General features: G+C 45.5%; 4 protein-coding genes across 5 annotated transcripts; 2 read left to right on the top strand and 2 right to left on the bottom strand.

Annotated features, from left to right (window-relative positions):
- Positions 1 to 21,896: 21,896 nt before the first annotated feature.
- On the top strand, positions 21,897 to 52,371 carry CD80 (CD80 molecule). 2 transcript variants are annotated; one of them, XM_034792003.1, is made up of 7 exons: positions 21,897 to 22,012; positions 23,202 to 23,311; positions 37,439 to 37,768; positions 41,166 to 41,444; positions 43,446 to 43,574; positions 47,207 to 47,351; positions 49,885 to 52,371. In XM_034792003.1, exons 2-6 carry the CDS (start codon positions 23,215 to 23,217, stop codon positions 47,332 to 47,334), a joined length of 963 nt encoding a protein of 320 aa, XP_034647894.1. In that variant the 5' UTR covers positions 21,897 to 22,012; positions 23,202 to 23,214; the 3' UTR covers positions 47,335 to 47,351; positions 49,885 to 52,371. The 2 variants fall into 2 exon arrangements, with proteins under 2 accessions (XP_034647894.1, XP_034647902.1); XM_034792011.1 differs by having other exon boundaries at positions 21,904 to 22,012; positions 23,205 to 23,311.
- A 2,262-nt stretch (positions 52,372 to 54,633) lies between these two features.
- Positions 54,634 to 69,393, bottom strand: TIMMDC1 (translocase of inner mitochondrial membrane domain containing 1). The gene is made up of 7 exons (XM_034792024.1): positions 69,170 to 69,393; positions 66,877 to 67,042; positions 64,221 to 64,309; positions 62,328 to 62,395; positions 61,196 to 61,274; positions 60,192 to 60,302; positions 54,634 to 56,448 (listed from the first exon to the last, which is right to left on the bottom strand). Exons 1-7 carry the CDS (start codon positions 69,277 to 69,279, stop codon positions 56,304 to 56,306), a joined length of 768 nt encoding a protein of 255 aa, XP_034647915.1. The 5' UTR covers positions 69,280 to 69,393; the 3' UTR covers positions 54,634 to 56,303.
- Positions 69,394 to 81,226: 11,833 nt separating this feature from the next.
- Positions 81,227 to 102,042, bottom strand: POGLUT1 (protein O-glucosyltransferase 1). Its single transcript, XM_034792037.1, has 11 exons — positions 101,845 to 102,042; positions 99,008 to 99,098; positions 98,247 to 98,390; positions 95,043 to 95,178; positions 93,233 to 93,354; positions 88,320 to 88,379; positions 86,242 to 86,341; positions 83,996 to 84,054; positions 83,108 to 83,275; positions 82,279 to 82,335; positions 81,227 to 81,666 (listed from the first exon to the last, which is right to left on the bottom strand). The coding sequence occupies exons 1-11, from the start codon at positions 101,921 to 101,923 to the stop codon at positions 81,510 to 81,512; spliced, it is 1,173 nt and encodes a 390-aa protein (XP_034647928.1). The 5' UTR covers positions 101,924 to 102,042; the 3' UTR covers positions 81,227 to 81,509.
- Positions 102,043 to 126,628: 24,586 nt separating this feature from the next.
- On the top strand, positions 126,629 to 127,594 carry LOC117876880 (olfactory receptor 2G3-like). The gene has a single exon (XM_034769411.1). It carries the CDS (start codon positions 126,629 to 126,631, stop codon positions 127,592 to 127,594), a length of 966 nt encoding a protein of 321 aa, XP_034625302.1.
- Positions 127,595 to 143,701: the final 16,107 nt, after the last annotated feature.

Consider the following 143,701-nt stretch of genomic DNA (forward strand, 5'->3'; position numbering starts at 1 on the left):
AGAGGAAGTACAGGCCATACTAGCTTTAGGAGTCATCAAGCCGTCGCAGAGTAAGTGGCGAGGTCCGGTGGTCTTGGTATCCAAGCCCGATGGAACACAGCGCTTCTGTATAGACTTCCAGCGGGTCAACGCAATCTCCAGGTTCGATGCATATCCTATGCCCCAGGTGGATGAACTGCTTGATCGCCTAGGGGAGGCCCATTTCATGACCACCCTCGACCTCAGTAAGGGGTACTGGCAGATCCCACTCAACCCCATCTCTAAGGAGAAGACAGTGTTCGCCACTCCAGTGGGACTTTACCAATTTACCCGAATGCCCTTCGGCCTCCATGGGGCCCCAGCGACATTCCAACGACTAATGGATTGCCTTCTCCGGCCCCATCAAGACTATGCAGCGGCGTATTTGGATGATGTCGTAGTCTACAGCCGCCAGCGGGAGGACCACCTGGAACACGTAGCCGCGGTCCTGAGATCCCTGCGAAAGGCGGGACTAACGGCAAATCCAAAAAAGTGTTGCATTTGGTGGCAAGAGTCAATGTACCTTGGATACACCATAGGGGGAGGATGAGTGAAACCCCTCATGGGGAAGGTTCAAGCACTGGCAGCCTGCTCACCACTCACCACAAAACACCAAGTGCAACAATTCCTGGGGCTTGCCAGCTACTATCAGCAATTCATCCCTCAGTTCACTTCCATCGCCGCCCCCTTGACGGGACTTTTGACTAAGGACAGCCCCTGGTGCGTGCCATGGACCCAAGAATGTGAAGATGCCTTCTGGACACACAAGGAGTGCTTCTGTCGGGATCCGGTCCTATATAGCCCGGACTTCGACCGTGACTTTATCCTCCACACAGACGCCTCAGAGGTAGGGCTCAGGGCTGTCCTGTCCCAAGAAATGGATAGAGAAGACCACCCGGTCTTATATCTTAGCTGTAAATTATTCCCTCGTGAGAAGAACTATGCGGTAATAAAGAAGCACTCGTGGTGAAATGGGCCTGTGATGCCCTGCGGTACTACCTCCTCGGGGCCCCATTTACACTAGTCACGGACCATGCCCCATTCCAGTGGTTAACAAGAATGAAAAAATAACACTAGACTACTGCACTGGTACCTGGCATTACAGCCCTATGCTTTCACCATCCGTCATAGGGCCAGCAAAGACCATGCAAATGCTGACTTCCTGACCTGCCTAGGAGGGATGGAAGAGCCTGGCCCTGATGAGTGGGAGCCAGAGTTGAGAGTGTGTGTGTGTAGTGAGGCGGTAGGGTTTCCTGCTGCCCCAGACACCAGAGTGGGCAGAGCCAGGGAGCTCTGAGCCCGCCCCCCCCCCCCCAAGGGTCAGGCGTTGCCCTGGAAGTATAAAGCCCCAACCCCAGAGCTCCCTGGGGAAGCAGCCGCCAGGAAGGCCAGATGCCTCCAGTCTAGCTCGTGATAGGGAAACCCCAGTGGCCTGCAGTAAACCTGAGGACTGGCCCAACCTGCCCCATGCCAGCTACCAGGAGGAGTTGCTGAGTCTACCCCTGACCACCTATCCTGAGGAATCCATGGTGCTGGACCCCCCTGAGGACACCACCCTGAGCCAGGTACCTCAAGAGGGGGAGTCTGGAAGTAGCCCGGAGGCAGCCAACCCTAGTCTGGCTGCAGCACTGCCAGAGCCCATGTCAGTGTGTTGTGGCCAGGATCGCCACTGACTCAGCAGTGGGTCTTCTACTGCTGCTAGGGCCCCAGGCTGGGAGGCAGTGGAGTGGGAGGGCCTGCGTCCCCTCTGCCACCCAACTCGCGGGTGGCAGTCTCCCCCTCTCCCCAGCCTTCGGACCCAGGGCCTGGGCCCACTGTGCATATACTGTTACTGCTCAGCCCCTGCCTGAGGGCCTGAGCACCTGACTCACCAGTGCCCCGCCCTGACCCAGGGTCTTGGCTCATTGTGTTTATTTGTACCTTCACTTAGGCCGTAGAGGAAGACTCCTGCAGCTCGACTAATTCCCCGCAAGAGCTATTCTGAAAGGTAGTGAGGCAGTGTGGTTCCCTGCCGCCCTGGAGAGAGATGAGTCCCGGCTAGCCTCTCTATATGCACCCACATAATTTTATGCATAAAAGGTATGACCATACATTGTAGCATAATATCCCTTAATAGAGAAAGACCATGAGAAATGTTGTATCATGCTGAGAGTCAAGGGAACACTGTTGTGGCATTTTGTAGCAAAATCGATCAAAGGTCCCACATTGCAAATATACCAGCAAAAGAGAGTCAAAGATTTTCCTGGACAAGTATTTGAAGATGGTGGAAAACTCTTGTAAAACGTGCAATGTACTTCTGGACCATCAGAGGAAACTGACAATTGCAAACCTCCTCACCAAATCAGAGAAGCATTTAAAGTGAGAAACTACACTGCAAGGAGAATCACAAAAAATGCAGCGTATACTTTCCATGTGTTTCAGCACAACGACAATAGTACAACATGAGTGTTTGCATGTTTCTGTGACTGGGTCTTAACATGTGCGCTACAAACGTACCATTATCTAAATGGACCATCCTTTCAAACACCAGTTTCTAAACACTTGAGTCAAGAATGATAATGCAATTCCAGGAGGTTACCAGCTTCAAGATGCAGGTCTACAACACTGAGAGAAATAAACTTAAGGACAAAGTGAAGGATAACTACAAGTTAGTTATATTTGATTAAATGACTATTGTACTTAACAATTTACTCGCACCACTGGTGAAAGACTGTACTGGGAAGGTGTCCTCCTGTTTTGCTGACACACAGTTCATGCAGAAAACAAATCATAGCACCATGTCTCAAACAGTCAGAGACTGTGCAAAGTTATGAAATTGCTTACAACAATGTGGTTGTCTTTGACATGGATAATACCATGCACATGAAAAACACTTACAAAACTGGACTGTTTCCTGTTAGCATCCATGCCTTGTTCACATAATCAATCTAGTGGGGGAAAGTTTTTGTAAGCCATTTGAGGATGTCCCCGCACTGGTAAAAGCTTTCTTCCAAATGTTCCATATGGCAGGGCGCAGGAAGGTGAGGTATTTAAACTATCTAAGGCAAAAAGTTCCCAGTACAACGATAGCACCAGACCCAGTAGCAACTAGACGGAACAGCTGGTTTGCTGCTGTTCAGTATCATGAAAAGCATTTTCAATATTATCACAGGTTTGTTGAAGAAGAAATGGGTGTGTGTGGTGGCTCGGCACCACACTCATGGCAGGAACTTGAAAGAGTGCTGTCCGATGAAACCCAGTGTTTAATGCTAAAGATTGCACTGTGTTTTATCAATGAAATGTGCAAGCCAATCATTGACCTAATGGCTACATTTGAAAGTCCGAGACCATGCACACTCTTGGCTGGTGAGAAAATGGAAGAGACACTGTAAGAGATCAGACTCACCCCTGCAGCACCTCCTGCTGGTTACTCCGGGGAATCAGCTCAATCCAGCCCGGAGCGCCCTCTGCAGGCGAGTGATCCGCCTTGTCACTACTGGCTCCCATGTCCCTCCCAGGACCCCAGTGCCCCTTGCTCTGTGTGCTGCCCCCTGGCAGTATCCACACATGCTGAGTTTCCCGTCCCAGGGAAACCCTCCCATCCACTAACCCCATCTCGCCTCAGTGTAAGGCTACTGCCAGTCACCATCTAGCCCCACTCCCTGGGGCAGACTGCTGTATCAGCCACTCATCACAGGCAAGGTTGGGTTTGGACCTGCTGCCTTGGCCTACCTCTGGGCCGCCCTCTGCAACCCCCAGTACCTTTGGCCCAATGCTAGGCCGCAGCCTGGGGCTTTCCAGGCTGGAGTTCCCCAGCTCCTCTGCCTTTCCTGAGCCCTGCTCCACTCAGGTACCCTGTCTCAAGCTCCCTGCAGCCAGGCCCTTCTCTCTGTGCAGAGTGCAGACAAAGGCCTTGGCTACACTTGCGAGTTGCAGCGCTGTAAAGCCATCCCCAGAGCTGTAACTCACTCCCCGTCCACACTGGCAAGGCATTTGCAGCACTGTATCTCCTTGGTTGCAGCGCTGCATGTACTCCACCTCTCCGAGAGGAATAGCGAGTGCAGCGCTGCCGCTGCAGCGCTGTGGCACCAGTGTGGCCGCCCAATGCACTGTGAATGGCCTCCAGAATTATTCGGCAGTATCCCACAATGCCTGTTCTAGCCACTCTGGTCATCAGTTCAAACTCTACTGCCCTGGCCTCAGGTAACCAACCATGTGACCGACCCTTTACATTCCCTGGGAATTTTAAAAATCCTCTTCCTGTTTGCTTAGCCCGGCGTGGCATGGAGTGCTATCAGCGAATCTTTCCAGGTGACCATGCCTCCACGCGCCAAGCGAGCCCCAGCATGGAGCAATGGCGAGTTGCTGGACCTCATCAGTGTTTGGGGGGAGGAAGCTGTCCAGTCCCAGCTGCGCTCCAGCCGTAGGAATTACGATACCTTCGGGAAGCTATCAAAGGACATGATGGAAAGGGGCCATGACCGGGACGCCCTGCAGTGTAGGATTAAAGTCAAGGAGCTGCGGAGTGCCTACCGCAAAGCCTGTGACACAAACGGCCGCTCGGGTGCTGCCCCCGCGACCTGCAGATTCTACAAGGAGCTGGATGCAATACTTGGGGTTAACTCCACCTCCACTCCGAGCACCACCATGGACACTTCAGAACCGGTGAGGGGGGAGGAGGAAGAGGAGGAGGAGGAGAAGGAAAACGGGAGTGATGGTGGTGGGCCGGATGGAGACACCCCGGAATCCCTGGAGCCATGCAGCCAGGAGCTCTTCTCGAGCAAGGAGGAAGGTAGTCAGTCGCAGCGGCCGGTACTTGGTGGAGGACAAACAGAAGAGCAGGCTCCCGGTAAGCAGTTTTTTTTTTTCGGGAAGGAATTTTTTCGGTGCGGGCTCTTTGAGAGAGGAGGGTTAGGCAGGCATGCCTAGATGCGGAATAGTGCATTGATGTGGTTTATCACATCGCGGTAATTGGTCTCGGTAATCTCCTCGATTGTTTCATCCAAAACGTGTGCAATGCGCTTGCGCAGGTTTATAGGGAGAGCCACCGTGGTCCTTGTCTCAGCCAGGCTAACGTGTCTGCGCCACTGTGCCGCGAGGGGCGGGGGGACCATTGCTGCACACAGGCAAGCTGTATATGGGCCAGGGCAGAAGCCGCAGTGCAGTAGAAGACCCTCCCTTGCTTCCCAGGTCACCCTCAGCAGCGAGATATCGTCTAGGACGAACTCCTGTGGAAAATGTTGGGACAGTGTTCAGTGTAGGAGCCCCCTGAAGCTGTTGGCTCTCCCCAAGGCACAGAAACCCAGAGGACAGTGCAGCCCTGAAACAATCAGTCCCCATTACTCACCATTTTGAGGCTCCCGTGGGATATGTGTGCTCTGTTTCGAATGGGAAAATTATGCTATTGTGTAGACCCTGTGTGTTTTCTACTCCTTAAGTGCGGGGGGAATCATTACTCTGCCTGGTATAAACAGTGCTGCCTCTGTTAAATGTTGCATTTTGCCTATACAGCTGCTTCAACCTTGAGACCTCAGCCATCCTTCTTATTGCCTGCTCAGAGACTGCAAAGACTCAGGAAGAGACCGCGAAAAAGCAAAGAAGACATGCTGCAAGAAGTGATGCAGCAATCTATTAAAGAGAACGAGAAGGCACAGGACTGGAGGGAGAGAGAAAGCAGGATCCACCAGGAAAATGCAGTGCACCGGCGGCAAAGCACCACGCACCGGCAGCAAAGCACTGATAGGCTCATCAGCATCCTGGAGCGCCAAGCAGATGCTATCCAGGAGCTGGTAGCCATGCAGAAAGAGGAGCAGTACCGCAAACGCAAACGCCCCCCCCCCCCCCCCACAGCCCTTGTTCCAAAACTCTTTCCGTTGTGCCCCACTGTCACCTCCAACCCACTTTCCCCAACTTCCATGTTCTTCACACCACCCGCTGCCTCCAACACCAGTATCTTCACCACCCAGCCCTGAAAACCACGACCCTTACCCTCTGCACTCAACCCCCATCACCATGCAGTATAGCTGCCCTGAAGTGCAGCACTCACTACACAGCACACCAGACAGGACATACACAAATCTGTGATTGTACTGTTCCCCACTCCACCCCCTTGTTTCTTTTCAATAAATATTTTTTTTTCTTTTCAATAAATGGATTCTTTGGCTTTGAAAACATTCTTTGTTATTGCATAAAGTAAAAGACTCCTTAGCCCAGGAAATAAACAGGCACTGCAAGTCTGCTTGTCTGCTAAGCAGACACTGATTCCTAAAGATTGGAACTACTGCACTTCACTCCCGTGCAGGGCACCAGATATCACTGCTGGTTTTCAGCCTCAAATTGCTCCCTCAAGGCATCCCTAATCCTTGCAGCCCCGCGCTGGGCCCCTGTAATAGCCCTGCTGTCTGGCTGTGCAAATTCAGCCTCCAGGTGTTGAACCTCGGAGGTCCATGCCTGAGTGAAGCTTTCACCCCTCCTTTCACAAATATTATGAAGGGCACAGCACGTGGATATAACCGCAGGGATGCTGCTTTCGGCCAAGTCCAGCTTCTCATACAGAACGGCCAAAGGCATGCTCCACAGTCATTCGGCACTGGCTCAGCCTGTAGTTGAACTGTTTCTTGCTGCTGACAAGACTCCCTGTGTAGGGTTTCATGAGCCACGGCATTAACGGGTAAGCGGGATCTCCAAGGATCACAATGGGCATTTCAACTTCCCCTACCGTGGGGCCTGATTGCGGCGTGGCCCAGCTGCGGCTGTTTCCCCAATCAGCCCAAGTCTTTCCTTCCACAGCCCCAGCCCTCTGCAGGGCTGGCTTTAACCCTTCCCAGGCAGGAGCGGGTGTCCACCCCGCTACAGACACGCACTCAATTTTTGTAACAACCCACTCAAAGGTTTCTCAGGGCTGAAGATGTCAACAATGTAACAGCTGATGAAAGTAGCAAGTTGGTGCACCCCTTTTGTTCTGCTGTTGACAATTCAGCTGAAAAGCTGAAGAAGTACATCAGTGATACTGAGAGTGAGCAGCCCACAATTAAGTTCCTGAAATGCATAAGGATTTCCAACCCCAGAAGAGTTCCTGTAATGTCTCATATCAAGGAGGATCATGCTTCATTTCCTGGCTTCAATGACATTTCGGCAGAGGAGTTGGCGTTGTATACCGGGAAGGTGACACCCGGTGTGATCAAGAGCACTCTACAGTCAGGGGAAATTGACATCGCCATTTTTGGTCATCAACAGCCGACCATCTTCTGAATTTGAAAACATTAGCTTTCAGATACATAAATACTCTAACAAACACAGCTGATGCTGAGCGCAGCAACTCGTTGTATAATCTTCCAGCCAGAGGCATTCTCTTTTGGAAGACAAACTGAAAGAGCTTGTGTTCCTTTATTTCAATCTTGGAATTTAGAAAAGACTGTATGTTAACCAAAAATCCATTGGTTTAGTCGGACTGATGCTTTATTTTATTTTTTTTACTTACCGTACTAGTATTTTGACAAGCAGTATGAAAGAAGAACCCGTGTAACGGCACGATAATTTAGTTACATTGCACAGTATTTGAGATACCGCAAGGACTCAAAGCATTCTTTTCTTTCATTGTTTTTTTGTTTTGCACTTGGACTTTGAAAAGACATTAGCGTCTAATCTACTGCAGAAAAATGGTAATTTTGCTGAAAATTAGGAAAACTAATCTCAGTTGAACAAGTCCTTATTTAACAACTTTATTTAGTTTTAAAAATCACACCTACTGGGTTGCTTTTTTTGTTTAAGGAATGATAAAGCACTAGCGTAGATTCTGTGATAAAATATTCTATATAAATACAAAATACCTGCATATATGTCTAAAGAAGGTTCAAATAGTGTTATATTTCATTTAATATGTAAAACAATTTTTTTTGCATAATTTTGATATTTTTTCTGTGCATAATTCCCTGTGGTGTATCCTGTGTCAACAGAAGGGGTTTTTTTTGCTGATGTAGTTAATCCACCTCTTGGAGACGAAGTAGGTAGGTTGATTAAATAATTCTTTCATCAATCTAGCTGCAGCTCCAGTGAGGGTTAGGTTGACCTAACTACATCACACAGGGTGTGAAATTTTTCACAGCCCCAAGCAACGTGGCTAGGTCGGTCTAATTTTTAGCTGTAGACTAGGCCTAACTCTCTTTTGAAAATGGGACTTGGCATGAATGGATGGGGCGGCAGAACCTTCCCAAAAGTGGGAGGGCCAGGGCCCCCCACCTCCTCTGTAGCCCCGCCCCCTCCCTGCTTCTTCCCCCTGAGGCCCCCCCCCCAGCCAAGCAGGGGCCGAGGAGTCCGTGCATCTCCACCTGTCTGGGGGGGGGGAGGCCTGAAAGCAGCCCCTGGCCCATGTCCCTGCCCCCAGAGCCCCTAACCCAGGGCAGGTGGAGGGTCCATGGCTCCCCACAGTTGCCCATGTGGCTCTTACCTCAACCCGGCTCCTGCCAGGGGTGGGGCCTTGGAGCCACAGCCCAGCCATAGTAAGAGACATCCAGGCAGCTGTGGGGAGCCGCGGAGCACGGACCATCCATCTGCCCTGGCCAGGGATTTTGGGGGGTGGGGACAAGGGCTGGGGCTGCTCTCAGGCCCCCTCACCCTGGGCAGATGGAGGATATGCAGCTTCCCACAGCTGCCCAGGGCTCCCCAGCCGGGCTCCAGCTGCTGGTATATTGGCCTGGCCTGGGGGTGGGGCCTCAGGGGGAAGATGAGGAGCGGGGCCTGTGGTGAAAAGTGGATGGGCCAGGCCCGTTCACTTTCAAAAAGTGGGAGGACTAGGGCTCCCTGTCCCCCGCCCCCCGTTCCAGTGCCACTGACCTAGGAGCCTTTTGAAAATATTACCCAAAGTCAACCAAACAAATTGCATAAATAATGAGTTTTGGTGTAGTCAAAATTAGGGCAAATAGCACTCAGGCAATCTATAAGCTAAATTAACAGAAAATATGTAAAAAACTGAATCGTATTCACAGGTCATTCTCACTTACAATCTAAGTTCCTTGGGGGTAGGGACTGTCTTTTTATTCAGTGTTTGTTCAGCATCTAGCCCAAGGGGTCCTGGTCAATAACTAGGGCTTGTAGGTACTACAAGGATACAAATAATAACAGAACAAAAAGGCTAAATGAATCTAATACATTATTTACTGTGACTAGATCACCCAGTTCTAGGAGCTTTGTTCCGGATTACTGACAATGGGTGTTATTTTTACAAGGTTTAATAAGCTACATAGAGCAGTAAATTCTGAAATGCTGTCAGAAAATTAGAACTAAACTACATTTGTCCAAATGAGTGAAGAAAGTGCATTCTGTCTTTCATTATGTTCTGTAATTTACTCCCTAATTTGATAACATTCAGTAATTCACTATGGCCCTAGTCTTGCTGCCAGCAACATCAAAATCCCTATGGATATCAGCAGGATCAGGATCAAAGGTAGTGGGTCCCCCAATTGTTAGTGTGAATTAGCAGGGTGCTAAAGGCCAGAGTCCAGTCTCAGATACCAAAGGGGAAAAAATATTCCCAAAATCCAGTCTTACCACTACAAATAAGCATAGCAGGAACGTATGCATAATACATTCCAAAAGCATGGCAATGTCTAGAGCTAAAGAAAAAACAAAACAGTTGTTGTGACTTTTATTTTCAACAGTTTGTCCCTTTTTATTGAAAAGTGTCAAAATACATTTCTGACCAGCTCTAAAGATGTGTGAAACATCATCAACCTTCCACTATCTTGGCCTCTGTTCCAACAAACCCTGAGCAACCCTTCTCTTCCTCTCCTGCCCCACTGCCAGACCCTCTTCCCCTGCCCCCAGCCAGGAGCTTTTTGCCCCTCTCTGTTTCTAAATTACCATAGATGTTAGATCTAGTTGTTGTTCATTTCTCTTGCTGTACACAATGCAGACTTCAACACACTTACCACTGCTGATTACACTGCTCTACAGTCAAAATGCTTCTGAAATAAATGTAGTCAAACTTTACTAATTCTGGGTCATTGAGAACAAAAATGATGCTTAAAATTGTTGATTGGCTCTAGTTTTCAAGATATGATATTGGGTCAGTATATACGACCCTGGACTTGGGAATGGCGGAGGATAAGTGAGTTATAAAGGGAAGGGATCTCAATTTAAACTAGAAATGACTAAAATACATCTTTGACTGGATCTATGAATAAATCTAAGACTGGGTTTGGACAGTACTTGCTTTTTAGGCAAAACAATGAATGATGCAATCTGAAGCTGGTATTGTGTCATCCATGATATGAATTGCATCATGTTATTCCTAGAAGTCATGGATGATGCAATCATAATGAAGCTTACATCACTCTGCTGAACAAATTGCCATATATCAGCTCTAGAAATCATACAGTGTCGTGCTCTCTTATTTGTCAGTGTTTGATTTTGCAAAGGGACACATTTCTGTTTAGCCAAAGTGAGCAGAGATGCCTCGTACTTGTGTGAACAGTGCAGATAACTTCTGCTATGTTTGTGGTGAAGTGACTTTTGCATCACAAAAGCGCAGTATAACCACTATGGTTAAGAAAGCCTATCACCTTTATTTTGGCTGCAAAATTGGAGATCAGGACAAGAGGTGGGCCCCACACATATGCTGCAACACTTGTACAACAAATCTTTGCCAGTGGTTGAACAGGAAAAGGAAATCTATGCCTTTTGCAGTGCCAATGATTTGGAGAGAGCCAACAGATCATATCAGCAATTGTTATTTCTGCATGGTGCCTCCAGTTGGGAAAGGTTTGTCAAAGAAGAAAAAGTGGACTGTGCATTATCCAAACATTCCATCAGCTATACGCCCAGTACCCCACGGAGAAGGACTGCCGGTTCCTGATACACCAGAATCATTCTCACTTGAGTCAGACGAGGAAGAGGATGAAACTTCTGGTCCTGAACCATCAATGTCACAGGACCCACATTTTCTCCCATCCTCCTCCTCTGAACCACACCTCATAACACAAGGTGAACTGAATGACCTTGTCAGGGATTTGGAACTACCCAAGAGTAAGGCAGAGCTGTTGGGCTCCAGACTACAGCAGTGGAATCTCCTGGCAGGTGATGTTAGGGTTTCCATGTTCCGTGACCGTCAAAAGGATCTTGTCCCATTCTTCTTCATGGAAGGTGATATTGTAGCCTGCAACAACATCAATGGTGTGATGGCAGCCCTCAACATCGTTCACGATCCAGATGAGTGGAGACTGTTCATTGATTCATCGAAGACGAGTCTTAAAGATGTTTTACTGCATAATGGCAATGTTTTGCCATCAATTCCAGTTGGTCATACAGTCCATATGAAGGAAACCTATGACCACATGAAACAACTTTTGAGGTGCATAAACTATGACCAACATCAGTGGCAGCTTTGTGGCGATTTGAAGGTTGTTGCTCTCTTGCTTGGTCTGCAGACTGGATACACAAAGTACTGCTGTTTTCTCTGTGAATGGGATAGTCGTGCAAGAGATTCCCACTACATCAAGAAAGCTTGGCCACTCCGACAGTCACTGGAGCCTGGGAGGAAAAGTGTTCAGCATCCACCACTTGTTGAATCAAGGAAGATTTTGTTACCACCCTTACACATCAAGCTGGGTCTGATGAAGAACTTTGTCAAGGCCATTGACAAAACACAAGCAGCTTTCAAGTACCTCCGTGGAAAATTTCCAAGGTTAAGTGAAAGATTAGGCTAAGATAAAGGAAGGTGTCTTTGTTGGTCCTCAGATTCGTAAACTTCTTCGAGATGATGCATTTGACAATGCACTGCGTGGCAAGGAAAAGACGTCATGGAAAGCCTTCCAGTTAGTGGCAATAAATTTTCTCAGAAACAACAAGGCAGACAACTACAGGTTGTTGGTGGAAAACCTCCTCAAGGCATAGAAAAGCCTTGGTTGCAACATGTCACTAAAGATACATTTTTTGCACTCTCATCTAGATTTTTTTCCACTGAACTGCGGAGCAGTGAGCGACGAGCACGGCGAGTGATTTCACCAGGACATTGCAACAATGGAGAAACGCTATCAGGGCAAATGGAGCCCATCAATGCTTGCAGACTATTGCTGGACAGTGACAAGAGATGCTCCATTTAATGAATACAAGAGACAAGCCAAGAAGCACCGAGTAGACACTGAATAGGACTAAACTATGTACATAATCATTTTTTGCCTTTTGTTTCATAATAAATTTTATTTATATAACCCTTTTGCTGATTTTTAAAGTGTTACATAAACAGGACAGGTGAAATATTATCATGTAAAGCAACCATAAACACATGAAAAGACCTAGGTTTACAATTTATGATTAAAACTCTACTATCTACACAATATACATAGACATAAAATGTTAAAACTTAAATATCTTAGAAACAGTAGCCAATCAGTTGTTTTAATTGTCATATTTGAATTCAGCACATCAAAATACATAATAAATAGCACATTTTATCTCTGAAGCAGACGACTTCTCAAAAATTGTAGACCAGTGTTAGTAATTTAAAGTGTTATCAAGTGTGCTGTAAGTCTGCGCACAGATAAGTATGTGCAATGAAACACTGTATTCAATGAGAGTTGCACCAGCTGTGTATAACATACATTGACTCTGAAGGATTTTGAACTTACTGATACATCCACAGACATAGCTCCCTTTGAAATCAACGTGAGTCAAATGTGCACGAGAAAGCAGAATTTGTCCCTTTGCCTTAACGTAAGAAGCCCTTAGTTATTCAAAGTTGGAGTTTAACTTGAGAAATACCTTGAGCATTGTAATAGATCTCTGCACCAATGCACAAGGAAATAATTTGTGGGATTCTGCAGACACCAGAGAGTGTAGGAGAACCCCGGGGATTTAAGGATTTCATCACAACTAACTGAGTGGTAAAAGGTTTGAGTTAAAATAAACTTGCACTTTCCCCTCCTTTGATACTTTGCCCCAGACTTGAACCCAACTCCAAACCTTTTGAGGTTGGCCAAGATGAAACTAATTCCAAGAGTTGGAGGGAGAGTGGACTAGAGAAAGAGAGTCTATACTTGGGAACCTAACATGGAGACTGGGGGAAAATTCCAACTTTCTCTGGTATATGATGTGGTTGGCCAAAGCAGGGGGAAGGACTGTAGGAGTAATTAGCACAAGTGAAAAATGTCTTTGTTTTCTGAAACTCCTCTGTTGTCTGCAAACAGAAAACACCAGGATGCAATTCTGCTCTCAAAAACCTCAAACTTCAGGAAAATCTGCCAGGTTCCTATTTTGAAGGGGGAGGGTGCATTAGGGGAGAGAAATGAAAGAACTGAAACTGAAAACATTTGAACCTGAACCAGTTCAGTTGCAATGCTAAGCTTTGGTTGTTTTGATCCTTTAAACCTAAATGAAAGTAATTTCCTGTAATCTCAGACCCTGGGACTTTCCCCATTCCTCTGATGCCTGTGCTTTGATCTTGGGAACCTTCAAGAGTCATCTCTGATTTGTCTGCCTGAAATCTGTGAAGCCGTCTAATTTCCAACTAATAGGAACATCTTTACTTGGGTTATTTCCCTACGCACACTTTGGGAGGCATCACTTACTTTCCGGGAGGGACAGATGAGTCTGTGCTTTTGTATTCAGTTCATACACCAACACATCTCTTATTACACACACAGCATTTGGAGCGAGTGATGTCAGAGACTGAAAATAGGCCCTGTGAAAATATTACCTTATATCTTATGGTATTGCTTCTGCTCCCTGATTTGGCTAATTTCTATAGCAACATAGAGCTTTCAAGATGATTACACTGGTGAGAATAAAAATTTGCTCAAGTATTCATGACACTTTCCCTTTTCCTGAACGGTATTGTGAACAAAATGTTGCTTGTTCTCATAAAACAAACAAAAAAGATCAAAATGAACTAAATACAGATCCAAGGCTTCACTAATACCTTTTGCAGCATTCACCCAGCTGTTCCCTGTCGGTTTTGTCCATTATTAGCTATTTCTGAGAAATGAAAAGAGAAGTCATTAAATCAGTGTTTGCAAATTAGTAAGATTTAACCCTGTTTTAAACTGTGTTTGTGCATTGGTTAGCCTGTGTTCTGGAGAAGTTGATGATGTATATACAACACAATTCTGTTAGAGGTACATGTGAGCAACCATTCTTTGGGCCGCAAAGAATTTCTAATGCTCACCACAAGTGCTGATCAGTAAAATCAAATTCCTCTGCACAGTGAAAAACTGTGATAAATCTGATGCTTCAGCATCTTCCTCTTTTTATCGGACAATTGTTTTTTAGTATAATTGTATGTACCCTTTCTGATTAAATTATAGGCTTTCCTTTTCAGACTACAGTATTCCTTCTACCCATTTAATCGCTGATTCAGGAATGCACTTAAGCTAATGAGATTTTTGCACATGCTTAAAATTGAGCCTGCACTTAAGTACTTTTTTGAATTTGGGCTTTAATATATAAACTCTAACTTAGTGTCTGTAAGGCTTCCTGTGAAGAACTATATCACTGGGCTCCAAAGTCGTGTGTGTGTGTGTGTTAGAGAAGCTATAAGTGAATTAGAAGTATGACTCTTGCCTCTAGTTGAAGCGATACACTTGGTGTGCTGTTCCTTTTAAATGCAAGCTCCTTGTGATCTGCCATTCCAGTATTCTGTAGAAAGGAGCCAAGGCTTAAGGAACTTGCAATAGATCTGCTCTATTCTGAGTCTGGTTCCAACTGAATGTGCAGTTGATTGACAGTGTCCTGCCTAGACTCTGTCTGGCAAGCTCAGCCCTTAAAGGCACAGTCCCAATACCATATCTTCCCTTCCCAACCAAAATGTAATAAAACGCTGAAAACCCATTTACACTTACATCCAAACCAATAATGAAGCTTACTGACAGTGTTCATTTAGTCTTGGAGGTGCGCTGTGCTGTCATTTGGCCTGCAGGGCTCCCCTGAAACCTCAGCACGACTGCTGTCAGGAGGGAGCAAGTCCACTTGTTCTGGTGGTTTCGTGTCCTGAGGCTCTGTTGTCTCAAACTGCTGTGGTTGTTGCCTGTTTGAGACCCCCCAGGCAAAACAGCAGATTCTGTGCCCCTAATTTCTGTCCCTTCTGGGATTTGGAAGTACTCCATAGTATATGTCCATCGGGGGTGACAACTTCATATGGCCACAAAGCTACCACTTGTGACACCGGTCCTGTTTGTGGCCATTGTTTCCCGTCATGCAGTGTCAGTTCCATGAAGTGGTGGCAGCTCCTGTGACCCCCAAGTCCCATTGATTTATGTTGTTTTGCCTTTCTGTCTCTTTAGTCATCTGCAAGCCTCCAGGAGCTCTCTCTAACAGTGCAGACATTCTTGTGTTGAGTTTTCAGTTTTACAGAATGCCAGCTGGTGACAACTCATGCTTCATTGATGCCAGTCTGTAATTTAACAATGCTAAATACAGAACAGAGTCTGACTCCACAACCTTTTTCAATAGGTCACTTTGTTGTTTTCTTGCTGCTTAAACTCATGCTCACTATCCTGTGGCACATTGTCAGGTATACTACGTCCAGCAAAGTAGATTCACTCTGCACAATCTCCTCTTTAGCTGTAGTATCTTGTAATAAGGCTATCTCAGGGAAGTAAAAATACTAGTCTAGATGTAAACAAATCAATGTCTATTTTCTCGGAGGGCAGGGGAGGGGGGCAATTTTTCCTATGCAACCAGCATCAGTTCTTTTACTTGACTTGGCCTGAGTTTTTAACATGTACAACCCGCACTGACAGCTTCCTTAATGCCACCGTTCATTTGGAACTAGTATAAAATATCTCTAGTCCTTCTCTTAGATTTTTTTTTTCAATCCTTAGGTGATCTTCATTATCTTTTTAACATACTTTTCTGTAACACCTTAAGACTCACCATCCTGGTGCCTTTAAACAAAATCCCATCTAGTACTTAGAGTTCCCCCTTAAACTGATACTCGGAGCTGGGAATATGCTGTCTCAGACACCTTGTGCTAATAGACTTAATCACTTTCTGCAAGGTCTCATCCACAGCAGTAATTCTGGCCATCACCATCCATATTTCATCTGAGATTGGCCAGGTATTTTTTTTATCAGATGGACATGTACAAAATCCAGCTCTGGACTTTGTTTCAGTCCACTTTTGTCAAGTGCTCTAGAGAGCATGTCTGAGACCACCAAATGTCTCCAAAGTTTGTATTCAATTTGCAAATCATATAGTAGTAGCTGAAAAAATAATCTCTGTATTCTTGCGGGGCAGGGCTGCCAGCCCCCTTTCAGCAATGGCAATAAATGGCTTCTGGTCAGTTTCAGTTGACACAGCTCCCCCCCCTCCCATAAATAAAGACATGAAACTTTTTACACCTATGGACTAATGCCAAAGCCTCCTTCTCTATTTGAGCATATTGGCATTCAGTATTCATGATGAATACGCCACTGGTCTTCAGTTTTGTAAGAAGACTGAGCCAATACCCTCGTTAGAGGAGTATGTGGACAACCTAATTTTGCACTTACTGTCACAGTACCTCTGGACTGGGGCCTCTTTAACTATCTCCTTCTGTTCCCCAAATTCTCTATTAAGATGTGCATCGCATGTCCACTGGATGTCTTTGCACAGTAGCACTTGCAGGTGGCTGGTTCAGGCAGCTAGCTGAGTCACAAATTTCCCTATATAGCTCACCATTTTAAGGAAACTTTGTAACCTTTCCTTGTTTGGTGGGGCAGGCATGTCAGTGATGGGCTCAGCCTTACTGTAATCTACCTGTACATCTTGCTCTGTTAACTTCTCCCCAGCTATGTTATTTCTGTTGCATGGAATTTACATTGGTATGTTTAGCTGTCTCCCAGTAGCTAGGGTTCTTTCCAAAGCAGCTCAGAGCCTCTGGTGATGCTTCTCTACTGTTTTTCCCCACATCATAATGTAATTTATGCAAACCTTAAGTTAGTACCCTCTATATCAACCACATTTTGTGGTATTTTCTGGTGAAACACCTGGGGGACCAAACCAAAACCCAAATGGCCGTCTGCAAAAACAAGGTCTCCCAAAGGGGGTGTTGAATGGAAACGAACATGTGCTCTGTTTTTCTAAGGGCACCTGCCAGAACCCTGCTGATGCATCAGGCCTCCTCCTGAGTAATTACTCCATGTGTAGATAAAGGAAAATGTTCCCTTTTGACATATTGAATTCTTTGGGTCTATGCACAAGTGAAGGGTTCTGTCTCCTTTTCTACAATGACCAACAAGTGTTACCCACTTGGTTGGTTCTTCTACTCGCTGGATGATTCCCAGAGCAATGAACCCATGCAGCTCCTCTTTTAGCCTCTGGCTTAGGGCTAGGGAAACTTTCCTTGGGGCATGGATTGTGGGACAGTTGGGCTCTTTCAGCTCTATTCTGTGTGCTGTTGTGAGCTTCCCTGTCCCGTGGAAGATGTCCTCAAACTGTTCCTTAATTGTTTGGGTCCCTCGCCCCTCCAAAAGAATCCACTCCCTTGATGAGACCAGGGCGTGATACGTTTTTAACCTAATAATGGGTGCACTTGTCCCTGGCACTATTACAAATTGTATCTTTTCCAGTTTATTTACCCATATGTTTAGTTCACATACACCTTTAGTGGGGATAAACTCAAAACTGTAAGCCTGAGTTTTACCCATTTATAGCCAGTGGCTTTATTTTTTTTTCGCATTAATAACATTGTTTGCTTGTGCACTAGTGTCCACTTTAAAATTAATGCTTTCAGGCTGATAGTCCAATCATCTTCTGCTGCAATGTTGTCAATTGTTCCCAGGAAGAATTCATCTGAGCCAGCAGTGCTGTTGTCATGCTCTTTGTCCAAACTGTGCCCGCTCCGCTGCTGTTTGCATACTCTTCCAAAGGGATGTTATCCATTAAGCTCTTGCATCTTTTCCCCTATGTTGGGCCTTGTCCTGGCTTGTGTTGGTTGCCACAGTATGTGCAGCTCCATGTGCTGTTTTTGGTGGACTCTGAGTTTGAGTTCCATATACCTGTCTGCCTCTCATCTCATTTTCTTATGATAGTTTGGATTTTCAATCTGGTCTACAGCATCAAAGTACTGCCCGCCCTCCGTGAGCTTCATTCTGGAGTGGGTGACATCCTGTGCTTGGTAGATTCTAATTGCCTTAGCGAGGGTTAATTCTGGCTCTTCCAATAGTGTCTCTCTGACATTTTTGTTCCAGATTCCAATTGCAAGCTGGTCTCTTATGAGGGACTCAGCTCTAAAATCTCTGCTATGGTTTCATCTTCTTGTTGTACTCTGAACAGCTGAGAGATGTTTTAAACATTTTTAGGTGGAGTGCAGTTAATCCTCAAATGTTTGTAATAGTTTCATAGTTAGCCTCCTCTGCCTGAGTTAACTAAAAACTTCTAAACACATCAAGTGCTTCAGAACCTGCTATTGTCAGAAATAAGGCTACCCTCCACCTGTGTCTATATTTTCTAGCACTCATTGCTTGTAGATACAGGGAGAAGCACTGTTTAAACCTTTTCCAGCTGTCTTCCACATTTCTAGAGTTTCATCTCTGATGGATGGGGCTTTTAACTGCTTCATTCTTCCATTCAGGATCTTTTCTTAGTTCTCTTTACTCCCAGGATCATGCAGTGTTCAGTGATCACTCAGTGCTCAAAGAAGTTGCAAGTGTCTGGTTCCAGCTGGCTTCTCAGTGCCCCACCCAGACTTTCTATTTGGGAAGCTCAGCCCTTAAAGGCACAGCCCCTAATACCACACCTGTTCACCAGGTGAAACTGTCAGGGCTACAATTTTAATGTGACTACATCTCCTATGCACCTAACAATCCTGCCCTCCAGCACACCTGCAGCCTGTGACAAGAGGAGCGTGGCTTCACAAGTACAAGTCAGCCTCTCTGGGGACTGGTGGAGACCGACCCTGCATTTCTCAGGGCACCCTTGAGCCCTAAATAACTACCGCAGCATCTGCATTCTTTGACTGGAATTTCTTCTTAGCTTTAATATAGTAAAAGCAAAACTGTTTTTTAATCATTTAAATTTAAAATGAAAGTGAGAAAATATTCTTTACAGCTCAAAAAGGTTTGCCAGTACCATATTACTATACAGGGGGTGTGCTTAGTCTCAGAATCAAAGTTTCAAGTGCCTATGTGACTTAGGAGCTTAGGGCTCCCTGAAAATCAATGAGATTTAGGCTCTTATGTGTGGTGTATTGCAAACTGTATTAAAATTGTAAACTATCACTTTAAATGGCCAGCATTTTTTTCCTGGCCCTGTTTGCAGGCTAGGGAGCTCCCTAGGAAAGGAAGTGATCTGGCTTAGCACTCTAGCAGTAGTCAGTCTGCAGACAGACACCTAGAGTAAGGTGAGATAATATGTGTGACTCTGTTTCAGGGAGCAGCCTGCTTTGTCGCTCTCTGATTTGGGGTTCTTGTGTGTTATCATTCTGAATTCTAAGTAGTAAAGTAGTGTTACGTTGCAGCCTTCCAGCAAGAGTATTTTATGTTCCTATCTGACTAGGGTTGCCAATTTTGGTTGGATATATTCCTGGAGGTTTTATCACATGACAAAATCTTTAATTAAAGATTAATCTTAAATTCCTGGAGACACCAGGACAATACTAGAGGGTTGGTAACCCTACATCTGATTCTTCTCTGTGTATGCTGTGACCATAATACTAAGCCACTTTTCAAAATGATACTGTCTCCTAAGCTGCTTAGGCACTTCTGAAAACTGTACCTGAGATGCCTTCAAGTCTTGAGGGCAATAAAACATGAAATGGTGTATGGTTATACTGGAGGGCTATAATAGACAATATTATACAATAGACAACGTTAATAGACATGTATGATCATACTAGGTACACAAAGGGAAAGAGGGTGGTTTTGTGGTTAGGGCAATAGACTGGGACTCAGGATAGCCAAGTTTTTGGTGATTCTATTTTATTTTAATATTTTTCCTCTGAAGTGCCATGAACATGTTTCTGTTCTTTAAATCTATTGTTACTAATAGTCTCTGTATCTATGTACCATACTCAGGGCCGGCTCCAGGCACCAGCTTCTCAAGCAGGTGCTTGTGGCGGCCGCTCCGGAGAGGGGCGGCACGACCAGGTATTCGGCAGCAATTCGGCGGACGGTCCCTCACTGCGCCTGGGAGTGAAGGACCTCCTGCCGAATTGCCGCCGCAGATCGCGATTGCGGCTTTTTTTTTGTTGGTTGTTGTTTTGGCTGCTTGGGGTGGCCAAAACCCTGGAGCCGGCTCTGACCATGCTGATGATCCATAGGCAGAATGCAAATTTACAGGGGGAAAAAAGAAAAGGAAACTAATCGATGAAACACACGTGCTAGAAATCCACCAACAGCCAGATAAATAGTCCTAATTAATTCTTAGTTTGTGGTTGTTTGCTTTGACGCCAAGCTCCTCCATACCATTTCAGCTACTTGAATCCTTAGCTGAATAGTTGTATATTGTGCCCAGTCGAACATCTGACTTCCTTATAGAGCTAGCATATGGCCAGCTATGAGCTAGCAAAATAGAACTTTGATTTGTTTACAGTACAGTGGGTCCAATTCACCTCTGCTGTAAGCCCATTGAAATCAAAGGGTTACACAGAGTTAAAACAGGAGCAACACAGTCATGAATCAGGCATGATGTTCATACTTAATTCATTTGTGTTATAACGATTGTTATTGTGGGTTAATTGATAGGGCATTATTTCCACTGAGATATAAAGATACAGGCCACTTAACAAAACAAATAAGGAGGGAAGATCCGTGCCTTGAAGAAAATCTGATCCTGTGAGGCGCTGAGCATCTCTGCCTGGTGTCCTGAGCTGTCACTGGAGCCAATGGCAGTTGTCTAGAGCTGGGTGAAAAAATAATGTGGTTTGCTGGGAATTCTGAAAAATGAAAAAAAAAATCAATTTCAAGTCAAAACAAAAACAATATTTTTCAAATATTTTGGCACATTGAAAAGTTAAAAATATAATAATTAGGGGTTGAATGTTTCATTTTGACCAAATCAGAATGTTTTGTTTCAATTTTGACCATTACATTTTTTTAATAAATGGAAAGGAAATTTTGAAATGAAAACTCATTTTCAACCAAAAAAATTAAAACAGTTCATTTGAAAAAAAAAGTCAAAACAAAACTTTTTTCTGACTTTCCCCCCGTTGTTGAAACAATTTGGCAAAATCAACAGGCATTTGCTAAATAGTTCGATGTGACTGAATTTGGGCTTTTTTGCTGAAAAAGGGTTCATACAAAAAACTGCCCAGCCCTAGAGTTGTGTGCTCAGACCCTCTCAGAAAGTGCTCAGCACTTCGCAGGATGGGTTTCTAAACTAGGCAAAATGCAGGGCAATGTTTCAGGCACAGGAGGGCACAGATGCCTCACTGATGTTAGACCAGTGTACCAAGCATTCATGGAAGGGCGTTGGGAGAGGCCGTGAGAGAATGTTCCAAATGTAGGGGGAAACAAAATGGCTGGTGCAAAGCTGAGGGGCAGATAAAAAGGAAGGGAACAGTAGGGTGAAAGATCTGGGTGGTGCCAGTGTGTGGGAGAGGGAAGAGGGGTTAGGATTGGAGGTGGTGGGATGAGATTAAGCAGGGCCACTGATTACAGGGCAGCGTGAGCATTAACAATGTTTTGGTCCCATTTTAGACCATTATGAAACAATGTTTTCTCTCCTTTGTGGCTGCAGAGAAACTGCCCCATGTAACTGTATGGGACTGCTGCTCTGTTGCAACCCTCAACACAGCCTGTTGAGTTGGTCCCAGAGCCTTCATAACAACCGTTTCCAAGCAGTGTGGGGACGTCAGGATGGGGCGGGATGGAGTACGCAAGGTCAGAAAGGTTTTGTTTCTTAATCAGTGCAAAAGGGGAAGTTGTGGGGGTGGCAACCCTTTTTGCCTGTATAAAGTTAAGCTCCACACGCACACGCTCTGCTCTTTTGTTGTGTGTGGCTGACTGAGAATGAGCTGCTCTGAGCTCTGTAACACAGGGGACGTGGCCAGCTAAGGACTACCCAGACCCCACGGCAAGAGGGAGAAGGAGCCCCTGGAACACAAGTGAGTGCTCTCAGTTTTTGCCTTGCGCCTGGTGACTCTATTGGAGTGGTTTGTCCCTTTGCTTTCCTCTGCTAGCAGTTCACTACTGTCTGGCTGCATGGCATGTGCCTGGTAATGCTGGGCTGTGTGGGGTGCTGGCGGTCAAGAACGTGTCATCTTAAAATTGGTCAGAAACCTGCCAGGCTGGAAAGCAAACCTCTGAACACCTTGAGCTGATGATTTTTAAAAGGAGGCTGTTATGAGTTGAAGCAGGATGGGAGGAAGCAGGCTTGGAGGACACTGATCCCCTGTTGCTGGTGCTGTGCCTCTGTAATAAACAGCTTTTTCTTGAGCTGTAAATCCAGCAGCTCTCCAGCACTGAATTCACTTCCCAAATGCTGAATGGCCAAGGCCACTGGGTGCAGTTTAGAGAAGTCCTGAGGCTCTTCTAGGCTCCTGGCCAACTCCAGAATGCTAGGGGGAGGCACAACGGTAGTGTAAAGCCAGCCTCCTGATTTTATACCAACCAGAGCCTGGGTGCACTGAGAATGGGGATCAATGTGTTTTGTGTATAGAGCAGAGGATTTAGGAATTGGGACTCCTGGGCTGTATTGCCAAATCTGCCACTGATGAGTGGCCAGGACCTTGGGAAAGTCACTTAACCGCTCCTTCAGAATAACTTCCATAGCACCCAGAATTAACCCTTGAAAAGGCAATTAGAATTTCCCAAGCACAGCAGATCACCCAGACCAGAATGAAACTCATGGAGAGTGAACAGTGCGCTGACACTGAGGCTTAATTAACCAATGTTTGTAAAGTGCTATGGCAGCGGTTCTCAAACTTTTGTACTGGTGACCCCTTTCACATAGCAAGCCTCTGAGTGTGACCCCCCCTTCTGAATTAAAAACACTATTTTATATATTTAGCGCCATTATAAATGCTGGAGGCAAAGCGGGGTTTGGGGTAGATGTTGACAGCTCATGACCCCCCCCATGTAATATTCTTGAGACCCCCTGAGGGATCCCGACCCCCAGTTTGAGAATCACTGTGCTATGGGATCCAGCTGGATGATCAACACTATAGAAGTGCTACATGGTGTATCACTTGTCCAAAGAGTTAAGATTTCTGGTCAATCCAAGGCTCCATTTATTAACTCATCAATTCCTTCTTGTTTCACATCTTTTCTTTTCTCTGTCTTTTTTTATCTGAGGAGTTCTAAGAAAATGGTGTGTGTGGCCAGGGCTGAACTGATGTGGTCTGGACCGGCATTAAAGAATTGGTTCTGGCAGGGGCTCTTTGTGCTTCACGTCACTAGTCTAGGTAAGTGGATGAGTTCAGTTCCATTTTGTATCTCAGGAGCTTTGACTCCCTCTTTCCCCACACTAGGCCGGTGAGGAGCATTGGGGCAGAAGCTTGGGGTGCTGGAGCTGCTGCTGCTGCATGTTATGGGGACAGAGAGAGGACTGAAGCCTCCAGGGTGGTGCCTTTCACTGTTGCTAAAATTTAGTAGAAATATCAGAGTGCTGGGGAGAGCCCTGGTGGCCTGGGGGGGGGAGGGGTATGTGTGTGTTAATACTCCACGCAAGAACTGGATTTCTGATCCTGGTCCCACTCCTCTGGACAGAGCCAACCATAAGCTTGTGTGACCTATGTGCTTGTGTTGGACCCTCCACTCCCCACACCCATGAGGTGCTGTCTAGAAGGGCATCTTCAATTCCATAGCTGCGGCCCCATCGGAACGGTGCCTGCAGGCCACAGCAGGGAGAGAATTCCCAAGACGCCCTTGTCTGCTCTCTGTTTGGAAAGTGGCACTTCTGCTCCATCCTTGGTTTCCTAGGCCAAGTGAGTCACTAAAGACTGCTGAGTCTGAAAAGTGTGAGGAGTGAGGGTTCCCCACGGCTGAAGTGAGCACCAGAGGCAGGCAGGAAGGGATGTGAGTACACACACACTTGTGGGAAAGTGCCTGGTCCAAGGCTGGAGATGGGGTGGGGTCCATGCAAGTGCTACTTTTCATAGTGCCACACAACACTGAGAGCCAGCTGTGCTCCCAAGGATAGGCAGGGGTGGGTGTTCTCCCATTGCTCAGCAGTACTCTTTCCAGTCATTGAAGCACCAGCATTGACAGGGAGCCCTGCCCTGTCCAGTCTTCCCTTGACTGCAAGGATAGGGGCTGATTCAGAGCTTCTGTGACAGAAGAGCTTCTAAGCTCTCAGGAGATGCAGAAATGGAAAGAGGTAATTTCTTCTCTGGGAAATGTACATTAAACTAGTCATTGCAAAATCACACAATCAACAATTCCCCTAATGCAGGCTTAAATTACTGGTCTTGGGACTGAGTCATATATCCTGGCCCTCTCCAAGGGTCTGCTGCAAGGCTCATTGAATTCAATAGGCTTTTGAGATCACTCCTCACAGCTGTGTGAAATGTTAACACCGAAACCTCAACGCACATACAGTTCTCCTGAGCTTGGATCCCTTACAGATTCGAAGCATCAGGTTTGTTGACAATTTCCGTATAGTTAACGAAACTTTAGAGCAAACTGTGCTGAATTGTGGCTTTGTATAAAAGTTGTTCAAAATTCTGAGTTTTTCATGGTAGTATTATGAAATGGGGGAAAACTTTGTGATTTCCACTGAGTTTCACTTTAAGATTCTGAGTTTGTTCAAACCAGAAACTCAAAGCAAAACTTGGGGAATTTCACACGGAATTAAACACACAGACCCCTGTAAAGCAAACCACCACGTTTTCAAGGCTCTTTTCCCTCTCCCAACCTCCTACCCAAACATTTAAATATGTGTCATAAACATAATACATGTATTTGTGAGTAATGCATCCATCCACACTCATGCTGTAATGCTCTGCCACACTAAACCATCGTGTGTATGTGTATAAGTGTGTGTGTGTGTCCGAGAAGGCCATATTATTCATGAGTAACGTGACATTTCTCCCCAAAATTATACTAGACCTAAGATAGACAATATGCAGGCCTTCACCAGTGACAGGTTTACGGTCTGATCAATAGAAACAGGAGCTTTATCTCATTGGAAAGCCAGGAGCTGTCCTTTCCAAAGGAACAGTGTTTTTGTTTCTAATCCTGGTAGACTGCAAGATGCTCAATTTGAACACTATGACATTAACAAGCAGAGAAAAGCTTTGGCGATTTCTAAAATGTACTGGTTATAATTTTTTCTCCTCTCTGAGCCATGGGACTCAGATAGCACCAGGAAGCCTACATTATTTATAGGCAGAGTAATATAGAAAACAATACTGATCTGCATTTTTAAAGCTATCGGGAACATTCCTCTGTCAACTCTTCTGTAAATATATACTTTTTGTTCTGTGTGTGTCTACAGTGCCTAGCACAGTGGGGTCTTGGTTTGTCACTGGGGTTCCTAGGTGCTACAGTACCACAAATACTTACGTAACCTATACAGAATACACCATGGCATGGTTTTAAAGGTTTTCTTGGGGCTCGTAGCAGATGACCTCATAACTCACGCATTAGGAAGGGAGCATCTCAAATTCATGACCTTCTTCTGTACAGGAGGCAATGTGGCTACAGCATAGGGCTGGGAGACCTGGGTTTTCTTAACAGCTCTGCCACTGACCTGCTGGGTGATTTTAAGCAAATCATTGAAGCCAACACTTTCAAAAGTGGCCTGATTTTTAGATGCTTCAATTTGGATGCCCAAATCAAGGCACCTTGAAGTGTCTCAAGTTGGGCACACAAAATCAGTGACTATTTTTGAGCCTTAAACTCCTTTGCAAAAGAGAAGTTTTGATACATACCTTATTTTGTGATGTATGGATTAAGGGCTAAATGACAGCAGGTAGATACCATGATGATGCGCATTCTAGAAGAACCTATGGTAGTCATTATTTTACTATGACATGGAACAAAATTGTTCTGAGCTTGTGATGTAAAATTAAGGACCCTTTGCAGAGATTAACTAAAGCTCCACCATGTTTAGAAAACTGAACATTGTATAATAAAATTTAAACCAGCATCGCCCATCTGAATAAGTATGTTTATTGCCCTGTGAGGTGAATAAAATGACCTCCAATGGGAAATAATTCCTGAAGCTGTTTTTGTTCTCCTCTTCAACCTGTGGTGCAATATTTACTGTATCCACTATAGTCCTTAGCTTGTGTTTGTGTATGTATGTGTGTATGTCTGTATACACACACACACACACACACACACACACAAGCTAAGGGCTATAGTGGATACAGTATCTATATATACACAGTCACAGTTAGTGACTGCTATAGATAGCATAACCTCAGGGCTTTCGTTCTAACTCTATCTTTCCAAATGCTCATAACTTTCTGAACATTTCTCCTTTGTGGCTGACATTTTCCATGCGTGGGTCCCAGTTCTCAGGTTCCAACATGCTGCACTCAGCACAGGACCTGGGATAGGGCAAGGAAGGGATGCAAAGGTGGCTTCAAGCCATCTTTGTGCTTCCCCTATTCCCCAGGGCTTCCTGGGACTATTTCAAGTCCTAGTGTAACTTAGAGTAGCCTTAGAGTTATTCTAAGTTACGCTGGCTGATAACAGCCCCTTAGGGTATGTCCACACTGCAGCTGGCCGTTAGCCACCCAAGCCTCCACTGGTGCAGCAACATCCACACTGCTGTTTTTAGCACACAAACTCGAGACAGCATAGCCTGAGTCTGTCAGTTCAGGCTGGGAGGCTCGCTCTGTGCTGCAGTGTAGACATACCCTTAGGAGCTCTTATACCAGCCAATGGTTGCCAGATCTCAGTGTGCTCCAGGCCTACCCTAGGTGCTGGAGAAGATGAGGAGGAGGTGACGTAGAGCCAATGGAGCCAGCCTTAGGCCAGTGGCTATTCTCTCTTGCTGGGAGAAGCTCCTACTACCCCTTTAATATAGTTATGCAGCGTCTTTGCCTGCCCGGAGTGGTGCCAAGGCTCAGGATCTGGTTCCTGGGCTCTGGCCAGAGGTGAATTTTTTTGGAAAGTTTTGAGGAAAATCCCTGCAACATTTTTGAGTTATTGGAGGGTGGGGAAATACACTTCCTTCAGCAATGAAAGAAAATGTTTGCTCACCAACAACTCAAAAGAGCTGGGAATCCCCTCTCTAGCACATGTGACAATAGCCAGCTCAGGGAGGAGACGGCCCTTTGTTAGATTTCTGTTGGGGGTGACGGGAGAGATTAAAAATCAAAACGGGTAGCACGCTCAGTGGGCATCGGCAAAGTTTTCATCAGCTACTAATGACTCTGTCCATTAGTGGCCAGTTTCTGTGCCATTCCCAATAGGCCTAGGGGCTGTACCAGGGGCAGACTGCAATGAGGAAATTGCAAATGTTTCACTGAAGCAGCCACAGCCCAAGCGGCCAAGCCAGGCAAATTCAGTTTCTGTCTTTTTGCTGCTGCCCTGTCTCTTTTGCCTTTTTGGATGAGCTCCTGCCCCCTCAGAACCCAAAGATGCAGAAATCTAGTTGTAACAACTCAATTCCCTCCGAGGAACATCACTGGGAGATTCAGAAGGTCATTCGAGAATATGTAAATGGTTCCAAATGCGGAACCCGCCACTGACTGTGCTTCTGCTTTTCTCTCTTACCTTTTCAAATACCACTTCAGTTCATTGGTCCCAGGGGACTCCCTGACTGAAAATGAAAGTGCTGACTGCTGGCTGGACAGTGACTAAAGATGACGTTTCCTACATACAGAACATAGTACATTTCACTTTCCTCTGATTCTGCAGTATTATAACATTGGATAATAGATATTAAAGGTGGGAAAGATAATCTAGTCAAACCCTGCCACTGCAACTTGCAAGCTTGTTCTATGAAGAATGTGTGATCTCCTGTCTACCTTTGACTGTTCTAAGAGGCGTTCATCACTTCCTTTGGGAAATTATTTCAGTGTAAAGAGATCTCGCTGTTAGAAAGTGCTTGCGATTCAACATATATGTTCCTCTCAGTGACTCATACTCTTAGTTTTTTTTCCCGTGGGACTGCCCTCTACAATTTCTCTCCATCCTTGGTCTTTATACCTTTCAGATACTTATAGAACGCTATCGTGTTCTTCTTTATTTATCACTTAGCCTGTTAGCTTAAAATATAAAATATTTCCTCAACCAATCGCTAATATTTTGGGTTATTGCCAAGTCTCCCACCTCAGTGCCGTAGTGAATACGTGCCCATTAGAGTAGAGGGCTTGGAGAAAGGACTCTGGGTTTCTATTCCCTGCCCTAGCACTAATTTTGTGCATTTGTAGGGAAGTAATTTAAACCAAAAGTGTTCGCTAATTTGGGGTACCCAATGTGAGGCATGTAGTGCTTGATTTTCACAGGTGCTGGGCACTTACAGCATCTATTCCCATCAGAAGTGGGATGGGTATCTGAAAACTTGAGGCACCCAAAATTAGTAGACACTTTTGAAAATTTGGGCCTTAACCTTTGTGCCTCAGTGTCTCTAGTTACAAAGTGGGGGTAATACTCAGGTGGGGGTTTTGTGATGGACGTGCTTTGAGAACCTCCTCAGTTGGAAGGTGCTACAGAAGGGCAAAGTATTCTACTAGAAAGTACTATTCGGGACTGGGTTCCAACCACGGATAGATGAATCTTGAAAAAGCTTAACAAATTCATCCGAATCTCTGTGCTCTACACATCCCCCTACAATGGTCTTGCACAACTTCTACTTCTGGTCCTGCCCCAAACCAGCAAGTGCAAGAATGCTGAGGAAATGTCTGGAGGTGGTTGGAGGGTTGGTTTTGTTTTAAAGGAACCACCATTTTTCTAACCTCAGAAAAGATCCAGGTCTGGATTTGAATTCTGAATGAATATTCAACTCTGTCCTTTCTTATCCTAACCTGGTTTGTCTGCTCCTAGTGCTGGAAGAGGGTTTCAGTGGGTCTCTCACTCCCTCCTGCCTCGCCTCCCCGCACAAAAAGCCCTCCCCTTCTATCCTATATCCCAGCTCTGCTGATATGCATTAAACCTGCCCCCTGCCCAGCGCACATATTCCATTTGTCTCAGAATAACCTGAGGGGGAGGGGCACAATAAAATTCAAGGCAAATAGACCTTTACAAAGTATCAGAGGGGTAGCCGTGTTAGTCTGCATCTGTAAAAAGTAACAAAGAGTCCTGTGGCACCTTTAAGACTAACAGATGTATTGGAGCATAAGCTTTCATGGGTGAAAGCTTGGGTATTCACCCACGAAAGCTTATGCTCCAATACATCTGTTAGTCTTAAAAGTGCCACAGGACTCTTTGTTACTTTTTACAGACCTTTACAAAATCATTCATCCAGTCTGAATGTCTTCACTTGGATCCCAGCAGCCAAGAAAGCAGAAACCATCAGGGTTTTGTCCCCCACAACTCCTTGTTTGGATGTAACATATTGGCGAGTGGGTCGTGAGCTGTGATCTTTCTTATCTTGTAAACTAGGCAGAGTTGGGACTTGAAGTACCCCAATGGGCAGCTTGCACAGGGAAGTGGAGTTCAGAAGGCAGTGTTTGTGTGCCTCCAATATGGTGATGCTGATGTGGGGGATGTCACTGTGTTCTAGAGATGCTGCAAAGGTGACACCCTCTTGACTACATGGTTATTAAAGCTTCCCTGGCACATGTTAGGAGTTACTAATTAAAGATCAAGGCACTTCTAATGCTGAACTGTTTTTCTTATAAGCAATGTTATTGTCAGATGAGTTACTTTCAGTAAAAATGCCCCCTTCTTACTCAGTGTATCTGCTCCCTGGCTGCAAGTCTTTGGGCTATGTCTGCTCACTGTAGTGACATAAACAAGTTTAGGCAAAGCGGGATGACTGTAGTCCAATTTTTGGTGAATAAGAATTACAATGGACAGCATGCTGATTGGGTGGGAGGGAAGTCGTGGTGCTGGATGCTTTGATCATCAGTACCATAGTTAACAATGTTGATATTTAAATTATCATCATTAGGCTTCAGAGCTAACATGCCACGGAGATGAATAGAGGTAATACACACTTCCCAGATCTATGACTTCATGCTGTTTTGCAGGCTCAGCATCGGTGCATCGCTTACACATGGTTCGTGTTTTCCAGGCTTTCTTCATAATCATAAGGGCCAGAGACCAAATTTTTTTTAAATTAAAAAAAAAAAGTTTAAATGGTGTTAAGATTGAGAGTATGTATGAGTAACTTAAGGATAGAAGAAATTGTAAAGATGTTGTAATTGTCTTCAAACCAAGCCTTTTAAATCCAGGCAATTGAGGGTTAAGGTTATGCTTAAAAGAAATACAAACATAAGGCAATAATGCCCAGTTTGTGCCTTCCAACCCACCTTAACTCTGCCTTATAGAGATGACATGACACAGCCATGTGATTACGTTAAAGGCATTAAGGAGATGTTCAAGTATTTTAGGGACAAAAAGAATCCTAACAATGATACAGTCCTTTACTAGATGGAAGTGGTAGAATTGTCAGTGACAATTCAGAAATGGCAGAAGTGTTCAATGAAAAAGCTAGATGATGTAATCATATGATGTGGTGGTGGTGTTGATGATGAAATATTTTCCATTCCACTAGTATCTCTGGAGATGTTAAACATGAGCTACTGAAGTTAGACATTTTAAAATCAGCAGGTCCAAATACTTTCATTCAAGAGTTTTAAAAGAGTTGCAGAGGAGCAATCTAGACCAGGGGCGGGCAAACTTTTTAGCCAGAGGGCCGCATCGGGTTTCGTAAATTGTATGGAGGGCCGGTTAGGGGAGAGGGTCATGACCTCCTATCTGTCCCCCCCCGGGACTCCTACCCCATCCAACCCCACCTGTTTCCCTACAACCCCTCTGGGACCCCTACCCCATCCACACACCCCTGCTCCCTGTCCCCTGACCGCCCCCGGACCTCTGCCACCCCATCCAACCCCTTCTCTCATTCCTGATGCCCCCCCTGGGACCCCTGCCCCATCCAACCACCCCTTCTCCCTGTCCCTGACTGCCCCCTGCAGCCCCATCTAAGCCCCCCTCCTTCCTGACTGCCCCTCCAGGATCTCTGCCCCGCCCCCTGACCACCACTCCGAACTCCCCTGCCCTCTATCCAACCCCCCCACACACTCCCTGCCCCCTTACTGCACTGCCCGGAACACCAGTGGCTGGCGACGCTACAGCCGCACCAGCTGACTGGAGACGGGTCATGCTGCCACCACCACGGCACAGCAACGAGACTGGGGTCAGGCCGGGCTCTGCAGCTGTGCTGCCCCAGGAGCTCTCATAGCCCCACTGCCCAGAGCATTGCACCGGTGGCAGGGCAAGCTGAAGCTGCAGGGGAGGGGGAACAGCAGGGGAGGGGCCGGGGCTAGCCTCCTGGGCCAGGAGCTCGGGGGCCGGGCAGGACGGTCCCGTGGGCTGGATGTGGCCCACGGGCCGTAGTTTGCCCACCTCTGATCTAGACCATTACTGTTGATTGTCAATAAGTCTTGGAACAGTGGTGAAATTCTAGAGGATTTAAAGAAAGCTAATTAGTGCCTCTATTTAAAAAGAATAAATGGGCTGATCTGGGTAATCACAGGCTTGTCAGCCTGACATCAATCCTGGGCAAAATAGTGGAATGTCTGATATGGGACGTGATTAATAAAGAATTAAAGTAGGGTAATATAATTAGTGCCAGTCAACCTAGGTTTTTGGAAAATAGATCTTGTCAAACTAAATGGATAATTTTTTAAATGAAACTAGATGTTTGGTTGATAAAGATAATAGTGTTGATGTACTATACTTACATTTCTGTAAGGCATTTGTCTTGGTACCACATGGCATTAAGAAACTAGAACAAAACAAAATCAACATTGGCACGCTTTAAATGGATTAAAACTGGCTAACTGTACGTAGGGAATCATCATCAAGTGGGTGAGTTTTTAGTGGGGCTCCATAGGGATCTGTTCTTGTCCCTGTACTATTTAACATTTTTATCAATGACCTGGAAGAAAACATAAACATCAGTGATAAAATTTGCAGATGACAAGGAGTGTGGGAGTGGTAAATAATGAAGAGGACGAGTTACTGATACAGATTGATCTGGGTCGTTTGGTAAACTGGGCGCAAGTAAACTATGTGTTTTAATACGGTCAAGTGTACAGTTATACATCTAGGAACAAAGAATGTAGGCCATACTTACAGGCTGGGCCCCTCTATTCTGGGAAGCAGTGACTCTGAAACAGGGCCGGCTCCAGGCACCAGCCCACCAAGCATGTGCTTGGGGCGGCGCCTGGAGGGGGGCGGCGCGGCGGGGCACTCCTGCCCGAGAGCGGGGCCACGACTGGGCTCACCGCCCTCCCCGCGGCGCTTCGGCCGCCGGGGGCTCTCCACCCGCCCCCCGGCGCTCTGGCCGCCAGGGAGAGCGGCCCTCCTCCCAGCGCTCTGGCTGCCGGGGAGAGCGGAGAGTCCCGGTCGGGCTCTCCGCCCTGCTCCTGGCGCTCCGGCCGGTCGGGGATTGCTCGGTGCCCTCCCCTGCCGCGCTGGTGGGGAGGGAGCGGGGGGGGGGCTTTTTTGCCTAGGGTGGCAAAAAAGCCAGAGCCGGCCCTGCTCTGAAAAGGACTTGGGGGGGCATGGTGGATAATCAGCTGAGCTACCAGTGCAATGCTGTGGCCAAAAGGGCTAATGAAATCCTTGGAATTCCAGGGGAATACTGAGAAGGAGTAGAGGGGTTATTTTACCTCTATATTTGGTATTGGTGAGACTGCTATTTGAATACCGCATCTAGTTCTGCTGCCCATAATTCAGGAAGGATGTTGATGATCAATTGCAGAAGGTTCAGAAATGAGCCCCGAGAATGATTAGATTGGAAAACATGTCCTAGAGTGATACTCAGTTACCTCAATCTGTTTATCTTAACAAAGAGACAGTTAAGGGTGACTTGATCACAGTCTATAAACATCTGTGTGTGGTACGGAAATTTGATAATAAAGGACACTTCTAGCAGACAAAAGTTATAACAAGATTCAGTGGCTGGAATTAGACAAATTCAGACTAGAAACAAAGTGTGCATTTTTTTTTTGTAACAGTCAGAGTCATTAACCATTGGAATAATGGTCAAGGTAGACTCGCCACAATCGGCAATTTTAAAATCAAGATTGGATATTTTTCTAAAAGACGTGCTTTCATTCAAACAGGAATTAAATCAGGGAAGTTCTGTGGCCTGTGCTATACAGGAGGTCAGACTAGATGACCATGGTCCCGTCTGGCCTTAGAATCTATGAATCTGCATGTACGGTCTCAGACTAGAGTAAATTAAGCTTTTAAATCAAATTAGATTTCTTTCATACCTATCCCTCCTCCTCATAGAATCAGTACAGAGTAGAATTAAGGTTGCTTTGGGCATAGTTGACACACTGAAAACCTATAAGGAAATGGGACTGAATACAACTGCTGGTGAAATAAATACCTATCTATTTTTTAAAGAGCTGCTCTATTTCTCTCTTCCTTCTCCCCATCTGTGTTAAGCAGAGATCCTGGCCCACCACGGAGCACCTGGTCACGAAGAGCTGGATTTACAGCTGCTTTACATTGTCAGAGCAGCCGCACAAAGCAGCTGAAGCGTACTGGTGAACCTGACCCTTAATTTGCAATTGACCTATTGGTGTGCAGGGCTCTGTTACTGATTCCAGCACTTGTGAAGGGGTTCAGAGAGAGCCCATTGCTCTTGGTGCTCCTGCCTCATTTTCCCAGTACAGCGCTGCCTCTGTGCACAGTGGAACCGAAATACAAGTGCCACAGGAATCCTGTCGAGTACTCATGCCCAAGCTAATGTACAGCTACATAATCTTTAAAGCGTACTACCAGTTGGGCCACTCTCAGCACATGTGCCCTGTCTTCCTCATACCACTGAGGTATTACAACCAATAGAATTGTTGCATGCAAATTAGCTGCAGAGGATGGGTGATGATTTGTTGCGTTACCGCCAATGTCACACCAGCCCCACTTAACAGTTACCTGAGCTGTTGACAGAAGCGTGTCCATAGCAAATATACTCATAACAATTAGAGACAACAGTAATTCATCTTAAATACAACCATATTTCCTGAAATATAGCCTAGGCCCAATATGAACTATATGGAAATTTAAAAAAATCTGTTATCCCATTGCTAAGATCATTTGGGACAGAAAAATAATGAAGCAGGTGCAAATTTCTTTAAAGACCTACTTAACTAATTTTAATTCATAACCTAATTATTGAATTTATTCGTAACTTCTTGGAAAAATCAATTTGTATTTAAGGAGTAAGTACTAGAATTTTGGAGAGAATGTGCCATAGTTTTCCTATAAAGTGAAGAGATCGAATCCCTGCTTTAAGTTAAAAACAAAACTTAACCTTAACAGTGGAGTAGCAACCAGCAGATGCACAATGCAAATTGAAATTCTGGAATCAAGATGCAGAAACCAGGGGAAAGCAATGGTTCATTGAGACATCTTTAGCTAGCCCAATCTGATCCCTGATAACTAGGATTGGAAGGATTAGATTTTGATTTGAATATGTCAGTAAACTCTATTTCACCATACACACTTAAACCGCTGAAAAAATATTTCCATAGATGATAACTGAAATTTACAGATAGGCAAAAGTAAGAAAAATGGTACTTGAGAAATCCAGTGATTTAGAATTTTGTGCTAGACTCATTACAAATGGACTAGCAAATGAATAGTAAAAAACAGGTATGACTTGTTGATTTAAGGATATATGTATTATATATTTTGATATCTGATGTTGACAGTTTGTGTTTTAATGGTTATAAAGCTTTAATTTTTTGAACCTCAGGGTCTGCTGTCATTAAACAATTTCCTGACCCCACAACTATTAAAAAAAAAGATAAAAAGATAAAATAAATGCTTAAAACCCATAATTTTGCAAAATTGAGAAACTTTAAATTGAAAAAAAATTAAAATGCTTAAAAATAACCACTGATATTAGCCACTGAAATTATATATATATATAAAATTGAATTCTGCCAAGCTTAGTACTAACGCTTCCTCATTGCCTTGTTATGCTGAGAGCACCTCTCCTGATGAGCACTCTACTCCTTCTGCCTGACCCATGCTGAGATCTAATCATAGCAGTGTCTCTGATCAAGTAGGTAGTAGAGTGGGAATCATCAAACAAATGGAGTTGGAGTTCCTGTGTCCTTTGTAGGAAGCAAATAAAGAAACCCCTGTGTCCTGCTCTTTTCTGTGGGAGGAGTGAGAGAACTGAAATTCCTTCCTCTATTCCTGACTCCTTCATCCATGGGGTCAAATGAAGTATCCACTCTGGGTACAGAGAGCAAGAACCAAGAGGATTACATTGGCAGGTTGGGAAGAGGAGGGAATTTTTGTCTAGATGATTCATTAAAACTTTTTTCCATAGTGGATGCCTCCTACAGAACATTTGGTACGTAAATCTGGACTGGATTCAGTTTTCATTTTTGCTTTGCAATTCACCTTTAAAGTAAACTCATATGAACTGGGGACTTTTGTGGAGCTGCATGACTCTCCCTGGTCTGTAGCTGCTTCAGGCTGAAAGTGTTCGGGTTGCAGTTTCATGGGTGCAGTGCCTTTTAAGGGCGGGTGTGACATCAGTAGGAGTTTCCAGCCTCTGCATATGTACTGTCCAGGAGGTTTTTGTTCTCCTTTTGGTTGCAGAGGAGACTCTTGGTGGCAAAGTGTGGAGAACCTCATGCAACTCATGATGTGATGTCTCATTGACATTTACAGCTACGCCCACTCTTCTCTATAATAAAACAAAAAACAAAAAAACCCAGCTCCATTGGGTGGTGATATCAGGCCAGAATCCCAAAGTTTCAGTTATCGGAAGTCTAGCAATGATAGGAACTGAGCTAGAAGGAGACACAAGCAGGAAGAAGATGGACACACACAAAGAGGAGGAGCAGCAAGACATGCAGCTTAAGGTGGGCTGTGTTACACAGAGTAGCACACCTGATTGATAAAAAAAAGAACTCTTCTAGGGATCCCACACTAGTGAGGGGACAATGAAGTGCCTGAGTCAAAAAAGAGCTCCCCAATTAAATGGAAAACACAATTTTGTATTTGCTGACCCTGGCATTTTTCTATATGTTTCCTACTGATTTGTCATAAGGCAGGTGGGTGGAACAGGGGCATGTGTGCTGGCAATGGATTCCCTGTGCATTTCAGACTGGAATCATGAAATCTCATGCTTTTGGTTTGGTTTGGTGTCTGAATTGTGAACTCTGGTTAATGGCAGGCATGCCTCCTGCAAATCAGGGAGCATCAGGGCAGGCTAAGATTGCTTTCCTTCTCTAGCACCTTCCAGGGAGGATCTCAAAGAACCTTACAAGCAATGAGTTAAGCCTTAGGAGACCCTTTAGGGTTGGTAAGTACCATTATCCCCATTTGGGAAACTAGGCTATAAAGAGGTTAAGTGACTTGCTCAAAGCTACTCAGCAACTCATGGCAGAGGTCCGAATAGAACTGCCCACATTTTGCTTTAACCACAAGATCATTCCTTCTCTCCAGACACTGCTCTGTCATCACCCTGGGCCAATCAATCCTCAGCCGGCCTCTGCTCTGCTGTCACGGGTCCTCTCAAGCCTTCCAGCTTTTTATTGCTTCTGGTGTCCTACCTCCACGGTGTGACCAGATGGAGGGGCGGGAAGCAGAGCTACCGTAGCGCTGCATTGCAGGACTGAGCCTGGGAGCAGAGTGCAAAGGGGGATACTGCAAAGCAGGGGAACCACTGCAGGACAGGGCTGGGTTGTTTCCATACTGATCTTTTCTTTTTTTTTCTTCCGTAAGTGTGCTGGCTTTACTGTCACAGGGATGCTCGTGAGCACCAAGCTGTGACACTGGTTTGTTATCACAGGGATGCTCATGAACTATAGGCTGTGTGTCTTGGTTTGTTATTGTAGAGATGCCTGTGAATGTTGGGCTAGGATGCTGGCTTGTTGGTGTAGGGTTGCTTATGACTGCGGGGGTGTTGGGTTGGTTCTCCCTCCCTTCCCTTTACACAAAAGATGCATTGCTGCATTTGCTTGGGGTTGGGGAAACACACAGGAAAATGATAGGGATTTTGCAAACAAACAGCTCTAAGAAGCAAGAGAAGAGATGTTTTGGTCCCTAACGGCTTTGACAACGTACATCACCCCTTCAATGACAATAGTGATGATTACTTACTCTGAGTTTTGAAAGTTGTGACCTATCCTGCTTTCCATGCAGATGCTGCTGCCCTAGTCATTTTCACTAATCCACATGCTTAGCGACCATTTTTTATTACTTAGCTCCATACGTGAGGTTGGAGCATCACAAGAACACATCACCGAGACAGGTCCCTTCCGGGGGGGTTTTTCAGTGTAAACTGGACAATGGAACGCTGGGGCATGTCAGTGGGAGTAGACAGAGTTGTGATCAAGAGTGATGGAGTTGTAGGCAGAACGGGCTTTACGGATATATGACTGTCTCATGACATATGTTGTTGTTTCCTGTTTGCTTCCCTGCAGTCTTTGCAAAGGAAAACCCGGTCAAAGCCAAAGTGGGAAACATCATCCACCTGCCCTGCTGCCTTGAACTATCCAGCCCAGAGTCCCTGTCTAACTACCGCGTTTACTGGCAAACAGAAAAAGAAGAAGTAGTGATGGCTTACTCAGCAGGGAAGCCGCTCAGGAACGATCCAAAGTATGAGAACCGGACCAAAATGGACCTACAGAACCTCACAATGTCAATTTTCCCAGTGAAACTATCAGACACTGACACATATAAATGCATAGTTCAAGTGATAGAGAAGGGACCTTCCAAGCTCTGTGACAGGACTGTGGATTTGGTGGTTGAAGGTAAGTGGTGTGACCCAAATCATCAGAAGCCTTTAATTAATACGCAAAGACCAAGGGGTTAAGATGGACGACTAGACGCACCATTGACTGTGGCTACAGAACAGTCAGGCCATAGCATCCTTGAGAAGCATAAGCATGGCTAGACTCGCCATTAGGATTCTACTTCCAATAGGATTACCTGCCATCCCCCTTCATTAGCTCTGTCCTCCTACATGGCAGTCCACACTCAGGGCCAGATTTACACCTTACGCATCCCTAGGCACAGTATCTTCAGCGCCCCTCCCTACCTATGGACCCACCCACTGCCTAGCGCCCCCCCCCCCGGCCCTCCACAACTGCCTACTGCCCAGCGCCCCAACACACACAGACCTCCCGCACCCGCCATGGCCTAGCACTCCTCACCGCCCAGAGCCCCCCCACAACCCTCCTACAGATCCACTCTCCTGCGCCCTGGCCACACTCATCAGCCCCACTGGGAGGTGACTGTGTCCACCGGGCTGAGCCGGCAGCACAGCCGGGGCCAGTCGGGGATTGCTCTGGCCCCTCAAGAGAGGCGTGATCAGCCAGGCTGGAGCAGGAGCGGGACCTGCTCATGCCAGGCTCCCTCAGGACCCACTTGCCCAGCAGGGCCCCCTGCATTGCATTGCTGAAGCCTTCCCCTGTCACCAGGGGCTGCTTTGCATTCCCTGCTGGCAGGAGCGCTCCAGCATGGCTGCGTGGTGCCATCTCAACCTCTGCCGCCCCCGCCCCTGCCAGGACTGGAGTGGCAAATTGAATTTTTTTAGCACACAGCTGGGTAACTGGGCTGCATGCAGCCCGCAGGCCGCAGGTTGAGAATCACTGGCGTATGTTTTAACTTTTAACTAATTTTTAACTTTGAGGCACCCCTAGAACGCTGCTGTCCCTAGGCATGTGCTGACTGTGACTAATTGGAAATCTGGCCCTGTCCACGCTACTTCAAGCATTGAAAGAGGGTCTCCCTTCCCTCCCCCTTCCCTTGCCTGCTAGTTGTCTCTTTGGCATGGAGTTTATTCCATCACTGGTGCCATCACTGGTCTGTGCTCTGAGCTATTTGGCCCCATCCTGCTTTCCAGCGTGAGGCACAGAGAAGTCGGGTCTCTCTCGTAGGGCAGGAGGAAGTGTTCCCTGGAAGGGCAGGCATGTATGGTGGGAAGAGTGCTTTCTGACCAGGCCCCACCTCTCAGCAGCCATAGGCCCTTCCTGGTTTTGCCCCATCACCCTTGGATAGCCCCACAACATTGTAGGGGCCTGACTAGTGCTCTAGGGATCAGACACCTCCCTGCCCTAAGGGTTAAATGAACCTCACCTCAGATCTGTGCTTAAATGGCACCTGGTTGAAAGGGGTTCCAGACCCAGCCAATAAACGTTCTATAATTCGAGCTGTCATTGAGGAGTGCACGTCAGCCCTGCATGGGGGGAAACCCCCTCTGATTGGCTACTTTTCCACCTGCTGGGGTGTAAGCAGCCAATCAGAGCTAATGCAGGGAATGGGCAGAGCTCTTCCTCTGCCGCCCCCTCCCCCACAGGAGCCTATTCTTCCAGGAGGGGAGTGGGGAGCAGGAAGAGCCCAGCAGCTCAGAACGGCCCTGTTCCTTCTCCCCCCCTACCTCCCTCCAGCCCCTCCTGTGAGCAATGGTGACAGGCTGGTCTGGGAGAGGGGAGTGAAGAACCCCAGGAGCTGCAGGAAGAACAGACATGAAGCTGGGAAAGGGCAAAATTGATGGGGAGCCGGGGGCAGAACAGATGAGGGAGCAGAACTGATGGGGGGAGGAGAGACAGGCAGACGCTGATGATGTCACTTTCATTTCTGTAGAAAATGCTCGTTCCCCCCACACACACTTTTTCAGACCACTGTAAGCACTGCCCCTGGGAAATGGTTTAGTGGAGGAACAGGAGTGCTCAAAACGAATCTGAACCGTTGGTGGAAGTTAGAAGAAATTATATTTGCATCATCATTTTCCATTTGCATGGCTGCCTCTCTGATAGTTGGTTTCAACTGAGAGCAGAGACATTGATTTCTTTTCGACCCATATGACAGCAGAAAGTCCCAGAGATCTCGCAGGGAAGCCTTTATCTAGGCCCATGAATAAGCACTGGAATCTTCCACATCTTGAATGTGCATCTCTCCTGAGGTTTTCCCATCACTAGTCCTCAGCCTGCCTTACAGCAGCATGTATATAACACTCCGTGGTGTGCAGGGACACCTGAAGGAACTGTATCCCTATCAGCAAGTGAGAACTGAAGTGAAAAAAGAGACTTGTCCAGTTTCTTGCCTCCTGTATTCCCAGAACACTCCACTCCCCCTCTTGTGGGGTGCATCACCTATGGAGAGAATAGTCCTAGGGCTGACAAATCAACTTAATGGGAAATGTGGCACGGCACTAAAAACAGCCCAGCTCTCTTCTGTTCTGCCATCTCCCACCCCCCGCATTCTAACAGGCCTTTGTAATAGCTATGGGGAGTGGGGGGGGGGGGGGGCTTCAGGCCTTTTGGATAGAGGGATTGGTAATGGGATATGGAGCCTTTCACTTCTAGGCTGCTAGTTGACTAGGACAAAAGTGACTGAAAGTTGTTACCTTGTGATGACTGCTCAGTGCTCCTGTGTGAAATGAGCTAGTGGTTTCAGACCAGTTTCTGGTTTAGAAGTGACTGTCTCCAAAACAATCCTTTGTGCTAACTAAGGCAGTGGGGCCCAGTGGATAGGGTGCTGGGATAGAACTGAGGAGGCCTGGGATCTTTCTCTTTCTGCCACTGATCTGCTGTGTGATCTTTGGCAAAGTCACTTCATCCCTCCATGCCTAAGTTTTCTCTCCCATACTTTGATTCTTGTCTACTTAGATTGCAAGCTCTTTGGGACAGGCACTGTCACTAACTATGCATCTGAACAGTGCCCAGCATCATGGAGCCCCAATTGCAGTTGTATGTGTGTGTGGGGAGGGGGGTGTCCCTAGACATGACCGTAATACAAATCATTAATTAATTGGCTCCCTTGCTGGATGGCTCAGAAGAGAGGCCAATGTTATCTTTTCTACACATTTATGCAATAGACTATTAATAACCACAAACCCTATATTTCTATAGTACTTTCTGTTAAGAAGGCCACCTTACAAATGACCGTATATCTAGAGAGACCACGCGCCACCACTGAATGTGGCAGCTGGTGAAACAGTGCACTGCAATACTGGACAATAGTTTAGGGCAGGAAGTGAAGGTGAATACCAGAATTCCCTATCCACCTGTAACTTCAGAAGGAATTTGGAGGCGCTAGAATGCAAAGTGCCATGAGCTCTTTAATGACAAGAGGTCAGGAAGACTGCAATTTTGTGCCTCATCTGACAGAATGGTAATTAAATCTCTCTCACTACCTTTGCTCCAGCTGACTTCAGCAAGCCGGTCATATCAGCAGATGTACCTAAAGATGCTTGTGGCACAACTGAGGTGATGGTGAACTGTTCTTCTCATGGTGGCTTTCCAGCACCCAGAGTCTCCGGGATCCTCAATAATATGTCTGTGGACTGGCAAACCAATTTATCTGACTCAAAAGAGAGCCTCTATAATGTCACCGCCAAATTGAAGCTCAATCTGACTGAAGACATTTTCCTCACGTGTACCATTGAGTATGATGACTTCGAAGTGTCCTCTAACTACACTCTGAGTAAGTTTCTGCCAATCATACGCAGTGTGTAATGAATTTGTGGAACTCGCTGAGGTACATAGCTTGGAAAGAAGGGTGCATTTACTCGTGTCAGAATAGTGTCCACAGTTACACAAACATAAAACTTGCAAGCCCTCTCCTTCCTGCCTCAAGGTCTATTACTAACTGCAATAATCAGGAAGAAATTCCAGCTTCCCACACTCAGTAGTATTCCTAACGTATGTATGTAGTAATGTACCATGATTGTATACAGTGCAATGCAAAATAGAGGATCATACAATAAATGGGCCTATGCCTGGAAAGGGACAAGTGAAAACAGACAGGGAGGGTGATGAAAGACAGTACACTGAATATGAAGTAGCGGTTACGGTCTAAACACTTCACAGTACAAAGGAGCTTGCAAGAAGACGCTTAAAGCCAGAGATTTAAAAAAAACATTTTTTATTAAAAACAACATTTAAAACATGTTTCTATGTCCAATGTTCTGACTGTATGGATCCAGGCATTTCCAAGGGAAGCTAAGGAGAGATACATCCACCCTTGTCCATGGTGAATAGTACCTTATTCATCATAGGCCTACTGAACTCAACAGGACTTGTGAAGGTACCATTCAGCTTGAGCAAGGAGCTCAGAACCTGGCCCTTAGAGAATATTGCTATTAGCTGGAATAATGTCTAAATTCCCAGGAGGAAACAGGTATGAAGAAAAGGGCTCAACAGTATACTGCGTGGAATAGAAGAGAAGGAGAAAAAATCCCAGCAAAATAATCATAATAAAACAATAGCTTGAGGTAATGACTGATTCTTTGAAGGCAGGGAGGGGAAAAAACAGTGACAACAACAAAAAACACCTTTTGATTTTTAAAGCGGGTGGCCACTTTCACTTCAGTTTGTTGGGAACAGTCCTTAAAGCAACAAATGCTTGGGAGTCCCAGCTCCAGGCTAGCGGGGCTCACAGGTGAAGCTGGCAAGATTATGGGGAGAATAAAGCCAATGTCCAGGAAGTTGTATGCTGCTTAATTTAGCCCAATCTTAGAATCATAGCTATTAGTGAGGGTAAAGCCCTATGAGATGAAACATACATTTAGGCCATCTTCCTGCCAATGCAGGAGAGTTCCTTACTGTAGAAGTGGTAGTACATGTCTAGTCTTTTAAATGTTCTAAGTGACAGGACTTCCACCATCTGATGAGAATGGCAAGAACATCTGAATCTACTGAAATAAAATTCCAGGCCCTTGCTCTCTTTGCCCCCTACTCAGAGAATAATAGATCAAACATGCCTTTTACATTCAGAGGTCTCCTTTATGTATAAACTTGGAGGTATACATACTGCCCTGGCGTAGGTGTAAATGTGCCTGAAACAAGAGAACCTGAGTAGTGCCTCTATGACTGGAAGTTTTTCTAAATGCAGACTCATAATTACCCACCCAACCTCCACTGTTCCTTAAAGGGAAAGAGCTTTGTTACTTCCCCACATAAACACCCACGGGGAACAGAGGCTCCTCAGGACAGGAAGTGCCTGCTCTGTTAATCAGATAGATTATGATACTTAGTTGCTACTGTGTATTACCTCTGAGTGCACCTTTTTATGTCAAATTTGCCTATCTGCTTTTAGATGTTCACAGCCTTGCAGAACTCATGTAAAACACAGTTCATCCATGCCCAGTTCTGGAAGAAAATCCAGCACTTCAAACTACACAGATGTCAGACAAATCTTAAACCCAGAAAAATACTCTTGGGGAATGGGAGGCTTCCTCACAGCTTGAGTTGCAGCTTTGTCACTTTTGTGAACCAGGGAGCATACCCTGCCTGTAACTCCATATAGTTCAGAAACTATAAGGAGTGGCTGGATAATATATTGCAAATAAGCATGTTACTGGCAAAAATGGCATTACTTGGCATTAGAATTTGGACAAAACAGGATTCTCACACCCACTCTTGTGTGAAAATGGCACTATGGTGAAGAGCCCTTCAGTTATATTTATCAATCCTTTCTTCTCAGAAAAACTAAAGGAATGTCCTTCTTCTCCAACACCTCCGCCCCAGGGGGTCATTATTGCCTCGAGTTTGGTTCTCATCTGCATCTTCCTTGTGGCCATTGCCTTGCTTTTAAAATATTTCCGGTGTCATGGTAAGTACAGTTCCTTTAATGAGAGTCACATTCATGGGCTGCTTTTTGATGACTCATAGGAAAGTTGGTAAAATGTACTATTTGGAAACTCTTCTGTTGATAGATTGTAGAGGGAAGTGCAGAACATCCAATGCTCTAGTTGTATTAATTGTAACAGCCAACGTCACAAAGTATAGATTCATATCAGGGCTTTCCTAAAGGTTGGCAGCTATGTGGGTCCAGGGTTTTGGTTTGGTCCATTATAGGCAGGGAGCAACTGAGCCATTTGGGTCGGGATCAGAAATTCTGCAAAGTTGAATGATGTTTAGATCTGGGCCAGTTTGGTTCAGACCCGTGTTTATGTCCTGAAGTGTATAAAGGAGCCCTTTGCCAGGGCTGTCACTGCTGTATAATCATCAAAATACAGTGGAGTTTTTACCATTTAAAAAGACTTTGCCACCTCCCAAAATGAGGCTTATCCTCAAGCGCCCCCCCTCCCCCCCCCGCAAGCTCCTATTTGCACCATCCCCTTGCTTTCCCCAGAATAACTTGGGGCCAGACTTACACAGCTATTCAGGCACCTAAAGATGCAGAGAGGCACCTATTGGGATTTACAAAAGCAGAGTAGGCATCTAACTCCCACTGAAAGTCAATAGGAGTTAAGCACCTAACTCTCTTGGGCACTTTTGAAAATACACCTAGAAGCCTCTCTTCATCTCTAGGTATCTAAATACCTTTGTAAATCAGGCCCAAGAAAAATACATGAGCCTTACAGTGTGTCCTAAGGGTCACACAATCTAGGGTTTGGTCACAAGGGAAGTGAGCTTCAGAGTCCAGAATCACCCCCGCCCCAAACATGCGCTGTCAGTAGCCACCCTCCTATTTAAAGCAAGCGCTGTTGGCCTACATGTTTGAGCTGATCATAGTTGCAGTGCTGTCCCTGAGCAGGAGAGGTTATTTCTAGCATAGTTGGGACCCAAACCCCTTAAAGGCATTTGTAACTTTATTTTGCTTGGGAGCGCCACTGCTTCTGCAACTAATTTCAAATGTGCTGTCTACAAGGAGGAGTTGGGGGTTTGTTTTCTATCCACCTGCCCTGCAAAATCAGCCTAGGCTCTGAGAGTCAAGCAAGGCTATTTCCTCCTGGTGCACCACGAGAGGCAGATTAAGGTTTCCTGTGGCCTTGCCCCTTCCGGCTGTGACCCCACCCACAGCCCCACCCCTTTCTGCCCCTTTCCCAGAGGTGGGGTCCAGGGGCCCACCCCTGTTCCCACCCAGGGTACTCCCATTCTGTCCCCTCATTGCAGTCCTGCAACCTCTTTTTCTCCTTTCTCTCCCACCCCCTACAGCCCCAAGACTGGAGAAGCTCTGTCCCCGTGCCACAGCCCTGGGGCACAGCAGAAAGTGAGAGCTCTTCCAGTCCCAGGGCCGCTGGGGGGGGGAGGGCTTGGGACAGGGTCGGGGGCTGCGGGGGGGGGGCTTCCCCATCCTGTGGTTTCAGTGGCAGAATTTTTCCGGTGGCGCCCCAGTTGGTGAGGGCCGCTGGGCACAGGCCCCATGGGCCCAGTGGCTAATCCACCACTGTGCACCATCTTGTGAGAGAGGTTCTGCGAGGCAAATCATGCTCTCAGCTCTACAGCCCCCATTATCTTCAATTTATGACCTCAGTGGCACCTGCTCAGCTCCCTAGTGCTTAATGGGGTGCACAGCTGTTTGGAATGTAGTAAACAATCCTGTTGATGCACCCAAAGGAATAGAGTCCAGCTCACACTCTTAGCTGTGTTGGCTCTGTCATTCTAATAAGGGTAAAAACTTAGCTTTGAGCCTGAGGTCAGTAGACATGTCTCTGAATCCCCCCAGGAAGCAGATCTGCTGAATAAGACGGTGCTATTTTACAGTCACTTTTCAGAGTAGAACTTCACTTTCAGACACCAAAGTTGGAGTCTCAAACCAGCTTTCAAGTGTTTAAGGTTGAGTTACACCTCAGTGAGAAGGGAGATGTGAAGGGCTTCAGGCCAGGGCTCCTACAGGAAAATTGCTGCTTCCCCCTGCAGCTGGCCCTCAGAGCTCAGCAAATGCTTCAGAAGTGCAATGTTATGGTGGAAACTTGGATTGGGAGCTGGTCCAGCCTTAAAGTCCAGTTTCTTAGCTTAAAAGCTTTGCTTCAAGGAGCTGAAGGGCTAGGGTGGAAACAAGAAGCAAAAGGGAGGAGCGTGGAGGGTTGGGCTGGAGTGGGTGGTTGAGGATTTTAGTTGTGTGTTTGTGGTGGTGTTCGCAATTTGCTAGACACTCTCCAGACATTTGAGAAGGGACCTCCCTGCCCTGAGGAGCTCACGATCCTAGGCCTGCCTGGGCAACCTTTGCACCTAGCTATATGTTAACACTGCATGATCTCTAACTCTGTTCTGGAAAATGAGCTTCAGAAAAAAAGAATGTGGGGAAAGATAGTAAAACATTTTTCCTCCGTTTCTTTAATCCACTTAACAGAATGGGCCAAATTCAGAGGTCACTTAAATGGCAGCATCAGATTTATGCTGAGACATTGGTGTGAGCCTGATTTAGTGTAACATGCCAAGGGGACACTGATTGGACTATAGGAGGAAAACCAACTAATAGGGTGTAAAACTATGGGGAACCTTGCTCCTGCTACACCCTTAAAAGAAACTGTGTAACTAAGACCCCACCTTTCTGCCTGTTTGGTGTGTAACTTAGGCTCATTTATTGACCTGTAACTTACAATAAATGGTGTATGTACTCTGAATTTTCTCAGTATATGTAGGGTTATTTTTTGCATGTCCTGAAGTCCTAGTTCTGCACCAATGGGATTTGATGTTTATCCAGAGGTGAAAGTAAGCCGATCTGGCGTACTGGCAAGAGCCGGTATGCCATGCCGGACTGGACAGGCTTCCCCGGTGGTGATTTAAAGGGCCCAGGGCTCCAGCCGCTCTTGGGAGCACTGGGCCCTTTAAATCCCCACCCATGCCTGGCTGCCAGAGCCCAAGTGGTGGCAGGGCTCCAGCGGCGCTTTAAAGGGCCCGGGGCTCCCCGCAGTGGCAGGAGCACTGGGCCCTTTAAATCCCCGCCCGAGCCCGGCTGCTGGAGCCCCAGCAACAGCAGGGCTCCAGCGGCGCTTTAAAGGGCCCAGAACTCCACGGCGGCTAGAGCCCCGGGCCCCTTAATTCGCCCCAGGGCTCCCAGCTTCATCTGCAGCTAGTAGCTCTGGGGTGATTTAAAGGCCTTGGGGCTCCCAGCCACAGCTGGAGCCCCAGGGCCTTTAAATCTTGACAAGCCCCACCTCTTCCGGTTGAGGCCCCGCCCCGCTCAGGACTCCGGCGTACCGGTAAGTCCTTTAAGTTACTTTCACCCCTGTGTTTATCTGTGACATCACCTAAAAGGCCCAAACCAGCCAATGAGAATATGGTTATAGACAATCACTCTAACATGCTGAAGGGAACAATCCTGCCAAGTGAGTGATGGCACTAGAGGTAAGAGCTCTTCTCCATCTGATTTCCTTGATTATACTCTGATATTCCACCCCCACCCGTAACCATATTTGAAGGGATCAAAATGTGGCTGAAGGAAGCATTTGGATCCAGTACTGTTGAATGAACTGGAATTCTGAGCACTTAAGAGAGATTGTCTTCTTTCCTTAGGCTGCGAACAACTGCAGTGCTCTCACTACCCTGTCCCTCAAGATCCAGCAGTGGGAACTGAAATGAAAGACGGTGTAAGAGGTGTCATTGACCTCTCTGAAGTAACATCAGAAGCAGCATCTTTCTGATTAGACCATATCTGCAGGTAACTTTCTCCCCTATTTGTTGATGGCAAAATAGATGCTCATATGCTATGCGCTGGTAACGTTAGCACACAAAGTGTTCTGTTGTTTTCTGGGGTCAAGGCTGTAGGGCTTTGTGGCCACTCACACTTGGATAGCTGGCATGGTCTTCTGGAGTGAGGGTGTCTCCCAGCCGGATAACAGGGATGTTTTTGTTTTGGTTTACATTTAAAGTGAATGTAGTAATGGTGAAAGATGCCAGTTTAGTCTTCAGTTTCTCCAGGGCTCTTGATCCTTCTTGCAATATAATGGGTACTGCATTAGTGTAAGTTCCCCTCCTGCCACCCCTCCAATTTGCTCCACCTCCAGAGCTCACACCAGCAGGGCCAAAAGAAGAGCTCTTTGATAAATCCAGCTCTTGGGTCCTCTCTGGAGACCGGAGACCAAGAGGCTGGTTATTGCCTTAGAGATGGGTTTGTTCATTTCACAAACAGGCCAACAAATAGCTCTCTTGGGCAATGTCTTTCAGTCACTACTAAACGAAATCCGATTTGACCTGTTCGCCAGCAATCAACCTCTCACCAGTCCCATGTGCTACCCTAGCCTCCTGGAAACTATTTCTGGTGAACTGCACATAGACCATGTGCCTCTCCTGCTACATATAATGGCCACAAGGATGATGAGGGAAGGGCTGAAGGAGCAGTGGCCAGAGGTGTTGAGGGAGGGCACAACTGTGAGTGAATAACTCCATTTTTCATAATCGGCTCCTAAGGTCCATCTGCGCAGCTGCCAGCAGCGAGCTTCTCAGCCCAGGTCGACAGACTCAGGCTCATGGGGCACACCCACCCACACTAGAACTAGCTGTGCAGATGGCCCACCCTCCCCCCCAGACTTCAGACCCCAAGCTGCAACATCTGGCTATTTTTAGCATGGTAGCGTAAACCTTGCAAGCCTGAGTCTGTTGACCTGGGCTGGGAGGTTCCCCACAGCGGACTGCGTCGACATACCCTAAATGCTCGTCCATCTTTGAGGCACTTATAGAATCATAGATTAGCGTTGGAAGAGACCTCAGGAGGTCATCTAGTCCAACCCCCTGCTCAAAGCAGGGCCAATCCCCAACTAAATCATCCCGGCCAGGGCTTCCCTCCAAATCCTCCTCTTCAGCAGCTTGAGGAGAGTTTTCTCCCTCTCAGGATTTCCAATGTGAGCAGTGAGGTGAGCGGCAGGGTGTGAGGTATCAAATAGCTTCATTGGGAGCCCCAGGAGTAGATGGCTTGAAAGTGCTGTTTATTTTTGATAGATCAAGTGAAAGATGCTGGGGCGGTTTCTGGGGAAGGGTCAGCATGGAAACAGGGATGTTAGAAAATGGAAGCACAAGTGGGTCACTACCCTGTAATTACAGAGTGAGAGAAAACTCTGGTTACACTTCTACAATGACTTTGGGCCCTGGGGAGCCCCTCGCCTTACTCCTGATACCTGACTTGATTTACGGCTGACTCTTCCTCTGGAGGACCCAGGCTGATAAACAAGAATCAAAGCAGACGAAAAGAGAAATGCTATTGAGTAAAGCTTAGAATTAAAGATCTTTGAGACGCTGCTTCCAAATGCCTGGGAGTTAGGAATGGAATTGGAACTGCTCAATTGTTTCTTAAACCCTGTTCTTCTAACAAAGGTTTTTCTTTAGGTCGGGGGAAGGAACGGGGGGAGAGTGGATCTGTGTAATAAGAGCTATTAATAAATTATTATTATTATTTTGGAGGGAATGATCTGGGTTCTCTCTCTGCTGTCCCAGTGGCCAGTGTGTGCAGCATACTGACAGTTGCGAAGTCCTAAGGGTCACGTTTGTTTGTTTTTCTGAGAATGGACGGACTCACAACTTGACATGCTGTGAGAATGAAGGAAGGGGAAATCATCATAGTTAGTTTCTCTCATGTCCAAACCCAGCCACCCACTCTCACTGTCCTATGGGGAAGGCCCCATCTGGAACAGATACTAAATCTTGGTTAGCAAGTAGTCCGAGGGGGTTTATCAGCATAGATTCTATAGTAGGAGTTTCCCTACTGAATAGATTCATTCCACTGCATTCCTCTTTCTCTAAATCCTCCTGGCTTTTCGGTAAATGCTTGATTGTTCCTAGTCCTGATGCCTGAAATAGTGGGCAGACCCAGCAATCAGGTGTCAGAACTGCTGAGATCTGTTGCTGATCATGGGACATTCTCTTACACTAAAATGCAGAGTTTATCTAAGTAGTAGCAACCACAGCCCGTTGTAAGTCAGATAGTCTGGTTTGCTGTTGATTCATCCTTACTGCACAAAGTAAACCCTCTCCCCAGAGAACCTGCAGGCTTTCACAAGGACCAAATTCCAACCCAAAGTGTGGTGCCCTAATGGTGAGTGGCTTGCAGTGCCTGCTCTCACCCAGGCAAAGCACCCCCTCTGCTACTGCTTGTTAGATTAGATGCCATCATGAGGTCTGCAGATGGCTTCTGTTGTCTCTGACAGTCATTTTCATGGATGTTTTAGGAGTAAAAAAATCTAACCTTTGTGTCCCCTCAGATCTCGTATCCCGTATGCCCTGCACTGCAGTCCCCATTGTCCTCCGTGGCCAAGGCTTATTCCATAGACTGTTTGGCTCTTCCAGAAGAGGATGACGGAGCAGGCAGGAAATCTGCTCAAGTGGACTGGGAAGATGGTGTTTTGTGAATAAACACCACCACCACAGAAGCTTTAGGACTGTAACGCACCAGAGCCCTGTGTCTGCAATGCCACCCCAAAGGAAGCTCCATTTTCCTGATGAGCAGCAAGAAGAAATGTTGCTCCAATACACCACCTGCCTCCTCAGAGTTTGGGATGTTTGGCTTTGACATTGCCTCTAAGGCAAGGGTGGCCTGTGGTGCTTTACCAGGTAGCCCATCTTTAGTAAGGAGAGGCTGGCCCTTGGGAGATGACAGGTCCCAATGTGCAATCTTGATCCAAGCACAGGCTGCACCTCTTTGTTAGAGCTGAGGACAGCTGTAGTCTGTTCCATTCTATACATGGTCCTTGGGCTTGGGCATGATGCCAGTACAGTTCTTGGAGTAGAGTTTGGATTAAGAATGTATTTGAGGACCTGACAATCACAGATGTCTCCTGTCTTGAGTCCCTTCTCCAGTAAGGACGCAAAGTTCAGCCACTCCTTAAGGAAGAACTGAACAGAGACGGGGAAATACGTCTTATGCTTATTTCAGCAGCCATAACATTTAGTGTAGTCTGGAGTGACCTTAATATACTGACACCCTGGCCATTTGCTAACTAATGTGCGTACAGCTATCTGCCTCGTTTGCAGCACTAATGCTAGTACTCATGACCTGTTTGTCCCAAAAACCCCTCCAGCCAGAGAATCAAAGATACAGCTCTGCTAGTTCACCCCAAAGAGGAAGATGATATGCCAAAGCTCATCTATCTGCACATTCCAGCCAACTGACAGCATGCAGACACACCCAAATGGTACTTTTTATATGTATTTCCCCTCGTCAACACTCATATGCGGTCAGATTGCTCAGCAGCTATCTTACATGCATGTAACATGAAGAAATAGAAAATTCATCCAAAAACACAGGTCTGCTCCCCTTAACAGCGTGTGGGGATGTGTGACTACAACACCCTTGTTACTATTGCTTCTCCACAAGGCTTGGGGTGGGCTGAGTCTTTAGTTTCTTGCAGGAAATTTAGCGGTATGGGACTACCCTGGCCTGGGATGCTGCTGATCAGTCTGTGGCTGCTGTTCTCAGTCTGTTCCCTATATCCATTCAGAAGCTGAAGCGGGGAAGAGCCCGGCTTGGCCTCTAGCATTGGATAGGACCTATCCAGATCTGGCCTGAATGGTTTTATTGCCTACTGTGTAGGAAAGAGCGATTTCTCATTTTGAGGGGAAAACCAAAATCCAATAGGCTGCTTGCACAATGGGATTTACTAACATAACTCCGCCCCTGCTTGCTTATCATATTCTACTCTATCCCTTCTGCTTTGTCTTTAAAGCCAACTGGTTATAGGCTCTGTGAGTTACAGCCTGTTTTGCAGCCTGTTGTTCGGGGAGTGGAACCAGTAACCGCACGGCAGCCGTGCAGAATGGAGACTAACTGTGGAGACTGGTTGTGCATCGCAGCATTCTCATTGGGCACTTTTTTGATGTTGCTGCAACCATGCTCTGACCCCCACCAGTGAACACACAGCTGGGAAGCAGCACTGGGACACCCCAATCCTACACTCCTCTTTCTGGTAAATAGGTGTGTAAGAGAAATTACTGCAGGGAAATCAAGCTAATAAAGGCAGCTTAGGGAGGCTCACGCTTTGGGTGAGAAGCCAGTGTAAGTTAGGATGGTGATGGGAATAGTGTGTCACATTTTTCTTTTCTTCCCATTCCTACTACCCAACAACTAGTCTGTACTCTTGCTACTGACAGCTTTAACTACTACATTCTTCTACTGGTCCACTATCCGCTATGCCACGCTGTACTTACTTGCCCACTCTCAGCTTTGTGTCTCCTTTCATACTGCTCTGTAACTTCCCCCTCTCCTCTGAAGCCTCCTAGAAATGCGTCTCTACCGCAATGCTTTCCTGTTTAAAATAAAAACAAAACCAAAAAGTGCCATACTTACTTCCAACCATCTTCCTCCAGCTGTTCTATATTTAATATGCACTCCTGACTGAAGCCTGTAAGCTCTCTGGGGCAGGGTTTTTCTGTTGAGCATATGCTTTTGTAAATCGCCAGATACCCTTATGACATTGTAAATAATTCCTTCTAGCTGAGCTAAGGGATTTCACACTGACAAAAATGCAGGAAATTTAGGGTTTGATTTTTCCCCCCTATAAAACATGTTTTATGTTTTCTACTGTCTCACGGTGTTTTCAGTGAAATGCACATGGTTTCCATGAGACCTTTCAGCTTATTTAACACCTGAACCAATGTAACAGGTGAACTGCTTTCAGTTTAACATCTTCATTTTGGCTAAGATATTCTTTGGGGTTTTTTCCCCCCTTAATTGTATTAAAGGGTAAACTCTGCATTTGGTTTCCTTTTCTTAATAATAAATAATAACAACAATAATAAACATATCTGCTCTATGTGCTGGGAAACTACAGGAGCTCATTAGCTTCTACACTGGCTAAAAGCTATATAGTCACAGAGTAAGCACCAGGGTCTAGATCAGAGGTGGGCAAACTACAGATGGCCCACGAGATCCTCCTTAGCTCCTGCCCAGGGAGGCGAGCCCCCGCCCCCGCTGTTTCCCTTCCCCCGCAGCCTCAGCTTGCTCCGTCCCCAGCGCAATGCTCTGGGCAGTGGGGCTGCGAGCTCCTGCGGCAGCGCAGCTGCAGAGCCTGGCCTAACCTGGTGCTCTGAGCTGCGCAGTGGCGTGGCTGGTTCCAGCCGGGCAGCACGGCTGCCTGTCCTGGCGCTCTGGGCAGCGTGGTTGTAGTGCCACCAGCCACCGGTGCTCCAGGCAGCGCGGTAAGGGGGCAGGGAGCTGGGGGTTGGACAGAGAACAGGGGAATTCAGGATGGTGGTCAGGGGTGTGGATAGGGGGCAGGGGTCCCGGTGGGCACAGTCAGGAATGAGAGGGGGGTTGGATGGGGTGGCAGGGGGCAGTCAGGGGACAGGGAGAGTTGGATGGGCAGGAGTCCTGGGGGACCGTCAGGGACTGAGAAGCAGGAGGGGGGCAGATAGGGGTTGGGCTCGGCCACACCTGGCTGTTTGCAGAGGCACAGCCTCCGCTAACCAGCCCTCCATACAATTTTGGAAACTCTATGCAGCTCTCAGGCGAAAAAGTTTGCCCACCGCTGGTCTAGATCTACAACGGGGACTCAGGCTCAGAGTTAAGCATCGAAGAATGGGCTCCACAAAATCCAGCCTGCTGAGCAGAGGAAGCTGTTAATGCTAGCAAATAGGAGAGTTGCAAGAGATGAGGCCTGAGCCACCTGGGTGAGAGGGAGGTGCTACCTTACATGCAGGATTCACAGCTGTGAACAGTGTCCTAGACTTAGACCTCGCTACAGGCACTTGTACCAGGTCAAACCTTTCCTGCAAAACATGGTTCCAGTGGTGCCATTACCCCTGCACTCCTCCCTGTTATTCCCACTAGCCCAGTGGTTCAAGCTAGTAGTGAGGAGCTTGCCAAGGCTTAGGCACCAAACCATGTGGTGGCATTAGGATGTTACTGGCAGAAGCTTTGGTGCCCATGGAATTTAGGCACCGCCTGAGGTGGCAGCTGAGTGAGTGCTGTGAGGCGCTAACAGTTGGACTTGATTTAAAGTGGAAGCTTGGTGCTGTAGCCTTTTGTGGCTCTAGCCCTATGTCAGGTCAGGCTCTAGCCAGTTGGCTGCCACTGTACAGAGTATGTGCAAGGTTGGCGAGTTACACCAATACAATCCTCAACCAAAGGGACTGAGCTGGAAAGGGGGCCTGCACCTTAAAGCCTAGTCCTGCAAGGTGTGTGTAATGCTAAGGCCAGAGGGAGTCTAGGGTACTTGGCCCGTGCCTGGTCAGCACCCACTCTCACCGGGCAAGAGCCAGCGTGCATGTGTTAACCCCTATTTTGTCAGCATTCCAGGCAGTAAAAGAGCAGGTGGGTCACGCTGGTAGGCACAGACTCCATCAGGGGTAACTGGTGCCTCTTTGCAAGGTCTCAGTGGCCGCATGAAGGGCTCTTCCCTAATCCCCCTTCAACTCTGAGCCCATGGGCCCTCCACGATAGCATTGCCACAGCACAGATATGCTCGGCCCACACACATCCCCCACACCTCCACCTCATTTCATAACTAAAGGCCTGCAGTCTTTGTGCAACATGCCACTTCTTATCACTAGTAAAAATGCTTTTTAAAAGACACGGTTCAGAACCAACACCTCATTCTCCATTCTGAGCCGTGACTGAAGCAGTGGCTGGAATTACACAAAATGAGGAAGTATACGGAAACACAGACTGGGCAGGAAATGCATCAAGGAGGGTGTTTGAAAGAGCAAGTGAATCAACTTCTAATGCTAAACCACGGCATTTGACCCTCGCTGAGCAAAAAAACTCTATAAAACTAGCTTTGCTCTGATGGTTTTTCTAACACACATTCCACCGTGCACAAGAAGTTGTCTCATTAATCATCTCTCCCAGAACAGTCATTAAAAGAGGAAGAGAGAGCAATGAGCCACATCAGCATATAGCTCATAATTAAAGTTGTGAGGGTGTGGGGTGCTTACAAGGAATAGGGAAGCAAGAAAGTATATGAGCATGAAAGAATCTGACAACTGGGCAAGGCTGAAAAACAACGCAGCATCACTAGAGTGGCAAACATACACGTTTGTTGGGGGTGGGGGGGGAGTCACGGCAGCATTGTTGATGGCCCTGTACATAGGTGTGGAGGAAGACCACAACAATGAAGCAGACCCATGGCTGTACACATTCCTCCCCTTGTAGCATGTGAAGGAACAAGACACGTCCACCCCAACAATGCATTTTTTTCCTTCTATGGAAAAACGAGAGTATAGTTGATAGAGAATATGCTCATTTCTGAAAACCAGTGCCTTATTTAAACAAGTTGTGTGAGGAACCGGGTTTGGGTGGGTGGGACGTGCTCTGCTGACTGAGTTGTGCAGATGTTAACAGCAACCTGGAAGTGGAGGAATAACACATTTAGGCCGAATTGAATGACATGTACTACACCTGGCTGAACCCTGGGGAGGGAAGCTACATACTTAGTCCCTGCTCCTGTTATGGCTTGTCAACAGGTTCCTGTCTTTACCTTGTTGAGAGTTTTCTTCCATTACATGGAGCAGGGTCGTGCACCTGTGACCTCACTGTTACAGGGAGTAAACTACGAGCACTGTTAAAAACTGGCTTCAGCCCAGCATGAAGTGGTGAAGGGATACAGAGCCATTTCAACCACAGGCTGTTACAATTCAAAGCCAGCCCTAGATTTTCATGACCAAGTTGTTTGCTCTTGCTAGGAGAATTGGGGTTGTCAGCCTCAAGAGCCTGAATGGGGCCACGAGACTTAACTCTCCTCGTCCCTGGGAGAGTCTGGCTGGTATGCTCAATTACAATATTGTATGACCAGAGTAAGAAGAGATTCTAGCAGACAAAACAATCTAGACAACGTGAGCGGGTTATGTCTGTTAAATAGCATTTCCAATAGTTTTCCTCCAAGAGGATCCTGTGATTTGTAACTTAACACAATCACAATTTTTGGTTAAAATGTGTCCGTAACACTAAGCTCTCCTGCTAACATGCGGTCATCCTTGTTGTAGCCCCCTCCCCCTCAAGGAAGGACACCCTACTTTAGAGGAACCCAAGGTATGTCCTTGTCAGGCACTTTCTTCATGATCCTGACACAATCCTCATTTGGAAAACTGAGAACCATTTATTTCCGCAAAACGTCTAAAGCCCGAGTAGGCCACAGTCACCAAACTCTTCTCACCCGTAGCACTGTTCCTAGTGGAGTAGGGTTGAGGTACACTGAAGAAAGAGAGTGGAGGGAACTAGCATGGGCATTGCCCATGCTGCACCTGGGAATGGATAGGCAGCACTCCAGCGCTATCAGTGCAGCCAGTTTCACCAAAACTGAATTCTGTTTTCAAATAAGGATAAAAATGGCATTACAGGCTTCCTTGGGAGAGTGGCAGCTCCTAGACTCTGCCATCATGCCACTCACTACAGTGGCATAAGGATATGCACTCTTGCAGCACTAATGAACCCCCCTTTCTCTGTGTATATTGCATTAAGATGTGGCCCAGGACATTCAAGTGTGAAGTAGCCACTAAGAGTTCTGTTGCTGCCCTCACACAAAACACAGCTCACTGGTCATTACTCCAGTTGAAGATCTTGAACCCTCCCTCCGTCATGATGCATACCCACAACACTGTCATCAAACTGCTGCTGCCGAAAACAATGGATACAGAAACAGATTCACGCCAGTCTTCCAAGATGCCTTGACTGAAGTCAGAGCTCAGACTAGTTCCTATCTTCCGATGGCAGAGGGTTCTTGGGAAGATTTAACAACTCTTGGATCTTCTCCATCTCTCTCTCCATGGTTCCTTCTGGAGTGTTACTGACAATTTCTTCCAAGTCAGCCTCAGTAACATTAAGCCTAGCTTTCCTAAAAGGGGAGAGGGAAGATAAAGTAATTTCAGTTTCTGTACTCTCCCTCTAAGCGTATAATTTGCAGCCCTAGAGTCTAGTTATCTCCTCCTGCTCATTGGTAAAACAGACACCAGTAACCTGAAAGCCCAAATCTTTAGGCTCTGTCTAGTTTTGTCACTATTTGTAAGTTTTTATGAGTCACACGAACAGTGTCATTGACAAGAACCAGGCTTATCCCTTTGAACACTCCTTTCCCAAGCTGCCAGTCAAATGAATGCTCAAATTAAAAAAGAACAAAGAATGGTTACTTACCTTACAGTAACCATCATTCTTCGAGATGTTCCACGCAGGCCGGCTGAAGTGGTGGCGGTAGTGCCGCAGATCGCGATCGTGGCTTTTTATTTTTATTTTTTTTTTGCTGCTTGGGGCAGCAAAAATCCTGGAGCCGGCCCTGGTTCCACATACGTGAATCCCACTGATGGTGTCCATTGGGCCCCAGCACAGGAGTGTGGAATATTTTCCCTACCAGGGTCACATATGCGCCGTGCACGCCCTCAATCCCCCATCCTCCCCAAAGCAGATAAAGGGCAGTGACCTCAACTACCACTAACTTCCTTAGCTGCCGAATCCTTATTTATAAGCTTCTGAGCTGCAGGAACAGAGGACAGGTCATGGGGTCCAGATGTGCAGAATATCTCAACGAACCATAGTTTCTTATAAGGTAAATAACCAACTTTCTTCTTTCAGTTACTGCACATGTTGATCCCACTTGTGGTGATTAGATAGCAGTCATCTTTCTAGATAGTGAGCTCTAGGAGTTATCTGAAAAGAGATTGCAAAACTGCTCTTCCAAAGTTGGCATCAGATCTTGAAGCAGTAAGTAATGAATAATGTTTTGTAAGTGTATGAGCTGAAGACAGAGTAGGAGCTCTATATACTTCCAGTGTTGGAACTTGACTTGGGCATGCTATTATTGATGCAACTTGTGGTCTGTTGGAGTGAGTTCCAATTGTGATAGAGGACTCTTCTTCTTAATATCATGAACAGTTCTCATACAATCCTATACACATTTTGAAAAAAATAGCCATCCCCTTTGGTTTGTTACCGTAAGCAATAACAAGTCTTGAAGTTTTATGAAAAGAGTTAGTTCTTTCTATGTAATGTAACTGCAATATTCTCACATCTAAAAGGATGTAATTTAGATTCAGCAGGTGAAGAGTGAGGTTTTGGAAAAAACTGGTAAGTGAATGAATTGATAGATATGAAAATCTGATAGTACTTTTGAAATAAAAGATGGATGTGGTCTCAATTACTCTATCCATGTGAAAAATTGCATATGGAGGATTTATCATTGGGGCTTGTAATCTGCTTATTCTACAAACTGATGTCTTAGTGATAGACTCTAGCAGCTCCATCTACTCATTTTAACAAAGAAAAGGTTAAGAGGTGACTTGATTACCGTCTATAAGTACCTACCTGGCAAACAAATATTTAATGATGGGCTCTTCAATCTAGCTGAGAAAGACATAACATGATCGAATGGCTGGAAGTTGAAGCTAGACAAATTCAGACTAGAAATAAGGTGTAAATGATTAGAGTAATTAAAAATTGGAACAATTTATCAAGGGTTGTGATGGATTCTTCATCATCACAGGTCGTTTTTAAATCAAGATTGGATATTTTTCTAAAAGCTCTAGGAATTATTTTGGGGAAGCCTGGGCTATACAGGAGGTCCAAAAAGATGATCACAATTTTAGGCTGGGAGGAAAGGACGTGCTCAGAAGGGGTTCAGCGTGTCCTCTTGGAAAGCAGGCGACCCTCCACGCACTGAGCCTGCTTGGCAAAGTGGTCTCGGTTTTCCCAATGGGCGGCTGAGCGGGGCATCTCCCCTGTGGCTGCCCCGATCCAGTTCATTTTGGACTACGTCCTTTGCCTTAGAGCCCAGGGCCTGGCGCCCTCGTCTGTCAAGGTGCACTTAGCGGCCATATCGGCTTTCCACCTGCCGGTGCAGGGGCACACGGTATTCTCCCATGCCATGACTGGCCGATTCCTTAAGGGACTAATCGTCTCTTCCCGTACGTTAGGTCCCTGGTCCTGCAGTGGGACCTGAACTTGGTGCTGCCCGGCTGATGGGTCCCCTGTTTGAGCCACTAGCTACGTACTCCTGGTCGCACTCTTGTGGAAGGTGGCCTTCCTGGTGCGATCAGGTCGGCTAGGCGGGTCTCGGAACTCAGGACCCTGACCTCTGAGCCCCTGTACACGGTGTTCCATAAAGATAAGGTCCAGCTCCGCCCACATCCTTCATTCCTCCCGAAGGTGGTCTCCACCTACCACATGGGTCAAGACATTTTCCTGCCGGTCCTCTGCTGCAAGCCCCATGCGTCCAGTGAGGAGCGTCGCCTCCACACGCTGGATGTGAGACAGGCTCTGGCTTTTTACCTGGAGCGAACTAAGCTGTTCATGAAGTCTTTGCAGCTGTTCGTTGCCTCAGCCGAATGCATGAGGGGTCAGCCAATTTCCACTCAGCGGCTCTCCAACTGGATTATGTCATGCATCTGTACCTGTTATGACCTGGCGGGAATCCCTCTGCCATCGATTGTAAGGGCACACTCGACTCAGGCGCAGGCCTCGTAGGCGGCCTTTTTAGCCCATATCCCCATTCAGGACATTTGCAGGGCTGCCACATGGTCTTCAGTTCACACATTCACCTCGCATTATGCGATCGTCTTCCAGACTAGGGACAACGCCGGGTTCGGAAGGGCTGTGCTCCGTCCTGAGAATTTGTGAACGCCTACCCACCTCCAACAAATATAGCTTGGAATCACCTATTGTGGAATACACACGAGCAATCACTTGAAGAAGAAAAGACAGTTACCTTTTCCGTAACTGGTGTTCTTTGAGATGTGTTGCTAATGTCTATTCCACATCCCACCCTCCTTCCCCTCTGTCGGAGTTGTTTGGCAAGAAGGAACTGAGGGTGGGGGGAGTGCGCAGCGCACCTTATACTGCGCCATGAAGGCGCCACTCCAGGGGTTGCTACGGGCACTCCCCTATGGGTACTGCTAGGGGAAAAACTTCTGACACCGGTGCACGTGGCGAGCATGCACACCTATTGTGGAATACACATGAGCAATCACTCGAAGAACTAATAGCTCTCTTCCATCTTTAGGGATTTTTTTTTAATATAATAAATATATACACTGTTCAGTTTTCAAGAGATTAATAGTTTTAGGGGAGGCCTTCCTTCCCAAAGACTTCTGGCATCCCTTTTCCAATAAAGGGAAATGTAAACCTACATGAGAAGAATTTTGACCCTGTTTGACTCCCCCTGACCCCAGTCTGCATATTGTAATAAAAGACTCAGTAAAGTCCAAACATTCTTTAAAATACATTAAAATCTGCTGTTTACTTTCTCAGCCACACGAGAAGTGAAGATGTTGGGAGAGTTTTGAGCGGAGGCAAGCTATAAATTCAAACTACTGTACTACAAAATAAGCAAATTGCAGCATTGACTGGAATGACTTTCACTGGACAATAAACGGTGCAATCTGAGGCTAGGAAGACCAGATCAGTGGTTCTTAGACTGAACCCTGAAACAACCTGAGAATCAAATAGTGAGGAACTGGGGCTGGAAGCAGAAATAGACCATCCAATACTCTCTCTTACAAATTGGTTTGCCAAATGAAAAAGTTGGAACTACCGCCTCTCTGATCAATGATACAGATTCACTAATTTAGATAGTGCAACATTTTTTCTTACCACTCTGCAAACCTCTGTTCATGCAGCAATCTTCTCTCACGTGTTCTTTTCTCCTGTATGGTCTCACCAGCGAGCTTCTGCACTGCCATCAACAGCCCTCCTGCAGGGATGCTAAGAGATGGAGGAGGAAGTTACAGATAAGCCATCAGAAGACACTAATAGTTTACTGGCAATAAGGAAGGAGTGTGTGGGGGGAGGGCAACCACATGGTCAGTGATACATAACCTCCTCCAATATTCAGACCTTCCTTTTCACTAAGTGGTGACAATCACTGTATGAAGCTCAACTCCCCATACAGCTATTCAGGAAACACAATACCCCTGCTACAACCAGCTGATGTGCTTTGTAAGCACTCATTAAGCCTCTTATCAGACAAGGTAGGTCAGTATTATTAAAATTTTACAGCTGGGAAAACAGGCACAGAGAAGCTAAGTGATTTGCCCCAGGGCATACAGGCAGTCAGTGGTGAAGCTGGGAAGGAAATCCAGGAGTCCTTGCTCCTAGTCTCCTGCTCTCACCAGTATACAACACAACTCCTCAAGAATATGCTTCATCCTCTTTACTTTCGGCTCATTGTTCTGAGAAGCCAACTGAAGAGCTGGTTAGTAGAGACACTAAACATGGGGAGAAGGGACAGGAGGAGAGAGGATCCTAACACTATTGTTACTTTTCTGTTTTAATGGTAATCAGCATCTTCTATGGCCATTTAAGGCGCAAGCACTGATCAGTTCTAAGGAGAAAGGGAAATCTCCATGTATCCAGCCATCACTGGAAGAACAATGAAGTATAAAGTACAGAAAAATTGGATGGGGACTTTTGGAGACAGAAATCATCATTGTCCACAAAGGGATGCAGAAAATCCAGCAGGGGGCTGAGGGTATGGGAAGTCTGCTGCAGCCCCTCCTAAGATTCAAGGCTTGACTTGGGCGGTCATTATCCAACATACAGTAGCTAAAGAATGTAATTCTGACCCTGTTTATTGATTTGGTATGCGTGCAGCTTACCCGAATGCTGCTCCAAAGACACTGCCAGCTGCCATTCTGCTCAGGCCCAAATGCATTCTGAACAGGCCTCCTGTAAAGGCTAAAACACACAAGCCACAGACATGAGTCTCTAAGGAGTCCTAGCACCACACACACACACACACACACACAGAGGGAACTGCTCTGCCACTTCTACCCTCCACCCCCTGAATGCCAAAAGCCAGTCTCAAGAGAACAGAAACCAAATACTGAGGCAGCAGTGGCTCTGCCAATCTCTGAGGGGCCTGAACATGTGTGACAGTCTGAACCCTATGTTCACCACTTTGGGGGGGAATGTCACAATATGGTGTCACATGACTCAGTAAAGCTGCTTCACCCCCAACAGTCACATTTTGGCCCTGGTTGCCATACTTCCAATTCAGATTGGAAGGGAAGATGAGAGTGGCAACCTAATAGGTCTTTTTTTTAAATCTGTAACTTCTCTAACACTAAACACAGCACAAAATTTCTTCCAAAAGAGCTGTAAGAACTAAATGCTTGAGGCGGATTACCAGCCCACCCACTACTGAAATGGAGCTACCTCTGACGGAGCACAGCAGTTGTTCAGCAACAACCAGTAATACTACCTAACAGTTTAAAACAGGAAGTGAGGAAAAATATATCCAATTGGAATCACAGTATATGCCTGTATAAAGAGAACATACAGAAAGAGACCCTGTTCTGTATCTAGAGCAAACTTAAAAATGATCTTTCCCTTGGAAACATTTGTAAGCAGCAGCATTAAGCTGTTATTAAGAGAAGGAAGGAATATGCATACCCCCTCACTGATGGATTTCTAATGCTCATTTCTCATTTTTTGAGATGAGTTATTATACACTGTTCCGCGCCCAAGCACCTTTCACTCAAGAAGGGCAACAAACTTTCAAACATTAACTAAGCCTTGCAACTCCCTGGCGGGTTAGGAAAGTTTTATCACCCCTGTATTAGGAATGGGAAACAGGCACACCATGGTTAAATAATTAACCACGGTCATAAAGTGAGTCGGTGGCAGCAGAGGAAATACAAGCCAGGAGCCCTGACTCTCACTGACTCAAATCAAAGACAGTATCTTTTCACTCAGACAGAACAGAATATAAAAATAAAGTCATCTCACCTCCTGCGGCAGCAAAGTGACTGAAGGTGGTTTTATTGCGGTACACGGACAGACCAGTGCTCACTGTGCTGCAAGCGTGGGGCACAGAAAGAGTCAGAAGGCAGACATGAACAAAGAGCACACTCGACAATACAGCCGTATGGAACCCAAATCAGAGAGGATTTCACTAAAGAATGGGGAGCTAACAAGTCAGCCCACCCCATCCTCCCTACAGCCGATCTGTCTGGGACACACTTAGTAGCCACTAATGCATTGGCCTCAATCACCTTACAGGATGTGGGGGAGCACTAGAACACCAAGGTTTTTTATGTAATTTTTTTAAACCAACATTTCCAAGCATAAATTTAAAACCATATGAAGTCTGCAAGCAGGTTAGACTCAAAAGTGAACCTATCAATCATGACAGTGTACTGTGAACAGTCTGTGGGAGCCACAAGCATGGCTGGTCAACTCCTAAAGCGCAGCCTATGTCTCTAACTATTGAGTGAGGATAAAACCATCAACTGTAAGTTGTTGGGGTTTTTTTTTTGTGTTTTTTTGGGTGGGGAGGGTAATTGCTCGTCAAGCTTAAGGTTAGTGGGAAGGAGGAATGCAGCAGAAATTCTGTATTTGGATTTTAGGAAGGCATTTGATTATCTCAAAAACTTTCTCCCAAAATGACTATAAAATGGTTTGCACATGGACACTGTCATGTAGACTGAAAACTGGCTATAGAATAAAAATCCAAGGGGGTAATGAAAAAGAGCAATGTCTCAAGCGGAAGATGTCTGGAGACAGCTGTGGGGAAACCACAGGGATGTGTGTTAGGTCCAGTATAGTTAACACAATTAAAGTTCCAGAAGAAGGAGTAAACAGTACATCAATTAAATCTGAAAATGGTACTAAACTGTGAGGAACTGCAAACACCCGTGAGGTGGATCTTTCAATCGTTCCTGATGAAACTGTTCTACTTTGTATTAAATATTCACTGGACTGAAGAATTACTCTATAGGCCAGTGCTTAGGGCACTCACCTGGGATGGGGGAGAGTCAACTTCAAGTTCCTGCTCCAATGACTACTTCAGTATTTCATGCTAAATGGAACAGCTTCATCAGAAACAAGGTTCAAATCCCCCCTCTGCCTGAGAGGAGCAGGAACTTACTGCAGATCTCCCACCTCCCACGTGAGTGCCCTAACCACGAGGCTTCAGGGCTAAAGAGGGTGACACCACCGCCGCCTCCTCCATTTTTTGAGAGAAAGCATTGACCTGGCTGAAGCTCCACAGCTGTGATCCCCGAGTGGAGAAAAACCTTTTTCTCCAGTCCAAAGTCAGAGAGGAGTGGGACTTGGGCCACACCTCTCTCCTCAGCATTTCCTATTGGCTAGCTTAGGCACCAATCCATTCAGCTTGCTGGCTTCTGTAAATATCCTTTTTAGGCACCTAACTCTCCCCATGCATTGGGCCTAACTTGCAGTTGTGGATTCTACTAGGTGGCAGAACATCTAAATTTAGGCACTGCAATCCTGAGCCCACGTCCCCTTTGTGGATTTAGCCCCAAAAGTGAAACCAACCACTCTGTTTTCATCAAAAAGAAGAAGAACAGGAGTACTTGTGGCAAATTTGTTAGTCTCTAAGGTGCCACAAGTACTCCTGTTCTTCTTTCTGCGGATACAGACTAACACGGCTGCTACTCTGAAATCTGTTTTCATCTTCCACACTCAGTGAGAAGTCAAAAGAAAACAGAATATTAATGGAGTAAAATAAATTACATTTGTTTTAAAAGGCTTTTTAAAAGTATGATTTTCAACCTGACAGAGTCCCTTTAACACTTATAACTGTTATTTTCACCTAAACAGATCTCTGCAGGTTCTTATCCTGATGTTTCTCCACAACCATAGGTATGAAAAACTTACTTGAATATTGCCACAAAAGTAGCAATTCTCCAGCTCCAGCGCCAGCCGTAACGGATGAATCCCCGGATTGCAGCACGATGTGCAGATTGCTATGTGGAGAATGAGAGAAGGTTACAGGTCATAAACTCACTGTCATTTCACTGCACACAGATGATACTTGAGACACTGGCATTCCATTAAGATTACCCATCTTGATAGTACTCAAACTGATGGAATTGATACACTGGTTCCATCTTAAGGGGAAACAGCCCCCATTTCCCTCAGCCATTCAACAGGAAAACTGAGAATTAATTTAAATTTTTAATTCCAATTGGTATTTCCAATCCTAGAGCTGAAGGCAGCCATCTTTCAGAAAAGTAATGTCTTTTATGACACTGGCAGTGCAGAAACCTATTGGGACAGAAACTTGAAACTAGTTTCTAACTGATTTTAACTATGGGTTAATAGTCATTAAATAACTAAGGGCATGTCTTCACTATTGGGGATCGACTTATCGCGTCTAGTGAAGAAGCGATAAAATCGATCCCCGGTGGCTCTGCCGTCGACTCTGGAAATCCACCGTGGCAAGAGGCAGAAGCGGAGTTGATGGCAGCGGTCGACTCGCCGCCATCCTCACAGCCAGGTAAGTCGACCTAAAATACGCATACGCTATTCACGTAGCTGAAGTTGCATATGGTCGACCCCCTTTCCCCCCGTAGTGTAGACCTAGCCTAAATGATAACCATTTGGCTTAAACATTAAGAAGGACCCTCAAGCAGTGTACTTTAGGCCTACCATTTAAGCTTTGTATATAAACAAGGTTTTACAAGATGTAATATTAATAGAAATCTCATGAAATTTTAAAACATTCCAATTAAGATTGCTTAAATCCAACACCCTCTTTTGCAGCGCTTGCAACCCACATGCTGTAGCACGGGTGCAAACGTATAATCGCCTGAAACAGACTAGAAACACAAAGAGAAACTGGGTGCTCTAGTTTTTTTGTGGAAGCTGAGCAAAATGCCAAAACTAAATAAATACTATAAATGATTAAAAGTATGTTTAAAGTCATTTCTATTTTAATTTCCAAATTACTAACAGAAATAAGATTTTTTTTTTTTTTTTTTTTTTTTTAAAGAGTCCCTTTAAAGGCATGATCCAGTGAAATAAGCAGCAGAACATCTAAATTCAGGCATTGCAATCCTGAGCCCACGTCCCCTTTGTGGATTTAGCCCCAAAAGAATCCACAGCTGCAAGTTAGGCCCAATGCATGGGGAGAGTCAGGTACCTAAAAAGGATATCTACAAAAGCCAGCAAGCTGAATGGATTGGTCCCTAAGATAGCCAATAGGAAATGCTGAGGAGAGAGGTGTGGCCCAAGTCCCACTCCTCTTTTTTGTAGCTGGATGTAATGAATAATTGTAATTGTATTCTGTCAAGTGTTAAATAAAACAAAAAATGCTGACAAGCAAAGAAGACGTTACCAATCTGACAGCCTCATGATGCAGATTATGAGAGAACCTGGTTGCCATTAAAACACACTGGAAATTAGAGACTCAACATTTTTGTAAGCCATTTTTTGAAATAATAGAATTTGCCTAATTTAATAGCTTAAATATAACTGAGTACATAAGCATGCAGAATGTGAGCATAACTCAGCACTTAATTGAGGTACATAATTACCACAGATGGTTACACAAATTATATATGTATGAATATAAATCGAAGAGTTTGGTAGTTTGCAAATGCAATCACAGTAACTGTGCATGAAAATTACGTAGGTAATTACACCCACATTTTGCACACTTACCTGTATTAAAAATATCTTGCCCTTTAAATCTGACTGCCAATGGGAACTGAATTCTCTGTTGTACACTAGACCTCCAAATGAGAAGTACCATACAATGCTATAACTTTACAACGGCAGCACCCAGTAAGTGACACAGCAGCCCAATTTCTTAAATTTGCAACCACAAGCAGTGCCAATCTAAAAATTCATATTTAAGTAAGGATGTTTTTCTTTCAAGTTTTAACATTTTGGTCTAGCACAGCAGGTCAATCTGTCACCTGAAAAAGGTGGCTTGATTAACAGCCAACATGTAGAGCAGGGGTGGGCAAACTACGGCCCACGGGCTGGATCCAGCCCCTCAGGGCTTTGGATCCAGCCCATGGAATTGCCACCCCCGTGGCGCCGCGAGGCTAAGGCAGGCTCCCTTCCTGCCCTGGCCCTGCACCACTCCCAGAAGCAGCCGGCACCACGTCCCTACGGCCCCTAGGGGAGGAGGGGGTGGCAGAGGGCTCTGTGCGCTGCCCTGGCCTGCAGGCACCGCCCCTGCAGCTCCCATTGGCTGGGAACGGGGAACCGCAGCCAATGGAAGCTGCTGGGGACGGTGCCTGCAGGCCAGGGCAGTGCACAGAGCCCTCTGCCCTACCCCCCAAAGGCCGCCGGCCACTTCCGGGAGCAGCACGGGGCCAGGGCAGGCAGGGAGCCTGCCTTAGCCCCACTGTACACTGCTGCCACCCTGGAGCTGCTCCAGGTAAGTGGTGCCAGGCTGGAACCCACATCCCAACCCCCTGCCACACCCCGCACCCCTCTATTTCAGGCTCTTTGCTGCTGAAAACAGGCTCCACAAAAAAGGAGCAGTTTTGGTTCCAATATGCATGATTTTGGTCCATACCACAGCATCCAGACGGTTCTGAAAAATCTCCGCTTGGCTCCGCTCAATATATTGTGTCTTCGCGTGCTGAAAACCTGGCAAACCTCCATACACCCAGCCAATGACAGCCCCTGAAAACGTAGCTTTGATAATGTTGAGAGTTTCTTCTGGGTACTGCTGTAGTTCACTAGCACAAAGAAACAATGTTACTGGGAGATTTAGCATTTGGGAGCACTGCTAACCTAACAAGAGTCATTCCTGCTAAAACATATCATGCATGGGACCATTTCAGACACTACTCTTCAAATTATTGCATTTACAGATTAAACTCATAATCTGCCATCAATATTAAGCAAACAGGTAACATTATATTTTTTTAAATCCTTCTTGGGCAGGACTGGACAGCTAAAGCGAATGGGACACAGAGTCTTTCACCTTTCCTTCACAGGTTCTGTTATAGTCAAGATCAGTAGTGTCCAAAAATCCATTGCATCTAATGGCTGTTTGGAGGTCTACGTGAAATGAATTGGTGGGTCTCAAGGTATTTAAAAACCCACACCCCTAACAAATGTCACTCAAGGGAAGTCTCAGCAAAAAGGCTAAGGACTGAGTGAAACCTGGAGACTGTGCTTTCTCATTCCTAGAATGAAAGGGGAATACAGAATATCACAAAGGTAGAGTTGCCAGCTATCATGATTTTATTGTGAGTCTTGTGATATTGGGTGTTATTCTTAAAGCCCCAGTTCCTGTAGTCAGGTGATCACAGGAGAATCTCAGCTTTTGTTTTTAAAAGGTAAGTTTCTAGCCCTCCGGGTGGTGGAGAAAAGGTCAAAAACATGACTCAAATGCCCCCCAAAATCTCAGAATCCAGACAGCGAATTAAATGGTATTTAAATCAATCTCATGATTTTCCAGTGCTAGAGGTTGGCATAAGTCATGCTCACCCCAGAGAGGAACATGATCAGTACTAGCAGGTTGCTAGTTTTGTTTCCCCGCCTGATGGAAACAGTGCTATTTTCCCTTATAACTGCTACTTTATGTACTAGTCGTGAATTTCCGAGTGTGCAGGTCAGACTGGGTGCACATCCAGGTGACTGTGAATGATTTACCAACGGGTGTCACACCAGGCAAAGGTGTGAATGGCTGTGCAGGATGAGCACTGGGATGAGGAGGCCAGGTAACCACAGCAACGTGTGTGTGTAAGATGGGCAGATAGATAGTGTGTGGGAGATAGCTGGATAGTAGGGAATGCATGGAAGACTGGATAGATAATCACAGCCAGGGGCGGCTCCAGGCAACAGCGCAGCAAGCTGCAGGGGGCGGTGTGCAGGTCACCATGAGGGCGGCAGTCAGGCAGCCTTGGGCGGCATGTCTAGGGTTACCATATTTTGTGCCTCCAAATGGAGGACACTCCACGGCCCCCGGCCCCACCCACACCCCGCCCCCTCCCCAAAGTCTCCACCCCCTCCCCTGCTTCCCGCGAATATTTGATTCGCGGGAAGCCTGAAGCAGGTAAGGGGGGTGTGGGGGGAGGAGGCGTGGCCCAGGCTGGCCCCCCGGCGTTTCCAGCCTGGGTCAGCTCGGGCCCTGGGGTGCCGGCCCCGGCCGACCACCCTCGGCCCGCCCAGCACTGCCGGCCCCCGGCGCACAGCCCCGCTCCCGTCCCCGCGGGCCCGGCTGACCCGGCTCCCCGCCGGCCGGGGTCCCCGCGGGCCCGGCTGACCCGGCTTCCCGCCGGCCGGGGTCCCCGCGGGCCCGGCTGACCCGGCTTCCCGCCGGCCCGGCTGACCTCCCGATTTTCCCGGACATGCCCGGCTTTTGGGGATTTCCCCCCGGACGGGGATTTGAGCCCCCAAAAGCCGGACATGTCCGGGAAAATCCGGACGTATGGTAACCCTAGGCATGTCCCGCGGCTTCAGTGCCGAAGGCACAGGACCGGCAGATCACCCGCAGAAACGCCGCCGAATCTGCCTGACTGCCGTGCTTGGGGCAGCAAAAAAACATAGAGCCGCCCCTGACCACAGCACAGTGTGCATGCCTGTGTGTGGGGGACAGACAGACAAGGTGTGTGTGTTGGGCGACACAGATAACCCCGGGGGGGGGGGGGGAGGGACGGGGAACCAAAGCAGTGTGTGGGCGGAGAGAGAGACAGAGGCGGGGACAGAGAACCACAGCAGAGCGTGTGTGTGTCGGGGAGGGGGGACAGACACCCACAGCAATGTACGTGAGGGGAGGCGGCGGCGGCGCACACACGTGGGGAGGGGGACGGGCTGCCCTAGCCATGCCCTTGCAGGCCCGGCCCGGCGTTACTCACTCGCGGTGCCAGAGCTCCCGCAGCCGCTCCCAGCCCGTGTCCGGGGGCTGCGCGGTGCCGATGTGCCGGGGCGCCGAGCCCAGCTCCGGGCCGCTCCCGGGGACCCCCATGCCCGGCTGCTACCGCGGGAACGGCGGGCTGGCTCCAGCCTCCAGCCCCGCAGCAAGGAGCGCGGCCCGGTCCCGGACGCCTGGGTCCCCCCGGCCCCGCCTCACCGGCGGCAAGAGCGGCCCGGCTCGGCCCCGCTCCGCCCCCTGCCGCCCGGGAGGGGCAGCGCAAGCAGCGGCCTGGCCCCGCCCCGCCCATCCCCCGCGCAGGGGCCGGGCTGCACCTCGGCTGCCCCCGCGCCCCATGGCTCTGCCCGCCCGTTCCTGGGCGCTGCACAACGCGCTGCACCAGGGCCCAGGGGGCAGCGCCCAGAGGGCGGCCTGTGGCGCGCTGGGATCCCGACCCCTGGGCATAGGCGCTGGAACGTGGGGTGCTGCCTGGAAGTGGTTCCCGTCACATAACAGGGTTTACAGTTTGGTTCAGTGGCTCTCAGCACCCCCCACTCTACAAATTGTTCCAGCGCCACCACCCCATGGAGCACAAGCAGCCAAGTGTACGGGCACCCAAGCAATATCCCAGGGGTCGGCCACCTTTCAGAAGTGCTGTGCTGAGTCTTCACTTACTCACCCTCATTTAAGGTTTTGCGTGCCAGTGATACATTTTAACGTTTTAAGAAGTTTTCTCTCTCTAAGTCTATCTTATATAACTAGGCTATTGTTGTATATAAAGTAAACAAGGTTTTCAAAGTGTTTAAAAAGCTTCATTTAAAATTAAATTAAAATGCAGACCCTCCCCCCACCCCAGACCGGTGACCAGGACCCAGGCAGTCTGAGCGCCACTAAAAATCAACTCATGTGCCGCCTTTGGCACACCTGCCATAGGTTGCCTACCCCTGCAATATACCAACAGCAGCAGCTGTACAGCCACATAACTTGCATCCACTATAGCTTGTAGTGTAGACATGACCTAAGAGCCACCACCCTAACACCAACCCCTTCTCTCTCCATTAACCAAGGAAAGAGCCTCAAGCACACGAACACTCTCTTTCTCTCTCTCCCTGTCCCCCAATGGCTTGGAAGATGCATACCTACTGCTGACCAAGGAAAATGCTTTCCCCCAGCAGACTTTCACTCCCTCTCTCTCCACAGCTTGGAAGATGACTGCATAGTGCTAAGCAGAAGCAGCAGCTTTCAGCCAGCAGAAAGCAGAAAACAAGGCAGCCCAGCTGCCCAGGATCCAGTGAACATACACATATGTTGGAGTACACATCTCAGGAATAATGTCACCAACACTCACCATTTTATCACAAACTTCTTAGTTGTGTTCCCCACCCCACCCCCCGGTTCCTGGACTCAGGTGATTTTTCTGAGTCGCAGCTTTCATTTAAAAAAAAAAAAAAAAAAAAAAGGTACGTTTGTAGACCTCCTGGGTGTGGAGAAAAGCTTGACTATGACCTAAGAGGATCCAGTGGGCTCAGAAACCAGAAGCAAATAAAAATAACCCCACCCCATTTATTACACCTTTACCTCGATATAACGCTGTCCTCGGGAGCCAAAAAATCTTACTGCGTACTGCATTATACTGGAGCCGCTGCTGTACTGCATTATATCCGAATTCGTGTTATATCGGGTAGCGTTATAGTGGGGTAGAGGTGTATTTTTAAGCCAATCAAATTAAGTGTAGGGACCTGAATGCTTGTGGTTGGTATGACTGATAACTGCACTAGATTATTCAAATCCAAGAAACTCCAAATCCTGAAAACCTGGATTCCAGCTTAATAGAGCCCACAAAAATAAACACCAATTTGTTTCTCAGGGTGCTTTCCAAAGTAATAGACCATGCAATATACAGTAGAGGGGCAATCTACTCATAGGAAATAATTTGATGAATTGTAATCTTTTTTCCCCGTTTTCAAATTATCCCAAAACAGACTGATTTCTACTGATTTGTTCATTATTAAAAAGTATTTAACACTTTATGCAACTGTATTTCAGCCTATAGGCTAATTGTGAACTGTTCACTTCTGCAATTTATGGTGTCTGATTGGTCACCTAACTTATATGGTCTTGTTTCTGCTTTTTGATTGCCTGAGAATTTTATAAGTGAGGAAGAAAAACAAAAATATTTCATGACAACCATGGAAACACATGCACAAGTTTTTCTAGGACTTACACTTTCTGCCAACATTCATGTAAGAAAAAAAAAATTACATGAACAAATATTTGTGGAAAACTAATAAAAAGGGTCACCAAGAACATTGGAGCAAAGTTGTAGCTTTTATTTGAACTAATGTTTATGAAGAACGTTTGGCAATACTGGCTCACTTCTATTACACATGTAGCACCACTAAAATGCAAGCACCTCCAAAGTGGAACATGGCAGCCAGCACACAGTACAACAGCCCAGAAATGGGATATGCCAACCCTCACTTTATCAAAAATTACTAGGGAATCTTTAATGTCCACACAAAGTACAAAAAGGATCTTGGTTTGTAAGATTTCATTGGCCTCTCTTCCCCAGTAAAGGGCAAGGAGCTCCATTTATCTACTTCCAAAAGAGATATGGCAGGTTCAGCCCTATTGTGATTTGAATGTAGGGTGACCTGACAGCAAATGTGAAAAATCGGGACTGGGGTGTGGGGGGGTAATAGGAGCCTATATAAGAAAAAGACCCAAAATTTGGGACCGTCCCTATAAAATTGGGACATCTGGTCACCCTATTTGAATGTATGGTTGGAGGAAGTTGTGTTTCAATCCTGATGCTTAGGTCATTCACACCAGTGCCTCTGCTTACGGTTCCTTACATTACAGTTCTCTGTATGGTTCAGTAGGATAAAAGGGTATTTTAAAAAAAATACAAGAAATGAAACCAAAGCTATATTCCTTTTTGAAAATGCAAAAGTATAGTTCAGGGAAACCTTAACCATACTGTACCCAGAACAAAAGAGGGAGTAGTACTTCCCCCCCATACCTCACAATCTACAATCCTGAGCTGGTCCTTGTGTACTTTAGAGTTCATACCTTTTTTCTTCTTTTTAAATTCTGACTGGAAAATTAGTGCTAATGCTCTAGAGGCTAAGCTCTTGCTGTTTATACCCATTCAAAATGCTGCTGGAAATGATAATTTGCCTGGCTCATTGCTTTGACTACGTCATCCCTTTCTATCGCTCCATTGGCCCATCCTTCTCCATCTCATCGAGTACAAACTACATACCTTCCCTTTCAGAGCCCTTCCCAGCCTATCCTCACCTTACCCATCATATATGCTGTTGAGTTGGCTCCTGCCTCTGCATTGCTAATGATGCCAGCCTTCATCACCCACTTGTTACATTTTTTAAAAGCACCTTCATAGTCTCTTCCAGGCTGCCCCTCAAGCTTGGGAGGAGCTTCCCATAAATACCTGCAAAGCTATATCCTTGTTCTCCTTCAAATCCCTCCTTAAAGCTCCCCTTTGCCACGATGCCCACAACAAACTTGACAAGTTAGCCAGCTAGTGTGCTGAGACCTCTGCCTATCATACTTTCCAGTATTGGCTCACTGTTTCCTTGGGCTCCCCAGTCTCTGTCTGTATTCACCTGTTGTCTCGTCTTAGACTGTAAACTCTCTGGGGCAGGCACTGTCTTTTTATTGCATTTGTACACTGCCTATCACAGTAAGATCATGGTCCTTAACGAGGGCTCCTAAACCACAGCTGCACTACAAATGATATACTCACAGAATAGGGCAGTTTTAACACACTGCCCCAAGAATGTGTTTAAATGTTACTCTGGAAGGAGAAACCACCCCTAGGGTGGAGATGGGACTTCAGTCTCCTGTCAACGCAATCTTTGGCTTCTCTGCTGAGACAGGCAGCAAGGGGGCCAATTAGTTGCACCTGGTTTAGTGATGTGACCACCTGCCTACAAGGAAATGAACTCAGTTCCCTAAATTATTTCACATGAGCCACTGAACAGCTATCAGGTGGTAACAATTTTTAATCTCTACCAATTTTGGACAAGATTTGAACTAGTGACTTAAGGTATATCTACACTTATGGTGATGTGTAGATTACTAACACTGTATGCCCAGCTAGCATGGGTATAAATAACAGTGCAGACGGGGAGACATGGCTTAGGTGAGCAGAATGCCCTCCATGCCTGAACCCCCAGGGTATATACCCAACATGGTTCTCTACACACCCAAACAGTGCCTTCCATGTCTACACTACTTTTACAAGTGTAGTGCCCTGCTGCCTTCCTGCTCTCTGAGCCTTTTCCAGTCATGTGTAGCTACACACCACGACAAAGGTGGACACAGCCCGTCTTTCACTGTAGCATGTAGCAACACGTGTAGTGCCTGTAGTCTACATGCTCTCAAGTATAAGTATAAGATGCAAAAGGCTCCACTTCTCAATCCCATTCCCATGAGCTATCCAATTCCTCTAAAAACATCTCCCTAAAGAGAACAAATGGTAAGGAATGTTTATATTACTACATCCTGTTGGGTAGAACAGCTATTGACTGTCCAGTTCCTTTATTACAATAGAATCATTCTTTTGATTGAGAAATAATTCAGCCAATAAAAAGAGTTGTTGATTTTTTGTTTTTAATCCAAAAGCACTTCATTAAAAACAAAAAGGGTTTAAAAATACAGTAGATAAATCTGTTCTATCATTTCAGATAATTCCATCTCCTTATTAAAACCTGTCATTCAAGCTTTTTATTAAAAAGTCTTCCAATATTACACAGTTCTGACTCCAAGATATTCATTTCCTGATTTCATTCTTTTACATGCTGGGTCAGCCCAGATAGTGGTCCTGTAATTGGTGCTCTGCACTGGAAACTGATGTTTGCCTGTCATGTCTAGTCCTTCTTGCCCTGTACTGGGGCCTGATGTTGGAGTCTGTTTGTGTGTGAGAACTCTGCAGCACCCCAATCTGCCAGAAGTCAGAAAAATCAGGTCATGGCTTTTTCTACTCCTCTGATTCAGTTGCCAAAGGAGGAGGAGGGGGTAAGTAGTTGCTTCCATCTCCCCTCTGTTTCCATTCCCCATCCCACCAGTTATCTCGGTAGCACATGGCCAGCCGAGTTGCAGTACTCACATGAGATGCAAGAACCTCAAAAGAGTGAGACCCCAAGCAGTTGCTTACACTGTTGTGCTTTCAGACAGCCTTAGCACTTTATTTCATTCTGCAGTGAGCCCACCACAGAACTAAGGAGCCATGTTGAAAGGCTGCAAAAAAGAAGTGCTCCAGTGACATCCAACCTTGCATATTCAAAGCCAATGTGCTGAGAATCATGCAAGCTGGTTCTGTTAGCACAGCATGTACATGGTCTAGAAGGAGACAGAGTCTCAACTCACAGAGACGGACAGTTCACAGCTTACATGGATAAGACAGAGGAGGTTACTCACCCTGTGCAGTAACTGACGTTCCTCGAGATGAGTGTCCCTGTGGGTGCTCCACTCCAAGTGCTGGTGCATCCCTGCGCCTTCACTCAGAGATTTTTACAGCAGTACTCGTACCGGTCACGCATGCGCAGAGCCTGCCCCCCAACCCCTCCACTCTGAGTGTACCTTAATAGTACGCATGAGCGACCGGTCTCCTCAGTTCCTTCTCTACAACGGAGGCTACCCCAACGCATCTCGAAAAACGTCAGTTACAACTTCTTCAGATGTTCTTGTGGGTGCTCCACTCCAGCTGACTTAAAAGCAGTGTACCTCAAGGAGGTAGGGATTTCGGATTTGGTAGGAATGCAGTAGATAATACAGCTCTGCCTAATCATGTATCAGAGAGAGGGCCTTGAGTAAGGGCATAGTGCTTAACAAATGTGTGTTCAGAAGACCAAGCGGCCACTTTACAGATGTCAACCAGGGGAACTTTGCGTAGAAAAGCCACGGAGGTAGTCACAGATCTAATGGAGTGAGTTCTGATGCCGACAGGAGGCGTAACTTTCTTTATCTGATAGCACAGTCGGATACACTCAAAAATCAAGTTTGAAAGTCTCTGGGTAGAAATAGGTGTCCCTTTGGAACGCTCCGCAATGGAGACAAAGAGTCTAGAAGAGTTCCTAAAGGGCTTGGTTCTATCCAAATTGAAGGACAAAGCCCTGCGTATATCTAACGTATGCATTGTGGATTCAAAAAAGCTTGCATGTGGTTTAGGAAAGAAGGTTGGTAGGTGTATCGGCTCATTGCTGTGGAATGATGAATGCACCTTTGGAAGAAATTTGGGGTGTAATCAAAGGGTAATCTTATCCTTAAAAAATAGTGTATACGGTGGGTATGCCATGAAAGCTGCTATTTCTCCTGCCCGTCTGGCGGAGGTGATTGCCACTAAGAATGCTGTTTTCATAGAGAGACGTAAGAGGAAGCAAGTGGCTAGGGGCTCGAATGGTTGTTGAGTTAAGCAGGATAATAATAAGTGACAGTCCCACGGAGGGGTAGGAGGTTTAATGTCTGGGTATAGGGATTGGAGTCCTTTGAAAAAACGCTTGGTGATTGGATGAGCAAAAACAGAGGTATCGTCAATCTTGTCATGAAAAGTTGTAATAGCGGCTAAGTGGACTTTGATGGAGCTGAAAGAAAGGCCAGATTGCTTAAGGTCGAACAGGTAGTCAAGTACAAGTGGAAGAAGTGCAGAAGTAGGAGGATGTTGTTTAGTTGAACACCATATTTGAATCGCTTCCACTTTCCTAGATAGGTGATGCGAGTAGATTGTGTTCTGCTATGTAGGAGCACTCTTTGAACCTGCTCAGAGCATGCTAGTTCGTTTTGGGAGAACCATGTAGGAACCAAGCTTTGAGGTGAAGCATGGACAGTTTGGGGTGAAGAAATCGTCTGTGTTGCTGTGATAGGAGATTTGGAGTGAGGGGCAACGAAATTGGTGGGCGAATTGACATTCTGGTGAGGAACAGAAACCATGGTTGTCTGGGCCACGACGAGGCAATCAGAATCACAGTGGCATGATCTGTTCGTATCTTTGTCAGAGCTCTGTGGAGAGCTGGTATCGGGGGAAAAGCACAGAGTAAGTCCTGGTGTCATGGGACCATAAATACATCACCCAGGGAATGTTTGCCCAGTCCCGCTCTGGAGCAAAATTCGGGACATTTAGTGTTTTTTGCAGTTGCAAAAAGGTCTATGGTTGGGTAGCCCCAAATGTGGAATATGTTGCAGATGATCGTCTCATTTATCGCCCATTCATGATCCCAGGGAAAGCGTCTGCTTAATTCGTCCGCTGTGGTATTCATAGCTCCGGGAAGATAGGCGGCTGATATCCGGATGTTATTCATAAGACACCAATTCAAGAGCTTCACAGCTTCTATGCAAAGCAAGTGAGAGCAAGCGCCTCTCTGCCTGTTTACATAGAACACGCAAGAGATGTTGTCTGTCATTATCCATACATGTTGGTTGCGGATTAATGGGAGGAAGTGACGGCAGGCGTTGTGTATGGCTCGAAGTTCTAGGACTTTTATGTGCAGGGAGGTTTCGGTTGCAGACCATAGCCCCTGGGCTGTGTGGTGGGACATGTGTGCACCCCACCCTGTGAGGGATGCATCTGTAGTCATTATGAGGGATGGAGCATCCTGGAGAAAGGGGACTCCTAAGCAGAGGTTGGAGGGAACTGTCCACTATAGGAGAGAGTCTGACTCTAAAAGGTATGAATAGAGGCTTGTTTAGAGTGTGTACATTCGGTCTGTAAACCATGGCCAACCAAGCTAGGAAGCACCTCAAATATAGTTGTGCATTTTGGACCATGAAAGTGCACTGGGCCATGTGACCTAATAGTTGTAGATAGTCTCGAGAGGTGACTGTTGCGAAGTTTTGTTGTCAATAGCTTTATGGTGTTGAAGCGATTGGGTGGGAGAGATGCTATTTCCATCTGGGAGTTGGGGTGTGCTCCTATGAACTCCAGGTGCTGGGTAGGAGACAACGTGGATTTGTTTTTGTTTATTTGTAGGCCGAGGACCAGGAAGCAAGCGACGGTGAGCTGCGTGAATCAAAGTGCTTCATCGAGCGTTGAGGCTTTGAGTAGACAATCGTCAAGGTAAGGAAATATTATGACCCCTTGTTTCCTGAGGTAGACAGTGACTATGGCTAGGAGTGACTATGGAAAAAAACGTGGGGGGGGGGGTGGATATGCTGAAGGGTAGCATCCTGTATTGAAAATGTGTAGAGCCGAGGGTAAAACGAAGGAAACATCTGTGGGCCGGATGTATAGTAACATGAAAATATCAGAGGGGTAGCCGTGTTAGTCTGAATCTGTAAAAAGCAACAGAGGGTCCTGTGGCACCTTTGAGACTAACAGAATTACTGGGAGCATAAGCTTTCGTGGGTAAGAACCTCACTTCTTCAGATGCAAGTAATGGAAATCTCCAGACTGGAGGCAAGGATATGAAAGGGATGGAATAGCCAATTGTGATGACCTCTATAACCCACTTGTCGGTGGTAATGTTCTGCCATTGATGGGAGAATGGCCGTAAGCAGTGTCCAAAAATAGGGACATGGGGTGTAAGTGCTGAAGGGGGAATGTTGTTTTCTAAATCCTCAACCAAGGCTTCAAATCTGCTTATTAGTCGGAGGGGGTTGAAACGCTGCCGAGGAATTGGGACGACGACGCTGGTATCTGGGTCTCTGGCGTTGCTGTTGTTGCTCATGTGATCTATGGAAGTGCTGGGTATATGCGGGGTAGCATGGACGCTGGTAAGGTTGATATCTATATTGTCGCCTTATGGTTATAGGGGTTTGAATTCCTAAGGACCAGAGAGTTGCCCTTGAGTCCTTCATTGAATGGAAGTACGTCATTCGTTGTGGAGGCAAGAGTTTGTCGCCATTAAAGGGAAGATCTTCAATGGTATTCTGGACCTCTCGAGGAAAGGAAGAGGAGGAGCCCCATGAACCTCGGCACATGACCACTGCTGTAGCAGTGGATCTTGCTGCAGTATTGGTTGCATCGAGGGCTGCTTGAAGAGAAGTACATGAGATGATTTGCCCCTCGGAAACTAGAGCCGTGAATAATTGTTTCTTTTCTTCTGGAATGTCATCAATAAAGTCCATGAATTTGTTGTAATTTTTGTGGTCATATTTTGCCAGAACGGCAGTATAATTAGCAATGCGAAATTGTAACGTAAAAGATATATATACTTTACGTCTGAGCAGATCTAATCACTTACTGTCCTGGTCGGATGGGGTGGAGCGGGGAAAACTGGTGTTTGGTCTTTTGGTTGACTGCATCTACTACCAGCGAGTCTGGCGCTGGATGAGTGAAAAGGAATTCAGAGCCCTTGGAAGGGATGAAGTACTTGCGGTCCGCTCGTTTACAGGTAGGTAGGCTTGCAGCAGAGTCTGCCAGATGGCCGTAGCAGATTCCAAAAGGGCTGCATTGATCAGTAATGCAGTCCTAGAAGAGGACTGCAGGATGTCCATTAACTCATGCTGCTGTTTAGGAACCTCCTCCAAGTTAATTCTTAACTCACTGGCAACTCTTTTGAAAAGGTCTTGAAATTTTGAGAAGTCATCCGAAGAAATCGGGGGAGGAGAAAGTAAGGCATCAGGCATAACAACTGGGTCTACTGGATTTGAGGCACGTCATGACCGATCCTGCAGTTGTGACATGATGCCTTACGTCAGAGGCAGGTTCGTCAAGGCAGTGCCGGGCAGGTGTCATGCCTGGCTGTGGTGGCATAACGAGTGTGGTCTCGAAGATAAGATGCCCATGGAGCCCAATATTGCCACTGTGGTGGGAAGGGAAGAGGTGGTGCCATCCAGGGGTTTACGCACCACGGGGCAGGATCCTGAGAATAGGACGAGGTAATTTTTCTATGACCTCTATTGATTGGGGTCTGAGGATGGGAGATTTGATATGGTGAAAATTCTCCCGGCAGACCAGCTTCCCCATCACTGGAGGAAGGCTGTGTGGACCCTGACTGAGCATTTGGAGAGAAGTAGGCATTAAGTAGGGGTGAATGCAGGATAAGTGACACCAACCGGTCCCTTGACTGTGTAAATTGCGGTGCTGGAGCTCCTCTGTGAGGTGAGGGCTGTGCAAGAGGAACCTGCTGTGAAGAAAGGTTCCTCTGCACCGGTGTCCTGAGCCTTGTTTCACTGCCAGTCAGCAAAGCAGGAGACGGTGCCAGGAGAGCAAGAATAGCCTGCGGGGGGTCAGGCATGTCAGCATGTGTCGGCACTGCTTCCTTTGCGGTGCCGAATGGTGCCATGAGAGAGGCAGGCAAATGGAAGCCTGAAGCCTCGGCACCGGAGTTTTGTGCTACCGCCGCAGCCACAGGCGGGTTTCACACGGCGCCAGAGGAGCCCAGAGCATCAAAAGTGCTCAGCCAAGAGGGAGGCTGCAGACCTGCCTGGGGAAGTCTTCTCTTACGAAGTTCCCTTTGCGGGTGAGAGAAGGTGCCGTTCTTTGAAGTTTCTTTTATTTTCCTTTGAGGTGGGGGCGGGGGGAGGCTGTGGTGTGCAGCGGAGTCGGCACCCAGGTTTGAAGCTGACCCTAAGGATTTCTGAAAGAGGAGCGTTTTAGTCTCAGCTTCTTGTCCTTCCATTCCCTGGATTTAAGCTTGCTGCAGTGGGCACATTTTTGGGGGATGTGGGACTCCCCCAAACATTTGATGCATTTTGAATGGCCATCCGAAAGAGGGATGGCATCATTGCAGGTAGAGCAGCGCTTAAAGCCTGGGGAGCCAGGCATGTCGGAAGCGGCTGTCGCTGACAGGAACGAAGAAAAAAAAAATATTTATTTATTTTGAGAGAGAGAGAAAAGATAGAAAAATGGTAACTAAGTACTACTGGTAACCAACTAACTAACCAGGAAGGAATTTGAACAAAGGGAGAGAAAGTCTCTAACGAGTCTGCTGAGCTCCGTCTCAGGCCAGAGATGGTAGAGAAGGAACTGAGGAGGCACACATACTATTAAGATACATTCAGAGCAGAGGGGAGGGAGGAGGCAGGCTCTGCACATGCGTGACCGGTACGAGTACTGCTGTAAAAATCTCCGAGCGAAGGCGCAGCGACGCACCAACACCTGGAGTGGAGCAACCACAGGAACATCTCTTGAAGAACCACCCAATTTTTAAAACATAAGGTAAAAGTGTCCAAAGGAATGCACAGACTAAAACCTCCATCCAGCTATCCTTGGTCAAAAGACAGGCGGTCTTTATGCAAGGCCTTGAGATTATTTAGGGCAAATGCAAGGGATGGGAGGCATACACCTTAGGGTAGCAAAGGCAGAGAACATTGTGCATTATGACTGCACCTCTCATCTCAGGATCAGAGAGCACTTTAAAAACATTCATCCATCATCAAAACCCCTCAGTAGAGGTAGAAAGTTTAGCTGTTCAAAAGTACTTTTTAGTGTCCAACATGGCGTTAACATCTGGGTGCTTTACAGACTTAAAAAAACAACAACCCTAACCTACCCGTAATGGTAACCTAAAATCCCAACCACGGCTGCTGACAGGAAACACTTGTACCCAAACTGCCATCACACAATCACAATAACGTTGGCAATTTGCCCCAAACAGGAGTATACCTACATGGAGGGAGGCACAGAGGTGTTTAAATGATTAGCCTGAGGGCACATAGAGCCTGGGGCCTGATCCAAAGGCCACTGATGACTCCCACTTACTGCAATGGACTTTGAATCAGGCTCATAGTGAGTTAGAGATAGGGGTGGTAACAAAACCCAGGAATCTTGATTGCCAGTTCCCTGCTCTAAGCACTGTTCTCCAGGAGTTTGGGGTCTAGCTAACATGATTCCATCTCACGGTACACAAACTGTTTTGAAGTAACAACAATGCTGCTTGCTGTAGCTTTACAGCAGTGGTTTTCAAACCTTTTTCATTTGCAGACCCCTTTGGAAATTTTGAATGGAGGTGTGGACCCCTTTGGAAATACATTGTCTGTATATATACATCTCTACCTCAATATAACGCTGTCCTCGGGAGCCAAAAAAAAAAACTTACTGCATTATAGGTGAAACCACATTATATCGAACTTGCTTTGATCCGTAGGAGTGCGCAGCCCCGCCCCCCAGGGGTGCTGCTTTACCGCATTATATCAGAATTCGTGTTATATCGGGTCGCATTATATCAGGGTAGAGATGTAGTTGAATTCTGTTCAGTCAGTTTTCAGTCTAAGACTTTCATGGACACTTCAGACATAGTCCACGGACCCTGGTTGAGAACCACTGCTTTAGAGTATGAGATAATAAATCTGAGGGAAGAAGAGTAACAGAAGGTACACCAGTTTTTGGATTTTCAGTGACCACCAGCCCCAGGCCTTGAATTGGAAAGAGAATCACAATGGTTTTAAAGTTCTGTTTTCAAGTGTTTGGAGACAATTTCATCATAGTTTTTCCTCCTCTTAACTTTGTAAGTCAGAGCTTTAGAGTATTCAGTCAGCAGAGTCTCCCAGTAACAAGAGACGTCCTCCATCTGCAAGTGGTCCATGATGAACTGGTGCCCCCTGGAGGCAAACAAAAATAAAGTGACAGCTCAGAGTCAAACTTTGTTCCTGTAAGATGAAAAATCCTTGGATTTAGCTATTTTAATATCAATTTTCCCAGATTTTTTTTTAAATGGGGAAACATGAGAATTTGGATGTACAGTGCTATGTACTGTTTATTATTAATATTAATATGACACGTTTCATTACCACTAGCAGCTCTGATGACTAATTATTCACAAGACAGGTACAGCCTAGGGAGTGGCACTGCAAGCTTCCTCTACATTGCCCTGTTTGACATTTATTGGCAGTGGTGGTGGCAGCATTTTTGTGAAATGGACATTTGTTCACTAGGGCTAACTCATTTCGTACAGTGAACAAAAGTTATCAGTATCTGATACCGCTTTGGGGGACTACTGACATGGGTCAGATTTGAACAAGAGGCCTAGAGGTGAAGAGTTCTGTTATCAATACCCTGCACTCGCCACTCTCCCTGCTTTCACTGCTGAAGATAGACACATTGTGCGCTGTTATCACCAGGCTGTCCTTGACAGGTATCTCTTTTGAATGCTGGATGGTACAAAGAGTATTGGAGGATGGGTGTTTGACAATCAGGAAGAATACACAATTTACCTCTCTGAAATTTCTTGTGCTAGATCATCATTTTCCTTCACAAACTGCAACAGCTCCCTAAAAGGAAAAAGAAAAATTGCAACTAAGTATTGGCTCAGTGCATAATACCGCACACCCAGCTAGTGTGTTGTGGCAGAACTAGACTTGGGGATCCTAAAGCCAAGCATGTGATTGGTGCTGCTACTTTCAGAACCAAACTTTCATACCAGCCTTGGGGGGAGGACAAAGGGGAAATCTGAATTCTGGCAGCTGACAAACATTTGGAACCATTAACGGCTAAGATGACTGCTCTCCTTTTTACTCTAAGTCAGAAATTCTGAGTCTCAATTTTCACTTCTAACCTTTAGATTCAAGGTGTGCTGAACATCGGAGACATCCTCCTGGCCCAGATCTCAGAATAGATATTATTACTAAAAAGGTAAGGCATAATCAAAAATACCCTCAATAATCAAACTTATGTTAGAAGAATGTCAACATTTATTGTGTGCCTCTAATCAGCCCAATAATATATTCTTCTTCTACATGTCTATGGCTCTAAACCATTTCCTGTATGATTAATATGCACTGAGAATTTTGTTTGTTTCTTTTACAAGGAAAGGAGAATGACACATATACATCCCCTCTGTCTAAGGGATCAGCAAATGCCACATGATGTTCTTTCTACCTTTGGTGCACTGAATACGAGCAGAGCGTGGGTATTTGTCAGTATAACCCAAGCCTGATCATACCTTGAGTAGCATGGGTAGCATAGAGTCCACTGCATGAAATACTCTGCATAACACACTTGGGATCTTTGAGTCATTCCAGAAAATCACCTGTAGTCTCCTACCTGACATCAGAGAGGTCTGGTTTGACTGGGATGTAATGTACCCAAGGCTTCAGCTGTGGGTAGAAGAACTCCAGCCACTCTTCCCCTACGTGAAAGACTAATGAGCCACACAAGAAGAGGTGTTTGAAGCGGAAACTGGCTGCTACCCCCCGGAAATTAAACAGGTATCTGTAAAAAGAGAACCAAAGAGAAATTTGATTTTGTATTGGCATTCCCCATCTACTAACTCAGGATTTTTTTAAATCACTTTTTTGAAACTTTGGCTGTTTTTAAAAATCTGAAATGCTAAGTGCCCTCACCTCAAATGAAAAATGTGCGTGGAGAGACTAGGTTCTAGCTAACGAGTTTGCATTTTCCATCCGCCCTGACTCTGATGTAAGAACTAGTGAGAAAATGAGAACAAAGATACTTCACCTGCCAAGGTCAGATTTCAGGTTCCTTATTTCCCTGTTTACATTTTATAGCATTACTGAGTCCTGTACCAGACCAAGAACTGCATTTCTTATGCCATGGAGATTAGCAACATAAACAACTGTAGAGAACCCTGAACTCAGGGTTTGGTAGGGAAATAAAAAGGACACGCTTAATTTTAAACATTTTGGTTTAAGGGAGGCTTTTGTAGTTACTTTCCACCCAACCCTTCAGTTCTCCTTTACATTCCAGACTTGGCAGTCTCTTGACACTGACATTTAAAGAGGCCAAACTAAGCTCTCCCAAACCTTCAATTGACTCCACATAGATGCAGAGATCTGACTGCCTGCATGGATTCAGTTGCAGGATTGGGGCCTTAAAAAGAAAATGATGCATTAAAACAAACAAGCCTAGCAACACTAGCAATCAGACAAGATTTCAGCAGCTCCTGAACAGATTTATTGAGCAAAACCTCACTTGTATTTGCAGTGATCGACCAGAGGAATTTCCTTCGCAGGCGGTTTCCCAAGAGTGTCCTTCAAGAAAAAGAGACTTAGAAAATTAATTCAGTTCAATTTATTTTCTGATTACATTTTGTGGGAGGCTTCTTTTTCAACAAACTATAAATAAGGCTGAAGTCTCAAAAGTCTCCCTGGTCATAGGAAACCAGTTTGGCTTCTAATTGCATTAGCATCTTTGGGGGCCTCTCTCATCTTTACCTGAGAAATATCCTCCGTACGTTACAAACATTCTACGTACAAGTCTCTTACTTAATGACTGTAAAGAGGGTTGGGCTTTAGCAATTCATTTTCCTCATCTCTGTGTGCACTGGAACTTTTAAGTTAATAGTGCTGGGGGAAAGTGTTGTTGGTTAGTGTCCAGGAACTGTCAAAAAGCCTCCAACTTGTCCACAGAAGAGTTAACAGTCAGCCGCAGTGAGAGCTTCCCCCATCACAGAGGAAGGGTTGCAACCTCTTGAGCAGACGCAGATAGCAAAAAGCCATGTTGGTCACTGACTCCCAGACCTTCATCCTCAACAGACAGGCAGCAGATACACACACCTCAATCACAGGGGCCAAAATAATCTTTGATACTGTCTCTGGTTGCTTCTCCCACATGTCCAAAACCTCAGTGAACAACAATGGCTTAAACTCGAGCAGAGAATGCCCAGCCCTCCGTCCTCTAAAGAGCCTGCTCTGCTACCAGAGTCTGAATCTAGGTGATTGTCTTTGCAAACTGACAAGAATTTTCCTCACTGATAATGAAATACCTCAGTCCAGCTTCCTAGAAGCTGCAGGGGTAAAATGCCCTCAGTGGGTCAGATCTTTCTTCTCAGAACCGCAGATGGTTGTTATGGGCAACAGTTCCTCCACAGCCCTCATGCGTGGAGTCCCACGGGGCTCTACCCTCCCCTCCCCACTATTGTTCAACATATATATAAAGCCTTTGGGGGAGCAGGTCAGGCAACCTGGGCTGAAGTGCCAGCCATTTCCAGATGACAGCACCCAACTCTATATCAAACATGAGCAGCACAGTCTCCCAGATTTCTCAATGCCTAGCCAAAAGCAGCACCTGAAAAAAGGACAGCTGGCTAAAGCCAAACCAAGGGAAGAATGAGACTAATGCTGGTAGAAGAGGGAAGCACTTCAAAGAACTTGCTTCCCCCACTATTGAGGGCATCTGCCCTCAGTTTGTTAAGTCGGTCTCTAGCTTTGGGGTTCATTTGGACAGATTAAGGCTACTAGATGCTCAAATAACCAGGGGGGCAAAAGATAAAAAGAAGATTGTGCTCTAGTCCATCAAACACAGACTGGGCTATAGCAATCCATGAGTTCATGACCTCCTGGTCTGGTTACTGCAACTCTAGGACTGAAGCCACCCACCCTGGGAAAGCTCTAACTGGAATAAAACACCAGTAGCATCACAGGTCACCCTGACCACATCCCTCCAGTGCTCCACTCTCTATATTCAGTAGGGAGTGCATGCAGAATTCACTCCAAAGGAGGGTGACCAGACAGCAAATGTGAAAAATTGGGACAGGGGTGGAGGAGTAATAGGATCCTATATAAGAAAAAGACCTAAAAATCAGGACTGTCCCTATAAAATCGGGACATCTGGTCACCCTACTCCAAAGTCCTTTCCCTGCTATTCAAAGCCCTCTGTGGGATTGACCATAGCTACCTGTGAGAGCCTCTCTCCCTCTGAGCTCCCACAACAGTGAAACTATCAACCACCAGGGGGAGGTTCACAAGTGCTGGAAACAGAACTTCAAAGGACTTGTGTTACACTATGGGACTCACGCCTGAAATGACCTGGCTCTCGCTGCATTCAGATCTACATGGAAAACTCCTCTCTCTGATGCCACTTTCTCTTAACCTCTTTTCTCTCTCTCACACATACACACAATAAAAAAACTCCTCAAGTTATTTATACTACAGACTGGGCGAAGGGGGAGGGCTTGTTACTTATTTTTAAATACTTGTGAGATGCTCAGAGACTGCAGTGATGGAGGCATGCATGTACCTCCATTAGACAGATACAGCCATCAGATTGCAATAATTTGAATGCCTGACTTAGAAGTGGCTTAAATAGTGACACAGCCTCCCCCCACCAATATTATCACCAGTCTCCTAAGAAGCAACATTTACATAAAGCACTTGAAATTGCCCTTTTTAAACTATTGCTTCCTAAGTTGCTTATGCAGTTGGCTCATTAGCAGTTACTTTTTCAGATTTCCAGGCCTGGTTTTTAGTGTACTCAGCATCGACGAGTTCTGGGTTCTCTCGAGACAGAACAATGAGGGGATCCCTCTCAGGACTTGTTCTGCAAGAGAAACAACATTCAAATCAGTCAGTGCCATTCTGCATGTCTCCAATTCTGCACGTCTGCATGACAGCCAACTAACAATGGGATTCAAGACAGAAATACCTCCTGGTCTCTATCAGACTGGCTCTTGTGTGGCCTGAAAGCAATATTGCTAAATGCTGCTCACAATATCTGTAGGAGGACATAGCTAGTGGAAAGGGGACAGGGGAAATGGAATAAGTAAGTGATATTCCCTTATCCCATTTAGTTTTAAGTAGTATATTCTTTAAACATTATTCAGAACAAATCAGCAAAAGAACTATTCTCTTAGTGCCTGATCCTGAGAGGTGCGGACTACTCTCAATTTATATCTAAATTATGAAGTTCAGAGATGTTTAGCATCTTTTAGGATTAGGCCCTTTGTTAGGAGAAAAATTAACATGGGTGTGACCTAAATGAAATCTTAATTCTCTTTGCCTCCTGAATACACTATTGAGAATCACACAAGTCTGTTTTCTTAAATGCACAACCTATAAACAAATAGGAAAAAAATAGTCTGCTCCTTCCTTACTCCCCCACCATCCAGGTATAATTGCTGTAAGGATACCTGCTGAGTCACTGCTGCAGAGAATTATAAAATAAAGCACATAGATGCCCAAAAAGGAGCTATGATGATACCAGACAAACCTTCCAATGCATATCAAAGTAGCTGTAGTTCCCATTGCAAGGGAAGCGAAATACAGAACAAAAAGAGTCCTTATTCAAACCATTTATTAAGAACGAAAACAGCTGAACTCTTCATAGCACACCCACCACCGCTATTGTTATATGTATATCTTATTACACTAAATTAGTTGCAAATGGCAGCTAATGCTTAGCACATGAGCCAAGAGGATGTTGTACAAGGTGGTGGACCCAATTTGCTTTTTAGATACATTTTTTGGTTAGTACTTAGGGTACGTCTATACTTACCTCCGGGTTCGGCGGTAAGCAATCGATCTTCTGGGATCGATTTATTGCGTCTTGTCTAGACGCGATAAATCAATCCCTGAAGTGCTCGCCGTCGACACCGGTACTCCTGCTCCACGAGAGGAGTACGCAGAGTCGACGGGGGAGCCTGCCTGCCGCGTGTGGACCCGCGGTAAGTACCTTGTAGTTCGAACTAAGATACTTCGACTTCAGCTACGTTATTCACGTAGCTGAAGTTGCGTCTCTTAGTTCGAACTGGGGGGTTAGTGTGGACCAGCCCTAAGAGAGAGAAAATTTCACAAGTCCAGACGGCTGACGCTGTAAGGCACTGCAGCTGGGAGCAAGCCTCCCAGCCCAGGTCGACAGATTCAGGCTAGCGGGGCTTGTGCCAGCACACTAAAAACTAGCTGTGTGGATGCTGCGGCAATGGTTGAGGCTCACGCTAGCCACCTGAGCTTGGATCCAGGGAGCAGGGTGGGTCTGAGCTTGGGTGGCTAGCCCAAGCCTCCGCTAATGCCACAATGTCCACCGCTGCTATTTTTTAGCATGCTACGGCAAGTCTATTTATTCGGGCTGGAAGGCTCACTTCCAGCTGCAGTACCCCTAAATGCAACCCCATGCAGCTCCACCGCTGCTCCTCAAGCCGAACATATTCTGCTTTCTTGCTGATTGAAGCAGAAACTAGCGACTGGACCAAACTCTGTCAGGTAGTTTTCCTCATGAAGTGGACAGAAATAGCAGTGGCCATGTGGTGAGGTGAGGAGTGGCACAAAGCATTATTTGCTGTGCAGCAGTATTTCCCTTTGGCATGGTCTTTGCAATATCGCCTACGCTTAGCACAGTAAATACCATACCACTGCACATACTGCTTTTTAAATGGTAACTGTTGTGTCAAGTAGTACTTAAAGATCCCCAGAAATAAAAAGCTAGTGCATATTTTCATCAGCCTTATTTTGGTCTTAATTAAACTGGCACCTGTTGGCAACCTATGCTGCCAGAATATCCTGGAGTTGGAAAATGCACTCACCTGGATCCTCGAAAATATCCTTTGGAGATTTTTTTCTTCCACAGCCATTTTTCTGCAGATCTGGAAATATTTTTTAATATGTGGGAATAAATAATTTAACACAAGCATGAAAAAGTGTCATCAGTTTCTGCAGTATAGTCACATTTCATTATTCTTGAGGTTTGATGGGAACCAATTCTTTCATTAGAGCAGAAAAACATCTCAGCTAAGCCCAACAAGATAGGCCTTTCCCACAGATGGTAGCTCTCTAGCCAAGATGTTATAGGGGCACTGTCAAGATAACAATCTATACACACAAAAACAAACTCTTTCCTGTGTTATCAGTAACACTGTGAATGATTGAAACTTAAATCATTTTAAAACTCCAGTTCACATTTCACTACTTATGCTGCTGCTTTACTTTTTTTGCATTTCACTGAGCATAGGTCATGCAAATCAAATGGGCAGTTTCTAGGCATTTTCACTTTCTACTTCTCTTGTACATGCAAAACACTGTTAAGTTCCTAACTTTGCCGGCTAATGTTTGCACAAACAACCTTCATTTTAAATTTGAACAAATCATTGAACCATTAGAAAAACAAAATAAAAAGAAAGTTTAAATATACTGTTTATGTGTCTTATGTGTATGTTCACACCGCCACCAAAACACGTGCATGTCAGAATTGTTATCCCACAAGATTAGTTTTTGTAATTCTTGTCCTTTCTTCCCCAATGTTTGTTCTTCTCACTCGTGTCTTGTCTAAAACATAGGTCCCAATCCTGCAGTCAGCTCTGTGTAGGGAGACCTTAGCACATGCATGGAGCCCCAATGAAGTCACTGAAGGTCCATATGGGTGGGAGGATCTGCTTGCATGGATCTGATTGTACATTTTTTGAGGTGGAAAGCTATTTTTAAAAAATCATGCCATTAGATGCCTGGTGTAGTTCTGTGCTCAAGTAAGGCATTTGATATGGTCTCGCATGATATTCTTATCGATAAACTAGGCAAATACAACTTAGATGGGACTACTATAAGGTGGGTGCATAACTGGCTGGATAACCGTACTCAGAGAGTAGTTATTAATGGTTCCCAATCCTGCTGGAAAGGTATAACAAGTGGGGTTCCGCAGGGGTCTGTTTTGGGACCAGCTCTGTTCAATATCTTCATCAACGACCTAGATATTGGCATAGAAAGTATGCTTATTAAGTTTGCAGATGATACCAAACTGAAAGGGATTGCAACTGCTTTGGAGGACAGGGTCATAATTCAAAATGATCTGGACAAATTGGAGAAATGGTCTGAGGTAAACAGAAACAACAAGGAGTCTGGTGGCACCTTAAAGACTAACAGATTTATTTGGGCGTAAGCTTTCGTGGGTAAAAACCTCACTTCTGCAGATGCATAGAGTGAAAGTTACAGATGCAGGCATTATATACTGACACATGGAGAGCAGGGAGTTACTTCGCAAGTGGAGAACCAGTGTTGACAGGGCCAATTCAATCAGGGTGGATGTAGTCCACTCCCAATAATGGATGAGGAGGTGTCAATTCCAGGAGAGGAAAAGCTGCTTCTGTAATAAGCCAGCCACTCCCAGTCTCTATTCAAGCCCAGATTAATGGTGTTAAATTTGCAAATGAATTTTAGTTCTGCTGTTTCTCTTTTAAGTCTGTTTCTGAAGTTTCACCAGCAACTACACACCACACCACAGAAACACCAACCCAGGAACCAATCCCTGTAGCAAACCTCGTTGCCTACTCTGTCCCCATATCTACTCTGGCGACACCATCAGAGGACCCAATCACATCAGCTACAACATCACCGGCTCATTCACCTGCATGTCCACCAATGTTATATATGCCATCATGTGCCAGCAATGCCCCTCTGCTATGTACATTGACCAAACTGGACAGTTTCTACGCAAGAGGATAAATGGACACAAGTCAGATATCAGGAATGGCAATATACAAAAACCTGTAGGAGAACACTTCAACCTCCCTGGCCACACAATAGCAGATGTAAAGGTAGCCATCTTACAGCAAAAAAACTGCAGGACCAGACTCCAAAGAGAAACTGCTGAGCTCCAGTTCATTTGCAAATTTGACACCATCAGATCAGGGTTAAACAAAGACTGTGAATGGCTATCCAACTACAGAAGCAGTTTCTCCTCCCTTGGTGTTCACACTTCAACTGCTAGCAGAGCACCTCACCCTCCCTGATTGAACTAACCTCGTTATCTCCATACAGATTTATACCTGCCTCTGGAGATTTCCATTACTTGCATCTGAAGAAGTGAGGTTCTTACCCACGAAAGCTTATGCTCCCAATACTTCTGTTAGTCTTAAACGTGCCACGGGACCCTCTGTTGCTTTATGCATAAGCCAGTAAGTGAACACTTCAATCTCCCTGGTCATTCTATTACAGATTTAAAAGTCACTATCATTGAACAAAAAAACGTCAGAAACAGACTTCAAAGAGAAACAGCAGAACTAAAATTCATTTGCAAATTTAACACCATTTATCTGGGCTTGAATAGGGACTGGGAATGGCTGGTTCATTACAGAAGCAGCTTTTCCTCTCCTGGAATTGACACCTCCTCATCCATTATTGGGAGTGGACTACATCCACCCTGATTGAATTGGCCCTGTCAACACTGGTTCTCCACTTGCGAAGTAACTCCCTGCTCTCCATGTGTCAGTATATAATGCCTGCATCTGTAACTTTCACTCTATGCATCTGAAGAAGTGAGGTTTTTACCCACGAAAGCTTATGCCCAAATAAATCTGTTAGTCTTTAAGGTGCCACCAGACTCCTTGTTGTTTTTGTAGATACAGACTAACATGGTTACCCCCTGATACTTGAGGTAAACAGGATGAAGTTTAATAAAGACAAATGCAAAGTGCTCCACTTAGGAAGGAACAATCAGTTTCACACATACAGAATGGGAAGAGACTGTCTAGGAAGGAGTACGGCAGAAAGGGATCTAGGGGTTATAGTGGACCACAAGCTAAATATGAGTCAACAGTTTGATGCTGTTGCAAAAAAAGCAAACATGATTCTGGGATGCATTAACAGGTGTGTTGTGAGCAAGACATGAGAAGTCATTTTTCCGCTCTTCTCTGCGCTGGTTAGGCCTCAGCTGGAATATTGTGTCCAGTTCTGGGCACTGCATTTCAAGAAAGATGTAGAGAAATTGCAGAGGGTCAGAGAAGAGCAACAAGAATGATTAAGGGTCTAGAGAACATGACCTATGAAGGAAGGCTGAAATAATTGGGTTTGTTTAGTCTGGCAAAGAGAAGACTGAGAGGGGACATGATAGTAGTTTTTAGGTATCTAAAAGGGTGTCATAAGGAGGAGGGAGAAAACTTGTTCATCTTAGCCTCTAAGGATAGAACAAGAAGCAATGGGCTTAAACTGCAGCAAGGGAGGTCTAGGTTGGACATTAGGAAAAAGTTCCTAACTGTCAGGGTGGTTAAACACTGGAATAAATTGCCTAGGGAGGTTGTGGAATCTCCATCTCTGGAGATATTTAAGAGTAGGTTAGATAAATGTCTATCAGGGATGGTGTAGACAGTATTTGGTCCTGCCATGAGGGCAGGGGACTGGACTCGATGACCTCTCGAGGTCCCTTCCAGCCCTAGAATCTATGAAATAATGATTTTTTTTTAATGCTCCTCCACAGTTTTTTTTAAACCTGTATTTTGGGCCTCAATTATTGCCTTAGGAATTCAAGGAGGAAAATATTTAACCCTGGGGTCTGTTGCTAACAAATCTTTGCTTCAAAATGCTTTGCTTCCCACAGCATTCCTATATTTGCTCACCTTCCCATAGCCTAAGGGCAAGTCTACACTGCAAAATGAAGTTGACTCTGGTTCCCTAGGGCAGTGGTCTCCAAAGTGGGGTGCGCAAGAGGATCCTTGGGGGTGTGTGGAAGGAGGTTTTTTTGTTTGGTTTTTTTTTGCTTTGGCAGTTCGGGTGGGAGTCCGAGCAGCTTTTTTTTTTTTTTTTTTTTTTTTTTTTGCTTTGGCAAAAATGGGGAGCCGGCGCGGCAGGGGGTGCGTGCTCAAAATTATTTTACTGATAGGAGTGCGCGATCAAAAAAGTTTGGAGACCACTGCCTTAGGGTATGCCTACACTACAATCAGACACCCACAGCTGGCTCGTGCCAGCCGACTCAGGCTCACGTGGTTGGGGCTGTGGGGCTGTTTAACTGCAGTGTAAACATTCTGGCTCGGGCTGCAGCACAAGTACTGGGAACCTCGCAGGGATGTCTATACTGCAATTAAACAGCCCTACAGCCCGCGTCCCACAAGCCTGAGTCAGCTAGCACAGGCCAGCCATGGGTTTTTAATTGCAGTTCAAACATTCCCTTAGATCAGTGGTTCTCAACTAGCAGTATGTGTGCCCCTGGGGGCACACAGAGGTCTTTCAGGGGGTACAGCAACTCATCTAGATATTTTCCTAGTTTTACAACAGGCTACATAAAAAGCATTAGTGAAGTCAGTGCAAACTAAAATTTCATACAGACAATGACTTGTTTATACTGCTCTATATACTGTACACTGAAATGTAAGTACAGTATTTATATTCCAATTGATTTATTTTATAATTACATGGTAAAAATGAGAAAGTAAATAATTTGTAAGCAAGTAGTTTTTAAGTGTGGTGAAACTTGGTGGTACGCAAGACAAATCAGACTCCCAAAGAGGGTAAAGTAATCTGGAAAGGTGGAGAGCTATTGTCTTAGAGAAGTCCTGTTTCTTCTCCTGTGTAAAAACAGTCCCCTGAGCACAAGGTGATTTGGCTTCAGGCAAATAGACCTAACAGGCTTAGAAGTTATTGTCGCCACGTTGCATCAATGCTAGGAGGTTCTCTTGCATAGTTATGCTGAGCTGGTTTTTGTCTATGAAAAAAACTCCTCTCTCCTGAAACGTACCTTCGGAGGTCCTCTCTCATTAAGTCCCAGCGCCCAAGACCCGTCGGGTAAATTGGCCAAACAGCTGGTCCCCCTTCCCAAAACGTCCAGGCAGGATACATGATATCATGGTACTCGGAAGTCTTAAAAACAAGAAAATCAGCAGGTACACGAGTGGCCATGCATTTAACCAAGTTTCACCCTCACTGTTAAGAAGAGGAGCAACTGGGTTTTGTTTAAAAAACAAACAAAATAAACACACAAAGGTATTTAGTCAGTACACATGATAGGGACAATTCCTTGTAACTAGCCTGAACATAAGCTTCCTGCCCAGCTGGTGTTAAACAAGCCATTCTTGTGACTTGCCTGGCCGCCTTCCGGTTTCTAACAATCTGTAACATTTTACTTGGGGGAAATGTTTCAATCAAATACCCTCACACATGCAGAGCATGGATTGCAGGTTTATCCAGGGGAGCAGAACCAAGCTTAGATTCTGTTTCTCAGTGTATTGCCCTCACTTACCGCCCACCTCTCTGACAACGTAGCAGTGCCGTCCTTGTAGTACTGAGAGGCCACATGCCTAACAAATAAAGAATCTGGTTTTGTGAGTGTATGTATGTGAAGGGGAAAGAGGTGCTATGTGATTTGTTGGACAGTCAAACCCAGTATCCTGCCTTGGACCATGGCTAATACCAGATGCTACAGAGGAAGGGGAAGAGAAACCCATAATGCACCAGATTAGTTGTGCAATGCTCTACATGGAGAAAAAATATTCTTCCTGACCACTAGCATGATCAGTGAATACCCTGAAGCATGGCTTTGATTACCTTTTTAAAAAGATATGAATTATGTATAGCTACAAATGTTATTATTGGTCATAAAATAGGCAGTACTGTTATGACCATTTTCTGCAACACTTTGCCATCGAGGCTGCTCATGGCTTCTCTTTAATCCACATCAGACTTCCTAGGAATCATCCTACAAGTCACCGTAAGGACATAATCCCTTAAGCGATGCCACTTAAGGGCCATTTGGCCAGTGAAGTTATCGCAATTGAGCATCCAATGGTCTATCAGCACTTCCCAATGGCTCTGTAGAGGCATTTGTACTACACCCCCAACTGGTATCTGAGCAGCTGGTTCCATTGGCCACATTCCCCTTGAAATAAAGAAGGAACTTCAATAAACTTCCATAATTTTTCACAGCTGTGATGTAATCCTGAGGCTACAGTTCACTGGTGTGAGCTCATAACTATGAGAAAAAGTTACCATTACTTTTCTGGACTATCAACCAAGAGGATTATAATATGCAAATTAACTCAAAGCAACTATATGATGGTCAACTGAGTTTTTAGTGAGGCCACAAGCCCGCTCCCTTAACAGTGATCTCAAAAATCAAACTATAACTTTATCAAAGATCTAAAGCTGATAATGAACCACAGGGAGAATGGAACTAAAACCAGTGGTGGTATGCATCACCCACTGTTGGACAGATGAGACACTTATCTGGAGTATGAGCTTGTGAGGGGGTCATTCCCTTTAACAAATTTCTAATTCTTTGCACTGGAGAGCTAGAAGGAGAAAGTCAATAAATATGAAGAGCAAACAACTCCAGGTTTTGTATCTGAAAGAAAAGGGTAATTTTGACTCAGAGTCTTTGGGCATTGGAAAAAGAAATTACATTGTGGTAGAACCCCCACTCACTTAAAAATTCCTGTGTCCCATTAGGAAAGGAATGTATAGCTTCTTACTCTTGTGACTGCAGTGAACTAGAGGATGAAATGCAGGTCACAGTGTCCCCCACTATCACAAAGGTGCCTGCGGACTCTCACCTTGCTGAAGGAGAATACTGGGATGACTGGCTTCATCCACTTGGGGACCTGGGGGTAATCTCGCACATTGATCACCATCTCCATGTCCGGGAGGCGGCCAATGATCTCCAGAATGAAATGTTCGACCCCATTACATCTGCAGAGAATTGACATACAATGAAAAGCCATGAGCAAAAGGCTTGGTGTCACCAGGCCTTTGCTTCCCCCACTAGTTACTCTTCTGAAGGGGCAGAGCTGAAGAAGGTGGAAAAGAAAAGCTACAAGGGAGAACAAAGCTGGAGGACACAAACGCTGAAGTATGAGATGGCCAGGTTTGGGGCTAGTTAGAAACAAAGACAGTGAGGTAATTAATGCTTTCATCTTCTCCATGAACCGTTGAGACTCTTCTGTCAAGTGGTACTACTGCCTACTGCGTGGGTTTTTCTATATGTATTATAGATAAGGCCTGACTTGAATCACGGGATGATTGTCAAAAAATTGCGGCTGAGTTGTGGACAAGCCATGGAAAATTGCAGAAAAGTAATATTATTTTTCTGCGATTTTCCACTGTCAGCCACCCGGGGCTGAGAGCAGGGGCTCCTGCTGTCAGCCCCACATATGGTGTAGCTCCCACTGTCAAAACTACGGTGGAAGCCTAATATTGCGGAATTCGCAATTTCCACAATATTGCAAGTTAAGTAGGGCCTTAATAATAGACATTTACATAGTATCTTTCATCCAAACTCCCCAGAAGCACTCAACAAAGTGTACAATCTGTAGACAACAGACACAGCAATCACTCTACCCACTGTTGAAATTCAGGGAGGCAACATAATAACGGTTTCAGAGTGCACACCACTACTCAGCTGCTAGGACAGGAAATCAAGACTAACACATCCAAATGAAACTGCCTAGGGAATCTAGAGTGGCAGAATGTAATTATAATCATGCAGGGTAAACATTCCTATTCTGGCAGAAAAAACTGCCCTGGGATTGTTTATGATGATAAGTGGTCAAAATCTTAGTTTTATGTCTCGTTTGAAATAGCCCATTTAAAGCGAGACACCCGGCTGGAGCTGGCTCCCTTTGGTGACTCAAAAGTGGCATGGAACCAACCAAATCATCAATACCATTTGCTGAAGAACCTGGGCTTTTACTAGAATTTCCCTTCCAAGGACTGACCTAACCCAACCATAGGAAATTTAACGGGATAGCCCTTATTTAACATTCACGTCCATCGCAGAGGAGTTCTTCATCTAATGAGTGACTGAGGAAGCCACAAACATAATGCAACAGATCAGAAGAGAACAAGATAACTCTGTTAAAGTGATTTCTCCCCAAGTGGGAAGATTCAGTCAGTGGGCTGTGCACTAGCAGAAGACACTGCAGTTCAATTCCTAGGTCAATCCTTTACTCTTAAGCACATAAGCAGGGAAGGACCCCTCATCTGTTACTTTCTAGGTTGGCAAGGGCCAGGAGCAAGCATCTCAGGTCACTTTGTAGCAGGGTGAAGTGATTTCAATTAAGACAATGTAATTAACTGATTTAAAGCATATGCATTTTATTTTTTTAAAACAAACTATTTAAATCAGGTTGAGATTCTGTAAAACTAATTTGAAAATGTGTGCTACTGCAAATTTACATAAATATGTACAATGAACTAGATAATAAATGCTGGGTTTTTAAAAATGCTGTTACTGCTAGGGGATTTTAATTGTACAAAATTGCTATATGGAAAAAAACTCAAAATATTGAAAATGGAGGCTCTTAGCCTGCAAAAACTTGGGCATAGAACTTTAGAAACTTTAGTCACACAAATAGTCGCACTGACTTCCATTGCTCAGATGCTTGAAGTTAAGCACATGCATAGAAGTTTGCAGTCTCTGAAGCTAAAACTGTATTTCCATTAAAAACTTCTCTTAGAAGCAATTTTGTATTGAAGTGACAAAGATTTTGACACTATGTTACCAATGAAAAGTTATTTATACTTTCAATATACACCTCTACCCTGATATAACGCGACCCGATATAACATGAATTCGGATATAACGTGGTAAAGCAGCGCTCCCGGGGGGGGGCAGGACTGCGCTCTCGGGTGGATCAAAGCAAGTTCAATATAACGCGGTTTCACCTATAAAACAATAAGATTTTTTTGGCTCCCGAGGACAGCGTTATATTGGGGTAGAGGTGTATTAGCAAACTTATTGTGAACTTTTTAATACACATAAGTGAAAAGTTACAAAAATAGAGCCGGTACCTAGATTTATGTACCTACTGGTGGGATTTTCAAAAGCACCTAAGCAACTTGGAGAGCACGTCCCAGTTACTTCAAAATAGCAAACCCCTAATGAAGGAGTATAGTTTGGTCAAAGCATTTCAAGCTTTCTTGACTTTTAGGTTGTGAGAATGTTACTGAGGCCCTACACATGTTTTTTTTTCAGCACAGATGAGCATTTTAATCGTGGAACCTCCTTAGCAGAAAAAAATAACTATGTAAAATCTGAAATCCAACTAACAGTTAAGAAATGAATTAAAGAAACAATTACAAAAAAAAACATTTTAGTGATTAAAGGCCATTAAATAGGAAGAAAGTAAAAAACCAGCAATGCATTATAAAAAGACCATTTTTTTAAAAAATTCTTATTTTAAACAAAAAATAATATTTTTATTTTTTTTTAACCAAGATTTTCACCCACCCTGCTTTGCAGTAAACCCTCCTGGTTAATTGAGGAGCAGCACTGATGGACCGTGAAGGCATCTGCATCCAACCCTTTCCACTAAAGGAATGTTACTATGATAGAGGGTGTAAATGCAGGGAAAATGGATAAGAATCTTCCCTCTGGATCCTCTCACTCCATTGAACAAAAGAGCACTAAATTATCTTCCCACACTATAAAGGTAGCTTGGGTACAGTCACTAGCCCTCTCTGACCCTCAACCCAACCTTGAGCCAGGCAACAATGAAAATTATCCCTTTCAGACAACCTTACTCCCCACAAAAATTTAAGCCAGCCTTCTCTGGGACTCTAACCTCTTCTAACCCCTGGTCCAACTAATTGCAGTGCGTAGATTTCAATCCAGTGCACGCTTCATCAGGATCTTCCCTCACACAGTGGGATTGAGACCTGTCAAACACTCTTCTGCTCAGTAAGTGGTCACATGGCTGGTTCTGGAGTAATTTTTTATTTCCCTGTGGAATGGATGAGATTTTCTACATTGCTCTCACCTAGCAGGGAACATGCAGTCATGCTCACGGTACAACTTGTTCTTGATGATCTGGTAGTGTGTCCCAAGCTTCCGGCTAACCACATCAGACAGCAGCTCCTTGGAGATGCCTCCTTGAAAGGGAGCCAAGTCCTGCTCCCTAACACTGAGAAAGAAGAGACACCATCTTTCATTAGACACATTAGGGAAGATATTACATTCCCAGTTCTCATGTTTCCTAACTTTACTCTGATGGCTTTCTTGTCTTCCAAGTACTCCACTGTGCAGGCTGCACATTTTGATTCTTCCTTCTCTTCCCACCACTGTCTTCATTTAAAAGCGTGGTGCTGTTTAGAGGTATCAGATAAACATGGGCAGAGACTAAAGCCCTTATCCACAGGATTGTTAAAGCACAGGAAGCCAGTGATGCAATCCTGCTCTGGAGGGGCCATCAGCAGGAGGGAAAAAGAAGCGTTTAGAGTAGACTATGGTCTAGTTAGTCACCTGCTTTACTGCTGATGCTGCTAACAAGGAGAACAATTAGGAAGGTAGCTTTTGTGTGTGAACGTCCCTCCTCTAGGAAACAGCAAGAACCACCAACTAATTTTTTTAGAAGGCCATCAATAGTGTTTCCTTTAATACTAGTTTTCCCTCCTTGGTTGAGAGTATGAGAGCTTAGCTCTCAGCCACTTCACAGTTACACCCACCTATCAGTGCATGGCAAGAGTATTTTCTCTCTAGTGCCAGAGGGCCCCTCAAGCAACCAGGAAAACATGCCCTCACCTTTGGTAGCAACTGCAGTTCTCCCTTATACATGGTCTGTAGCCCTCCACTGCTCTGTCAATCTGGTCGATGAAATGTTTCCATTTTGTACCTGGAAGAAAGAAAGAAAAGAAAAAGACTTAATATATATAGTACATCCATTATATTATCACAGCAGCTACCAGGAGATGAATGGGTCTTCCAGGCCATGAAAGCCAGCTGGTATGATGACAGCAATGGTGTGTGTCGAACACCACAGACCACTTCTGTACTACTCTTATCCATGTGTCTAACACATTGCATGGTGGTGCTGCCTCTAGGTGTGAGAGGGAGTTGAATGTCCATGTTTATTCAATTCATGACTTCTCCATTGAAACTGTCAGCAAGGGGGTGCCAGAGGTGACAGTGGTTCTTTTTATGTGGATTCCTCAATCCAGACTGAAAGAACAGACTCAATTCACATAAGCCACTGAACAGGCATTAGGTAGCAATGACTCTGGTCACTGCTAGAGAGAGCTGGATTTGAACCTGTGGTTTAAAGGAAAGTATTTTTACTTGCACATGCTACCTAGTTATAACATGATCCAATGGCTAGAAATTGAAGATAGACAAATTCAGACTGGAAATAAGACATCAATTTTTAAGGGTGAGAGAAAATAACCACTGGAACAATTTACCAAGGGTCATGGTGGATTCTCCAACACTGACAATTTTTAAATCAAGATTGGATGTTGTTCTAAAAGATCTGCTCTAGGAATTATTTTGGAGAAGTTCTATGGCCTGTGCTTTATAGGAGGTCAGACTAGATCACAATGGTCCCTTCTGGCCTTGGAATCTGTGAATCAGCTCTCCTTTGATTTTCCCCTGCTTCTGAGAGGGGCAGAGAGAAAGCTCAGTAACATCTGCCCCTTACTCTCCTAGGTACCAGAGACCAAATCTTGGATTCTTGTCGAGGCATTGTCCTTACTTAACCAAACATCTAGATAAAGGGACATGTGTGATGTAGGTGCTGTACGTTACCAGTACTACTTCTAAGCAACTGGTAAATATGCATAGAGCCATCTCAAGAAGCAGCACTCTGCACTAGCTGGGCTACTCTCCTATTATAATTGTAAAATACCTCTGTCACTAGTTGGGCTAGCCTTTTAAGGGGAGTGAGGCTCATCCCAACCTGTGCCTAGTTTTCCACCTCCCAGGTGATGAGTATGGATTTGGCTGGTGGTTGGGTCATGTGGTCAGGCATCACAGGATGGTAGCCTGGGAGTGAGGCTTCATATAAGAGGGATCCTGCTTTCTCAGGAATGAGAGATCAGGAGTCAAGGTAGGTCTTTTCAAAGAAGCCTAAAGTGGGTTGGCTGGCAGAGGTACCCTGCTTAGAAAAGTCTGGGGAGCTGAGGCCTGATATAAGGGTAAAGAGTAGATACAGACCTACAAGGAGGCTCCTGTGGGTGGATCCAGAGTAAACCCAGAGTCAGAGAAGAAGCTCTTTATACCAGCTGGTTGGAGCTACTTGCAATAAAGAACAGCAGCAAAACTCTTAAGAGGAAAATAGGAGTCCAGGAGAGGCATCATGAAGTGCTGAGCCTGGAGAAGTCTCTGGCTTTAAGTTAAACTACTTTATACTAATAAATCAGACCCCAGAGTGGAGAGGGACATACTAGCATAAACTTCCTGTCATAAACTCTCCCTTAGTGTTATTGTGTGCTGCTGAACAACTACCATATTCCACCTTCAGCAGTGGGTGAAGTGATTGATTTATATATAGTTTGCAAAAGTATTTTGGGAGACTTCTGGTGCTGTGCAGAGGGTCTATACATAATACTTGTTTGTATTATAGAAAGACTCAGAGACAGATTAATGATGGGTGCCATACATAACACAGTAAATGACAGTCCCTGTCCCAAAGACCTTACATTCTAATTAAATAACAGAGGTAACCAGTCTCCTCTTTCCACCAGCAAAAGAACTGCTTCTAGAAACCCTGGTTTGAATTCTTCTTTAGTGACAAGTTTGTTTAGAGCAACACAATTGTGATTTTACACGATCAGGAAGTACTTAATAAGATCTCTGAAAAAGCCCAGGCAGGTATGAGAGGTGCAGGAAAACTAGGGATGCTAAGCCTGACTAATAGTGAGCATACAGAAACAAGGCTGTCTCTGGAGTACCCCTTCCACTGCCTCCTGGGCACCTCTGTTCTAATATGTATCTTGAGACTAGCTAAGTGCACCATTGGGGCACGGCCGACCCTCGCAGCCCTCTGCCTGCCTGTGCTGTACGCACCGCATACACCAACCTATCCTCACCCAGCCACACCCCCATCTCGAACAGGCAAGATCAGTCCCACGGGGGCCAATGTGTACAGCCCTAGCAGCACGTTTCCTACCCCAGAAGTACGTTCCTCATGCTAGGGGCAGGCGGCAGTGCAGGGCCGGGGCGCTACGCGGCAGAGAGCATCTGAACAGGGTGGGTGGGTCATGGAGGGCTGCGAGGAGGCGGAGGGAGCTTGCACAGTGACCAGCAGGAGGCTGATGCAAACGGAAGGGGCCGCCTCAAAAGCGGCACCTAGTTGGGCAGAAGAGCCCACACGGGACCCGCCTGCAGGAGGAGATGGGGGCAGAGATGCAGGGGCCCGGGGCGGAGAAGGGACGGAGGAAAAGCCCGGGCAGGGGAGGCACGATCCGGGAGAGGAAGAGCACGTAGCACAGCTGGGGCAGAACGACTGAGAGCTAGAGGCGGCAGCGGGCAAAGCAGGACGGGTCCCGGGGCTCTGCGGGCGGGAAATACCCCGCTCCCCAGTGCGGGGGGGCGGGGGAGTTGGTGCTGCTGGGAGGGACCCCCGCCCCGATCGCAGCTCTCACCTGCGGCGCTGCTCCCCGGGCTGAGGACCAGCTGGGACAAGGCAGTCACCCGCAGCGTCCACGCCACCAGCAGCCCCATTGTGCAGCCCGGCGGGCAGTCGCCGCCCACTCACTGCGCGTGCGCGCCCCCAGCCGGCCTTCCACCGGGCCGCCGGCTTGTTCAAGTTAAAAAGAAGTCGGGGGAGCGGAGGGCGAAAAGCGCCCCGCACAAAGATGGCCGCCGCAGCGGGGAAGGCGGCGGCGCGCCCCACACAAATATGGCAGCGCTAGTCAATTCCACATCGGCCCCATCGCTGCTGCGCATCCGGGACAAACTCGCTTTGCCTGCTGGGAGTTGTAGTGCCGGACGTTTGCACATTAAATCTCAGAGGGATTTGGGTGCCGCTCTGGTGCGTCCCCAGCCTCCCCCGTCCGCTCTCAGCCCTGGGCAGGTGCTCACCCAGACCACAGCCCCTCCCTGCCCAGGGGTGACTGCGGTGTGGGTCGCAGCCCTGGAGCCCTTCACAAACCCTGCTGGCTTGGATGTGTGCAGGGAGCATGTGAACGCCACCTGTGAGGTGGGTGGGAATTGCCCTCTCCAGGGCCAGCTCCTGGCACCAGCCCAGCAAGCAGGTGCTTGGGGCGGCACGTCCAGCTCTTTGGCGGCAATTTGGTGGTGGGTCCCTCGCTCCCTCTCACAGCAAAGGACCCGCCACCGAATTGCCGCCGAAGACTGAAGAGGCGGCGGTAGAGCAGATCGCGATCGTGGCTTTTTTTTTTTTTCCTTTTTGCTGCTTGGGGCGGCAAAAAACCCTGGAGCCGGCCCTGGCCCTAGGGGTACAGTTTGTATGTGGGGGTGCTAAGAGCCATCGAACCAAACCGTAAACCCTGTATATGATGGAAACCACTTCACACCAGCGGGTGCAGCAGCACCCCTAGTTCCAGCACCTATGCCCTATCTCCCCAATAGGGTGACCAGATGTTCCAATTTTATAGGGACAGTCCTGATATTTGGGACTTTATCTTATATAGGTGCCTATGACTCCCCACCCCGTCCCGATTTTTCACACTTGCTGTCTGGTCACTCTACTCCCCATAGGTCACTGCACAGGGGAAGAAAGGGGGTGAGAGCCAGGGCTGAGGGATTCATTTGCTTGAAGCTAGTGGCCGGACAGTGCACTAGTGCTACTACTGCTGGAAGTCTGTGTCCATTTCTGGTGTTAACCAAGAAGGAAATTGGTAAATTGGAAAGAATTCAGAGAAGAGCCCCAAGAATGAGTAAATGATTAGCAAACATGTCTTATAGTGAGAGATTCCAGAAGCTCAATCAATTTACCTTAACAAAGAGAAGGTAAAGGGGTGACTTGATCATTCTATAAGTACCTACATGAGGAACACAAATTTGATAATGGGTTCTTCAGTCTAGCAAACAAAGGTATAACAAGATCCAGTGGCTAGAAGTTGAAACTGACAAATTCAGACTTGAAATAAGGCACACATTTATAACACTGAGGGTAATTAATAATTGGGAAAACTTAACGAGAGTTGCGGTGGATTCTCCATCACAGGCTGTTTTTAAAATCAAGATTAGATCTTTTTCTCGGTCAGACAGGAATAAATTCAGGGATGTTCTCTAGCTTGTGTTATGCAGGAGGTCAGACTAGATGATCACAAGTGATCCCTTCCGGTCTTAGAGCTTGTCTTCATGTATAGCACAGCAGTGGCACAGCTGTGCCGCTGTAGTGCTTTACTGATGATGCTACTATGCTAACAGGAAAGATTGTCCCGTTGGTGTAGTTAATTCACCTACCTCAGAGGCAGTAGCTATGGCCACAGGAGAAGTTTTCCCATCAACATAGTGCTGTTTATATTTGGGGTTAGGTCGGTATAACTATGTCGCACAGGGGCTATGGATTTTTCACACCCTGAACAACGTAATTATACCAAGAAAAGTCTGTTGTGTAGAGCTGGCCTTATAATTTATGTAGCTGTGAACTTGCTACCTATTTTTAAAAGTGCCAACCAATTTGAGAAGGCTGCATTACTGTTTTGAAAGCCACTTTTTTTGTTGGAAACCATTAGAGATAAAAATATTTTGAGAATGATGCCTTGTCCACAGTGTCTAGCAATGGCCTGTGTAACTATGTTATCTGAAACCGTTTTGAAGTATTCTGTTAATTATGGTGCAACTTGAATACATAAGGGAAGCAATGCATCTTCCTCGAAGGATGTTACAATCTGGATAAAAAGTTTCAGAAAATAGTCAACTTTTTAGATTAACATTGGCCACTCCCTCTCCTTTTTTTTTTCACCCTCAACCATCCTTTATATGTGCTTCTGATCCTGACTATAGACAAATATGGAAAACCCGAGATAGATAAGGCAGTCTCAGAGCAGATAGGAACTACCTTATTTTTTGAAATCCGGGAGAGTGGGATTGCGGGAAATATAGTAATGTTGTAGTCCTTGCCTAGGGCAAAGCAAGCTAGGAAGTCAGGGAAATATATGAATCCTGTCCTCTCCCAAGAGCAGGTCTACATTACAGGTGCTACAGTGGTGCAGCACCATAGTATAAATGCTTCCTACAGTGATAGAAGGGTTTTTCTATCTGTGTAGTTAATCCACCTCCCTGAGTGGCAGAAACTATGTTGATAGAAGAATTCTGCCATCAATCTAGGTGTGTTTACACTGGGGGTTAAATAGGCTTAACTATGGTGCTCAGGGGTGTGAATTTTTCACACTTCTGAGTATTGTATCTATGTTGCCCTAACTTTTAAGAGCAGACAAGTCCTAAGTACAGAAACCTGGAAGGAGGTAAGTTGTACTGAGGGACTTGCCCAAAAATTATCGGTATGTACAACAAGGTTTTTCATTGTTTTTCCTTTTGCTTTGTAATTTTTTTTCTTAAATGCAGGTATCTCTGACACTGGTCTCATCTGATTTCTAAGAAACTACAGAGAAGCTGAGAGAATGCAGCAAGGAAGCATCAGGAATGCTCTGAACAAGCACTTAGTGTGAGGTCCTGGAAAGCGTAGAGAGAGAGCTTTTGGGACAGGTTCTGGCTAAAAGAAGTACAGGACTATGAGGTTTGGGGCTGTGAGCAAGGAAATGGTCTCCTGTTGTTTAGCTCCTCCCATGTGCAGGGAAACAGAATGTTGTACATTCTCTCTAAATGAACAAGATTGCATTAAAGGTACCTGAACCCATCATAGATTTCTTCTAACTGGAACAACCTGCAGGGCCCCAAACTGTGACTAACCACTTAGGTCAAAAGTGGTAACATTACCTACAGTGAGAAATTGGAAAATCTAAGGCATTCCTCATATGCTGATCCAAAACTCTTCTTGGCATATGAGCCTCCCTGAAAAAATTCATTAGATCTGGAAAAGAATCTACTCCTCTCAATGGTCGTTGTCAAGAGCAGTCTTCTTGCTTTCTGTTTAAGCAGAATCAATTTTTCTGTTCCTCTTCTAAGCTGTTATTGTTGTAGCTGTGCAAGTGACGTGAATAGTCCTAAAATTAAGAACATAAGAATGGCCATACTGGATCAGTCAGAGGCGTAGGGAAACCCAGAGCAGAGGGTAGCATCCCTGACCACCTTGGCTAATAGCCATTAATGGACCTATCCTCCATGAACCTATCTAATTCTTTTTTTAATCCAGTTATAGTTTTGCCCTTCACAACATCCCCTGGCAATGACTTCCATACATTGACTGTGCATTGTGTGAAGAAGTATTTCCATTTATTTGTTTTAAACCTGCTGCCTTTGAATTGTGGTGGCTAGGCTTATAAATCTTACAAAAGCTTGAGAACGCAAGCATAACATGAATGCCTTAGATCTTTGTCACCTATATAGTTGCCCTAGACCCCGTCTCTCCCTGGGTCTCCCTACACATCTGATCCAACTGCTATATTACTATTAATAGTGTTTTCTCTGCTTGTCTCCCATTTCAAGTTCCAGAACATATTTCCCCATTGTTTCCTCTGATCATCTACATGTGGCATCCATGTCCTGTGTCAATGTTCTCATTGTGGTTGCCTCTCATAGGTTGCGTGCCAACTGTCACACAGCCAGTAGGACTGTAGTAAATGGCTCTGCAGCAGAAGGTTGTCATTTGCAGTGCTCTCTTTTAGGCAGACAGCAGAAGCTGTAGCCAGCAGATATAGTCAATAGCCACTAAGTCTTTCCAGGGCTCAACTCATTTGAGGTAAATCTACCTTCATGGTCAAGTTTAAGACGAAACTCCTGTGAAGCTACAGATATACACTTCCCCACGCCCTCCAGCTTTATGTAGTGAAAGTACCTCAGGTCATTGGTGTTTGTTTTTGGAACATGCAGCTTTTCTTAAGCTTGGAGCCTTTCCAAAATGACTTGGCTGTGAACTTAATTGGAACCCCTTAATTCTCATTTCAAATACCAACCTTGCCTCACCTTCCCTCCTCTCCCCAATTTCCCTCTAAGCCTGGAGCTTTGTGGAAGGAACATCTGGCTGTTTCAAACATCATTCCTCCCACAGTTTTTCTGCCAGGACAAGTACCAGCAGAAACCCATTTTCATTATGCTCCATCTGCCTGGAGCAGAAAAGCTGTTGGCTGTAAACCTGCAGTGTGCAATGTCCTTGCCCAGATAGTCATTATGGCACAGAAGATGGGGGCTTGGGGAAGAATTCTGAGACCTCAGGGCCCAATAGAGGAAAAAGCTATAGGTAGTGCCTTGCTGCCAAATCCAGATCTTGAGTCTCTTCCAAATTCTGGGATCCTGGATTCACTCCTCATTCTTGGCATCTGCTGTGCAACAAAGATTCCCTCTCTCTTTGTCCCTTACATCAGGCTGTATTGAACAGCAAGTCCTAGGTATGCTGTTTGGTTCCTCAAAGAATGGACAGGCCTTTCCTTCAGCCCTTGACCTTCATTCATTATCATGGGTCTTTTGGTGTTACATAGTACTGCCACTCCCAACAGTTCAAAACTCATGATTCAGATGCCCCCCAAAATGAGATTTTTTAAAGAAAACCATTGTGATTCTAGTTTTCAGACTCTTGTATGTCTGGGGGGTGGGGGAGATGGTGACACCTACTGTTGTCATCTCTCAGTTTACAGTAAGTAAAGTGACTTATTTTGGGGAATGGGAAGGAGGCCACTGCGGGAGCTCTGAATGGAAGATCCAACTGAGATAAAATTACAAACTTGCCTTAAATACTGCCTGATAGTGTAGAGGGCTTCAAACCACAAATTTCCAATTACTTCTCTGCATGCCCAGCCCCACATTTGCCCCTTGGTCTCTGTGCACCTTGTCTCCTCCTTGGCTCTTAACCTCCCCGCCCCCCCTCGCCCTGAGGTGGCATGTGGGGCACCTGCAGAAATTCTTCACCCCTCACTCCTAGGCCTGGTGTTGTCTAGCTAGAGAAGAGCTGCCCACCCCCATTTTTTTCTTTTTTCCACAAGAAGAGAGGAGGATGCGAGCCTCCCTGAGCTGCTGGTTCGCTCAGCTTGCTCCCCTCTTGGGACAATGGTATTGGCTGCTCCTTCCCCCTACCCAAAAACTTCTGTGGGTCCTGGGGCGAGAGCTCTGCCTGCCAAAGGCAGCAGCTATGATTAGCTGTGCTTCTCCAGGATCCAGGGAAGTAAGGAAGGGAACCAATAGGAGGCCCTTCCATCTTGGTAAGTCTGAAAAATCAACATGAGCAAAGAACTTCTTTCTCTCTCTCTCGCCGAGACTGCCTGCAGTAATGGCCAAGATCTTAGCAACAAACTGTGAGAGTTGATAACACCTGTTGCACCTAACCTGTGAGGACATTAACAAGTGACCTTCATCTGTTACTGGCATTGTTTGTTGGACTGAATGATGCCCTTTTTGGAATGTCCACTTGTGCACTGGGTTTTCCTGAATTACCAGCATTTGGCTATGACTGGTTCTTGTAGCTCCAGATGGCTGCCAGTGCCTGATTATCTGTCTCTGGCCAGCTGGCAGCACGTTCCTAGGAAATCTTCTGAAACATGCTTGATGAGAAAGGAATTGTTAGCAGGACAATACTGGAGAAGAAGCTGATACCATTTAAAAGAGCAGGCAGATGAGCTCTCTGATGCATGGAGAGCTATTACCACTTGTAAACATCTTCCGGCAAACTTGACCTATGGTCAACAGACCAGTGGTCCAGGTGGACTATTAACACACAGAGGTAAAGGTTTATCATCACAAATATCTGTGCCATGGTAAGGATTCTAAATCATGTGTGATCCCATTAATAAGTTAGACTAGGCTAGATGTTATCATACAACCAAACATGTAGTAAGTTATTTGGTATGTTTTATCAGCTTGATATATGGCATATCTGTATTGTCTGATTTGTCTTTACAGTCACTTCTATTTCAGTGTTTTAAAAGTGTTTTTGTATGTTGTATCTGTATACAAAAACAGCATAAGAGCAACTAGGAAGTGACGGGATCCCCGGGGTACAACCTGGAACTGGGGTACCACTATGCCCCTTAACTCTCCAGCCTGGGCTATCTCTCACAAGGCTTTTCTAGTGACAACAGCTAATGCCCTCCAGGCGCTGTTATGACTCAGTACAATAGCATGTAATAGAATTTAGCCCGACACCAGCTAAATTGCATGAATGCTCCCTGAGCCACTCACAAATCTCACAGAGAAAAGCACCAGCAAATCTCCCAAGCCCCCAGCCTTGCACCCCAGGACTGTATCATCTTGCCTTGGTCAGAAGCCTGACCAGTGTAAGTTCATTACCCAGTCCGCCCCTCCCTCAATGTGGTGAGGACACACACCAGCCCTTTGTAAACTGAGCTGAGATTTTCCAAGCACTTCAACCAAATCACACGCTGTTTTAGGTAAAATATAAAACAGATTTATTAACTACAGAAAGAAATATTTGAAGTCATTATAAGTGGTAGGCACAAGAGGTCAGACATAGTTACCAAAGAAAATAAAAGGTCAGAATAAGCATGGAGTCTAAATCCTGAACCTTATTAGACTAACAGTATTTGGATTAAGCAGTTTTTCCTCACCCCACTGGATGTTACAGGTAGGTTACAGTCCTTAGTATACAGGCTTTCCCTTTAAGCTTGGGACCAGTCTCCTCAGTCCAAGTCATTGTCTTCCCCAGAATTCTTGCTGTTTCCAGTGTAGGTGGGGGAGGAGAAATGTAGAAGCATGATGCCACTGTCCCCTATTTTATATCCTCAGTCCATGTGCCTGAAAAATACTAGCCCAGATACATCCTGATGGGCTTTGCTGAGTCACATTTGCTGAGCAATCCCCCATCATGTGATGCTTGTGCAGCATTCTTACAGCATTGTAAATCCCTTGTTTACAACTCCCATGCTGATTAATTATCATTTAACACCCTCCTGGGAGTGGATCACCTCCTTTGTTTTCACTGGCAGTGGACACCCCTCAAATTTACAACATATTCAGTAACAACCATACAACAAAATCTCAAAATATGTATGTCAAGGCTGATTCCCCACTCTGGCACTTTGAGTGCAGAAGATGGGGGCCTGCAAGGATTTTAAAAATTAATACTGGCCACTCAAGGCTGGTATTAAACTCCCAAGATCACAGCTTCTCTCTGATCTTGGATGGGTAGACGCTGCCACCACCCAAGTGCAAAAAACAACAACCTCTTTTGAGAACCCAGGAAGGAACACTTGGGAATTCCTTCCTGTGGGGTACCCTCAAGCCCTTTCACTCCCCCTGCCTGGGAAGAGCTGAAAAAAAAAAGGAAATCAGCTGTTGCCACCAGCTAATTAAACAACATATACACAAATCTCTTGGGACACAAAACCCCAATCCTGTTCTTAAAAAAGGTAAATTTTATCAAAACCAAAAAGAAAGAAAATACATCTGGAATTTAGGCTTTTGCCAGATTAAAAAACCTCACTTACAAAATTTAAACATCAAGAATAACCTTCTTGAGGTCCAGCTTAAAGGTTACAAGCAAAACAAAAAAGCATTTGGGGTTAGCACAGAGGAGTCCACAACCTTACAGAAAATAAAAGAAATAAACCTAATTGCATCTTTCTAGACATCTCCTAATCTACTGACATATTTGGGTAGTTCTGGGTATAATCTGATGATTTCCATACCTGGCAAAAAGTTTTTTACAGCAGTCATAGCCCTGACTTTGCTCTGTCCCCTCTCTCCGGAGAACAACCACAGAACAGAAATTTTTCCCAATTTTAAAAAGTTCTAGCCCTCCCATTGGCTCTTTTGGTCAAGTGCCCACTCCTTTCCTTTTAGCTGTGGGCTTGTTAACCCTTTACAAGTAAAGCAAGTAGAGAACAAACACCAAGATGGATTCCATAGCCAATTGGCTGGCTGGGTGTCCACAAAAGGGAGCCATCCCCCTCTCATTTATCACAATGTATATCGTTAGTGTGTATGAAATTACCAGAACAATGGGTTCTAGCAGATCATGATCTTTCATATGATATCTTACATGGCATGCTTTGTATGAAATATATCATAATTATGTGACAGGGTGAATATGGGGGTTCCAGTGTGCTGCTTTGAGGTACAGCGTGCCACATGGGTATCTCTTCAATTTTTTGGAGAAGGACAAGATGTTTATGACACTGGGTTGTTCCAGAGATCTCTTAATTTCCCTGTAGTTGCTAAGCTTTATTATTTTATTGTAATTTGAAACTTCACTGACCCAACCTTGGAGCACCAATGAGTTCGGGGAGTTCTATAAACTTGTATTGCAAATCTTCAGGCCAGAGATCACCTGTGGGTCACCTCCCAATTGCAACCAGGGAGGGAGTCAGCCCTGCAGCACAATTCTAACTAGTACGAGTGCAGTGTGAACTTGTTCACCTTCTGTTATGGAGATGATGATCCTAATTATGGCCTAATATTGGTACAAACAACTGCACGGCCAATATATCTTTGCCCTATGTGCCATCTGCACTTATTTGGTTTTCTTTCCCTCTTACAGATGTAAGGCTACAATGAATCAGTGGAACATTTTGTATGTGGTATTCATTGTTTATGTTGAAACACTTGCCTCCATTCAGTCATCTTCAAGGGAGGTGCACTAATATCTCTGATAGGATGGCAGACTCTTGGCCTCTGCTCAGGCATGCAGGGCTCTTCTGTTGAGACTTCTTGATACCCAGGGATTAAACTCTGCATAGAGATGCAGAGGTATGTTTTTGTTGAGTCAGTCTGGAGTTACAAGCAGGTGTATCCATCTAGCTCCATTCTAGACATGTAAGAGGGGGTGAAGTTTCACTCTGAAGCAGAGGGAACTTGAGACTGAGGTCCCTCCGGGAAACTATGGGAACATCTGAATGTGGGGCAAAAGCTTAGCACAATGTTTATGGGTTTTTTTAAGCTGTTACGTTTGGGCCATGCCCTGTATGTGTATATAGCCTCTATTCAGAACAAGGGGCAACTCCAACTGTTAGTCAGACTTCTACTATAGGAAGTGCTGCTTTTGCTGTGTAGCATGTGTGCTAATAAAATTATCAGTTTCTTCATAACTGTACATACTTTCTCATTAGCAGAGATCTGTTCTGAAGTTTGAGACACAGAAGATAGTACACCAAAAGCTGTGTTATCTGGCACTTTACCACCCGGAAAGCTCTATAAATGGGCATTTCTGATCTTCATTGAAAGTCTGGTTTATTGTCCGGTTAGCGTGGGGCCGGCAGCCTCACTACCTGGCTCCACGTGGCTCTCCGGAAGTGGCAACATGTCCCTGCTTCTCCTACATGGAGGAACAGCCATGAGGGGTCTGGAGTGTGACCTGTTCCTAGGCGGAGGCATGGCAGGCATCTCTGCGCACTGCCTCCGCCCACAGGTGCTGCCCCTGCAGCTCCCATTGGCCAGGAACCAGCTGCAGAGCCAGCGTTTGGGGCAGGGCAGGGACAGCATGCAGAGCTGCCTAGCCACACCTCCACCTGGGAGTAGCAGGGACATGTCGCCACTCGCGGGGAGCTGCCCGAGGTGAGTGCCAGCGGGATCCGGCACCCCGCACCTCCTCCCACATCCCAACCCCCTGCCCCGAGCTCCCTCCCGCACCCAAACTCCCTCCCTCTTAGTTAACTGGAATTTTTTATTTATTGGCACCTCCCATTCCCCCAACATGCTGGATACCAAAGCTTTTACTGTACAAATAAAAGTTTCAGACTTGTTCCTGAAATCTGTCTGGCACCTTCTCAGATACCACTCTCCCATTGCACATCAGTTGCAATGCTCCAATGCTAGGCTTCAGTCTGAAGAAATGTCATCTTGCAAAGCACACTTAGCATGCTTATGGAAGTAGGAAGTAACACAACTAAATGGGATGTCTGTTATAACCTAAACATCTCTATTAGCCAACTCTGCCAGGAAAATGGAAGCACTGTAATCCTTAATATCATTCTTTATGTGGCTGAGCACTGACTTCATTCAGAGACTGATCTGAGATGTCAAGTTACAGAAACACATCATTTACTTTATTTGAAGCACTCACGTTCCTTAAGACCAAGCTGACACCAGACACAGACACATAGTACAATTTTCCAGCCAGCTTATAGTATCAGTCTCTGAAATAAACATGCCAGTTCACGGAATGTTGCTTTTTCCAATTTTTCAGGCTGAAACCATTATCATTTAGTTGTTCTAAGCTAAACTAGAACTCTCCTTGCTTTCTCAAGTCATGGAACCCTTTAAGCGAAGAGAAACAGCTAAAATGTGGGGAAAGCCTGGACATCAATAGTCCAAATTTAAAGCTTCACCTAGCTAAGTGCTGAATTTTAGTCATAAATAAGGCATTCTAATATTGTGTGGAATCCACGGTGAAAGTGTCAAGACATGGAAACAGAATCTAGAGAACACAGTGCTCCAGGAGTCATTGTATTGATTCCTGAGACGTATTTGTTATCTCACTTGAGTAAATCTGCTATTTTACTTAGCATACACTCCCAACAAAGGTGGGAGAACTATGGAGTCTACATATGCATGACATGGAAGCAGCATAGCTCAGGGAATAGTACACTGGACTGCACTCCTGGAGACGTGTTCTATTTCCAGCCCTCTCACTAGCCTGTTGTGTGATCTTGGGGGAGTTGCTTCACCTCTGTTAACTTCCTCCCTTAGGGTATGTCTACACTACGAAATTAGGTCAATTTTGTAGAAGTCGATTTTTAGAAACTGATTTTATACAGTCAATTGTGTATGTCCACACTAAGCGCATTAAGTTGGTGGAGTGCATCCTCACTACCGTGGCTAGCATTGACTTACAGAGCATTGCACTGTGGATAGCTATCCCACAATTCCCACAGTCTCCGCTGCCCATTGGAATTCCGGGTTAAGCTCCCAATGCCTGATGGGGCAAAAACATTGCCGAGGGTGGTTTTGGGTACATGTCGTCAGGCCCCCCTTCCTCCGTCCCTCCCTCCCTCCATGAAAACAATGGCAGACAATTGTTTCATGCCTTTTTTCCTGGGTTACCTGTGCAGACACCATACCACGGCAAGCATGGAGCCTGCTCAGCTCACCGTCACCATACGTCTCCTGGGTGCTGCTGGCAGACGCGGTACTGGATTGCTACACAGCAACAGCTCCTTGCCTTCGCGGCAGATGGTTCAGTAAGACTGATAGCCGTTGTATGTCTCCTGGGTGCTCCTGGCAGATCTCGGTGAGGTCGATCAGGGGCGCCTGGACAGACATGGCTATCTTCCTCTTAGAGCACCAAATGGGAGCCAGAGACTCCAGGTCATTCTCTTCTTTAAGTTTCGTCTCATGGAGATTCAGTCCTGCCTGGAATATCATGCAAGCTGGAGGCTTCTGCCTCAGGCTGCTCTCCCAGCCGGCAGCACTGCGTGGTCGCACCTATGCCAGCCTACCCCTTGCTCCCATGGCTCTTGAGGCCTGGACCGTATTAAGGAGCAGTTCACCTATAGGCTGAGCAAGTGCAGAATGGTGGTAGAATGTGCCTTTGGATGTTTAAAAGCTCGCTGGCACTGTTTGCTGACTAGGTCAGACCTCAGCGCAACCAACATTCCCATTGTTATTGCTGCTTGCTCTGTGCCCCATAATATCTGTGAGAGTAAGGGGGAGATGTCTATGGCAGGATGGGAAGTTGAGGCAAATCGCCTTGCATCCAATTTTGAGCAGCCAGACACCAGGGCAATTAGAAGAGCACAGCAAGGTGCGCTGCACATCAGAGAGGCTTTGAAAACCAGTTCATGACTGGCCAGGCTTCGGTGTGACAGTTGTGTGTGTTTCTCCTTGATGCAAACCCACCCCCTTTGTTGATTTTAATTCCCTGTAAGTCAACCATTCTCCCCCTTTTGAAATAAAATAACTATTGTTTTGAAACCATGCATTCTTTCTTTATTAATTTTTTTTTTTTAAAAAGAGATAACGGACAAGGTAGCCCAGGTGAGGTGGGGGAGGAGGAAAGGACAAGGCCACATTGCTCATTGTAGCCACACTAAAAATCAAACTGTTTGAATGACAGCCTTCTGTCACTTGGGCCATCCTCTGGAGTGGAGTGGCTGGGTGCCCAGAGCCTCCTCCCCCCTACATTCTTGGGTGTCTGGGTGAGGAGGCTATGAAACATGGGGAGGAAGGTAGGCGGTTATACAGTGGATGAAGCAGGAGTCTGTAATCTTGTTGGCTTTCCTGCAGCTTCAACAGATGCTTCATCATGTCCGTTTGCTCCCCCGTTACCCTCAGCATCGCGTCCTGCCTCTGCTCTTTGTGCTCACTTAATTCTTTCCTGGCCTCTGCCACTGAATGCCTCCATGCATTAAGCTGTGCCCTATCAGCGCGGGAGGACTGCATGAGCTTGGAAAACATGTCATCGCGAGTGAATTTTTTCACCTTCTAATCTGCGATAACTTCAGGGATGGAAATGATAGGGGGAGTGTAGAAACATTCTACGCTCTATGATTCTGGGGGGACTGCATGGTCATCTGTGCTGCTGAGTTCGCCAATCTGACCAAACAGGAAATGAAATTCAAAAGTTCCCCGGGCTTTTCCTGTGTACCTGGCTAGTGCATTGGAGTTCAAAGTGCTGTCCAGAGCGGTCACAATGGAGCACTCTGGGATAGCTCCCAGAGGCCAATACTGTCGATTTGCATCCGCACTACCCCAAATTTGACCCAGCAAGGTCAATTTTAGCACTACTCCCCTCGCCAGGGAGGAGTACAGAAGTCAATTTTAAGATCCCTTTAAGTTGACGGAACAGGGTTGGTTGTGTGGACGCATTCATTTTAAAATCGACCTAATGCGGCTAAATTTGACCTAACTCCATAGTATAGACCAGGGCTTAGTCTTATCTATTCAGAATGAAACTCTTCAGGGCAAGGCCTGTCACTGTGTGCATAATGGGGCCCAATCTCAGTTGGGCCCTCTATGTGGTACCGTAATACAAGTGACTTTTCAGAACTTCATTGATACTAGCAGGTTGACTTCTAAGCTATCACCTCCAGCAACAATTTTGCTAAAAGCATCTGCTGCTGGATCCTGTATGCAAATAATTACCTCAGCTCCTTAGTTCACTGTCCATAGACTAACAAATGTCTCTGAAAGCTGCTGTCCTTTGAATTCTCAAGCTTCCTTACTCCAGTTTAGAGATTTTAAACTCTCGGTGATCTAATAGACTTGCTGTCAAAGAACAAATGACAGGGAAACTATTTAGTCCACCATTTGTATTTTGCCAACAGACTCCTGGGACTGTCTTTCATCTGCCTCATTTAATAAAACACTTTAGTCCCCAAAAGGACTGTTAGTGTGTTGAGGATGAAGACTAGATTGTTGCCTCATCAACAGGAAATACTCCTCAACATATGGCTTTGCTTAACCTGTGGCTTTGTTTCCCACTTTCACAGCACTGGTGCCAATGTGGTGCCAGCTCCAGCTACTTGGATATGATGCAAAAGGTCTGGGCAGTGTGGGGCAGATGCTCCAGCACAATTCCCCTCTGTTGGAATGAGGAATTCTCTTCTGGAGCCTGCTCCTACCACAGCCATCTCAGCACTGGGTTTGGGGCAGAGCACAGTTCCACTCAACCAGTCTACAACTGATTTGTGCTCACCTAAAGAGGAAGACTGGTTCAGCGCTCTAGGGCACTAGCCTGGGCTAACAGGGAGCTGGGTTTAATTCTCTTCTCTGCCCCGTATGATCTTCTCTCCCCGTATGACCTTGGGCAAGTCCCTTAGCCTTTGTGTATCATTTCCCCATCTGAGAAATGAGGATAATAGCACTGCCTTACCTCACGGGGGTGTTGTAAAAATTGGGAGATGCTCAGATACTATAGCAATGAAAGCCTTGTGAGTACCATGGATAGATAGCCTTGTGTTAGAGCTGAGGGTGGGGAAGCCGTCCTGTTTTGTGCAGATCTCATTTCCCAGATTTTCTCCTGATCATTTTCAAGTAACTAAGCAGGTTTACCAACATTAAAATGTCATGCTTTTTATTTTCCAAAAACTTCAAAGCAGCTCTTACTTTCCCTAAATCCTACTATATAAACTACTTTTCAGGATGCATCCTATTTGAAAAACTTGTCACAACTCTGATTGTTAGGCTGAAATGACACAAAAGGTTTGGGGCTCCATTTAGCTCTGCTAAAAAATTCTTCGTTTCTGAGCATGCTTGATGGACTTTTCAATTGCTGTACTTTTGATTTCTCCTTTCCCTCAGACTAATGGTTAATTACACCCCAAAGACTGTCCATGCTGTATTATAAGTTTCAAACATCAGTCACCTTCACTGAAGCCCTGTTCAAAAAATGGGGGTAAACTTTTTACCATAGAAAATGTCTGTCTTTTATTCTCCCATAGCTCTGAAGGGCCTGAAAAAGATTCTGCTCAAATCGAACTTAAAAACAAGTTGCACCTTCAACCAGGGAAAATTTCAGCCACAAGGATGAATGTTACGGAAAGTTATAAAAACAGGGGGATATAATAGAAGCTGTTCTACCACCTTAATAATAGCAAGTACCACCTAACCGATGGCTATCTGGGAAAACTACCGTATATGGAGAGAGTCACATGATTGTTATATTGAAAGTGCAAAAAATAAAAATATTCGTTATTTAAAACTGCAAGAGATAGTGTATCTCACCAAAAGATTCTTATTACAGAGATGACAAACAAGATGATTGTGACTTCATGGCACTTCCCATTACATTTATCCAATCAGAAGTTACAACGTAATTCCAATGGTATTATGTTCCAACTTTTTCTTGCATGTCAGAGTTGAGAAGCAGGTCAGTTTTTCTGTTTTTAACTAGCTTGTATGTGGTACAAATTTCCTTTCTTAATGAAGCCTCAGGACTCCTAGTTTCTAATTTAGGATGGAATAAAATGAGTTATGCTGTGACTTTCAGTCATTGGAGAACTCTTCTAATGTGTACTCACACCTACTGTTTGTCTTATGAACACGCTGGTTCCTTAACAATGCCCATTGCAGCTAATTTGCAACTACAAAGTGTAAACATTGACTTCTAAAGTTTTTTAATAGAGCCCCATGCAACTTAATTATCCATTATTGGCACTTGTTTTCTAAAGATGATTAGTCTGAGGAAATTAAACTTTGCAAGAGCAAGGTCTCTGGTGGCAACAAGATGGACAATTTCTTTTTGCAAAGTAGAATGAAAGGGACTCCCATGGGTCATGTAGCTCATCCCTCCTTTCCTCAGGTATGATTTCCTTTCCATTAAAATGTCTCTTATTTAAACGTCTGCTAGAATGTTCTCTCTTATTCAGTTCAAACTTAAACTTCAATTTTACCTTAGTAACGGAACCAGCTCAAACCTAAAATGGATCAAAACATATTCAAAGTTTGAAAAAGTTCCCCCACTCCTTCTCTCCTGTGGGTCACTTGCTTTCACTGAAATCCATCTGGTGGCTTAGCAAGTCTACTGATCTCTGAGCTAGCTGGTGTCCTCAGGTTCTTGAGTCCCAAGGTCTCCAGGAGGTTTGAGAATAATGCAACCTGGATTCTGAGACTAATTTACCTTGGCTCAAGTGAAAGTACTTGAGCTAGATTAATCCCTACCACAACTCCATTGACTTCAACAGGGTCACACCAAGGATGAATTTGGTAGAGCTAGATTCTCCTCTAAATGTTTACACCCATTTTGCACAGATGTAAATGACTACTTGTGACACGTGGTCAGAAAGGGTTAAGCAGCTTGCAGGCTAATTGAACCAGATTCAACCTTTAGGGATATATTGGTAGATAATGTTTGTATTTTTGTGTGTTTACATATATATTGTTAGAGGTTAACAATGTAATGGAGCAGTCCCTGTCTATGCTGTATTCTGTTAATTCAGAGATCAAAAGGAAATCTTAACATTTAAATGAACTGTAAAATAGTGATATCACTGTATTCATCCTTCTTTGAAATGTATAGCAAATCACCTGCGAATGGTGGAAAACAGGCAATTGCCTTACGTTAATTCTTGTAGCTAATTACCGGTGATGCTTAGGAAATAGGCCTACTTCAAAGTCTCCATGATTGCCTATTGTTTGCCTAAGGACTCCGAACTGTCAAGAGAAGGCCTGGAACTGTAAAAAAACCCTTGGGTCCTGATCCTTTTTATCTCAGATCTGCTTGATGCTTCATGCTGGGGAAGCTTGAGTCATAAGACTGAGATCTCCAGTCCCATATGGATCACCCTGAATATCGACATTGGACTATAACCTCTGGACTAATTCTGAAAGAACTCTTTGTAACTACAGAGCTCACCATCTCTACTATGAATCTGATCTCAGAACTGTACTCATGTCTGTATGTATATTGATCTTTTAACCAAATCTTTCTTTTCCTTTTAAATAAATTTTAGTTTAGTTAATAAGAATTGGCTTTAAGCATGTATTTGAGTAAGATCTGAAATAGTCATTAACCTGGGAGGTAATGTGTCCGATCCTTTGGGACTGGTAGAACTTTCTTATATGATGAATAAGATTCTCAGTAATCCTCATTGTATTTGACTTGGGTGTCTGGGTGGAGCCTGAGGCTAGGTTGCTTTACAGGAACTGTGTTGTTGGCTTCTGGGTAACCAGTGAGGTATTATAGATGCTGTTTTGTACTAGTTTGGTAAATCTAATTATTGGAATATCCACCAGCTTTGGGGATTGTCTGCCCCATTTTTGCAGCTCACCCTAATTGAGTAACTACAGCGTGGCTCTCTGGGACCCCGGTCACACTACTGCTTGGACTCTCATACACCAAGGACCTGATCAGATCACAGCAGAGAACAGAACATGTGGGAAAGGGTGGTGGTCCTCAAAGAAATACTGAAGGGAGAAAGTAGGTGGGGGTGAGTGGTGGGGAGGGTCATGGAAGTGTTTTGATATTTAGAAGAGTAAGCAGTGAGGTAATCAAGAAAGGGAAGGATTGGGAAAGAGAAGGGCAAGGTGAACAATGTGAAGTGAAGAAGGGAGAGCATAAGAACGGCCATACTGGGTCAGACCAAAGGTCCTTCCAGCCCAGTATCCTGTCTTCCGACAGCAGCCACTGCCAGGTGCCCCAGAGGGAATTAACAGAACAGGTAAACATCAAGTGATCCATCCCCTGTCACCCATTCCCAGCTTCTGGCAAATAGACACTAGGGACACCATCCCTGCCCATCCTGGCTAATAGCCATTGATGGACCTAGCCTCCATAAATTTAACTAGTTCTTTTTTGAACCCTGTTGTAGTCTTGGCCTTCACAACATCCTCTGGCAAAGAGTTCCACAAGTTGACTGTGTGTTTGTGTGAAAACACAAAAAAGTTGGTGTTTGTTCAAACCTAAGGCGTGAAGCTCAGCATCACTCATTTGTATTGAGGACAACATACCCTTATTGTTTTTTATTGGTAAAGTTTTGCACAATAGTTTATCACAGATAGGTGTGCATTCCCTGTGGCTATCAAAAGCCACATATCCAGAGCCTTCCTCCTAACTCACAAATGTCAGGATGGGGAGTAAAGCTAGAATTTTGGAGGCAGCCTATTGCTCCTTTGGGGCCTAATCCAAAACTCTTTGAAGCAAATTGGGGTGTTTCCACTGACTTTAATGAACCTTGTATTAGGCCCTTAGCTGGCAGCATAGTGCACTCATGCTGATAGAACTTCTATTGCACCACCACATGCTATACAAAAATGACGCAGGTACTCCTATAGTTTATAAAGGGTTTATACATGACAGAGATGTAGGTGTTAGAGATTATTATAAACACATCCATAAAAAGTGTTTGCTAACCTGTCTAGAGTCCACCTGGCTACATAACCATCTATGACAGTTACCGTGATCCATGTAAGATGATCATAACACCTATTAATCACTTATTAATGCTTAAGAAATATATCCTTAATATACAGTGTGATCAAAAACTCTTAAATGCTCAAGATTTTAATACTTCACTGGGACTATTATCCTCTGTCTGTGAAACCAGGTGCCTTAGTTCCTAGGAGTCCAGCTGTACAGAGAATGGAGAGGAAAATTTTGAAAAAACTCAAAAGTCTTTCTTTTAGACATAAGAACACTCGCAGCATCAAGCTGTGGTATTGGGACCTTCCAGGGCTAGAAGCAAGTCTTGGACCCTGGTGATACTGGGATTTCCCCACTGAGAAATCTCCCCGTTTTAGACATGATGGGTCACGGATATCTGACCTTCAATTTATCATGGGTTCAGTACTAAATAGTATCTGTCCTGGGCCTCAGGTCAGGGTAATTTTGAGGGGAAATTTACCCTTAAGGAGAATATGGAAAACATTCCTCTGGCATACTGTTGGTTTGACTTTGTCAAGTTGGAAACTGCTCTGGGTTCCAGAAAGTTTGAAGCTCCTTGAGGGGATGGAGATGGCTCAGTTGCCAGAATGCAGATGAGGTGCATGATAAATGTGATTGTTCGTATTGTTCCACTGTCAGGTTTTGGAGTGCAATCCAGACCAGTGAGAAGTTGTGTCACTGACTGCCCTGTAACCCTTTGTGCCTTAAAATGAGCTGCTGCTGTCGCTCCCTGGCCTGGATGCTCCCAGCCAGCAGACAAGCATGCACTGAGTATCTGTGTGATAAACAGCCTGGATCAACAACTCTGACTCCAGCAGCCTGCTTGTTACACCACAGCCACACTCTGGTCTCCACCAGCCTTGGTTACTACTAGCCAAATGACCCCAATGCATGCCTACTCCTGAATTTCCCCCAAACCATCAGCCCTGAAATATCCAGCCCTCTTGTGGATCACTCAGAGTAAAAATGAAGTTCTTTTGCTCCTCCAAAGAGACAATACCCAGCAGGTTGCCACTTTAACTGGAGTTAACAATCACTTCCATTCAAATACAGCACGGGATTGATTTAGATTAAAATAAAACAAGATTAACAACAAAAGGGCATAGGTTAAGTGATGCCAAGTAAAAGAAAGAAAGGTAGAGATGGTTATAAACAAACACAAGTGAAAAGCATGCATCTAAAGTCTATCACTTAATCTAGCAAGACACAGTCTTTGTGTAAGATGGTGTCTCTCACCAATAACTCTTTGTCCATCATGGTTGACTGTCTTTGACTCAGGACCTCCCACAGAAGTACAGGGTGCTGGTTCCCCTCGTCTTTCTGGGTGAAAGATAACTTGGTATTTTTTGCTCCTCGTTCTTATATTTCAGTGAACCTTTGAAATGGATTTTTCTGAAGGTTCCCCCTCCAAAATAAAGTTCACTCAAGCTGTGAGGAAGGAGACATTGAATCTGGTGGTGAAGGAAGTTCCATGCTGGTTTCTTTCCCTGCTGTTGTTTGTTGTAATGCAAATTGGTCTGTTCCTGTCCACTCCAATGCAAATGAATGGTGACTTGGCATATGATTGCCAATGGACTCTGATGATACCTGGCTGGAGGAATTGGCTTGTCCTTTGTCTGGGAGAAACCTGTTTACTCCCTCTCCAGACTTGTCTGATAAACACATTTTAGTTCTTTTCTTCACATTTGTATGGTCCCTTGGGTGTTTAGTGTACACATCCCACACAGGAATATTAATGATCAGTGTGTTATTAGTTTTCCAGTGATACCTTACATGACACATATCAAATATGACATTAATGAATTGGGGATCACTGAACTGGTCGGGCCAGCTGAAACTCACTACCAGATACCAGTGACCCCTTGCCCTCTTGCACTGGGATGCTGATAGGGACCCATCTACTGTCTACATCACATACATGGAGATGTCAATTCCATAGTTGCATGATACTTATTTGTCATGTACCTTTCACTGCACCACCTGCCCTCTAATCCACCTGCCCCACTTCACATCCATGGTGGTGATAAATTACAGAAACATACGACAAGCTGGATTTAAGCTGTGGATAAAACTAATTTGAAAATGAATATCTGTGGATAAAGGGCTTTAATCCTTAGTGATGAATACGCTGAATATGTCCCACTTGAAATTTCAGCTTTTTGAGCTTTGAATAACAAAGCATTTTAACTATTTTTTAAAATTCAGTATGTCTTTTCTTCACCCTCACTGTAGCTAAATATTAGTAATGGGATCTTGTTCAACTTTTCACCAGTGCGCAGAATTCGGGGTTGGGGGGGGGAGGTCAGAGAAGTTGAGAATGATTAGGGGGCCTGAAAAATTCATATGGAGATACTGAAATGACTGGGATTGTTTACCTTGAAAAGGAGACACATATAGGGGATATGCTGACAAAAGTATATTAAAAATGAATGGGCTAGAGAATGTAGATCAGGAAGGTCTATTCTCTTTCTCCTGTAACCCAGGAACAACGGGAAATTCAGTGATGCCAAAAGGTGGCACATTCAAAACTGACAAAAGGATCTTCTTCCTCCACTGATTGTGACATTAGATTGCAGAACTCACGGCCACACGTTCAAAGAGGGATTGGATTTATATATGGATAACAAGAATATCTAGAGCTATAGGCAATTATACTAGTTTTGGAATCTGTACAAAGTCTCATGCTTCAGGTTTCAAACCAATCTCCAGTTAGTAGGGATTAGAATAATAGCTTCATCTGAGGGTCGGCACCTTATCCCAACTCTTCCCACTGTGGGGTTTCTTCTTGCTTCCTTCCTCTGAAGCATCTGGTGCTGGCCGGTGTCAGAGCCAGGACACTGAACTAGAAGGATCACTAGCCTGATCCAGAGTGACAATTCCTATGGAAGTCCAAAAGGGAAATTTCTGTCATGACTTGAGAAACAGAAAGCTGGGGACTTACTTCACAGCTTCCTTGCACCTTGTAGAGTCAGTTACACCTGAGTAAAATGGTACCAACCCAGGATAACAGCATTTTACACCCACTTCACCCTTTGCGTAGATGACTACACAAAAGCGCAAGTTGTGAAACTGGCCCCAAATGCTTTAAGAAGAGTCCCGTATATGGGCACAGGTCTGACCCATGTGTGCTGTAAGAATAGTTATGGACCTCCACCCAAAGACAAATCTTCAGACATAGATCCAGGAACATAAGCTGTCATATACTTTGCTTCTCTTACGGCATGCACAGATCTGCTAAAAGTTTCCTGGTAGGTGCTTTTTCTCTAAATGAACAGAACTTTTCATCGTATACATACCTCACTGTTTATCACAACATGAAAACTAATATTAATAATTGTCTAGTCGTTGCATACATCCCTGAGATATTTCTGTGAACAGAATATGTCCCAGAGGTCCCAGACACATGGTTAAATACTGCTTTCGGAGGGAAACCATAGGAGTCCAAGACGAAAGGATTCTTTTGTTCACTGGTAAGTCATGCAGTGTTAGATGTTGGTAAAAGCTAGAATTTCTCTTATTTACTGTATCGTGTGCAAATGATAGTATTTTGGGTTGGGCTCTTGTTTGGTCCTGGACTTGTTCTTTGCCAGAGCTGCTTATATTACCATAGAATATACCTTATTTGGGGGACAGGAAAATGGCAATGCAAGGCAAACATCAGAAATGGTGGTTTGATCTGTAAGTGAAGCCTGGTAAGTATTTCCATGCTACTTTTCTTTCTACTGTCTGTCTATACAAAACAGTGTATGGGCTGGGTTCTGCCACCCTTACTCACATCTAGAAATGTAATCCTTGACTAGCCTGATTGGAAATCAATGTGACCATTCAAGGAGCAAATTGTCACTCCATGTGAATAAGGGTAGCAGAATCTGGCATTCTGTCAGTAAATGTGAAGCCAGTTTAAACTTTTACACTGAATTGATGTCAAATGCTGACCTGGATAATAAACAAATGGTAATCCTGACTATGGGATGCTCCCATCTCATTCCTGTGTAAAACAAGTCCCTAGTTTCAGTCCACTTCTGTATGGAGAAGTGTCCACAGCACAAACGCCATCACACTTGGTACTAACTGGCCATTCCCTGGGCAGTTCAAGCACCAAGGTAGTGTGGTAGCTGGCTCCTGGTGGCACCCAGCGTGAGTTATGCACTTGACAAATAGTCCAGGCTTACAATGCTTCCTGATCTCTAAACCCTAGAGCTGGCAAAAACCCACATGAAACAGTTAAAACAAAAAAAGTCTTCTCAGGTCTGCGGTCAGGGACACTGCTAATGGGATGCTAATGTGACTCCTGCTATACCAGATCAGAGACTGAATTGAGGAGTTCGGTTTCCAAGGATGTCAGTCTGGCTCTTTGCACTAGCCCTAATTGCAAGCAAATTTTTCGCAAGTTTCTTTAACCTAACAAGAGTACCTTGGAACGTATCCTTCGTTCGGTGGACATTTATGTATGTTAGGCCCTCATGCACTGACAGAAGAGACATCTATAGCTACAGGTTAACTGAGGGCAGGTTGACACTTAAAACACTGCAGCTGTGGTGCTTCACTGAAAACACTACTGCACCGACAGGACAGCAGAGTTAATCCACCTCCCCGAAAAGCAGTAGCTATGTCAATGGAAGAAGCCCTGCCGTTAACGTAGCGCTGTCTACACCCAGGTTAGGTCGGTATAACTGCGTCACTCGGGGTGGGGATTTTTCATATACGTTTATAGACCTGGCCTATTTTTGCTTCCAGGTATTGTAATATAACACAGAACAAAACATGCCCGATCTCCTTTTATAAGCCAAAGAGGCAGGTATTTCCCATTTATTCCCTGCTCTCAGACTTCAAGACTGTAAAGTGCAGCAGGATTGCAATGTTGAAGCAGTAGGCTCGTGCAAGGTTCAGATTTCTTGTACTTCTATTGCCTGCTTCCCCCTATCCTCCACCTCTCTCATTCTCTTCCTCACAAGAGAAACTATCCTTCCCTTACTCATCCTGCACCTGTTCAAGTCAATGCAGGGGTTTTTTTTGCCATTGACGACAATGAAAGTAGCATTAGGCCCATAATGCTAAAGTATCCCCAACTCCGCCTCGGATTAGATGATTCTCCCTTTAAGGAAGTCTAAATCTCTGCTAGCTATTTTAATTGCTCTTCTCACTGTACTTGAGAACCACTTTTTTTCTATAATCAGGCTGATACATGAAAACATTGGAGGGTGAAAATAGTACACTAACTGCTACTTATTGTAATATTTCCACAGTAATTCCTCTAAAAATATCTTACCCACTTGATTGCTTTTGTTGTGAACTGGATAATGTATCACTTAACGCTGATTAAAACTCATAAGGCTTCAGTTCTTATTTACAGTAACTTTGCAATCAAACTGAAATGTCCGATCCTGAATGTTGTTTGTGTGTATATAAACTCTCAGAAAAGAAAGAAAGAAAGAAAGAAAGAAAGAAAGAAGGTAGGGATATCCTACAGATTAGAGCTAGTTTGCATGGTTTAACTTTAACTGAAATTCTCTCCCATGAAAATGTCCAAATGGATCTTATTAGGACAGGTTGGGACCAATAAAATGTAGATCTGACTTAGTAGAAGTCACATTATATGAAAAATACCCCTTAAAGAACATACACACAAAACTGAAATAACGTAACAATTTCTTAACTATATAAGTGAAGACTGAAACAGTAACAAACAGTGGGAACATATTGTGGTGGATGGAAGTAATCTATTTATAGAGTAAAAAAGGAAATTAAAAAAAAATGAGTTAAGGTTTAACTTAAAGAAACCCAACCATGTACAAGTCTGGAAATACACAGTTAGGGCACCTTAATACCCTTAACTCTGCCCTTTAGGGTCATTCTGGCAGGGGAGGATAAAACCTAGATGTATCTTTTAAAAACTTTTCATTTAGCATTGGACTTCAAACACTAAAAGACATTAATCACATGGTTATTGCATGACGTCACTACAGGGCAGAATTAAAGTTGTTTGGGTGCCCTAACTGCATCTCTAGACCTTTGCATGTCTGGATGTAAGTTTAACCTTAATTCTGAATGTTGTGGGTTTATAATGGCTGCTTTTGGGATAAATACACATCTCTCTAATATACCTTACCCTAAATTTACTGATATGTGCTGTCAACTATAACTCCTTCTTCTTGTAGTTTTCACTTTTGTCTGGGAAATAAGAAGCATGCATTACTAACCATGGCAACCACACTTCCCTTCCCCTCGCTCTCCTATTGTCTGTCTTAATTTGTTATATTTTGCCCATGCTTAGACTGTAAGCTCTAGGGTACTGGAACCACGTCTCTTATACATTCTATACACTCTACTTAATGTATTAATAAAATAACAATAGCTCAATGGGGCGAGATCCTCAGTTGATGTAAATTTGTGTAGCTTCATTGATTTCAATGGAGCAAATGCCAGTTTGCACCAGCAGATGCTCTGGCCCCCTACCTGGAAGGTTCTTTAGAAAGAAAAAGTGGTGTTCATTGACTATTCTCATTGTTTGCACACTGACTATTTTCCCACATCCTTTTCCTTGACAGATTTTTTAAAAAGCCACTGTGTAAATGGGAAATCAAACACACATAATGGAATTCATTTTCCTGGGCTTTTCAAACCATCCCAACCTTCAGATTTTATTCTTCCTGGTGTTCTTGGTCATCTACATAGTAACCCTCCTGGGGAACACGCTGATCTTAACCCTGACCAGGGCTGATCCAACCCTTCACACACCCATGTATTTTTTTCTTAGTAATCTGTCCTTCTTAGATATCTGCTACACGTCCGCCACAGTGCCAGTCATGCTGGTCAACTTCTTCAGGCACAGGAAAACCATCTCGTACGCCGGGTGCATGGCCCAACTATTTTTCCTCATTACCTGCGCCGGCACAGAGTGTGTCCTGTTGGCCGCCATGGCTTATGACCGATATGTGGCTATCTGCAAGCCCTTGAGCTACCCAAGCATTATGAGCAACAGGCTTTGTGTGCAATTGGCGGGGTTTTCATGGCTGTGTGGCTTGGTGAATTCCCTGGTGCACACTCTCCTCACATCAGCCATAGTCATATGCAAGTCCAATCAACTCAGCCACTTCTTTTGTGATGTCCCGTTGCTGCTGAAGCTCTCTTGCTCAGAGACCTCTGTCAATGAAGCTGTACTTCATTTGGCTAGTGCCTTGATTGGACTGAGCCCTTGTCTGTTCACCATGGTCTCCTATGGCCACATCATCAGCACCATCCTGAAGATCCGTTCAGCCAAGGGCCAATTCAAAGCTTTCTCCACCTGCACCTCCCATCTGATTGTGGTCATCATCTTCTACAGCACCTCCAACTTCAATTATAATCGGCCCAGCTCAGGCTACTCTCTGGACATAGACACCTTGGTTTCGTCGTTATATTGCATTGTGACCCCCATGTTAAACCCGGTTATCTATAGTCTAAGGAATAAAGAGGTGAAGGGTGCATTGAAAAAAATGGGCAGAAAATATTTCGCTGCAGTGGCCAGGCCCAGAGGAAGGGAGAGGGAACGTCAATGACATGAGCATTGCTTTAGCTCAGCAGAAAGGGAGCCCCCGTGTAAAACAAGTAGCAAGGCATCTTAATCCAGGTTTGCTGAACTCCGTGGAACTCAAGGACTTGGTGACTCTCCAACCACTTTGTGGAGGCTGGGTCAACAATCAGACAGATTTGAGTTTACTACTAATTCTTATTACTCCTGGAGCCCTTGACTGAGATCAGAGCCCCAGGGTGTTTGCACAGTGGATAGCACAGAGTGAGATACAGTCTCTGTCTGAAAGAGTTTACAATCTAAGGCCACAGTCCTACAAATTACTCCATCTGGGAGGACCTGTGCACCTGTAGGGGAGCTACATGTGTGCAAAGAGGCATGACTCTGCAAAATAACTTGTGGGATTGGGGCATCAGATCAGACAAAGGGAAGAGAAGGAAGGAAGTATTATTCCCCATCTCACAGGTGGGGAACTGAGACACAAAGATCAATTGATTTGCCCAAGGTCATCCTGGAAGCCTGTGGCAGAACCTGAGTCCCAGTCCCCTGTCCTATCCTTCTCCTCAATGTCTTCCTTAATTTTGCTGGAAGCTACTGTATAGAGGCAGGTCTCTTTGAGGAGCCCAGTCCTTTGTGAAGGACTAACAGGCATAACCTCTGGAAGCCAACAGTGTCTGCTGCAAAGGCATCAAAGAGCATATGGTTCAGTTGCAAGGACTATCCAAACTGCAATGGTTATGGACCAAATAGTATGCTACAGACCTGAAAGTATCTTCAAATCAGAGTAAATGCCTATAGCCGTCCATGCCTTCCATATAAGCTTCCACTCTATGTTAAATCTGGGTTTTCTCAAAGGACAACGTCTGTATGTAGCTTTCAATCCAGAATGGTGTTGAGCTCCTTCATCTCCTACTGAAGTTCGTAAGAGTTTCAAGGGCTCCTCTTGTCTTCTGGATTTGGCCCAAAGTGAGGGAATTAAGCTTGTGAACTTGGTCCAGATCTGCCCAGATGCACCTGGTGCGGAGAGAAGAGGAGGTGAGAGTAGCAGGTTCTGGGGCTGGGAAAGCTGAATGCTCTCCTGGAGGCTGGACAACTCAGTTTGAGAAGGGCAATGTGATTCTTCTGCTCTCCCACTAGCCTACTGCTTGTACAATGAACTGAGTGTAGGTGGACAAGATGTCTCCCTAAAGCAGATGGGTGAAGGTGTTTCTTTGGGGAGAGAGAGTAAGAGCTTGCCATGTCCTTAAATCATAGGTTGTAGCAGTAAATATGGATTCTGTCTCACAGTCGTGGGAGTGGGCTGGATACAGCTAACTCATCTCAGAGAGATTAGAGCCCAGTGGAAATTCCACAGCCCAGATTCTGCATTGTGGGACAGCTACTTGGGCTGTGCTACCAGTGCACAGAAGCTGGTGTCAGCAGCTGTGTGAGTATTTCCCCAAGGTAGAGGGATCCTTGGGCAGTGTGGACCCAGGATAGTGGCTACTGTGCCACCTTCCCTCCCTGCTGCCAACACAAGAGATGGTTATCGCCTCATTGATTCCATGCTGCCATACTGGCCCCTTGGCTCAGCTGGCGTTGGCCTGCTCTACCATGCTGGGGTATTGGCCCAAGGGCCCAACACTTGCAAAGAAGGCCTCTCTTATCTGAGTACTGCCCTGCCCTGATCTCTGCTTATACTCTGATCTAGGGGGAACAGAAGCTAAGGAAGGATTGATGCAATCCAGGACTGGACTCAAGGGTCACAAGAGGAGTCTCGCCCTTCACCTTAAAACAATCTCTTCCTGATATTCAAGGACCAGATCTTTGGATGTCCCAGCCAGCCAGGGGTGGACAATGTGAGGAAAATGCTCAGATTGGCAGTGCATCTTCCAATTCAAGTAAAATGGCCCCTCATTTCTCAAACAACATTAATGTAATTAATTGCTTCCACCAAAATTTGTAACAACCTTACCCAGCCTTTCTGTCCCCCAGTCTCACCCTGCTCCTTAGTTTGTGTCTCAGCCTGCTTCCCCTCTATTCCCACTACCACAACTCTTTGCAGGCCTAGATATTTCCTTGGGTGAAGGCTCCCCAGTGCTCGGATTGGGTACACAGAGCCAGCTAAGCAGCAACGTGGTGATTCCCTAGCATAGAAAGAACTAGGATCTGAACCAGTGGCTCAGCTACAGAGATCAGGGAGCTGCCTGGGAAAAAAGGGGAATCCAGGAATTCCTAGGATTTTCCAAGCAGAGTCTTGTCAAGAGCCTGTCCTCAGGCTGTGTCTGCCACCTCTTGTCACATGATGTGCCACACTCAGAGGAACTGAAGGTAAGCACATGGGGCCAGCTTTGTATTTACACTGCGGCCTCTTTTACACTGCCAGAGTGGTGTAATTGGACCTGCATGACTAATGACCCCTTATAATGGCATTATGTGCTTATGGAGAGCTTGTAGCTTACATCCACAACATGCTGCTCATGGTTTGGGGAAAGGAGGCAGCTCTTTTCCCTCTCGGTATTGATCTTTTGTTCTGCGTACTAGGGTTCCTGGCAGCTTCTGGCTTTGGTGTAGCCTCGATAGTCCAGAGTGAATGGCTACAATTGCCAGCTTTAGTTTCTCATGCAGTAGAGTAGAGCTGAGTGATGTAATTTTACTTTTGTTAGTGAATTTAGTGCTGGTGAAAGCTCCCAGCCTGACAGCCATGGAGATTAAATGGTGTTGAAGCCCCAGTCTGTGGGGAGAGCAAAGGGTTCAAGCCACAAGCTGAGTTCCCCATTCAGTTTTCATGACAGGGTACAGAATACAGCTCCCCACCCACCCCCAAGAGGCATTTTGCTCTGCTTGTGTTGAAAACTGAACCCTGCTCTGCAGCTCCTGCTGTATGGAAGAGCCTTCCAGCCATCTCTCCTGCTCAGTGACTTCCTATCTCAGGGGTAGGCAACCTATGGCACGTGTGCCGAAGGTGGCACGCGAGCTGATTTTCAGTGGCACTCACAAAGCCCGGGTCCTGGCCACCGGTCCGGGGGGCTCTGCATTTTAACTTAATTTTAAATGAAGCTTCTTAAACATTTTAAAAACCTTATTTGCTTTACATACAACAATAGTTTAGTTATATCTTATAGACTTCTAGAAAGAGACCTTCTAAAAACGTTAAAATGTATTACTGGCACGCGAAACCTTAAATTAGAGTGAATAAATGAAGACTAGGCACAGCACTTCTGAAAGGTTGCCGACCCCTGTCCTATCTACTCTCTGATCTCATCATGGAATCTGGCTTTTAGCTCTTACCTATACCCCTCTGCTATATCGTGTACACAAGGCCTACAAATCATGTCATTATTCAACCATATATATGGACACAGATATTTTTATTTGCTACAAATTGTGCTCCAAAATTTGTTTTCATGACAAAATAAAAACATCAGGTGTCATCATGCAAGATGCTGCAGTCTAGAAAATAAAGTAATTTTAGACCGTTGTGTTAATATGTTTAGAGGTCACTAGAGCTGGAGGTGGAATCCTAGAAGTGAACCAATCTACACTGCATCCATCATCCAGTCAAATGAGTAATGTCGGACTGTCCTTTCTCTTTGTCACACTTGTGGTTGATGTTCCCCTGCTGGACACTCACCAGCCTGCTGTGTTATGGCTGATGCATCTCTGCCCACTGAGTCTGAGCAGCATCCCGGCATTGTTTCTGGCCACTCAAGCTCACGCTCAGGGTGTAGACTCCATGTCTGGTACCTCTTCTTGGAAATGGGAGCCAGCAGTCCAGCAGCCCTAGGTCCCAAGGCCAGTCCTGACCCCCTCAAATATCCCCAGTAGCTCAACCACACCCATTCCCAGATTGCCACCTTCAGAGTACTCTGGTTTTCACTTTGTCCATTTGGGGATGCATGACAGTTAGAGCAATGAACTGCAAGGCTTTGCAAAGTAACTTAACCACACACACCTTATTCCTAGAGACAGCATAGGGACTTACAGATCTACGCCAAAATCACAAAACCCGCACACAGAAACCAAGCCTGTGGTGTCCTGGAGATTCTGAAGGCCTTCAGGTTTTTGGAAAATCCTTCACTGTCCTCAGACCCTCCACTCCTTTGGCTCAGCCTTTAGGTTCTCTCTCCCTCCCATGGCTGGCTCCAGCTTTTTTGCCACCCCAAGCGGCAGCGAAGGAAAAACAAAAAGAAGAAAAAGAAAAACCTGATTGAGCGGTTGCCGAAGTGCCGCCGAAGAGGAAGCGAAGGACTGAAGGCCCCACCGCCAAATTGCCGCTGCAGTCCCGGATGTGCCGCCCCAAGAATGGATGGACTGCCGCCCCTTTCTATTGGCCGCCCCAGGCACCTGCTTCCTTCACTGGTGCCTGGAGCTGGCCCTGTTCCCTCCCCGTGCAACACGCTCTCCTTGGTTTGCTCAGATCTGACATCAACAGGTTCCCCTTGCGCAGGAAGCATGAACCTTTTGGACAGCAGTTTCTAATGCCTCTTTACCTACAGAGCAAAGGGGACTTTCCAGTTTCAACAGCACCACCCTTGGGAGAGTGTAAGTTTTGTGAAGAGTTCAGAAAGTTTCTATTATCATTTAGATAATGGCATACAGAGTACACTTATAAAGTTTGCAGACGAGACCAAGCTGGGAGGGGTTGCAAGTGCTTCGGAGGACAGGATTAAAATTCAAACTGTTCTCCTTTGATGAGGAATTTCCATTGCTCCAACTCATCTCCCTGCAGTCAATTTTGGGGGGAAACCAGTTTCCTCTAGCATATGCATTGTTCTATCAGCTCAGGGTCAATCCATGTGAACCATTCTTGTGATTGTCTTGTAGCTGCTTCCAGACAGGGAGTGTAATACAGGAACCAGCCATTTTCTGACAGGGACTACACCTATTCACAGTGAAGATTAGCATTATACACAGCCTTCATAATGTCAGTCAGAACTCATAAGCTGTAGGAAGATCATTTCCCCAAACTGTCACAGTCTTCATACCTCACAAGTAATAAATGACAACCAGTTATGTTCCTGGTGAGGTCTTCCCTATTTGAGCAACAGGGGAGTTAGTGGAGCTGCTTTCCTAGAAGATTAATCTGTGCACTGATCCTGCAAACTCTTAGACAAGTGCTTAACTTTACACACACATGTGATTGCACTGACATTAATAGGGCTACTTTTGAGCAGAGAGTTAAACATGTGCATAAGTGTTCACAGGATTAGGGAACTATAGGAGGAAAGTTGAATTCTTGCCCTCCCTCTCTGGAGCCCAAAAGTGACCTCTTGGATCACTTACACTGCCTGGTGGAGAAGAGGTTCTTGGCATGGACAGGCACATTTTTTGATGGCTTGGGGATTAAAGTATTTGAACAGGAGTTGGGAGATCCAGGTACTCTTCCTGGCTCTGCTGCAGTCTTGTTATGTGACTTTGGCGCAAGTCACCTAAACTCATTCTACTAATCATCAATTTCCCCACCTGAGATATAGGGATAATACTTAATTGGAGGTGTTGCATGGAAAACACTTAAAGATCCTTAGATGGGAGCACTAGAGAACAGAGCAGAATTTCTACTCTGTCCACAATCTGGATTCCTCTATGTCCAATAAGCCATTTTAGAAAGGGTCCCTCCAGTTTCCATCACCTGTAGAGCAGAAGAGAAGCCCATACATTTTCTACCATTCCCTTAATGATTCAAGAGATTGCTCATGCTTCCTTCATCGCCCCTACAACTGAAGGGATTCCTCACCACCACAGTACAGAAGTGTATTTCTAAGCTTTATTTAGGTATGTATGACCCTCATCACTGTTGTGTCTAAGCACCTTGCAATCATTCATGGACTTTATCCTAACGTTGGGAGGTATTATCCCCATCTCTCGGAAGGGGGAACTGAGGCATGGGGAGGATCAAGTGACTTGCCCGAGGTCACGCAGAAAGTCCATCACCAAATTTGGATTTGAATTCAGGTCTCCCAAGTCCCATTCCAGTGCCCTACCCATAAGATCATTCTTCCTCCCTATCTCACTCCATGCTATTTGCCTCCTCACCTACATAGCAAAGGGGACTTTCCAGTTTCTACAGCACCACCCTTGGGAGAGTGTAAGTTTTGTGAAGAGTTCATACAATTTCCATTATCATTTAGATAGAAGCATACAGAGTACATTTATAAAGTTTGCAGACAATACCAAGCTGGGAGGGGTTGCAAGTGCTTTGGAGGATAGGATTAAAATTCAAAGTGATCTGGACAAACTGGGAAAATGGTCTGAAGTAAGTAGGATGAAATTCAATAAGGACAAATGCAAAGTACTCCACTGAGGAAGGAACAATCAGTTGCACACATACAAAATGGGAAATGACTGCCTAGGAAGGACTACTGCAGAAACAGATCATAGTGGACCACAAGCTAAATATGAGTCAACAGTGTAACACTATTGCAAAAAAAGCAAACATCATTCTGGTGGGATGTATTAGCAGGAGTATTGTAAGCAAGCCACAAGAAGTAATTCTTCCACTCTACTCTGCACTGATTAGGCCTCAACTGGAGTATTGTGTCCAGTTCTGTGTGCCACATTTCAGGAAGGATGTGGACAAATTGGAGAAAGTCCAGAGAAGAGCAACAAAAATTATTAAAGGTCTAGAAAACATGACCTATGAGGGAAGACTGAAAAAATTGGGTTTGTGTAGTCTGGAAAAGAGAAGACTGATAGGGGACATGATAACAGTTTCAAGTACATAAAAGGTGTTAAGTATCAGAGGGGTAGCCGTGTTAGTCTGGATCTGTAAAAAGTAACAAAGAGTCCTGTGGCATCTTATAGACTAACAGACGTATTGGAGCATAAGCTTTCGTGGGTGAATTATGCTCCAATATGTCTGTTACTCTATAAGGTGCCACAGGACTCTTTGTTGCTTTATAAAAGATGTTATAAGGAGGAGAGACAAAAATTATTCTCCTTAACCTCTGAGGATAGGACAAGAAGCAATGGGCTTAAATTGCAGCAAGGGAGGTTTAGGTTGGACATTAGGAAAAACTTCCTAACTGTCAGAGTGGATAAGCACTGGAATAAATTGCCTAGGTGGAATCTCCATCATTGGGGATTTTTAAGAGCAGGTTGAACAAACACCTGTCAGGGATGGTCTATATCAGGGGTAGGCAACCTATGGCACGCGTGCCGAAGGCGGCATGCGAGCTGATTTTCAGTGGCACTCACACTGCCTGGGTCCTGGCCACCGGTCCGGGGGGCTCTGCATTTTAACTTAATTTTAAATGAAGCTTCTTAAACATTTTAAAAACCTTATTTGCTTTACATACAACAATAGTTTAGTTATATATTATAGACTTCTAGAAAGAGACCTTCTAAAAACGTTAAAATGTATTACTGGCATGCGAAACCTTAAATTAGAGTGAATAAAGAAAGACTCGGCACACCACTTCTGCAAGGTTGCCGACCACTGGGCTAGATAATACTTAGTCCTGCCTTGAGTGCAGGGGACTGGACTAGATGACCTCTCACTGTACCATCCAGTGCTATGATTCTACCACAGGGTTTTACAGATAATTTTTTAGCCAGTCGGGAGCAGGGAACACCACTCACCATCTGCCTGGTCATGAGAGTGCTGCAGCTCACTGTCTGTATCATGAAAGAGGTGAGTTTTGAGGAGAGACTTGAAGGATAAGGTGGTGGATTTGCAAACTTTGAATGGGAGTATTTCCCACTTGTAAAGGGTGGCACAGGAGAAAACACTTCCTGGAGAACTGGGCAATGAGGCTGTCATTGCAGAGTGGTTGGGTTATAATATTTAGCAATGTGCAAATGTTTTTTTGAAAACAAGCATTTTGATGGCACTCATCACCACAGGCATAGGGAATAGGAAGCAGTATTACTAGCTCAGATGAAGTATGGCAGAGCTAGGGACTGGATTGGTGAGAGGAGGGTGTTTGGTTTTTTTTGTTTTGTTTTGTTTTTTTAAGGGAAGTAATCCATCATAATATGAATTTTATTTTGGAAGTTTTTCTTATGTTCACTAGAGGGCAGCACAGGCTAGTAATAAGGAAGCAGGTGGAAAAACATCTTATGAGCTGAATACCTAAATGGTTATTTTCTTAGTAACATTGTGGCTGGGCATGGGAGAATGAGGCTTACTTGTATTTTGATCCCATATTTATATTCCAATATAAATCTAAGACCCAGGAGCTGACTATATAGAGCCTTTTTTTTTTAATGGTCTCCTCTCTATTTTCTAAGTTTCTTTCCTCTCTCATTTTTGTCTTTATTCTATTCTTGCTGTCCTCTCCCCACCTGTCAGGTTCCTTCTGGCTCCCTCTGTCATATGTATGTAGCAGAGCATGTTTTTCTCACAGCCACGTAGCCCTCCCTCTGTGCAGCTCGCTCCATGAAATGGAGCTGAACAATTCCACAAGAGCAGCCTTTTTTTTTTTAATGCCATATGCCGAGATACCACTTCTTTTATGATGTTGAATGCATTAATGCTGGAAACACTCTGACAATGGCAGCATTGTGGTGTTTCTGCCAATTCATATATGGATCAGAATGGGATTAAGGACTGAATATTAACGAGACCTCATATTTGGTTGCACAAATATTTTGAAAACCTGAGTCAAATTTGAGCTGATCCTGTTTGGACCCAGCCAAGATACTGTGCTACTTCCAGGATAGTGTAATTTTTCAAGAAGGAAGGAGATCATCCATCTATGTGCTGTGAGTAAGCAAGGGTGGAACTGGGCTGGGGCACACCAGGTCAATGACCTGCCCCTCCGCCCCTTCTTTTCAGACTTCCATGTTCTGTAGAATCTACCTTTTTAAAAAAAATAATAAAAGCTAAATATCTAGCCCTTATAGACACTGATGTAAACCGGTGCAGTGAGTAATGCCTGCCGGGATTTGTAGAGAGCCTGAAATGACAGTAGCTCTGAGAGGCCGAGAGCTACCCCATTCCTCTCAAGGCTATGTTCACCCAGCCAGCATGGGGATACTCTAACTCTCAATGTTCTGAGCTATTCCACTGCTGTCAAAACGGGTCTCATTTTAGTGGCACATTTAGTGGATGGTGCTTGGGAGATACTGCCACTTTTTCCCTAAGCTGACTGACCCATGGAGACAAAAGATTAGAGGGGTTAATCAGAGCACTGGGAGTGAATTAGTTTCCATAAAAAGGAAACTGATCCCACAGCGGCCAGCAGGACATCCAATGGGCAACAGGGGCTTGATCACTTGGTGATTACCTGTTCTGTTCATTCCCTCTGGGGCACGTGGCATTGGTCACTGTCGGAAGACAGGATATTGGGCTAGATGGACCTTTGGTCTGGCCCAGTGTGATTGTTCTTATGCTCAAGCTCCGGAGCAATGTCTGGTGGTGGGTGTAGGGCAAGGCAGCTTCCTCCCTGGCTCCAGTGACTGCTGCTCCTTCCTCTGCAGGAGGCAGTCTGCAGCCTCAGACAGACACCTCTGCAACAGTTACACCTGGGTCACATTTTCAAGACATAAGGGCTAGAAAAAATAACAATATGACAGATGATTCCAGTGTCATCTCACGACTCTTTCCAGGAGCTGAGACTATAGACATGTGTCAGTTGGGCCTATGGCTTGATCTGGCCTCGCCAGGTGTACCTCGGAACCCCTCTTAGCCAGAGCCAAGCCTGAGGAGCCCAGAACGGCCCAGGTGATCATATTTTGACTAGGTTCACAGTCTGCTGTGAATGGTTTCATTTTGGCATTTCGGGTGGGTGGAGCTTGGCTTGCAGACAAATCTGGGCAGTACCCCACCAAACTCTCCCTCTCCCCTCATCGAGTCAGAGGGATTAGATCTGGTTAAAAGCAGGGGCTCAAGTGCTGGGGCTCGTGGTCTCTATTCTGTATGAACTCACTGAAAGACTTGCTCAAAGTCACACAATCTCTGTGCCTCAGTTTCCAGACCTACAAATGGATAATCCCTATCTCCCAGAGCTATTGTGGGGCTTAAATAACTCTTATAATGTGTCTTGGGATATAGTATCCTATTCAGTAAAATCAAATGATTAATTCAGTGTTTTTTCTCTAAGTACAGCTATCGCTTTGCATATGGTCACAGCTGCAGGTTCTACTGCTGTCTTTGGTAGTGTTATGGAGCGGGATGTAGGCAATCTGGCCTAGTGGTCAGAGCATGCAGCCAGGTTGGGGAACAAAGCCGAGGGTCAGCACCAGAGTCAATTGCCGATTACCAGAGCCAGGGGTCAAGCCAGAGTCAGAGCCAGGAATCGAAGCTGAGGGTCAGAGCTGGGATCAGATATCAGCTGGCAGAGCCAAGGGTCAAGCCTGAGTCAGGGTCAGATGCTGGAGGCTTAGGTCAGAACCAGGACTGGTAACTGATGATTGGAGGCAAGGTATAAGGGCAGGAACTGGATAAGAGGCAAGGATCAAGTTCAAAGCTGGAACATGCTGGAAACAGGAGCAAAGGCAGGGGCAAGCCAGGAGCAGAGCAGGACTCAGGAACAGGGGTAGGTGCAGGAGGCAGGCACAAGCAGGGTCCAATGCAGCAACCACAAGAAATCACCTTGTTGCTTAGACAAACTTCCTATGCTTCCTTCTGGCCAAAATAGCATGTTGGACAAATCAGTGGTGCTGGGCAATGCTCCCATCAGGGCTCCCCTGAGTGGTGTCTTGGCTGAGGCTATAGTCCTGCGAGCTCCTTGGTCCGCCAAGATTCAGCAGACAGTGGGCAGAGGCCAGGATGCAGCAGCTGTCTGGGGACTCTCAGGCCTGCATTCAAGACCCAGGACATCACAGGAAGAGCCATTCCAGAAAGTTCTTGAATTCAGTGTTTGCTGTTGTATTCATACCTTTTACTCTCTTGAACAGACTTGAGCATGACCCCGTCCATGCTCTTTGGAATGATATATTCCCGATCAGTGTCTTGCAGTTTAACTATTTTGATCATGGTCTAGTGCAATTTGTCACTGAAACAAGCTGATTCAGCTGAGACCGGGAAGGAAGCTAATCTTATACTTTTTATTATTATTATTTTTATTAAAGGTTTTAGGAGTTATTCTGGGGATTATGGACCAGCAAGTCTGACTTTGGTTAAGTTTGGTTTGCTAGCAGCTAAACTGGCTGGAAACGATAAGCTGAAACATGTGGTGAACATGATATGAGAGGGACAAACCTGCACAGGATTTCCTTGAGGATCTCAACCAGTTATTGTTTATTCACTATTTTTAATAATACATATTTGGACTTTCAAGAAACCTTTCATAAATAGTGTATAAAAGACTATTAAGGAAATGCAGTAGTCATAGGGAAAGACACAATGGTTTAGAAACTGATTATAGCACTGCAAACCCCAAGCAATCAAAATCATGAGGCAGACCCCTCCCCCCCACAAATCATTAGAAATAACGGTTCTAAAATTTCAGTTCTGCTCATTTGCCTTCTAGTGTTTTTAATCTTTGGAGTAGCTTTTCTCCCAACCATGAGGGCGAGAAACGTTCATTAAAACAAAAATAGCAGTGTCTCTCAAAATCCAGTGATTCCAGGAGCTGAGGCTTTAAGACACAGCAGATATTATGGGACACCACTAGGAACCACAGATGTACGAGGTTACTGGCAGCATGAGGACAGACTAAAGCAAGTGTAAATAAAGGGCAAGTGACGCACATTGGAAGGAACAGTTTGAACTACTCAGACACATTGATGCATTCTAAATTAACTAATCTCAGAAACAAGATCTAAGCGTCATTGAGGACAGCTCAATGGAAACATCTGCTCGATGTGCTGGTCAAAGCAAACAAGATGAGAGGTTATAGTTAGGAAGGGATACAGAATAATACTCAGTATTATATTGCTAGTATATAAAGTGATGGGACAGCTTCACTTTGAAAATTGGGCTCAATTCTGATCACCCCATCTCAGAAAGGCTATAGCAGAAACAAAGTCTAGAAAAGGGCTACAAAAATTAGATGCATGGGTAGAATTTGGTATGAAGAGAGATTAAAAAGATTGGGACTGCAGGACTAGGAGAGTAGAAAAATAAGAGGTGACATGATTCAGAGAGAAAATGAACAGTGTAGAGAGGGTAGATTGGGAGTTCCTATTTGGTCTCTCGAGAAACAAGAATAAGGAGATACCCAACAAAATTAAAAGGCAACATTTCTAACTGATAAAAAGACATTCTTTATTACATAAAGCACTTTTGAGATCTACTGATGAAGAGTGCTATATAAGAGCTGGGCATTATTATAACGCAATTAACCTGTGGAACTCATTGTGACATTGATACTCAGACACCTGCTGAACTCTTAATGGATAATGAGAACACCCACAGTTATTAGACGGGATACAAAGTTGTAAAGGCTATATACTCTTCTGTGTAAGGAAACCACCAACCACCATGGGCTAGGCAGAAATTGCCCTTATGAGCAGGATATCTGTGCCCTCCCCCACTCTACTAAAATGCGCCTATTACAGAGTTTCTTGAACTTCCTCGGAAGCAACTGATACTAGCTATGGTTGAAGAGAGGATACTGAATTAGATGGACTGTTGGTATGGCATTGCCTATGTTCCTGTCCCATGTTCCTCAATTTTAAGACTAGAAACTAGGAACTTCTGAAGGAGATTCCCTGCTCTGACTCTTAACTTGCTCTGTGCATGACCTTGGGCAAGTCACTGAACCTCTGAGTGCGATTTTTTAAAAACACTTAAGTCACTTAGATGCTTTAAGTCATTGCTTTTCAATGAGACTCATGCTCCTAAGTCACATAAGGTAGGATTTTCAATAGCACCGATGTCTAAATTGTACAGATGGGAAAAGGAAGCCATAAAACTCTCCCAGGATTAATCAATACTCTGTATCTGCCAAACCCTTACCAAACATGAATGTTACTATTATCCCTTTGGCTGGTTTCCCAACCCTGTTCTTTTTAGTTTACATTTGTGAATACAGAGTAGTCACTTGTGTCTCTATAGTTTTCCAGGTAACTTTGGATCATATCTCACTCCTTGCTGATACCCCCAGAAGTGCCAACTGCTTGCTACGTTCTCCATCCTTAGTGCCATCAATGGAAAGTAAAAAACCTGGATATCCATTGTTGCTTCCTTCCTAAAATTTCCTAAGAAAGGATTGGTTATGACTGAGTGAGGGGTGGCAGATTGTTAATTAACATTGTATCAACAGGGAGGCATTAATAGTCCTCATCAGCAACAGTGCTGGGTACAGCCCAACCTTTTGCCAGCTATGAGATGTGTGGGTTCACTGGTACAGATTTCTCCCTGGGGCCCTCAGAATCTCTGAATGAGACTTGAACATGGAGTGTGGTGCATTTGGTCTTTCCTGGATTGGCATTGCTTTCTGGGTACCAGAGCAACATTCCTGAATCTGATCAATTTTGTCTGCAAAACAAGATGAGAGAAACATTCAGCCATGAGACTGGGAAACAATTCTTATTTGTAGCCCCTAGGTGCTACTTCAATAGTCATGGATCAGGGCCTCACTGTGCTAAGCACGGTACAAATGCATAACAGAAGATATGTCTACACAGCAAAAGCTGTGCATGGCCTAGTCTACCCGAGCTAGCTTGAATCCAGCTAGCAGGGCTAACAATAACAGCCAAGACCGCATAGCTTGGACTTCAGCACAGGTAGTATAAGCCCGGCATGGACACTGCATGTGTACTTGGCTCACTCTGAAGTCCATGCTGTGCTGTCTTCTCTGCTATTATTATCTGCATTAGCCGGATTCAAGCTAACTTAGGTCGGCTAGACTGTGCACAGCTTTTGCTCTGTCAACATACCCAAAGAGGCATTCCCTGTCCATAGACTTTATGGTCTAAGTCCTGGTCTACACTGGGGGGTAGCTGAAGTTGACGTACTTAGATCTACTTACCGCGGTGTCTTAACTGTGGTAAGTCGATGGCTGACGCTCCCCCGTTGACTCCGTCTATGCTTCTCGCTCCATTGGAGTAGCGGAGTCGACGGGAGAGCACTCAGCGGTCGATTTATCGCATCTATAAATTGACCCCCGCTGAATCGATCGCTGTCCGTCGATCCTGCGCATAATGTAGACATGCCCTAAGTAAACTTAAGTTAATCTTTTGGCCACCTAATAGGAACAATCCTGCTTATGCTGCAGTGGAGAAAAAGAGACTTATATCATGGCTGCTGCATAGACTTGTAAGATCCTAATTCTACAAGCAATTATAGCTCTGCTACCGTTAAGGCTGAGTGTGACTTTTAAAAAGATGACTCTTCTAAATACTCTAAAATCTATGTGCTCTCTCAGATTGTCTTGAAATTTGCTGTGCCTCATGGGGGCATGTGGTAGCATTGGTAGTCCAAATGAGAGGTCATTTGAGCCAGGGGTTCCTGAGATAAAGGCCCTTAAAAAAAATCTTGTGTTCCTGAGATACAGCCCCGTTAAAAAAATAATGTGTTTTACAAGCAGACTCTAATTTTACTTTAGAAGTATTGTCAAGGAAATTAGCATTAATTAAATAGAGGGAAGATGAAAGACTCTAGTAAGCAGTTATGGTAAATATAATAATGAGTCATACTCTTCACCCATTTCCTAAACAATGGGACTGAGTGTGAACAAAGGAAAGCAAGTCACTGGGTCATGTAGTCAAGCGGTTCCTGATATACCGCCCCCTAACATGAGCTGCTCATAAGATTTTCAGAGTCTTATAATTTTAGCGGGGGTGCACAGCTAGGCCAACAGGGGAATTGGAGCAGTGTTTAGGAGCATTGGCACAGTGCACCAAGATGTTGGGGGTGCCAGGTGGACCCTGTCCTTTTGCCAATCTTACAACTATACTCTGGCACAACTACTGAGGGGCCAGAACACACCAGACAATGATCCCTGTTAGTGCAAGGAATTATTCCAACCTGGTTTTTGAAAACCCAATTCGATGACTAGAGCTTTTTGACAAAGAACAGGGTTTCCAAAACTCATTTTTCTATGATCTCTCAATGAAGGGACCTTTGCTCTCTGGGAGTGTAAAACTGCGGACAGAGCAGAACCATAGGGGAAGAAAGTAAGGCACTTTCCCCTCCCATGACATACATTGGGTGGTGGGAGGGAAGGGCAGTGAAAACATCTGTGCCCTCCCCCATTCTGCTAAAAATACCCTCCAGAGTTTCTCCACCAGGCCAACGGAGGGAGCCCAGAGACTCCCTTTCCCTCCACTGCCCCGATCAGGGGATGGAACCCAGAATGCCTCTCTTTCCCATGCTGCCTCCAGTTGTGGGGAAGGGACACCAGGTTCACCCTTCCCCCTGCTGCTGCTGTTTCAAGGGGAAAAGGGGAGGCTGTGCAGTGGCGGGAGCACTTCAGCTCTTCCCCCCAACCTGCTGACATCCATGCCCCCCTCATTTCTGTCCCACACCCGCAGGCGCCGGCTTTTTTCCTTTGTCCGGGGGGACTCAACTCCCGCTCAACCCCAGCCCCGCCCCGACTCCACCTCTTCCCCCAATGCTCCACCCCTGCCCCGCCTCTTCCCACCCAGTTCCACCTCCTCCCCTGAGTGCACCTCGTCCCCTACTCCTCCCGCACACTGCGGAACAGCTGATCGCGACTGCTGGGAAGCACTGGGAGGAAGGGGGAGGAGTTGATTGGTGGGGCTGCCGGCAGGTGGGAGTTACTGGAGGGTGGGTGGGGGAGCTGGCTGATGATGGGTGCTAAGCACTGGCTAATTTTTTTCTGTGGGTGTTCCAGCCCTGGAGCACCCATGGAGTTGGCGCCTATGCCCACACCTTCAAAACATACCCCACTGGCTCCGTGTCAGTCTCCTGTTCCTGCATTCTTTGCCCAGCTCCCTAACCCCAGGGGACCTTGCTGATGCCCACTCCTCCCTGGGAAGGAGGGAGGACCAGGCTGCCCTGGACAGGCAGAAAGATGGGAAATGAGGAGCTGATGCATGGGCAATGAAGGGACTAACTGCAGCCAAAGCAATCTGAGGCCAGTTTAACCATTGCCAAGGAGCGAGAGGTCATGGAGGGGGAAAACTGGGCTGTGGAACACAGGGGTGCTTAGAAATTATTTGTAAACAAACAAGAAAATGAACTACCTAAAAACTTAATTTAATGCAGAATTAAGATGCCTCAAATGTTGAGTTCAGCTACACTCAAACCTCTTAAAACCAAGAGGTGAGGTCATGCCACCCCTGCAATGCCACCTTAACT

The sequence above is a fragment of the Trachemys scripta genome, chromosome 1, assembly GCF_013100865.1.
Source record: "Trachemys scripta elegans isolate TJP31775 chromosome 1, CAS_Tse_1.0, whole genome shotgun sequence".
NCBI classification, from domain to species: domain Eukaryota; kingdom Metazoa; phylum Chordata; order Testudines; family Emydidae; genus Trachemys; species Trachemys scripta.

What these genes read in the sequence shown, in the direction of transcription:
- LOC117876880 (XM_034769411.1), top strand. Translation starts at nt 126,629, where the DNA reads ATGGGAAATCAAACACACATAATGGAATTCATTTTCCTGGGCTTTTCA.
- TIMMDC1 (XM_034792024.1), bottom strand. Translation starts at nt 69,279, where the DNA reads ATGGGGGTCCCCGGGAGCGGCCCGGAGCTGGGCTCGGCGCCCCGGCAC. An exon ending in ACTTTTGTGGCAATATTCAA is followed by an intron (nt 62,396 to 64,220) that starts GTAAGTTTTTCA and finishes CCACGCTTGCAG; the next exon opens with CACAGTGAGCACTGGTCTGT. An exon ending in TCACTTTGCTGCCGCAGGAG is followed by an intron (nt 61,275 to 62,327) that starts GTGAGATGACTT and finishes TGTGTGTTTTAG; the next exon opens with CCTTTACAGGAGGCCTGTTC.
- POGLUT1 (XM_034792037.1), bottom strand. Translation starts at nt 101,923, where the DNA reads ATGGGGCTGCTGGTGGCGTGGACGCTGCGGGTGACTGCCTTGTCCCAG. An exon ending in AACTGCAGTTGCTACCAAAG is followed by an intron (nt 98,391 to 99,007) that starts GTGAGGGCATGT and finishes CTTCTTTCTCAG; the next exon opens with TGTTAGGGAGCAGGACTTGG. An exon ending in GTCGATCACTGCAAATACAA is followed by an intron (nt 83,276 to 83,995) that starts GTGAGGTTTTGC and finishes CTCTTTTTACAG; the next exon opens with ATACCTGTTTAATTTCCGGG.
- CD80 (XM_034792003.1), top strand. Translation starts at nt 23,215, where the DNA reads ATGGTGTGTGTGGCCAGGGCTGAACTGATGTGGTCTGGACCGGCATTA. An exon ending in GCTTCACGTCACTAGTCTAG is followed by an intron (nt 23,312 to 37,438) that starts GTAAGTGGATGA and finishes GCTTCCCTGCAG; the next exon opens with TCTTTGCAAAGGAAAACCCG. An exon ending in GTCCTCTAACTACACTCTGA is followed by an intron (nt 41,445 to 43,445) that starts GTAAGTTTCTGC and finishes CTTTCTTCTCAG; the next exon opens with AAAAACTAAAGGAATGTCCT.